Source organism: Lissotriton vulgaris, chromosome 8 (assembly GCF_964263255.1).
Source record: "Lissotriton vulgaris chromosome 8, aLisVul1.2, whole genome shotgun sequence".
Lineage (NCBI taxonomy): Eukaryota > Metazoa > Chordata > Amphibia > Caudata > Salamandridae > Lissotriton > Lissotriton vulgaris.
Genome location: NC_141696.1, coordinates 308,082,302 through 308,226,480, shown reverse-complemented (window position 1 = coordinate 308,226,480; position 144,179 = coordinate 308,082,302).

Genomic DNA, 144,179 nt, shown 5'->3' with positions numbered 1-144,179 from the left:
ACCGTCTGCCAGATCACAATGCTAGCCTTAGACAGCCTTTCCATGGTGGGGGAACTGCCATGAAAAGGCTGGTGGGTATTGGGTGTGGGGACCTGTTGCGGGCCCCCCTTGTTTTGGGAGGAGGTGTTGCTGCACTGGGGGGCACCCTGGGTACCCCTATGCATTTCCCTGCACTGCGTGGCAGGCACCAAGTGGTGCCTGCCACGTAATGTAGAGAAATGGACAGCATCACCTTTTAACATTGCGTACGGAGCTGCAGCCAGCAGCACCATCTGCAATGTTAAATACCTGGGATGCGCCCGCGCATCGTGGCTGCAGTGGTAGGACAGCCGCATGACTGGCGGTCGGTCCCAAACACCGCAACGATGGGGGACCGACTCATGTCCGCCCGCCATCTTAATGAGCCCCTATGTTTCCCACACAATCTGAACAACAGTTTATTGCATTATGAATGTTGCTTTGCTGATTTAGGAGTCTCTAGCCCATAACACTTCATCTCATTTAACCATGGACTGCTCTCCCTTGCTACCCTGTGAGTCAATTGTTAAAAAGCGATATTTATTTCCCAACCAGGAGATCAACAGTACTGGACCCTAGAAAACAAGTAGAAAATTACCAAATTGTCTGCACTGAGATTGTCTGACCTGGATTGCTTAACTTGTTCACCAGTGGTGGTACCTACCAAATTTGCATTTCTAGGAGTATTAATAACATTTAATAGATCCCTTTTTTCATGCATAACCTACCCAATAAAAGAACAGATTTCAGAGTAAAAGGCTTTCCATAGAGTTCAAAGAATTGGCTGAGTGGTGGAGTATTGGGGGCTCCCTGCATGTTATGTCGTTAGAGGGGATGAGTGTCTAGGAGTTGCTGGCGTAAACGTAGAAATAAAGCCATGCAAGTTTATGAATTTGTACCCGTGGGCTAAGGATTGATGTTTCAAAGGTAGGAATACAAAGCAGATCCCTGAGGCATTCCACTGCAGTGGTGTTTTTCTGAGGTCTAAAGAGTCATCAAGACATAATGGCTTCTTTGAAGAGATGGGCATGAGTCATTTTTAAGCTCTACCATCAGAGTCTCCATATTTAAGCTTACATTTCATTGTAAAATCAACGATACAGCACTGCCCATTATATTGTACGTAATGTGCGTGTTTGTTGGTGCAGATAAAAGAGCAATTCTTACTTTGTATTTCCCTGGAAATCTGCAGTTATTCCCTGGGTGTGAAAATATCTCACACTTATACTAACATTGATTTAAAATGGAAGAATGCCTTTTGAGAAATCCCTTCACTTTCACGCACTTCAGGACGTCGAGTTGCGTTCCCAGCTACAGTTATACACACTGTGCTGGGTTATGAAGCACCTCCACTTTAAGCCTTAAGGCTCACAAGAGGGATGCTAATTTCAGAGTGATCTGAGTGACTCTTGAAAATCTGGCAATGCTCGATCATTACATATGCTTATATTATTGTCTATGGAACTTCCAGTGCTATTTCCATTTCATTCCTAATTGACCAATATATGTTATTGGATCAGGAAGTGTAAAATCTTTTGAACAAGGGCGGCACAACACTCCTGTGTGGAAAATAAGACAAGAGCATTATACACTCTATGATCAGTTTTGAAACCAGGGGAGGTGTAGAATCACTTCAAAAAGGAAGACATTCACCTCCTAAGGATAAAGTGTCAAATGGATTTGCTCATGAAATTGACCTCCAGAATACCTATTTTTGCTGTTCAGTTTGACTCTAAAGTTATCATGTATTTTTGTTTTTATTGCCGCCACTTTAGATTGGCCTGCCCGTCTACTGTTTTTTGCAAGGTGTGCAATGCGCCAACTTTATGTAAGAGAAATTAACACATCTTTATAGATGCCTTTGCATTGAGAACTACAAGAGGCAATACATTATCTTTGAACTGCTGGTTAGGCTTGTGAATGTAAGGGTTTCTAGATTACCTCCTAAAATTGCCACTGTCAACCTTCTTTCTCCCCTTTTCCACAAAACACATTATAGAGCCCTGTTGTACACAAAGTGAAACCCATAGGGCTTTTTTTGGTATGCAGCTACATTAAGAAGTACATTAACAGCCTATACAGTCACAGAGCTTCCAAAGCATTATAGACTTTGATGTGGGCTATTAAGATTTTGCACACTCCTCTTAATGATTGGCTGGGAGACAATTTACAAAGTTTACATCACTTGTCCCTTAAAACCTGATGCCCGCATGGTCAATGTTGTATAACCGCTTAACTAGGCCATCCCTTCAGAAGACAGTGTGCCCCATTCATGTGCTGCTTTTTGTAGCATTTGAAGTGGTAATACAAGGTCCAAGATTTGTTCAGGGAGTACAATCTTTATATTTTAACCCAGCAGCAAACGTGTCCAACTCCCGGGGTATGACAAAGGCGGTGACGATTACCCGTGGAACACGGCAGAGATGGCCCTTTGTTAGCAAAAATTAGGAAAGATCTGTTAACAGGGAATAATTGACATCTTACTATGATTGGCCGATGCAATCTTCTAAAAATTTTCTTTTTTCCAAAATATTTATATGTTGTTAGATTGAGTCCTTTGAATTTTTTTGAACAACTGGTTTAAAGCATTTGATTCTATTGTTTTAAGATTTTTATGGGCCTACACAAAACCTATGAGAGTGTTTGGGTATTTATTGCTTCCAAAAGAAAGAGAAGGGTGGGTGCTCCCAAAATTTCAAACTATATTATTGGGCTACGATGTTACAATTTAGCCATATCTTTCTAATGCACCCTCCATTGAACGATTCCCCACAAACCACTCCCCTTATTTATGAACTGTTCATAAAACTAGAGGCTTGGGGATGCATCTATAGGCAAGTAGAATGGAGTTACTACAAAATAGTAAGGTTTAGGTGTCTCCTGGGAGCCTTTAAGGCATGGTCAGCGATGCAGAAGCTGCTGGACTTAGGGAGATTGAACTATTATATCCCGACTCAGAACAATTTAACACTACCCGATATCTTTAGGGATGGTTTTATACAAAATTGGGTATCGGCCGGAATAGATACATTGGGTGTCTTTTTTTCTCCCCATGGTTTGGTTACGTTTGATGATCTGAAGGCAGAGTTTGCTATTGACAACTAAGAATTTTTTAAGTACCTACAAATGAGGGACTTTTTGCAGCGCAAAGTGGGTGGGCCTATTGACTTTGATACAGTGCTGGTGGAAATTCTATGGGCACAGACCCATATTCCTATCGGGACATTGTATCAACTATCAAACAATTAAGTGAAGGATGACCTTGATAAAAATCTCCCGAAAGTGGCAAGAGAAGATTCTAATATCAGAAGTGAAAGTAAAGATTTTTTTTATACTAAATTAAATATTGAAATTTTACTGACCCCAAAATGATTCTTTTTAGATTACCTGAGGAGGGACAGGTTAATGATACAGAACAGTTCCTTAGGGTTGCAATGATAATTTTAAGACTGGCAATCACTTTGGCATAGCTCTATCCACAACCTCCACGGTTCAGTTGTGGCTGGCTCACCTAGCTGCACTTTAAAAAAAATGGCTGGCTCCCAGTACCTGTGAATATCTTAAAATATGTGGTAAATGTAATCTCAACCCAACAGTCATGAATTGTATAATCCTTGGTTTCTGGGCAAATCATTTAATCTCATTGTGCCTAACAAAAATGAATCGGTCTATCTGTAGCAGTTGGGACCCAACTTTTTCTCAACCTCCACTTGACAAATCACTGCAACACTTTCCAGACAGTAGCTGAAGTGAGTGGCAAAACAAAAAATGTGTTTATTGTGTAGAAATATAGACATATATATTCACTGAAAAAACAAAAGTTTTAGGGATGTTATAGTTAGGCAATAGGATTTAAAAAAAACTTTTGAAATTCCCAAAGGTTACAGGGATGTTATAGATAGGCTCAGATTTCACTTGTGCAAAACCATAGAAATTCAGCAGATATAGTTACCTGAGATAAATATAACTCATGCTGCTGCAATGCCCTTTTTATGACCTCACATATTACAATACTCGTGACATAGTAGGGATCATTACTGATGACTTCACTGATGACATCTCAAATTATTTCTTAAGAGCCAGGCAAAATTGTTATTGTGATCACACACATGATCCTGAGTATGATGGATTATTGCCTCAATAACAATATTTATCCCATCAATGGGGTTATGTACAGACAGATACAGAGGACAGCCATGGGCACCTGCTTAGCCCATAGCTACACCAACCTGTTGATGGGCTGGTGGGAGGAGCAGGTGTCCTCCATTCCTGAATCTGAAGAAGACATGAAGAAGGTGGAATGTGGGTCAGGTTTATTGATGAACTGTTTATAATCTGGCAGGGCAGTAAAGAGTATGCTGATCAATTTGTTAACTGTCTGAATGTCACTGATTACAACCTTGATCTTACATGTAGCATGAGCAAGACTAATATAATCTTTTTAGATGTGCAGATTGAGGTGTCAAAGTATAGGTTGGTGTCCAAACTATACAGAAAACCTATGGATGTCAACAGCCTGCTACATGCTTTGAATAGTCAACCTAACCAGCTGTAATGGAGTATATCCTATGGGGTGAAGTTAATCAGAGCCAACCAGAACTTTAGAAGTGAGAAAGCCTTTCGAATCGAAGAAAATACCATGATTGAAAGAGTTAAGCAACAAGGCGATCCTGAGTGGGAACTTAACAGAGCTGTCCAAAAGGTCAAAATGAAAATGAGAAATAACATATTGTTTGACCCCCAAAAAAATCCAGAGCTGATGAGGAAGGCTCTTTGACACTAATTACCACATTCAACAGTAAATCCATCAGTGTAAATAAAATCATGACAAAAAGTGGAATTTGCTAAAATGTGACACGATTATAGAAAATCTAACGAGGGACAGGCTTGCTATCAATCAATTTCAATCAATTTATTTATTTATGATTTTGGAACTCTGATGAGATCCACATAAAAGAAAGAAAATGTACATTTTCACACAATCACAATGAAAAAATACAGAAAGAAAATACATTATATAGGCCACTAATATATATCTAAAAAGCTTTTAAAAGAGTTAAAAATGTTATAAAAAAATTATTTCATTAGGTGGATTGCAAATGGCGTCAATAAAAGTGGTAGTAGACAGGATACCTAATTTTAGACAAATTGGTCTCAACCACTTACGCCGATGTAAAAGTAGAGCCGGACAAACAAAAAGCACATGAGTCATATCCTGAATTGAATTATTACAAAGATTACACACATCTGAAGAACCATGCCATCTAGACAATAAATTGTTCAGAGGGAGAAGATCCTGCCTCAATATAAACCAGAAACGGCGTACACCATGAGGGAGATTCCACGTAACATAAAATTGTACTTTTCTCATTAGGCAGGAGTCGATGGCCAGAGAAACACCTTTCTTTGAATTACGGGCCTCCCTATCCATCTTAAAGCTTAATTTCCAGGAAGCCAGTTTCAAGATAGACTTCAACTGGTATGCAGACAGTGTAAAAATTACTGATTCATCTAATTGTAAAAGATCAGGCAATTCTAAAATTCTTTACAATTAGAGAAGGCTCTTTTAGAGTTCTTAGTAGTTCTTTTTGAATAAGATGTCTTAAAGTACCAGGTTCTCCCTTTGTGAGGCTGGAAACCCATCGCACTATCCCTACAAGGCCCTGGACCCAACTACTATGCAGGCCAAATTCCAGCCTAAGAGCGGCCACAGTACAGGCGGTGTTAACTGTGGTTAAATACCGCAATATTTTGCCTTCCGTAGTATTTAAAAAAAAAACATTTTCCTAGATCAACTAATTCAATACCATATAGTAGTGAAGCTGGGATTTTAGCACGGAAGACCTCTAGCAAAAAGGCGAAGTGTCTTCTGCCTGTAGATCTATAAAGAGAGATTAAACTTTTGTCTTGTGTCATTGCCTTCCAGGTATTATTTGCTATATGGGCCTTATCACTTAAATTGCCAACTATTGTTCTTCCTAGGAAGACATAAGGGGGCATATTATCAAGGGGGTTTATCTCCGCTTTTTTGGCTTTAAAAGCCAAGAAAGCGGAGATAAAATAATCTCCCTAATACCTAGCTGTCGCTAACACTAGTTAGCGACAGCTAGTAGGAGATAGCGACCATTTTGGGCCCCACTTTGCATGTCAGTGATATTTATCACTAATGACATGCAAAGTGGGTGTGCCAAGATGTTAGCGACTGGAAACAGTCGCTAACATCGCTATCTCCTATTACCAACATTTGGAGATATTCGCACTAAGCGCGAATATCTCCAAAAGCTAACACCTGCTCTGAGCAGTTCTTAGCCATGTTATATAATGGGAGGTGGATACCATGGATAAGAGCATTAGCTCGGTAATGCATGAATATCGCTGACTTTTCAGCGATATTCATGCATTGCGGGCGATTTTTATCACATTTGCGATAAACCTTGGTAATACCAAGGTTTATCTGCGATAAAAATCGCCGCAGCTAAACGGTAAAAATATTGCCGCTAAGCCAACATAGCGATAATTATCGCTAGTTGTTGGTAATATGCCCCAAGATTTTACCACTTCCAACTTTTGTCCACCTACAGACCAAGCGAAACTCCCATATTTCAGCTTTTTCCTTCCCGTAATGCACATTACTTTACTTTTTGACACATTTATCTTCAAGTGGTGAGCCACTGCATATTCATGTAATGCCTGCAGACGATTATTTAGGCCTCTTGGTGTTAAATCCAGTATTAATAATTAATATATCATCTGCATACATCAGACAGGCAATCGATTTACCCCCCAATTTTGGGGCAATACCTTCACTCAAAGACAAGGGGAAGGGGAGGTCAGATATGTATAGGGAAAATAATACAGGGGCCAATAAACAACCTTGTTTTAGACCGTTAGCTGAAGAAATAGCTTGAGAAAGGCCGTTTTCCCCTCCCAACAGGACTCTACACCAGGTATCCGAGTGGAGAGCCTGGACTAACTCCAGAAGCATGGTCGGCATGCAAAGGTCCGATAATTTCCCCCACAGCAAAGGACGGTCTACTTTATCAAATGCTGTGGAGAAGTCTATGAAGGCTGCATAGACTCTCCCTCCTCGGACCTTGATGTATTTTTCAGATATGACTTGCAATGCCGTTAAATTGTCCATAGTTCCATGCCTTTGCCTGAACCCAGTCTGCTCAAGGGGTAAAATTTCACCCTTAACCACCCAATCATTAATTAGCTTCAGAAGGCATTTTGCGAAGACTTTACCTATGGCGTCCAAAAGGGCAATTTGTCGGTAATTCTGTGGAGCATCACGGTCTCCCTTCTTGAAAAGGGGGAATAGTATGCTCCCCTTCCAGGAAGGGAGAACAGTTTTGTGTAAAAAACAAAAACTAAACACCGGAAAAAGAATTTTGGTCCACCTATCGCTATTTTGTTTGAGGACCGAGATGGGAAGCTCATCCGGACCCATAGCCCCAGAGGAATGCAAGCCCTTAACCCCTTCACTGCGGCGGCTATTCCGCCGCAGTGCTAAGGGGGCGGGCGGCCGCGCGGCAGCCGCATGCTGGTGACGGAACCGCTCCGTCACCAGCGTCGGTGGCGCTGTGCTTATGACGGAGCGGTTCTGTCACGGCCCGCCCCGCTCAATAGAACGCTCAGCGCAGGCGCGGAATTCGCGCCGCGCATGAGCAGCGAGCGGGCCATGATGGAACCGCTCCGTCATCAGCACAGCGCCACCGCAGCTGATGACGGAGCCGTTCCGTCATCAGCAGACCAGGGGTTAATAGCCAATTCAATATCCTTTTCAGAAGGCGGACCATATGACGAGCTATCCTCATTAGTTCTACTATAATCAACCACCATTCCGTTACTTGCATACAGGTTCTCGATGTAACCAACCCATGTTTGCTCTTCAATGGGTACTGGGAGTGGTCTAGATCTTGCTCCACATCCCTCCCCAATGAGCGACCAAAATGTTCTTACATGACCTTTAAATGCAGCTTCACGCAGTTTGATCCACAAGGTATCTTCCCTCTCTTTTTTCAGTTTAATCTTCACCCTACTCCTCCTTCTTCTTAATAAAACTATTCTATGGTATCTTTTGGGTGAATAAGTAAAATATTGTGCCCTTACTAATTTGTTTATTTCAGTATTAAGCAAATGAAGAGAAACGGGAATTACTTTGGTATTTTCTTTTTGATTCGATTTTTTTGCAATGGAGATCACCTCATTCAAAAAATCTTCAAAACATTTTATTTCAGATCCTTTCCAGTTAACCAAACTGTACAGAGCAGCCTCTAGAATACACTCCAAGCCCCTAATTGCCCTAATATCCCAATGGCATCTCCCTGATTTCTCTCTTAAGCTGACCAATTCACTGTTTAAAGGCCATGGATCCGTCTTAAGTGGTTTTAAATTTACAGCGATAGTTAATACTTTATGATCGCTATGTAATGTACTGGAGACCATAAGATCTTTCAAGAGGGAGAAAAAGGTACTTCCCACCATCACATAATCTAGAATGGATTCACTATTATTTGATTTATAGGTGAAATTCGCCGGTGTATCTGAGGAAAGCCTTCCATTTACTATAATTCCATCAACTTCTGCCAATTCCTCAAGAAGCAATTTCCCTCTCTTATTTGTCTTAATATTGCCTGGAAAAAGGGCTTAAGGAATCTGCAAGGATTCCTCCTTTTGCTTATTTCTGAACAACTCTAGGCTGAAGTTAGAAATTTTACAATTAAAATCCCCTAACAAACTTATATGGGGGGAAGGTTCTATATCGGAAATTTTCTTTATATAGGAAAATACCTTCTTTAAAAGTACATTATGACAAACATCTGGGGGAATGTATGCATTTATCAAAGCAATTGGTTTACGGGGATCAACATTGTCAAAATTGAACAATGTTACTGGCTGGAAAAGATTACTGGGATCTATATAGTGAGCAAAATTCCATTTTATCTTATTAGACAGTAAACAAGCCACTCCGCCCCTTGCATGGCCTCTCCTTGAGGGAGAAGCTCTGCCATCTAATGAGAAATAATCCTTTCCCGCCAATAATTTTTCCACACACCAAGTCTCTTGGAGACAGATCACATTGGCTTCTAATGTGTGTAAGAATTGTAATTTTTCTGGGCTATTCTTTATTCCGGCGACATTCCACGATATTATTTTTAAATCGTTGCTAAAAATGGGAATATGGTTTGGGATTATTATTAGATTTGCTCGACAAGACACCAGGCAACCAGTTCCATTGAAGACTCTCTTCTGCAGCAATTCGTTGGGAGGGGAAGGAGAGGGGATTTATGTATGTCACATGACGCACATTTTTGGAGATACAGATTTTTTAGTCTTCAATTTCAGTTGGGCAATCTGTGCTACCCAAAACAGTCTGAGGTAGCAGGGACTTATTAACAAGTCTTCCATTTTGAGGTTTCTCTAGGAATGGGATAACATCAATCCCCCTACTTTGTAACCCTTCTGACCATTGAAGGATATGATTTACAATAATTTTAGAATAAAACCTTACACTCGTTAAGTTCCCAACCTCTGTTTTTAAAATAGTAACTACATCAATGTCATTAGTTTGAACAAGTTTCAGACTTTCGATCTCATGAAAACATTTGAGGAGAGACAATCTATTTAATATAAGATCTGTATCTAACAGAGGGAAAAAAATTAAATGGAAAGTGTCTATACATTCCTTTTCAGGGACTTCATTTGGCCTTTTAGGAGCCTTTTCTCTTCCAATTGTGTCGGGAAACGAGTTAGCTAGGGGACTGAGGGTTGTTAATGCAAGACTAGCGGGTTTCATCTGCTCCACAGACGGAATACTACTGGAGGGCACCCCTGTTACGATATTGTAGGCAACTGATATGGGGGGTAAAGGATTAAGGGGTAAGTCATTATGATTAGATAGTAAATCAGTCACTTGATATATAGGATTCAAGATCTCTTGGTCTAGAATAACTTGCCGAATCAAATCTTGGGAGGCATTAAGCATAGAACCTAGCAAGAGGTTTTTTTCAGTAGAGGTATCTAAATGTTCTTCAAAGTTAATTTTCCTCTGCCTCTTTTTTGCAAATCTTCGAGTTGGTTTCCTCTTTTTTACTCTATTCTTTTTAAATTTCCCTGTTTTTTCCTTTTTCCCCTCAAGTGATAAGTCCAGAACACCCTCTTTCTCTTCAATTATCTGGGGTTTAAAAATAGGGAAGAGCTCTTTATCTGTTCTTTTTTCAGAGTCAGTCATAGTTTCTATTTCTTGATCAAGCTCAATAACACAGCTAGCTACAAGGGCTTTTGATGGGGTTACAATGGTTTTCCCCAAAATTACTACTGTTTTCTTTCTATCAGTAGATAGGTGGTTCTCATCGTGTCCAGTTAGAACAGGGTCTTGGGGGGCATTCTCAAGCTTGTTCTCTGCCATCTTATCTTTCGTTACTTTCGGCCCTATTGGATAGGCTCATATTTTAAGCTAGATTCCTTCCCCTGTTTACTGTTTAGTAATACCTTAAGAATTTGGGTTACGGTTTCCAGCACACAATCTGAGCCACCAACAAATTTTTCCAGTAACAATAAGATAGAAGAAAGCAGATGTTCTTAAGCTGACTAAGAATCGGAAACTGGTTTATCATGCATAGTGGGTTGGTTAAGATGGATGTCTGTGATGTTAAAGTCAGAGCTCATAGAATTGTTTGACTTTGATATGAAAAATTGAGATTTATTAGAGGGAGTACTACTATATAGTTGAAGCCCTGGAGGGGCTAATGCTGCTGAAGTGTTTGCTAGGTCTATAATCTTACTAGAATCGTAAGTGATATATCTCTTGCAGAGCTCTATATCTAGATCTGGAAAAGTGAAATCCTTACTTCGAGGCTTCCGCAAACTGAGATGGGCCAAAGGATTTTTTTGATAATAATTCACCGGGGGAAAGTAAGGGACTATGCACTATCACCTCCACAGTATTAGAAATAGAGCCCGTAGGACCATGGAGGGTCAAAGTACTATTTTTATTGTTATCCTCAGGGATTTGCTTTAAAAGCATCGAGGATTTCAGAGAGTCTAAGGGCCCGCCCACCCCGGCGGTGAGAATATCAGCAGCCTCTAACTTATTTGCCAAATCAATTGAAACAACATGATTGCTGTACCCCCTCCTGGTAGTTTGGCCCTCTTCTTCTCCTCTTTTGTTAATATCTTCAGATTTTGACTCCTCTGTGGGGACCTTGTCCTTTCCCCTTTCCCATAAACTATATAATTGACATTTTCCTTTTAGCAGCGTAACAGAAGCGTCCTTATTTCGTAAGGGACTTGATTTGGTCTTTGAGCAAGTCCTGCCCACCAATAGTCACCCAGACCTTAATTTTTTAGCAGTCATTACAAGTATCAGTTTATCAATTCAAGGCTGCGAAAACCAAGGAAGGCGAAGCTCGCCAGGAAAGAGGCACTCGCAGTGAGTCCTTATAATCAGGGTCCTTTGCAGCACCGAAGCCTCCGAGCAGACAAAACGGGAAAAGAGCACAGAAGTAGTCCAATATGAACAAAGAGGCAAACTGTCACTTCACAATCAACTGCGAGCGGCGCCTGCGGAGCGGGGACCACGTGCACTATAAACCTGATAGAGGAAGGCGGGACTCGCCCAGGAAGAGGCACTAGCTATAAGTGGAGCAAAAGATGCTGGTCCTCGCAGTCCCGGGCGCCCACAGTGAGTCCTTTTGATCAGGGCCCTTTGCAGTGCCAAAGCCTCCGGGCAGACAAAGCGGAAAAAGAGCACAAAAATAGTTCGATATGAACAAGGAAAGTTGTCACCTCAAAATGGTGGAGGAAGGCCGGGCTCACCCGGGAAGAGGCACTAGCTGAGAATGGAGCAAAGAATGCTGGTCCTCGCAGTCCCGGGGACCCGCAGTGAGTCCTTTTAGTCAGGGACCCTTGCAGCGCCAAATCCTCCGGGCAAAACAAGGCAAAAAACACAGAATAAACTAACTGATAAGGACGGAAAGACAGACTGTCACTGTCACTTCAGAATTAGCTGTGAGCTGCTGATCCAATTACACCCATGTCAGTTTATACCAGGGGGAGCACGTCTGGAGGGCACCCAACTCGAGGTTCTCGCTGGGATCACGCTGGGGAAATTCGCCGCACCGGCGTCTCCTTACTGGTTATTTTCCCTCCAGATGCAGCCTCAGGGTTTACTCTGTACTCGACCTCTCAGGGGGAAGGGCGGGTGTGTTTGTTCAGGGGCTGCGGCTTACTCGGCGGCTCGGCGACGTGGCTCTTATTTAATCAGGCGGTATCAGAGCCAAACCGCTTGCCGTGTGCCGCGTGAGGTCAGGAGGTCCGGAGCATCTCCGCCTTTTCGCTGTGCTCCCCCTCCCTTATGACACTACACCAGCCAAAAATTCGCCAAAATTCACCCGTAGCTGCAACGGTTAGCCGTCGACCTCCTTCACGCTCCAGCTCCAGCTCCAACTCGAAGAGTACCGCAACTGCTCGATTACGCCACCTTGTGTCATGAATAATAAAGGCTTGCTATCACTTATCAGAGAAGTTGATCACTGAGGGATGACCTTGTTAAAGTGACATAACTACTATCACCAATGAGATTGATGAACAGAGTTTGAATTTATCTGTGTTCTATGTTTGTGTGAAATGTATGAATTGTTCAAACTCAGTGAGTCACAATACATTACATGTAACACTAACTATGTTATCTATATATTAAAGTGCCAATGTGGACATAGATATGTTGGCAGCACAATTCACCTTGCACGCAAGAGATTACTGGAATATATATGCAATATTTTTCAAACATAACAAACATTATCCAGTGGTGAGATACTTTTACCAATTTCACTTCAGTGACCGTAATCTGATCAAGCCCTATAGTATTGAGAATATTGAGAAGGTGGTGATGGGCTCATGTGGGAGTGATAAGGTTCTGAAGCTCAGGAAGAGAGAATCCTGATATATAATTGATATAAATACCAAATCCCCTCATGGTTTGAATTCTGATGAACTACTATATGTTCATTTAAATTGACACCCTGTTATGCTTTGTGAAGCTTTATGTCCTTTGTGTTCAAAAGTGAAATGTGTTTAATGTGAGTAGCTATGTTGTGAGTGGTTCTCTCTCTTTTTTGGTCTTATGTTTCATAAGGGAGAGAGTATGTAGCGTTACCGCTAGAGGGGTCGACCGCGAAGCTGGTGAACTGGGTTCGAGTCTTGGCAACAACGCTCAGTCAGAACAAGCTTTATTCGATTACATTTAAAATCATAAAAGCAACAAGACAGCATACATTTAAAAATTAATTACAATGTAGCAAAGTTCATGAAGTTAAAAGACATTTGAGGGTCCAAATCTGTAACAATGTCCAATGTTCGTAGATATAAAGGTTCACACCAATATAATTCATACACAGTATAAAAAAGGTTAAAAATAGTTAAAAAACACACAATAGCAGCGAATACAAGATAGTGGGGTCACCCTTCCAGTTGCCTCGGGGATAGCATCCTGGTACTCGTACGCATGGCTGCGACCAGGAAGCTAGCAACCCCGAGGATTGTCCTGGTGCTACCTAATAACTGCAGATAAAGTAGAGCAGGGCGTACCTGGACAAAACCTGCGTCTCTTAAAATGGGTGCCAAAAACCTCATTCTACTCTCTTTGTAGTGGCTACAAAACATGACAAAATGCATAAGGGTCTGCTCAGAAAAATTATCGCAGCTACACGGGGTAGACTCGTCAGGAACACCCCACACAGGGAAATCTCCCAGGGAATATTGGATTATATTGAACCTAAATCTAATGAGCAAATGTCGATGGAATGGTCTGCTCACGATTTTTAGATAAGGTTCAATCTGGGGCGTAGTCAGAAGGAGGAAGTTGGCTCTAGCTCTAGGTTTAATTAATTCTTTCTCCTCCCGTGTTTGGGTTGCACTCCTCATAAAGTTTTCCTTAATCCATTTCAGGTATTCCCTAAGTATAGTGTTTGGGTGACTAAAAAGGTCAGGCCTGCCAAGTCTGCCCATCTCCCCCTTTACGTATTCCAGCCACGGAATCTTTGAGGCGTTATCCAAGGACATGCAGTCCCTAAGAATAGTATGGTTTAAAGTAATGTCCTTGTTCAGCCAGATTTTGATCCAACATACTAGGGGTGCTAGTTGGAGCAAGTCTGTGATATATCCCAACCCTAGCTCAGTGTGTATTGATAGGACTGGGTGTAGATTGTGGAACACCCAATAAAGACCTAAGAAAGTGATTTTCTACTGTCTGAAGTTTGCCACAGTGAGAGTAACCCCACAGTGGGGCTCCATAGGAGGCTATAGATAAGCATTTGGTTTTGTAAACCTTCAATAATGCCTCCATTGGTCGTGACCCAAGTCGCTTAGCGAAACTCAAAAGTGCGGCAGTGGATCTAGTGACAGCTAGAGATTTCGCATCCACCTGTGGGGTCCATGAGCCCTTCTCTTCAAATATCACACCCAAGTAGGTAAACACTTGTATCCTCGAAATCCCCTCTTCACAGCAACTAAAAGATTTCAACTTTTTTGGCCTAGGTCGCTTCCCTGCCAGCATGATATGTGATTTTTTGTTATTGACCAAGAGGTCTAATGAAGTCATGAAGTGGCCAAATGCGTCGAGAAGCCTCTGTAGCTGTACCCCTGTACGGGCTAAGAGCACCGCGTCGTCCGCGTAGAGGAGTACGGGTAATGCGGACCCCCCCACGTAAGGGATATCAGGTGTGGACCCCTCCAGGGCTTTATCTAGGGAGTTGTTATAAAGGGTGAACAGAAGTGGGGCTAAAATACAGCCTTGTCTCACGCCTCTTCTAGAACTAAAAGGTCTGGTGGTACTGCCTTCACGGTTAGTTCTGATGGTTGCTGATAGGTCTGCGTGAAGTGCGGCCAAGAAGTCTACCAGAGGGGGATCAATCCCAATGCCAGCCAATATGGCCCATAACTTGGCCCTATTGACCAGGTCGAAGGCCGAGGAGAGGTCCATAAAGGCCAGATATAGATGACCCTCCTTTGCCATAGTGTATTTACTGACCAGCATGTGGAGGTTCAAACACTGCTCTATTGTACCTCGTTTCTCTCTGAAACCATATTGGAGATCAGAGAGCACCTCCTTCTCCTTAATAATGTCGCCTAATCTGTGTAGAATGACTCTTCCAAGAATCTTTACGGCAGAGTCGATTAACGAGATTGGCCTATAACAGGCCGGATCGGATCTGGAGCCCTTCTTAAATATAGGGATAATGGTTGACGTGGACCAGGTTTGTGGGAATCCCACACTAACAGTTGAATTAAAAACGTTAGTGAGAATTTTGGCCCATAATGATGACTGGGAGCTGTATAGGTCTGCAGGGACACCGTCTGGTCCCGGGGCCTTATGTTTGGTCCTTTCATCGATTGCCCTGGTGACCTCAATAAAGGCCAGATATAGATGACCCTCCTTTGCCATAGTGTATTTACTGACCAGCATGTGGAGGTTCAAACACTGCTCTATTGTACCTCGTTTCTCTCTGAAACCATATTGGAGATCAGAGAGCACCCCCTTCTCCTTAATAATGTCGCCTAATCTGTGTAGAATGACTCTTCCAAGAATCTTTACGGCAGAGTCGATTAACGAGATTGGCCTATAACAGGCCGGATCGGATCTGGAGCCCTTCTTAAATATAGGGATAATGGTTGACGTGGACCAGGTTTGTGGGAATCCCACACTAACAGTTGAATTAAAAACGTTAGTGAGAATTTTGGCCCATAATGATGACTGGGAGCTGTATAGGTCTGCAGGGACACCGTCTGGTCCCGGGGCCTTATATTTGGTCATTTCATCGATTGCCCTGGTGACCTCAAATTCAGAAAAGGACAGAGGGGATGATTCAGTCAAAGACTGTTGGGGACGGAGTGTAGCTGGCCCATCTTCGCTATTATATATTTTACTAAAATGATTCACCCAGGCATCCTCGGGAATCACACAATCCAGGACGGTGTTATTTGAGATGGCAAAGTAAGGGTGATTTAAAATCATCCAGAATTGGGAACTGTCTTTCAGTACACTAACCGTTGTTAAGCTCTCCCAGGCCTCACTTTTTATTGTTTTTTTACGTGTCTCGGTAGCCTGCTTATATTCTTTTCTAAGCCGGCCCACCAACTCCCTATCCCTTGGCTGCTGTTTAAGAGCCTGAAGGAGAGCATTATGTTTTTTAGAGCACTCCCCATCAAACCATCTGGGGCTAGATGAATCCGCTCGTTTCTTTATGGTCGTCAGGTCAAGGCTGATTTGTGTACATATAGAGGTGAAAGAACTAATAATGGCGGAGCCTTCCGATGTGCTGTCCATGCAAATTGTGATGTCAGCTTGTCTGTTGTGTAGAAGGTTATCCATAAAGCTATCCGGGACAACCTTTGCCCAATTTAATCTGCGGCCCTGCTCCCTAGGGACGAGGGTATCAACACGGTCCACCAGACGCTCAACCTGGGTGACAATGTTGCTGCCCATGTCCAGGGTCAAGACTACAGGATTATGGTCACGGAATGGGGACATGCACACTTCATAGGATACCACCATATTGATTAGCCCGGGAGAAATGAAAATGTAATCGATAATTGTACTAGCATCCCTGCCTACAAAAGTCGGTGCCCTCTCATCTCCCCATGACCCTTCAGCCTCATATAAATTTAAATTTGCGAGTAAATCTTCCAAGTCCGCCCCCTGTGCAGTGTGCTCAAAGTGAGTACTGACAGCTCCCGGACGGCCCAGTACCTCTTTGGCCAAACAACCCCAGCCACATGGGTGGACGGTAAAATCTCCCATTAACAGGATATCGAATGAAGCATGTTGCTTTGACTTATATGATGTTAAAAACAGAAATAGGGTCTTCAAGTGTGAACAGTTTCTGTCCCTTGTGGGGGCATTGTAGTGATTAACTATCAGAGTTAGCGGAGACTATCAGAGTTAGCAAATCACTTAATCTCCCCATGCCTAACAAAAATGAATGTGTCCATTTGTAAAGAAACTGGTGTTAATTTAAAGCGATCTGATACCAGATGTCTTCGATCTAGTTTGCACTATATAAAACTCTAAAAACAAAATTACAAAAAAGGGGTGGAAGGGACTCTCTGAACCTGGCTTTTTGCAGGTGATGAGAAGTTATCCGAGCGTGGGCACACTACCCAACTTTTACTTTAGACTCTTATTTCTGGGATTTATGGATTGAGACTGCGAATGTAGGGATTTTCCCACTGGGCCGGTATATGTAATTTATAATATGTTTTACTTTTTCTGATGTAATTTTTATGGCATCATTCAGTTAACAGCTTGACGGCGACTTAACTAAAATGCACCGTCTGGTCTTGCATGGGTTTAAACTCGACTTACACTCCCACCAAGGGACTATTGTCCTCTTGCATTATTGCGACATGTCATCTGCCGCTATTTGCTCCCACTGTGGTAAAATGCTCCTGACAATTTAAATGTTATCACGCCCACTTGGTGGTTACTCATGTCCAAACCCGCTGTACAGACTAGTAATTTGTCCCTGTCTAGGATGATACCCCATGCCTATTGTTGATGATACATATATTGTTGTCAAAGTTCCAGCCCTAAAATTCTACCACTTCCCACAAGATTTAGGTTAGTTTTGTTTTGTTGTGGCATTCACCGTTGTACACTCCACCTTTCCTCTGATCCTGATCATAATAATATTTAGCACTTTTGAGGAAGCATTCAGCAAACACTATATACAATTGGTATTTCCTTCAAATCTAAAGTTACTGACACCACTATGTCATATATTCATGACAGTCTCCCGCTCTTTTAGGTCTTATTTAGGTCTTTCAGTATTGTCTTTGGAATTCCTTTATTGCTAGAGGGCCATTAGTATTTTTTTTGCTGGCTCTCAGGAATTGTCTTCTGCAATATAATGCTTCCATTTTACCAAATATTGCACTATCTTTCTTCCTCTTTGGCAGTCCAGGGTAGCCTGTACCTCATATTCAGAAACAAATTATAGCACGCTATGGTTTTTCAATGTGAGTACCATTCTCAACTGGTTTTATTAAGGAGACATAAAATACCGAGAGTCTATTGTGTCTGGTATTGTCAATTTCATAGCCACAGGACTAACTACTTTGCTATAGAAAAAGTTGAAATAAATCTGCTCTTGAATTTTCTTTACCATGCAATTTAGTATTACAAGGCTACGTATTTTAAATAAAAGTTCAGTGAGGAGTCACACATGAAATGCTGAAATAATATTGAGCAGAGAAACAACTTCCTATTTTATTTGCTTAATTCTCCGAGGTCCAACTGTGCCACGTGTCATGACAATGTGCCCCATAGTTCTTTTTCCTTCGGATAGTTGTTATTTTATTGGTTGCCAATCCTTAAAATCTACAATTAGTAGATTTAACCAGACAATTCGACAAAACACGTGAAATTTATGAAAATTACGTGAAACTGTTTTTCGAGTGCATATTATACTTGGGTTAAAAGCTCAGGCACAAAAAGTACTCACCTGCTCAATGCATTGCGTGGTCTCCAGTGTCGCATTTTCTACTCATGCAAAAAAATCTAAAAATATATTATCAGTGTTACTTGTACAGATTTTTGGGTGCGATTTTGAGAGCCTGAGCAATTATTTTCTGATATTCTTTTCATGTTTGTTTCAAACAAATAATACAGAAATACATATTAAATGTTATTTGAACCACTTCTCCCCATGGCACAAAGACAGTTGCTATGCACAGAAGCAATTAACTTCCATTTATGCATTTCACAGGGCCCAGTAGCATCATTTCTGTTTGTTCTATAGTGACTAACATCAGCAGGAAAACAACAGCACTGTTTCCAAAGCAATCAGGCTGTTACCTATCCATCTTCATTGTGGGGTTAAAATTTAGATTAAACCACTATGTCCAATTACGACAGGAGGAAGTTCCCAGTAGTATCCAGCAGGGTACCACATGCATCACTATTATGGGTTTATTGGCAAGAGTGCCAGTGCCAATCAGCTGAACCCAGTCGCATTGTCAATACTGAGCAGGAAAGCAAGCGGTTATCTCCCAATAATCATAAGAGAAACAGTGTGAAAAAAATATGTGGATCTGAAAGTTAAATTTGGTACAAAAGAAGAAGCAAGAAAGCACGATCTGCACCTAAACATAAACGAACATTCAGCATCCATCATAAGACTGTGGAATAAAAAAAGATAGCTTGTGCCAACTTAGTTTTCTGTGTTATTTCAGTCACTACGACAAACTGATTAAAAAATAGATGAAGAGGCAGCCTAGCAGTGTAGGATGCTGATAGAGTTTATTAATCACTAGAAGCCACACTTCAATACGTTGTCTTGCAAAAAAAGGTCAGCAGCAGCCAAGGCGCTGAAGCGCCCATGCAAGGTAGTGTGCACTTATAAATTTATAAATGGTGTGTGGTCATTTGCAGGGCACATTTGATGATACGATCCATGATGGTCCTTCCAATAAAGCTAGATCTTCCAATCAATAATTGTATTGAACCATAACCGAATCATTAAAGGATGCCTCCTTCATATGCTAGTCCATGTCTATTACTTATGCTCAGTGTTTTGTGCAGCACTGGGTTTGTTGTGGTGGATACTCGTGAGGCATTTGTACATTTTGAGTACAGAGCAGTTTCATGGATTTTGCAGCTTTTATGTGCTGATCTGGATCTTGAAAATAGGATGGGCAGTATAATGTCAAATGGTCAACGGAAATCAGAGTTATCAATCACGGAGCAGGGTTTTCTATATCATAATCTTCAGGTGCAATCATTAAATACCCCCTGCCATTTTTTGTATGGACCTTTGTTCACCGACAACGAGAAGTTAAAAGGAGGAATCATCTACATCAAAAATCCATATAATCATTCAAATTATTAAAGACTTTGTTGCAAATATTGGTGATGAAGAGTATTTGTGTGAGTTAAAGGGTTTTTTATGAATCCATTCTTAGTTTTCAATATTTATTGGTAAAGTATTATTCCTTTAAGCTGCAGAAATGAATATGATCCAATGATTGATATTTCAATATAAGGAAGAATACAATGTTGGTAAGTATGACAGTTAAAACTGAGATAATACAGCAAGTGTTCCAAAAATGAATTTCCCTAATGTGTATTATGTTAGAATGGAATGCAATAAGGTGTCAGTTCAGAAATCCAATTAAGAGTTCTGTTGAGAGAATAAATGCATGAGCATAAAGCTATTGCACTTGAAATACTGTGTACGCACCACCATCTTGACCTCAGTTTCTGTCTATTCTCAGAGGCTGCGTCTCCCTATACCGCATACCATGGTATGCCCAACACGTCACAGGCTTTAAAGAATATACAAAAAAAAAGAGTCACACTGATACTTCGCTACATATTGAAGGATGGAGCCTGCACTTATAGAAATTCACCACCCATTTCCTAATTTTAACATTACAAAAATGAAGCACTGACCATCATGTGGCAAAGAAGAGTGATTCCTTGAGAACAGTGACAAACCAATCCAGCTCAAGCACCTTAGCCCAGCAACTGCGAACAACAGTGCAAGGCTCCTCTCTTGATCTATACTTTCACACACTTCCTGTATTGTTTGCACTCTGCTAACACTTATTTGCACACTGGACTTCTGTTGTTCTCTTGTTATACCGGGGATTTGATATGGTCACACATGTCTCAGCCATGCACTGCCATTTGTTGCAGGGATTCTGCTCAGTTACAGAACTGTGCACAGAGACCCAGGACCTCAGTGTATTGTCGTGGACCAAAAAACTCACCTTAGTGCCTAGAACGACTAACCGACTAGCATCTGTGTCACATTAGCTATTCGTCCTATAGCAAAGGAACCAATGATTAGACAACCCAGAACATGCGACTTAGCTTACTCTCAGGAATGCTGGGAATCAAGAACACTCTTTCGTTTGTTATTCTCATACCAGTCCACAACGTAGGTAAAAAAGAGACACAGTCAATTTTAAAATGTTTATTTTAACGACGTGCTCTAAGATGCAGTATTTTTGCGAGCATAAGCAGGCATATAATGACAAATAATACAAACAGCATTGTTACAATTCCAAAAAACACAAAACGGGAAATCATAATTTAATGATGGTGGAAACGGTTCCTATAGTGCCTTGTTTGCCACCCCCTTAGCAAGGAACTATGTTTTATAAAATATAGAAGGTCTTTCAGGCTTGTGTGGGGGACTCATACCTCTAAGATGAGCAGGAGTGAATCACATCAGGATCTGCAAAAGCTCTCTGTCTCTCTGGAAGCAGAATTCTTCCAAGTGTTTAAAATCATGTATGCAGTGCCATATTAAAGGTGCCAGAATTTCAGTTAACTGCAGCTGTGTGTATGTTGTGTCTAAGCGTGAGCCGATCAGATCGAATAACAGCTAACATTTGTTATGATATCCTTGGAGGCTTTAGCACTCACTGTGCAGGCTAAGGTCAGGGTGTAAGTCTAGAGATGTTAAAAACAAGCCATTCTCATGTGAAGATATTCACACAGTCAAACAGCTATCTGCAGTGTTGTGTGCAAAAGCAGCAAAAGGGCAAAATGGTGCTTAAACTTCTAATAAGCTTTTTCTAACATAGCAATGTGCACAATCAGAGGTCTGCCCTCAATACACCCTCCCTTGATTGGAGAATGCACAAGAAGGGGGGCAAGTGTTAGAACTCAGGGTTCAAGTTCGAATGAGACAGAACCAGGTTCAAAGTGTTTCCAAACTGTATAATTGGGAGTAAAATTCCGAATTAGTAACCACAAAAAAAACTCCAAACCCCAACAGGGGTATATATAGTCTAAACCATCTAATGCGTAGAAAGAATAAATGAAGAAAAAAAATTATCAGTCCAATAAGTGTCTATGAAGCAGAAAAAAATTGTCACTTCAATCCAACAGTGTATAGGTACAGTATCTTGCAACCGCCTCCAATAGGAAGTTGTTGTATCGTCAGTGAACATATGAGCCATCCAAGTCAGTAATGGAGAATTACACACAAGTTCTTCAATAGCCGGAGCCTCTAGCACCATTAGTGGACAACTCGGGTGTTCTTCAAGATAACAGCGTGCCATGGGCTGCAGTCCATATATTCCAATTACCTAGGACTCCATGTGCCGCTGTGCAAGTCATAAACATGACAGCAGAACAGTCTAATTCATGAGCAATTAAGGGACTCATTAGTAAATCATAATCCGGGTTAGGAGACACCGTATTGCAGAGACACAAATCCAGAGCCCATTAAAAACTGAAATCCAGGCAATGGAAGACAGGCTGCATGCACGTAAAGTACGCGAGCGAGGGGGAGGCTCCTAAAACACTCCGACCTTACTCGCGCTTGAAACAAGAGTGACACAAGTTTGATTCAGATGAGCACTAAAGTGCCAGTAAAGACGGTAGGACGCTCCATAATTATGCGGTGGTAGCATTGAAAACAAGTGCAAACTCACCCATAGCTGTGGAGGCAAAGGGGTTAAACAAGACATTGTAAATTGTATATATGCATAAAGACTTAGAGAAAGACGCACAGGGTCAAGGGAGAAGATCTCCATAAATTGCAGATCATTGGGAGGGGAGGGGAGAGGGCAGAGGTGAGGAAAGGGCCACCAATAACCATAAACACTTAATATATCGATATATAGTCAAAACAGTTAAAAATAGCGAAATATAGTCAGAGAAGATAGTAGGCTACTTATCTGCTTGGAGCCGCATTTAAAAGAGGCAGATGGTTGTCATGTTATGTTTCTTAGCTTGTTTCAATGTTCTTTTGGAACCTTTGAATTATGACTCATGCGGCTGCTTGGAACTGCATTAAAAGTCATTGCATAATGTAGCCTCCGTTCTTGTAATGAAATCCCTGATAACAGTGCGGGCTTCAGCACTCCTTTGTGGCAATACCCAAACAAAGTGTGTGCACGAGTCTACTGCAACTAAGTTATACTTATACGCAGTATCTGAGGAGAAAGGACCGCAGTGATCTAAATAAACACACCCAAGTGGTTTATTAGATATATACAACTGTGTCTGGGGCGCGCGCGCAGCAGTAGAAGGTTTAATCTGATGAAAAATGTCGCAATGAAGGACATATTATACAGAACAGAGGACCCTAGTAAATTAGGATCATTCAAAGGATAGACATACACTAACTAGTACATATGTCCTTTGTCCAGCCGGACAGGGATTTATTTTTTGAAATATTTTGTACTGGTTCATATGGCAAACATTTATACACAAGTGGGCACAACCTGTGACCCACAAAGAGCAAGACAAAACAGAAGAAAGCAAATTATGTAAGGACGCACAAGGCGGTCTGTACTAGTATTCAGTTTTTCCAGACTTAAATTCATTTTTAGCAAACCATTGTAAGAAAGACGTGATGTGACTTTATAACAAACATATAGTGCTTTTAAAGACGACGATGTTTCGATGCAATTGAAAATACATGCATCATCATCAGGACAAAAATTATTTCATGTTTGTCTTGAGAACATTTTCATAGCCTTTATGACATTTTACATAACGGCAAAAGGGAGGAAAATTGGGAGAAAGACATAAGCAAAAATTACGTTAGAATTCGAATTAACTAGGCATGATTTAAGTTCATGTTTCGTAACTGTGAATGGATACACTTTTTAGTGCTGGAGCGGAAGAAAGTGATCTATGAGGTTAATTAGCATATGATTCCGAATACTGTTCGTGATTGGTATATGCATGCTATACATGCTGCGGAATTCAAGTGATAGAGGCCGTGACATTTTCTGGTAGTGAAAAAAACTTTTCGGCGCAGTGAAAACTTTTCGGTGCAGTGACTTGTGTGCATGAGACAATGGGGGAGGAGAACGAAGAAGTGGTATACCTGCGTGTCGACCACACGAGTTTCCAGATAGGAGTGATCAAGGATTCGTGTGTATACTTCAACGAACACACTGAAGGTCGACTAACGACAAGTCTTCACCGAAAGCCCACAGAACGAAACACATTACTGAATTACCACAGTCACCACCCCGTGCCCTCAAAGACTCTTTGCCCTATTCACAGTTCCTACGTATCCGTAGAAACTGTTACTTTAAACAGGACTATTTTACAGAAGCGAAAATACTGAGTGTTAAACTCAGACAAAGAGGGTACCCATGTAAATTAGTACGCCGTTCGTTAAATAGCGCGTGGTATTGTCCCAGAGAGACGTTGCTGGAACCTCGTATCAAGAATAACCAAAACAGAATCACCTGTGTGACCACATTCTCCCCTGCATCCAATGCGATCAAGAAAAGTGTCCTAAAGCATTGGCCAGTACTGAATGCCCGTGCACTGAATTTGGAACGACCCTTGTCTGCCTTCAAAAGAGCAAAAAATATAAAAGATCACTTAGTATGTGCCTCACTTCCACAACCTGATACCAGAACCACTCTCAATGATATGTGGAATTTACCTGTTCTCAAGGGCCATGCAAAATGTGGCCAAACGTTTTCCTTTGGCACAATTAAATATGAAAGACATTTTTTCACTAATTGCAATTCTTCCAATGTAGTCTATGCAATTTTTTGTCCATGCATGCAGATATATATAGGACAAACAAGCCAGATGATTAAACTGTGAATAGGACAACACAGAAGCAGGATCCGCTGTCATACTGCCAATGCGCCCCTGGTAGAACATTTTATGGAAAAAGGTCATACAGAGAATGATTTCACATGGACTGTGATCACACAGATTAAAGCCCCTCCCCGGGGAGCAGACATTTCCCGAATCCTGAACAAAGAAGAGCTCCATTGGATCTTGAGAACAGACAGTATACGAAAAGGCCTGAACAGAGTTGAGGATTGGACATCATTATTGTGAGGTCTCGTAATTAAGTAATAGTAGTTGCCCCGGAAAGGTTTAATCCCTCCTGAACATATGAATCACAAATGTAACGTTGAATTAATTGTCTCTGTTGTGTATTAAGACATACAAGTCACTTGTTTTTAATTTTTAAATCTCACTGGGCACTATTTTTCGGGTTTTTAATCCCCACTCCAAGATGGCCGCTGCTCCCACTCCCCTGCGAGTCCTTTCTCGACTGCTAGGTTAATTTTAAATACCTTGCACCACCCACACCCCGGCAGCGATTACCGCCAGAACCTCATCCGTCCTGCCATCGAGCAAGACGCCATCAAGTAAGTAACCGCAGGCAATAAATTGTTTCCCTGGCGCACATGAGTGCCCTTACTAGATCCCCAGAGCTTACGACTCTTTTTTATCCCCCAGAACTTTAAACGCCGGAGCAACGAGCTGCCGTGCTAGTAACCTCGGACTCAGCCATACTATGTAAGTCCTGAAACGTTAACGGGTAAATTGTGCATCCACTCGAGAGCTCACCCCACTTAATTTTTCCCCCCCAACCCCCTTTCTCCCTCAGTTATCTGCCTTACCCGATGCACCGCGCAGTCCGGAATGGCTAATTAATGTGAGTATGCAATTTCCTATTACGGGTGTAGCGAGTACAACTATAAGTTAAGTAACCTCTAGTACACCTAATGCCCCCTCTCATCCATTCTGACAGATTTGTTGAAGTATACACACAAATCCTTGATCACTCCTATCTGGAAACTCGCGTGGTCGACACGCAGGTATACCACTTCTTCCTTCTCCTCCCCCATTGTCTCATGCACACAAGTCACTGCGCCGAAAAGTTTTCACTGCGCCGAAAAGTTTTTTTCACTACCAGAAAATGTCACGGCCTCTATCACCTGAATTCCGCAGCATGTATAGCATGCATATACCAATCATGAACAGTATTCGGAATCATATGCTAATTAACCTCACAGTTCACTTTCTTCCGCTCCAGCACTAAAAAGTGTATCCATTCACGGTTACGAAACATGAAATTAAATCATGCCTAGTTAATTCGATTTCTAACATAATTTTTGCTTATGTCTTTCTCCCAATTTTCCTCCCTTTTGCCGTTATGTAAAATGTCATAGAGGCTATGAAAATGTTCTCAAGACAAACATGAAATCATTTTTGTCCTGATGATGATGCATGTATTTTAAATTGCATCGATACGTCGTCGACTTTAAAAGCACCATATGCTTGGTATGAAGTCACATCACGTCTTTCTTACAATGGTTTGCTAAAAATGAAATTAAGTCTGTAAAAACTGAATACTAGTACAGACCGCCTTGTGCGTCCTTACATAATTTGCTTTCTTCTGTTTTGTCTTGCTCTTTGTGGGTCACAGGTTGTGCCCACTTGTGTATAAATGTTTGCCATATGAACCAGTACAAAATATTTCAAAAAATAAATCCCTGTCCGGCTGGACAAAGGACATATGTACTATTTAGTGTATGTCTATCATTTGAATGATCCTAATTTACTAGGGTCCTCTGTTCTGTATAATAGACTACTGCCCAAGGACCCCAGTGATATTCCTTTTGGGTTTTCCCTTGTTTTGTGTAAAAGCAATGAAGGACATAGTCACATGTTTGTTTGTACAATCCGCGGCACCAGTAACGCTGTTGTAGAAGAGATACAGTAGCTGACACGCCGGCATGAGCTGAGGCCATACCCTTGTGAGCCACTGTTATCAAAGCCTGCCTGCGGTCCACGTTGGGAATCAACCTGTCACTAACGTTGTTAATTCTCACATAGGGAACTTTATCAGGTCTTAAATGATAAGAGTACTTGGAAGGGAAACCTTTAGGGTAATTACCTCCCTTCTCTGTTGCAGCAATAGCTGCCAAGATGTCATCATCAATCTTACTTTTGGAACGTGTAACTGCTGCTACCAAGTTTTTTGCAACTACTGTCTTAGCTGCTTCATCAGCAATACCATTACCAACAGCGTGTATCCCCACTCGTTGGTGACCAAGAGTATGAATCACAAACACGCGTGGCAGCCGTTCTTTAAGCTCAGCCACTCGAACCCATAACATTTTGTTTTTAATCGTGCTACCTTTGGAATCACGATAGTCATTCAAAGTCCAAAAGAATAAGTTGTCGTTATAAGACTGTACACAGTAATAAGAGTCGCTATCAATAAGAGCAGTCACACTAGGATCAGTGTACTCCAGTGCAAGCACCAGAGCACGGAGCTCTGCCAATTGGGTGGTACAGGCCCCTAATGTCTGTGTATGCACGACATCGGACTTGAACTCTTTATTCACCATGGTACCAACCACTATTGTGCAGGCCGCAGAATAAGCATGTTTAGAGTCTGTCGGCGGTTGCGCCGAACCGTCTGTGTAAATGATTGAATGGAAATCCTCCAGCGGGCGCATGGTCAGAGGAGCAGGATGAACAAATTCTTACTGCAAGTACTTTTGAGTCTGCAAAGAGGAATCAAAAATGAAGGTGACATCCGGAGACGTCAAAGATGTGGCCTATTGTATCCACCTGGGATGTAAAGCTTTCGAATTACGTACACTGGCCTTCATCACTGCCTCTAAGGCAGGATAAGTGTTGTTTTAAACCTTTTTCGCACAAGACTATTCAATAGGGCTGAATTGTGAGTATTCTGTACCGTGAAGGTCCGACAATGGGAGTTTAAATGCTGGTAATCCAATACCAAATGGTATGAGCCATCAGGCTTGGTCACAGTAAAAAGAGGGTTATTCATTGGAGACACATATGTTTTAATCACACCTTGATATTCCAATTTCTCAAGGATTTCCAACACAGGAGCTTTTGCCTCGCAACACATGGGGTATTGGAGTTGAGGCTGTGGCATAGACCGCAATGGAATCCCATGACTGGGAGGAAATTTGTCCCATCCACATTTAGTACGGTACACTGCGAATGTTTTGCCAGCGGGCAAGATGGCGGCCAAGAGCTCGGCCGATTGAGCTGGTGTGCCTCGCCTGGATGATTCTCCCCTCAGAGCCAGTGTTAGTTGTTGAAACCCTCCCGTGTTGCTAGGGGTTAAGTGCCCCTGTTTTAAATGTTCATTGTGCCCCTTGACTGCTGTATTTGATAGCTCGTTCAGGGTGTGGTGTGTGTCGGCGTTCTACCTACCGGCATTCCCGCGCCGCATCGACTCTTCGTCTCGTCAAATCCATTGTGGGTATCCCGGCAGCGCTATGGCTCCCTAGATTGTGGAGAAAACAGCGGCAGCAAAGGCCCCATCAGCTGAAGTGGCTGCTCGGGCGAACAGAGCAGGAGATTCCACAGAGGTTGCCAAGAAACCCCAATCGGTACACACAGCACGAGCAGGAGAAGCTCCTGGAGGGGCAGCGCCTGGTGCTGGTGCTGGTCGAGCAGGGAACGAAAGTAAGAAAAAACAGACTTTACCGGCGAAGCTTAAAAATGTTATTGCTAAAGTTAATGCATCAGCAAGTAATGAGGAAGACAAGCAGCAATCTCAGAGCCCTTCCCAAGCTCTTAATATAGCGGAGTACATATCAGTTTCATCAGTTTCCTGACGAACTGTGGTTGCATGTCCCGCGCTCCTTCCGGCTGAGGAGCTGGTGTGTATGCAATCGGGGGACGCTGCAGAATGTTTGGGGGTGGTTTCCCTGGCTGAAGATTCTGTAACTAAAGCTCCTCAGCCTATCTCCAATCTGTCTTTGAATGGGGTTGTGGGAGTTGTAGTGCAACAAGCAAGTGACACGTTAAATCCGGTATCCCTACCCCCGGCTGATTTCATTGCTCTGCATAAGACTGTAGGCTCTACCGATGGCATCATTGGCAGTACTGGTGGCCCTGATTCCCTCAAAGAGTCCGAAGGAGGTGACAAATTCTACTCACTATCCGAACACACAGGCTCTTCAGTTGATGAGGAGGACGGCGAGTGGACTGATGATGGTAGCGATGCAGGGGACTGGCGGCAACACGAAGTTCTTAACAATGAGAACTCACCCAGTGGACTTTGTACAGCCTGCATAATTAACGGTTTAAAAACTCAGGGTGATTTGAGAGGTTCTGGGCTATCAGGTTTATCTCTTGAGGACAGCCCTTTTTTAGGGCAACCTGGTCTAGTAGGATCTGCATCAGGAAAAAGCTTTTTCCCATCATCTGATCAGGCTGAGCTGCCACCAGGAGAAATCACTCTTGCAGTTATCTATCATACCATGATGGCGCATCGTGAGGAATCCCGTCAGGAGAATGCCCGCCAGCTTCTCGTAGAGTTCAGAACTCAATTCGCAGAGTCGCTAAAACTTGCTCGGACATTGCAGCTAGAATTGGGGAGGCTGAGGAGAGGATTTTCAATCTGGAGGATGCTTTAGCAACACAGAAGGTTACAACAGATACTATTAGTGCACAAAAGGATGACATAGTATGGAAGCTGTCTGACTTAGAAAATAGAGCGAGGAGGAATCACCTCAGAATCCTAGGGATTTCGGAAGGTTGCAAGGAGGAGATGCCAGGAAATTTGTTGTTGAACTTTTTACAGAACCATTCCCTGATGTAAAACAGTGGGACTGGGAGTTGGAGGTGCAGTATGCGCACCGACTCCCCTTCAAGCAGAGACAGAATGTGGGTGATTCGGGGGCTAAACCCCGAGCAATTTTGATATGTCTTAACAATTTTTTTGCAAGGGAGAAGATTTATGACTTAGCCAGACCCGATAGGAAGAGGTTAGGGAAGCAGTGTGAGTTTTTTGTACAGCCTGACTTTTGCCCAGCTACAGTTGAGCGGAGGTGGGAGCTCCGCCAACTGATTACATCATTTCAGTCTAAGGGTGCTCAAGCTTTCTTACTCTTTCCCTCTAAACTCAAGATTATTCATCAGGGTCTCTGTAATCCAGGCAAAGGAATTCCTTGCTGCTATTTAGTTGAAAAGCTTTTTCTATAATATTACATGTTTTTCTTTCTTTCTCTCTATTAATTACTTCTTTTCTGTGGGGGTTTCCTGGAGTAGATGGGGGCCGAGGCGATTGTTTGGGGTAGTTACCCCTAATTATTTTCTTATGTTTTTTCTTCAAATCTCCTTTTTCTGTCTTAGGGAAAGCAATAGTCTTCAGCCCGTAGGTTTTGCTTTGAGGGGTTGAGAGATCCAGGCGAGAACGGTCTCATCCCATCACAAGGACTAAGGTCCAAGTGCCACTTAAGGGGTATGTAGGAGGGGGGTGGGAGAGGGTGGGGGGTCACGAGTGGGGAAGGTTTGGGGGTTTGGGGAGGGAGGGTGGGGGTGACGTTCACGTAGGTTCTGGTTTATTATTGCAGTTATAAAATGGTCTATTGGTGGTATTAAGCAGCTGATAGGGCTAACATGTTTGGAAATGATAAAGCGGGTTGTAAGCTCTTCTTTATAGTTTGATGGGGCAGGGTAAACTCATTCTAAGTTCATGGACCATTTGCGGCCTCAGCAATGCGAAAAAAAGTGCACTTTTCTCTAAGATTGTTCATATCATGAAGTTGGATATATTATGTATACAGGAGACCCATCTGCCCTGGGGGAGGCGTGGGTGTTTGAAGTTGCCTGCATATGATTTAATTGCATGTTCTAAACAGACCTCCATGACTAGGGGTGTTGCTATCTTATCAAAGCGTGGAGTCTGGGTCTGTACCAGGGTCCGGGAGGACAAAATGGGTAGATGGATTATCACTGAAATTTTAGTTGATAATAGACCCCTAACTCTGTGCACCATCTATGGCCCAAATTTGGACGACCCGGAATTGTTTAAGTATTTAAATGTAGAATTAGCTACCTGGCCATTTCCATTATTTGTCTGCGCTGATATGAATTTTAATCTATCTGTCAATTTCAATTTAGCGGGTGATGATAAGTATATCAGTAGGAAACCCAGAGTGTTTAAGGCCCTTCAGGCTTTGGTCCAAGAACAGGTCGTGACTGACCTCTCGTATCGGCATAACAGTATGTTTGAAGGGTTTACATATTATTCCGCCCCCACAATAAAATGGTCAGATTAGATTATTTTTTTTGTCTGACCAATTGGCCAAAATAGCCTCTATTTCTATTCCTCCAAGACTCTGTTACTTCTGGAATGCCCTTGGTCTCGCTTGAGTCGAGCTCCCCGGGTCTGGACATTTGAAAGACATCTTTTGATGGATGAGGCCTATCAGGCCCATATGAGAAAATGGTTAGCTGAATTTCCTCAACATGTGGGGAGTGCGCAGATACACACTCCACTCCAAGGTGCACAGCATTTTGCGGATTTCAAATCCATCTTAATTTTAAACCGTTTAATCTTTATCTGTAAGTTTCTTCAATCTTTGTCAAGTCATTTGTCATTGTTCTTCCTTATGCATCAAGTACACACGTTTTCCATACGGTATTTAGGTAACTTCTCATATTTTTATGTGTCCATCCGGACTTCTTTAAAAATAAGATCCCAATACACCAAGTTGTTCAGAGCAGCATCCATTTATTTCAAGCCCAATGCATTTCGGGCTGCTGTCCAGCCCTTCGTCAGGGGTAACTGTGAAAGGACAATTATGGATGATACATTACTTATCTGCATAGACTATATCACATTTAACATTTCTTTTCAGAATTTCCTTTGTTTACAAATTTACAAAAATTAATATTAGACGTTGCGCATCAGTGAATAAGCCTCCTAAAGTGCATCACATTTCACAAACCAAAGTCCGTGTAGTCTAAGTTCAAATTAATCCTAGAACTTCCCTTAAAGTTATCTTGCATGCCACTTCTTAAGAATTATGTTAATCAAAAAAACGCTACTGAAAACACATCACGGGCTCATTTAATCTTCTTGTTTTGCAATGATTAACGTCTTACAAACATAAATCTGCACTGCATCTACTGAACCCTGCCGAGGTTATCTATCTATTTCCTAGTGTCTTACGATACTCACAACCTTCCATCGGTCGATTGTCGGCTTAAAATCATTAGTACAACCGTGTTTCAATGATCAACATACCTGCTCACGTTTAACATTTCTATCAGCTCACGCAGCGCGCTGCGCGCTACACATAATTCAATCTCCCGCGCTTATGCGCCGTGTTTAAACAGTTTGCGCTCCACCCCCTACCTCTCCACCTGACACATTAGTAACTGGCATGCCGAAACTTCCTCCCCCATAATGCACCAAACAGTCCGCTTTTACTTTGCATACTTGTCCTAAAAACTCGTACTCAAATCTAAAACGATAAATGTTCTAAATCTTTGTCGTTTTTAACAAAAGAGTCCATGTTTAATCCATTCTTTTTAATAAAAATCTTTACAGTCCTTCCTGATATTTGTAGGTATCAGCATCTCCGATTGTTGCTCCGAACTCGATGTTCCTCCGTGTGTGCCATCATCAGTTCATGCATTTTGTCTACATTCTTTTTCATGGGTGCAGGAACCAACGGGGGGCTAGTATTTACTAAGTATGAATGAAGGTGGTCTGCACTCCTTAGTCTCCATTTGTATTCCTTTACTTTTTAATTCCATAAATTTAAACCTGTTGCGTGCTACCCGGATTGTGTAAGCCCAATACACCTTTCTGAACCTCAAAATGTGGGGAGTGCGCAGATACACACTCCACTCCAAGGTGCACAGCGTTGTGCGGATTTCAAATCCATCTTAATTTTAAACCGTTTTAATCCTAGAATTTCCCTTAAAGTTATCTTGCATGCCACTTCTTAAGAATTATGTTAATCAAAAAAACGCTACTGAAAACACATCACGGGCTCATTTAATCTTCTTGTTTTGCAATGATTAAGGTCTTACAAACATAAATCTGCACTGCATCTACTGAACCCAGCCGAGGTTATCTATCTATTTCCTAGTGTCTTATGATACTCACAACCTTCCATCGGTCGATTGTCGGCTTAAAATCATTAGTACAACCGTGTTTCAATGATCAACATACCTGCTCACGTTTAACATTTCTATCAGCTCACGCCGCGCGCTGCGCGCTACACATAATTCAATCTCCCGCGCTTATGCGCCGTGTTTAAACAGTTTGTGCTCCACCCCCTACCTCTCCACAATGACAAATGACTTGACAAAGATTGAAGAAACTTACAGATAAAGATTAAACGGTTTAAAATTAAGATGGATTTGAAATCCGCACAACGCTGTGCACCTTGGAGTGGAGTGTGTATCTGCGCACTCCCCACATGTTGAGGTTCAGAAAGGTGTATTGGGCTTACACAATCCGGGTAGCACGCAACAGGTTTAAATTTATGGAATAAAAAAGTAAAGGAATACAAATGGAGAATAAGGAGTGCAGACCACCTTCATTCATACTTAGCTGAATTTCTTGACATTAATAGGAGAACAACATCTGAGCCTGTGGTTTGGGATGCATTGAAGGCTGCAATCTGCGGCGAGACCAAGAGTTTTTCTTCTTTTCGGTGGAGGGCGGGACAAGAGTTGGTTAAGAGTCGTATTGAGGAGCTTAGGTTTACGAAGTTGGAGCTAATATCTAAAATTAAGAATGGTCTCTCTATAGAAAAATGTCAGCAGGAGGTTGCTATAATAAAGTCTAAACTTTTGGGCAGGACCTCGCTACCAAGTATCTCCAATATTGCACAATGATGTTCGAGTTTGGGGAGAATTCTGAGAGGGTACTCGCCAAGAGGCTCCGACGGACTAAGTCGGTGGAACCCCAGGATGAAGACATCGGCGTCCGGGATTAAGGCGATGTAGCAGCCAGCTCCTCCCGAAAGTGGCCCGAAACTATAAAACGTGTTCGCTTATATCGACTAGCAGGGAAACAGACGATTATTGAAACCGCCATCTAGGAACGGCCACTCCATCCGGCAAAGAGGCTCGTAGGTGCCCATCAGAATATTGCATCTCTGTGCCCCCGGAATATACTTAGAGACAGAACATATATACCAGATTACGAGTAGAATGCCAGAGTGGTAACATCGCGTTGAAGCCTGAAAGGCTCTGTGTCTGCCAACTACTATCTAGAATCCTGATGACCGCTAAAACCATAAGGTGCCATAAAACACAGCGCCAAGAAGCCTAACTATTCTGGATTCGAGTTGTAAGTAGCCTGTCCCGTGGAACAATCACAGCGTAGACGCTCTTGCACCCTATGACGTTATCCTAGGCCTGCTATTCTTGAACAGCAGAACCCAATAAGAAATCAGAGTTTTTACCTTTGTGCCCGTCCCAGTATACTGCCCCTTGCCCTGACGAAGGTGCAGCCTTATTGGCCGGTCACCGAAACGCGCGTCGGCGTATGTCTCCTGGAATACGGTTACTGTCCTCATTACACCAGGACCCGTAGCTAAAACCAACTACCTGGATGAACATCCCGATTTGACCATCTATGTGCTATACTCGCAAGGAAAAGTAGAATGAATGATAGAGTGAATGGTGTATGAAATTAGGAGAGAAAGTGTGTGTAGGGACCAAAGTGAATGATTATGTGTGTGTAAATATAGGCTGTTACTGGGTAGGACGAATTGTTGTGACATTATTGTTCTCATATCTGTCTGTCTTATTTATGACTTATATGTACCTATGATATATCAAAAAAAATATATTTTTCCAAGAAAAACCTGTTTAATTCCTATTATCAGAAAATAAAAATAAAAAATATATTTTCTAATATTTGAACTGTTCAGTCCTCTTGATTTGACCATGTGATTGTTTTATGTTTTGTCAACCCCTAGGTTATTCACCCCTCCAAACATATCAGTTAGGACCCCCCAGTTAGGGCCTACAAATCTTGAGGCAGGGTACTCTTCTCTTCTATTCCAACAGAAACGTCTTCAGACTCGTATTAATAGAATTCAGGACGAAAATGGGGTGGTACAGGACACTCAGGAGGGAGTGGCTGATGTCCTTCAAAAATGTTATGCGGAGCTTAATACAGAGGATATTGGGAGTATCCGGCTGGAGTCTGAGACTGAGGACTCTCTAGCTGGGTTGGACACTTCTAAGATCTCCTCTGAACAGAACGGACGGTTGTCGGCCCTTATTTAACTGGAGGAGGTTGAGTTAGCAATAAAAACTTTAGCTACTGGGAAAGCCTCCGGTCCGGACACTTTACCCCTTGAGTTCTATAAGACCTTTATCAAGGAGATTCTGCAGGATTTGTTGATGATTTTTAGATTAGTACAGAGAGGTATTGTTCCTGAATCATGGCGCCAGACTATAATAGTTCTGTTTAAAAAAAGGGAAAGTCTGAGCTGAATCCTTCATCCTTTTGACCTATTTCCCTCATAAACTGCAATAGTAAAATCTATTCTAAAATGTTAGCATCTAGATTGGCAAAGGTAATAACCCCATTGGTCTCCTTGCGCCAACACGGGGTTATCCCGAGCAGGGACACCGCAGATCATGTCCGGCGTGTCATCGCCCTATTGGACTGGGCCCAGGTCACGGCCTCTCCCCTCGAGGTGATCCTGTTGAACACCGAGAAGGCGTTTGACAGGATCTCCTGGGGGTTCTTGTGGGCCGTACTCCGGTGGAAGGGCTTTGGGAGTGAATTTATCCAGTCAATACGGACTCTTTATACCTCTCCTTAAGCTGCATTGCGTATTTCTGGTCAGGAGTTAGGGTATTTTAATATCAGTAGAGGTACAAGGCAAGGGTGTCCTTGTTCACGCTTGCTTTTTGCCTTATATATCAATCCATTTCTTGGTAAGATAGAAGGTCATTTAGATATATAACCCATAAGGATCAAAGGTACAGAGTACCGTGCCCTGGCCTACGTGGACGATATTGTGGTATTAACCTCAGATGTCTCTTCCACATTTGCGGCCCTTAAAGCATCCTCTAAACAGTTTGGCTCAGTTTCAGGATATAAATTAAACGTGGCAAAATCCCAGGTCGTTAAAACATCTAATATGCCCTCTTCTGAAGCCCCTGTGGTTAGAGTAGCAACTTATTTAGGAGTTAAGATCTCGGTTGCAGTCAAAACCATTCCGGATTTGAATATTCTTCCGGTGGTAGATGCTGTAAATACTAAGCTGGAACGATTGGATCACTTACACCTTTCTTTATATGGTCATTGCAGTGTTCCCAAAATGTTGTTACTTCCAAAGTTTTTTATATCTTTTTAGGACAATTCCCATAGAAATTTCTCAGAAAAGTTTGTTGAAGGCTGATAGGATCTGTCATAGGTTCCTTTGGGGGTACCGCCATCCTCGTAGAGCTGCTAAATGGCTGTGTCTCCCCCGTGATTGGGGTTGGTTGGGCTGTACCTAATTTATTAATATATTACTGGCCCGCTTTTGTTCAATCTTTGGGATTACCACTTCTGGGGTCAAGTGCTGAGGTTCATCTATGTAATAGACCTACTATCTTTGAGATTGGTCTTGGCACGGCGGGCAAGGGTATACTGATGCAAGTTTGTAGCCAAGCTATTTCAAGAAGACCAGGTTTAAGGTCATCGTTGCTATGTTCCATATTTGGCAGAAACTACGCGGAAATTGGGCATTCCTAACGTTAATATTTATACTTCATTTAAAGCTGCTCGTCTCCTCCCTCCCATTTTTCAGGATTATATAATTTTTAGATGGCAGGCCTTAGGTATTCAGACCATTGGGGGATTTAGTGGGTTCTGGGGAAATACTTTCTTTTTCGTTTCTTAAGGATAATTTAAGGTGAATACTCATGTTTTTTTTCAAATACTTGCAAATCAGAAGTTTTATCCATAAACGTCCTAATGAAACCCCTTTAATGCTAGATAAGTTTGATATATTTCAATTATTACAAGGAAAAGCAAGAATAGGGATGCTGTACCAACATTTACTGGCTAGCTTCCCGGATGATCTAGAGGTGTAAAATGTGAAGTGGGGGTTTAAATTTGGTAAAACGGGGATTGATCTGAGGTCTACTATGGAGCTAGCTAGCGAGGTTTTGGTTTCTGGCAGTTTACGGACTCAAAGCTACATGGCTGCTTTTGATCTTTATTAAACGCCTGCAAAAATAGCAAAATGCGGTGGTAGGAAGGGGGTTCATTGCACTAGGTGTCGGTTAAATGCAGCTGACTCAATGCATATGTTCTATCTGTGTCCGATCCTTCGTGATTTCATGCTCGATGTGGAGCGGTTTATTAATGGTACGCTCAATATCCCTTGCACCCTGTCCCCAGAGATGGTTATAATGGGCTCGGAAGGCTCATCACGGGCAAGCAATTCTCGGTATGACACTGCTTTTTTGTTTAAAGCTATGTCCGTGATTCGTTTGTGTATTACTTCACAATGGTTATCTCCTGATCCACCTGTATTTAGTAGCTGGAGAGCTAGGCTGCTTGCTACTCATAACTTGGAGTTGTCTGTGTTCACACGAAAGGGTAGGAGGAAGCAGAAGCAGGCTTGTAAGATCTGGGCCTCTGTGAAGGAATGGTTAAAATAGGCACTGTGGGTCCATTATACATATATAAGGTTCTTATTGTCGAGCCGCTGTTTTTTCAATGAATCAATTATAAATTTTTTTATTTTTTTTTATTTTCCCTCTGCCCTATATCATTCTTTATTACTATTTTGATAGCTCCAGCTGTCTTATCAAATTAGATTTATGTATGTATTTGTTTTGTTTGACACAACTGCATTGTCTGGTTTCAATAAAAACTTTTTTTTTTAAAAAGAGTACGGTACACTGCTGGTGCCAGCACCTTAGTCCACTCTTCTGTAAAATGCAGGGCCTGCTCCTTCAGCACTGTGTGTGCAAAAGCAGGGAGGATCACCTTCTCCCCTTGCGGAGCGGACAGAGCGAAAGGCGGAAGCCAATCTACTTCCGCTAACAAAATGTCATGTGTAGTCGTAAAGTTTTCCCAAAATACCCCTTTTATAGTACGTTGTATGTCACCTTCAGTCAAAAGAACTATTTCATAAGGTTGTTAATGGGGAAGCCACCCTAGTGTCAGCTGTCTCAACAGCAACAAACGTGTCATTTGCTGTCACATTCAGAAGTGAACACAACGGTTCCTTCAGTATGGTAATTTCCGCTGTGCTGTCTAACAGCGTCAGCGCCCACGTCAGGTTCCATAGCTGTGTTCTCACTATCCATGGCATATCTCGCTGTTAAAGCAGCAACTTTCTTCTTCTGAAACTTGGGTCAAGGACGTTGAGAGTCGTCTTTCTTACCTTTACCATCAATCTGGCAGAGCTGCTCACGGCTTTGCTGGGGACCCCGCCTTTTGCTGCTGTCTCCTCCACCGGTTGGTGAGACCGATGTTTCCTGTAAAGAGCGAGGAGAGCGTTGTTCAGGAACCTGAAAACGATCAGGTGAATTAATTGTAGTGCAGTCACGCAAATCATAAGTGCGCTCAGTAGACACAGGTATTGGAGAATCAGAACTGAACCCCTGTTTCTGTCCTGTTTTCCCTGCTCCTTATTCTTATTCCAATTCTGCTTTGAAACATTTGGGCGTTCATCTTTGTCAGATTTCGCCACCTGAGTTTCCTTCTGTGCTGCTTTGGCAAAAGGTTTAATACTCAAACTATCGCGGCCAATGGATTCATAAGCTGCCGTTAAAATGTTCGTCAACTGCCGGGGCTTATCGCCATCGGGGACATCGCGCAAAGCATTAGACACCTGAAAGCTCACTGCATCACCCTTGACATTAGCAAGCACCAGATCGGAAACTACGTCAAACACTCCAATAAGTCACATTCCCAATTCAACAGCCACCTCTGCTCCGTGTTCATCTTGGACACCCTTAATGACGGAAGGTAGGACAGCCATGGACAGTGTGCCAAAGCACTTTGCATAGACTGCCGCAAATATCTTACCCCAGGTATCACAATCAGCCACCTCTGGCACTAAGTCTTTCTGCAAATTAATAGTAAGAATCCTGTGTTTCTCAACAGGAGTCGTATTGGGAAATACAGCTTCCAGTTGGTCAAATTTCTCGGCAAGCCAAAGAGGCATATCATCCTTATGCTGGGGGCGCTTGTCCATGACCGCATTAACCATGACGGGACTAAACTTCATCGCGCTCGCCCAACTGGATGCGCCACAGCTCAAGGTGCCGTGCCCTGGACATTGCGGGCTAAGTATTGTACCAAGGCCTTAACAACCCCTATAGCAGAGGTATAAAGGGTCCTCAACTCACCAACGGAAACTTGCATGTAATGTGGGTGCAGAATAAACCCAGACAAAACAGGCCAAGAGGCTCCTGGGATTGACAAAGGACCTAACCGAACCACTGTTACAGAGTGTGGAAGGGAGCCATTAAACCAAACTCAGTGTTGCCAAGCTGAAATCGAAATCTCCTGTGTCCTATAAGGAGTATACTCCATAGGAATGGCAGTGGGAGTGTAAACATGAAACGTATTGCTATCTGCATTCCTCGCAGGGAGCGTAGCCCATTAGTAGAAAAGCTCAAACGGGTATGCAGCTTCAGCACTCACCACAAAATCAACCGTATTGCCCTCCATTTGGACGACATAAGCCTGAAAATGATTGCAGACCACCATACAACTATTTTGGGGGATCTCAACGTCAGCCATAAGGACACAGTAGAGAAGAAGTACACAAAAAATGTAGCACTGCACTAAATGGGTAGTAACTCACAGTCTGAACCTTTTTAAATTAACAAGCTTCAATAAACCTATGTAACTATAGGTAGGTTATATACTGTCAGCCATGCCCTGCTCCTGGACAGACTGGCCGCATTCGGGATAAAGGATCTAGCACTTCAATGGTTAAAATCCTTTCTGTCAGGGAGGACCCAGAGGATTCAATTAGTGGATTGTATATCTGAGGTGGGTGTTCTTGAGTGTGGAGTCCTGCAGGGCTCTGCACTGTCACCACTCCTATTTAACCTTTATTTACAACCACTGATAGACTCCCTCGCAAGCATGGGCTGCAGAATTTTTAACTATGCCGATGATACTCAGCTGTTGCTGAGTATTGACAACACGACATCTGCTCAGACCCAGGCCCAGAATATACTCAGGTTTACGGTGAGCTGGATGACGGTATATTTGCTGAAAATAAATCCCGAAAAAATGGAGGTCCTGGTGGTTTCAACTTCTGCCTCGCCCTGGGGTGATTTGTTCTGGCCCCAAGAGCTTGGCCCTGCCCCGAAACCATGCCCTAACGTAAAAAGCCTTGGTATTGAGATCGACCATGAGCTGACAATGGCTAGCCAAGTATCTTCTGTTGTCCGAACCTGCACCAATTTAATTAGGCAGCTGCGCAAGCTAGTTCCCCTACTCTCCCTAAATATGCTTCGAACAATGTCTCGGCAACAATAATCTCAAGGATTGATTGTGGGAAAGCACTCTATCTCGGTTTGCCAAAAAATTTGATCAACCGCCTGCAGGTTATTTTGAACGATGCAGCGCGATTCATTTTTAGATTACCCAGACAGACCCATGCTTCCCCATTACTGCACAGGCTACACTGGCTCCCCATAAAGTAAAGGGTGGAATTTAAAAGCTTATGTATCGCCCATAAGGCAATCTACGGGCATGCGCCTGACTATATAAAAAAACGGCTTGAGGTCTATAATCCCAATCGAGCGTTGAGGTCTTCCAACTCCCAACTGTTGTCTTGTCAGCGTTTCAAAATGGCAACTAAGGGAGGGAGATCCTTTTCTGTCCAAGTCCCACAGATGTGGAACAAATTACCAGAGCCCCTCCGCAAAGAAACTAATCTTCTCCACTTTAGGAAGTCATTCAAAATGCTTTTGTTTAGGGAATCTTTCTGTTCCATTTGAGCAAGGTTGTTACATCTGTACCTGCTGCTCACTCATTTAACTGTTGTTACTGCATCTGTCAGAAGTGCCTAGAAACCTTACGGTGATTTGGCGCTATACAAACCTCAGATAACAATAACAATTATACCGTCACCACTGTCAACCGGAAACAATAGTGAGGGTGTAGTGGACTGATACTACTCGAGAGTCTCAAAGTAAGACCACATCGTTAGGTGCACCATGTTGCAGGGATTCTGCTCAGACACAGAACTGTGCAGAGAGACCCAGGACCTCAGTGAATTGTGGTGGACCAAAAAACTCAACTTAGTACCTAGAACCCCTTACCGACTAGCATCAGTGTCACATTAGCTCTTCGTCCTATAGCAAAGGAACCAATGATTAGACAACCCAGAACATGCGACTTAGGTTACTCTTGGGAATGGTGGAAATAAAGAACACTATTTCATTTGTTATTCTCATACCAGTCCACAAAATGGGTAAAAAAGATACACAGTAAAGTTTAAAATGTATATTTTTAACGCCATTCTCCAAGATGCAGTATTTTTGCGAGCATAAGCAGGCATATGATTAAAAATAATACAAACAGCATTGTTACAATTCCATAAAACACACAAGGGGAAATCATATTATAATGATGGTGGAAACAGGTCCTATAGTGCCTTGCATGCCACCCCCCACCTAGGAACAATGTTTTATAAAATATAGAAGGTCTCTTAGACTTGTGTGGGGGACCCCATACCTCTAAAATCAGCAGGAGTGAATCACTTTAGGATCTGCAAAAGCTTTCTGTCTCTCTGCAAATGGAATTCTTCCAAGTGTTTAAAATCATGTATGCAGTGCCATATTAAAGGCGCCGGAATTTCAGGTAACTGCAGCTGCGTGTATGTGTGTCTAAGCGTGAGCCTATCTGACCGAATATCAGCTAACATTTGTTATGATAACCTTGGAAGCTTTAGCACTCACTGTGCAGACTAAGGTCACAGTGTAAGTCTAGAGATGTTGAAAACAAGCCATTCTCATGTGAAGATATTCACGCAGTCAAACTTACAACAACAGCTACCTGCAGTGTTGTGTGCAAAAGCGGCAAAAGGGCAAAATGGCCTTCAAACTTCTAATAAGCTTATGCTAACATAGCAATGTGCGCAAGCAGAGGTGTGACCTCACAACACATTACTATTACTTTGCCTCTTGCACACACAAATGAGATAGGTAAGTGGGAGGACACATTTTGGGGCTACGTTCTGCGTCCACTAGGGTTGTCATAGGTGGGTATTGCCAGTACAAAGGATATCAATTCACCCATGCCTCCATTTCAGTGCACGGATGCATGACAAACCATGCACTGAAAGTGAAGCACTTCATATGTGGACTCAGACAACTAAAGCACTAATTTGATAGTTGAACATTGATAAAGAGGACATACTATATGGGCTGCTCAAAAGTTGAAGGGCGCTTTCAACAAGCAATGTTTAAAAAGGCCCATGCAGAGCAATCAATGATTGAGGAGAACTGATCAAAAGTCCCATATTGTGCATTTTAATTATTAATATAAACAGCTAAATCTGTATTTCGGCTTGTCTAAACATAACAGGCATATAATTCCTGGAAGGAGATGAACAAAACTGTACAAGCAATCACATTAATTTTGTGTAATTTAGACCCCTGAGTGATTTTTTTCTGGATGAGGCAGACTGCAAACCTAATTACTTTTCTTTGTAAATATAAAGTGTAAATTTGTTCCAGCTATAAGTTGTACTTTTGATTATAATGAAGTCTTTAGCTTTTTACATAGTAACAACGTCCTCCTAGGCCATTTTGTGAGTAGTCAGTTATACAGTTTCAGCCTGAAGCACTAGGTATGGTGATGTTGCAGGGATTCTGCACATACACAGAACTATGCACAGGAAAACAGGACCTTGGCGTACAGGGTTGAGCCTGACTACCCAAAATCCCAAAACCTATAGCTATACCGTCTCATTCATTCTCCTATTTAATCATGAAGCTATAAAGGATTAGACAACTCAGAACACAACACTCCCGACTCTCGCAGGAATCGCGGTAGCAAGACACACGCTTTCACTCTTTCACTCGTACTTGTCCACAATAGGAATTGACAGAGTCACTGTTATAGTTCAAAATTTCGGGCTCTATAATGCAGTATACGAGTCACAACCAGCAGACAAGATAATTTGGGTGTGGGGTATGTCCAGCCAAAATGGGCCTCGTGGCCCCATCAATCATTAAGGGTTTAAAACGGACTGCTGTCATAGGGTGAGGAAGGGCGCCATTAAACCATATACTGTGTTGCCAAACTGTTAATGGAACTTCAAGAGATCGATAAGGTCGATAATCCAGCAGTAACGCGGTGGAAGTATACTCGTGAAAGAAGTTATCTGTGACATCCCTTGTCGGGAAGGATACCCAAGAATAAAAAACCTTGAAGCAGTGTGCTGCATCTGCCTCAACAGCAAAAATAAGATCAGCACCACCATTAGGGACTTCATATTGAGTCAAATAAGTGGTGACTGTAGGGCGGTTCAGAGGTGCCATGGCGACTGCTATAATGGAAGAAAAATATGGAACAACCAACTCGCGACAGTGCAACATTGGGTTAGAGAAAGAGAAAGACCCTTTAGAATTCATGCTTGAAAAACCTATTACTTTCCAATATAGGAGGTTGCACCTTCACAACTAACCACGGGTGGCGAACATTCCTCTGGCCGCGGAGTGTGCAGAGATTTGCATACTTTGTGTTCCGCGGAGAACGCAGAGTAGGCAAATCTATGCACACTCCGCAGCGGAGTGGAGTAGGCCAGTCCTTGCCTCCAACCCCCTAATAATAATAAATTAGGCTTTAATGAAAAGTAAAATAAAAACCACTTACCTGTACTGCGTAGTCCCGAGGCTGCCCTCCTCCTCTTCCTCGCTGTCTCTGGTTAATGCTTGCAAAAACTGCACATGAGTAAAAATGCATACCATTACCCCGCAAGTCATAACAATGACTTGCTCTAGGGGGGGCACTGGATGTTGGAATAGTATAATTTGATATTCAATCCAACACCTTCTGACTCTTTCACAAGTCGTTGTTCCAACTTGTGGAGTAATGGTATGTGTTGTAAATACCTGCAGGGAAAAGGGTTCATGGTAAACAATGTTTACCGTCCTTGAGACAAGTCCAAATCACGCAGCAGCAGTGATGAGTCAGTTCTGCTTGGGTTTGTGTCTTGCAGCAGAGGGGATGTGTTAGTTCCGCTTAATCAACAAAGGCTGTAAGCACCTTAAGCCCACTTCAAAGGGTACATGACTGGAGTGGCACCACTTGGCATGGTAGACTCACAGATGGCTGAGTCCTGGTGCAGGTGCAGGGTTATTGGACGCCTGATGTGTCTATGATGCTTCAGATCAGCAGATCAGGAGGCCAGCAACTAGAACTGGGTTATGGGTTCAAGATATGCAATTCCAGCCCTTCTCAGCCAGATGGGCTGCAGCAGGCAGCAGGTCAGCACAGCAAAGCAGTAGTCCAGAAGAGTGCAGTCTAGAAGATTCTCAGTCCTTCAGCAGCATAGCAGTCCTTCTTACTGGCAGAATATCCACAGGTCCAGGAGTGTACTGAAGCGGTGGTGACAGATGTCCAGTATTTATACCCAGTGGTGCCTTTAAAGTGGGGGAGAAGCTTTTAGAGCTTTAAGTTGAAGCCCCAAAGCATCATGCCTCCCTTGTCCTGGCTCCCTACTATCTACAGGAGGGATACAGCTGTTTGGGTGGAGGCAGAACACAGCCTATTCCGGTGAAAGTGGGACTTCCTGCTCCTCCCCCAATTCTGCAATTGATAGCTCATCCAGGCGCACCTATGTTCCCTATTATATGTGGCTGTCTGGAAAGAGTATACAAAGCCCTAATGTCAGCTATATCCAATCATGTGACCGGAGATAGGCTCAGGAACTAAGGGGTATATTTATGATCCCCCTTGAATCACTCTTGCAAGACACACCTCAAATAGGAGATTTAAAGCCACACAAGGCCACCTTGCGTGGCCCTGAGTTGCTACATAAATCTTGAGTAAAGCAATGCAGCGCAAATCACTGTGTTGCCACAATCTGCTCCAGGGAGGCATTCCATGGGTGTTGTGTGGGTGTTCCCATGCACCTTCCATGGATTTTGAGACATTCCCAGATTCACCAGAATTGATAGACCCGGGAATGCACCAAAATTTCTGTACCTCCCAGGTGAGGCGTAACGAGGAGATATCTTTATTTCTCCTTGTTTTTTCCTCTTTCTGTGTGTGCAATATTCTGTAGCACAAATAGGATTATGTTTGTGCAGGAAGGTGTACCTTCCTGTACAGAAACAATCCACCTTACAATGCAGGCCCACTTTGACCATGGTGCAAGGGACCCTGCGTTAGCGCTAGGCAGCCACAGCGGGGCAAGCACAGAGAAAACCTCCTCTACACCGCTGCCCTCCGCATCTTCCTCGGGCTCGCCTTCTGCCCGCAGCCTGCCGCCTCTGCCCCCGCTCCTCACCGGCCCCGCTGCCCCGGTCACCTCCGTGCTTCCCGCCGCTTTCCTGCCGCCGCTGACCCGTAGCTCCGCCTCCCCTCCTCTCCCATTGGTCCTCCCGCCTCCCGGCCGACCCTCCCTCCTGGCTCCTACTTAAGGGGTCCCTGCCGGGTCATTCACTGTGACCCCTGTGCCCTCGCAGGCGGTTGCTCCCTCCACGCTGCTCTGCCTCTCACCTGCCTGCCTGCTGACTCAGCTGCTGCTTGGCCGCTCCCTGATTGCCGAGACCTCTGCTCACCTCCTCTACGCCTCGGGCTCGCCTTCTGCCCGCAGCCTGCCACATCTGCCCCCGCTCCTCACCGGCCCCGCTGCCCCGGTCACCTCTGTGCTTCCCGCCGCTTTGCCACTGCCGCTGACCCGTAGCTCCGCCTCCCCTCCTCTCCCATTGGTCCTCCCGCCTCCCCCCTCCCGGCCGACCCTCCCTCCCGGCTCCTACTTATGACGCCCCCTCAGTGACCGCGCAGCGGACGCGCGCAGCGGGAGCACCGACTGAGCGCCGCAGGTGCGCCAAAGGTAAGCCCGTCTGCGCCCGTCCACGCCTGGACCGCGCCCAGTGCCAGGACTCCTGGCCCCCGCAGACCCCAGCCCACCCGCCGGACCTACGATGCCACCAAACTCTACGCACTCAATGCCGGAAGAACACCGGGGTGCTACCGTGCCACCCCGAAACGCACCCACGGACCCTTCTGCTGCAACGCCTGCAAGTTCACCTGCATACGGACCTGCACCACTCCAGCACCGCCCAAGACCTCGACGAGCAACAGCAGCAGCCACCTAAAGTGCATCCTGCTCAACACCCGCTCCGTCCACAGACACGCCGTCGAGCTCTGGAACCTACTCGACACTACTTCACCAGACGTCGCCTTCCTCATGGAAACCTGGATGAACGCCTCTTCAGCGCCCGACATCGCCATCGCCATCCCAGACGGATACAAGATCATCCGAAAGGACCGCATCAACCACACCGGAGGAGGCATCGCCATCGTCCACAGGAACACCATCCGCATCACGACCAACACCGTCGACACCCTCGCAACCGCCGAGCACCTGCACTTCCAGGTCCACATCAACCCCAAGACCACCCTCAGAGGCACCCTCATCTACAGACCCCCGGGACAACGCACACAATTCAGCGAAGACATCGCCGACTTCATCAGCCGGCACGCCCTCTGCTCCGCTGACTACATCCTCCTAGGGGACCTCAACTTCCACCTGGAGAACAACAACGACCGCAACACCACCACCCTGCTGGACAACCTCACCAACCTGGGACTCAAGCAGCTGGTGACCACCCCCACCCACTACGCCGGACACACACTCGACCCCGTCTTCTCATCCAGCAAGGACATCGCCTTCAGCCACCGGACTCCACTGGACGGACCACAGCTGCGTCCACTTCAGCTTCGGAAGGACCACGATCCACCACCACCAGCAACAGGTTGCACGCAGGAGCTGGAACAAGATCACAGCCGACCAGCTCACGACCTCCCTGAACATGAACCCTCCCACCAGCACAACGAACCCTAGCCAGGCGGCCACCAACCTCACGAGATGGATCAGCGTCTGCGCAGACGAGCTCTCCCCCCTGAGGACCCCACCTAGCAGACCCGGCAGCAAGAAAGCCCCATGCTTCACCGACGAACTCAAGATCTCCAAGAAGAACTGCCGAGCCCTCGAGAGAACCTGGCGCAGAGACCCAACACCGGACAACATGACTGCCCTCAAGCTCGCCACCCGAAAACACCACCAACTCATCCACACCACCAAGAAAACTGCATTCAAGGAACGACTGGACAACAACGCACACAACAGCAAGGAACTCTTCAACATCGTCAAAGAGCTCTCCAACCCCAACGCCGGAAACAACGACATCACCCCTTCGCAAGACCTTTGCAACTCCCTCTCCTCCTACTTCCACAACAAGATCACGGACATACACAACAGCTTCAGCACTCAACCGACGAACGCCACAACGAACCACCGCCCCCGACCACCACCACCCGCGCCTGGACTCCGATCAACACCGAAGACACCATCCGCACGATGAACTCCATCCACTCCGGATCTCCGACCGACCCCTGCCCTCACCACGTCTTCAACAAGGCCGACGCTGTCATCGCACCCCACCTGCGGGACATCATCAACACCTCCTTCGACACCGCCACCTTCCCGGAGAGCTGGAAGCATGCCGAACTCAGCGCCCTAGTCAAGAAGCCATCGGCCGACCCGACCGACCTCAAGAACTACCGCCCCATCTCGCTGCTCCCGTTTCCTGCAAAAGTCATCAAGAAGACCGTCAACAAGCAGCTAGCCGCCTTCCTCGAGACGAACGGATCCCTCGACCCCTCGCAGTCTGGCTTCTGGGCCAACCACAGCACTGAGACTGCCCTGATCGCAGCCACCGATGACATCCGAGCGCTTCTCGACAACGGAGAAACAGCGGCCCTCATCCTCCTCAACCTCTCCGCGGCCTTCGACACTGTCTGCCACCGTACCCTAGTACAACGCCTCAGCAACGTCGGAGTCCAGGAGAAGGCACTGGAGTGGATCATCTCCTTCCTCACCGGAAGGACACAGAGAGTCCGTCTCCCTCCGTTCAGATCTGAAGCCACCGAAGTCATCTGCGGCGTCCTTCATGGCTCCTCGCTCAGTCCAACCCTCTTCAACGCTTACATGAGCCCCCTCGCAGACATCGCACGCCAGCACAACCTCAACATCATCTCCTACGCCGACGACACCCAGCTGATCCTCTCCCTCACCAATGACCCCGCTACCGCCAGAGCCAACCTTCACGAAGGGATGAAAGAGGTAGCCGAATGGATGAAGAACAGCCGCCTGAAACTGAACTCGGACAAGACGGAAGTCCTCATCCTGGGATCCTCACCCGCCGCTTGGGACGACTCCTGGTGGCCCCCCGCCCTAGGCAGCGCACCCAAACCAACAGACCACGCACGTAACCTGGGCTTCATCCTGGACTCCTCCCTCTCCATGACCAGACAAGTCAACGCCGTCTCCTCGTCGTGCTTCAACATCCTGCGCATGCTACCCAAGATCTTCCGGTGGATCCCCACCGAGACCAGGAAGACAGTCACCCAGGCCCTCGTCACCAGCCGTCTGGACTACGGCAACTCCCTCTACGCTGGAACCACCACCAAACTCCAGAAGAGACTCCAGCGGATCCAGAACGCCTCAGCACGACTCATCCTGGACATCCCCCGTCGCAGCCACATCTCCGGACACCTGAGAGACCTGCACTGGCTCCCGGTCAACAAGAGAATCACCTTCCGTCTCCTCACCCATGCACACAAAGCCCTACACAACCAAGGCCCAGGATACCTCAACAGCCGCCTCAACTTCTACGCTCCCAAACGCCAGCTTCGATCGACCAGCCACGCCCTCGCCGCCGTCCCCCGCATCCGAAGAGCCACCACAGGGGGACGGTCCTTCCCCTACCTCGCCGCCAAGACATGGAACTCCCTCCCGACCCACCTCCGCCTGACCCAGGACCACCTCGCCTTCAGGAAGCAGCTCAAGACCTGGCTGTTCGAGCAGTAGCGGACCCCCCTCCCCTAGCGCCTTGAGACCCTCTGGGTGAGTAGTGCGCTATACAAATGCTTTGATTGATTGTTTGATACATCACCTGTTAGTGCAGTGCAGCAAGGTGACTTGCAGGACTGCACTGTGTGATAATCACTGTGTGATAATCACATAAATCTACTCAGTAATGGCTAAGGCAGAAAAATGCCAACTTACTAAAAGTTACATTATCTGAATGGCAATTTAATCCGACCTCACCATAAGTTAGCATTTTTAATTCTGATTTTGGAGACACCAATCCAGAACTGGGTATCTGTTTGCATTCAGAAATGACACTTATGAGATATAGTAAAGCAACTCCAATGTTATCCTGATCGAGGTATGGGAAACAAATTTTAAAAAATGTCCCTATCAACACATGTACAACTTAAAAGTACATATTTAGAGGAGAAAGCCCAAACACGTTAGCACAGGTTAGAATTGGTAAAGTGCACAGAATCCTACAGCATGCAAAAGCAAAATCAGCAATGCAAAATGTTGGGGGGAACACCCCTAAGGCTGACAGGTCTAACAGGGCATGAGAGAGATCAATGATTTTCTTTGCCACAGTGTTGGCAAACAACAAGCACACACCTAGATTTCAATTGCAGATGACTCCCAAGTTTCAGGTCATCTGTTTCGGTGATAAATAGTTACTCAAGAAAGGTAGAGTGATCAAAGACACCAGATCTACTTTGGAAGGCTCAACTAGTGAGGTGGCCCTTACAAATTCCTCCATCCATTCCTGTATGACCCTTACAAATTCCTCCATCCATTCCTGAGCAGAGGTCATACAGGAATGGATGGAGAGTATGTGATCATAACCATTCTGACATGCTTGGCATATGATATGGATGACTTTATTATTGAGAGCACACATCAAGAGCTCATGAGCAAGCCTTCTTCCTCTCTAGTGTGCCACATAGACCTTTTACGCAAAAACAACAGTTGTTAGACAGAATGGAGAACAATGTCATTCATTCACCCCAGTACAGAGATCTGGGCCTAAATCCATCGTTTTTTGGCTCACCACACCACCCCAGTTCAGACATGGCATATGCAAATCAGCCTTGACCCTGTGCCTCATGGGAACAGTCCAGCCCGAACTGCCAAGCCATGTCTTCCCTGGACCGGAATCAAGCATCCTAGGACCGGTTTCTGGCTATCAGCCGTCTTCAGCCAGGATAGCTTGATTCCAGTGGTGTGGAGAGCACAGGACTCACGTCTGAGCATACCCATCCCACTGGGGGTGACAAATGCAAAAACAACAGTTGATGGGCAGAATGCAGAACAATGCCATACATTCACCCCAGTACAGAGATCTTGGCCTAAATCTATCGTTTTTTTGCTCACCACACCATCCCAGCTCAGACAAGGCCATATGCAAATCAGCCTTAACCGTGTGCCTCATGGAAACAGTCCAGCCCGAACTACCAAGCCATGTCTTCCCTGGACCAGAATCAAGCATCCTAGGACCGGTTTCTGGCTATCAGCCATCTTCAGCCAGGATAGCTTGACTCCAGTGGCGTGGAGAGCACAGGACTCACGTTTGAGCATACCCGTTCCACTCGGGGTGACAAATGCAAAAACAACAGTTGATGGACAGAAGGCAGAACAATGCCATACATTCACCCCAGTACAGAGATCTGGGCCTAAATCCATCGTTTTTTTGCTCACCACACCACCCAGTTCAGACATGGCCATATGCAAATCAGCCTTGACCCTGTGCCTCATGGGAACAGTGCAGCCCGAACTGCCAGGCCATGTCTTCCTTGGACCAGAATCAAGCATCCTAGGACCAATTTCTGGCTATCAGCCGTCTTCAGCCAGGATAGCTTAACTCCAGTGGCGTGGAGTGCACGGGTATGCTGACGTCTGAGCATACCCGTCCCACTCGGGTTGAAAAATGCAAAAACAACAGTTGATGGACAGAATGCAGAAAAATATCATACATTCACCCTAGTACAGAGATCTGTTCCTAAATCCATCGTTTTTTTGCTCCCCCCACCTCCCAAGTTCAGACTTGGCCATATGCAAATCAGCCTTGACAGTGTGCCTCATGGGAACAGTCCAGCCCGAACTGCCAAGCCATGTCTTCCCTGGACCAGAATCAAGCATCCTTGGACCAGTTTCTGGCTATCAGCCGTCTTCAGCCAGGATAGCTTGACTCCAGTGGCGTGGAGAGCACAGGACTCAAGTCTGAGCATACCCGTTCCCACTCGGGTGACAAATCAAACACAACAGTTGATGGACAGAATGCAGAAGAATGTCATACATTCACCCCAGTACAGAGATCTGGGCCTAAATCCATCGTTATTTTGCTCACCACACCACCCCAGTTCAGACATCGTCATGTGCACATCAGCCCTGACCCTGTGCCTCTTGTGAACAGTCCAGCCTGAACTGCCAAGTCATGTCTTCCCTAGACCGGAATGAAGCATCCTAGGACCGGTTTCTGGCTATCAGCCATCTTCAGCCAGGATAGCTTGACTCCAGTGGCGTGGAGAGCACGGGACTCACATCTGAGCATAACCGTCCCACTCAGGGGACGGGTATGCTCTGTGACTGGGGGTGTGTTTTGCCATTGTGCAACATTACGTCCATCAATTGTTGTTTAAACATAGACATTTTACTGCAAAACTTAATACCTACATGGATTTGAAAAACATCTTGTGGATAGTTCTTTCAAAACAATGCATAGAAGTGCAGCTTCAGGAGAAATATTTCACAGTAATCAAGCAGAGACTTTGAGCGATGCAAGTAAATTACATACCAATTTACGGATTGAAGCTAACGGTTATCTTCAATGACATTGTTCACTTTTTTAGATGGTCAGAGGCGGCCTGGGACAGGGCCAACGATAGGAGTCCTAACTTTACTACTACTAACTTGAGAAAAATCATAATTTTAAGGCTTTCGGTATTCACAGAAGACATTTAGGAGTTCTAAAGTTAGTAGTCCTAACTTCTGTGAATACCGAAATGAGTAAGTTCATTCTGTGAATACCAAAAGTAGTAAGTGCATTCTGTGAATGCCAAAAGTAGTAAGTTCATTCTGTGAATCGGGCCATGAGTCATTGTGAGCTATGCAATCAGGATAGAATATGTGGTCCTAAATACATTCCTGTTGATTCTTTAAAAGTCTAGCTTGTGGCCTGATATCACATTTGTGTTCCATTGTTAATGAGTCAGTGGTGAGAGTTCTCTGCTGGAAAACATCCCCGTGGCTGCCTTGGCAATGCTGCTTAGCATTTAGTACTTGGTATTACCTACATTGGTCTACCCCGATCAAGATGGGTTCATGCCAAAGACGACCAAGAGACATAGCTTTAGGAGACTCCATTTGACCATGGCATGGATATAGAATAGTTCTTTCTTTTCTCCTATTATATTGGTCGACTTTGAGAAAGCCTTGTAGTCTCTGAATTGGTCCTATCTATTCTAGTTACTAAAGAGGGTTCATCTTGTGGCTTGCCTTTTAGCATGCATCAAAATGCAATACTGTGACCTGATAGCTCGAATAAGGATTATTGGTATGGTGTCAATCACCCTAACTAGTGTGTATACTCCACAGGAATGCTCCCTTTCGCCCTTTAATTTTCCTTGGCTACTTGTGGTTTGGATCAAGTGGGATTGGTTAGTTCCAGTCTGGATTCAGGAAATGGACTGGATGACTGTGTCTTTCTTTATGTGTGTGGGATTCTCACTGAACACCCCCCACACCTTCCAAGTAAATGAAAATCTTCAGCATACACACCAAACAGTGAACTGGAACACCCAATTCAGGGTGGCAGTATTAAATACCAGTGGCGGAGGTTCACCCAGGAATACCAGCCGTTGTCGGAGCTCAATTGGGTACTATTACTGAAAAAAATTAGAAAAGATCTTTGGACCTGAACCTCACTCCTAATCTTTCTCCTGGGCCAACTATGCATATTTAAAATGGTGTATTTACTGATCCTATTGTATGTCTTAGAGAAGTGCCAAGTTGAAATCCTGGGCTATTTTTGGATATTCAAGAGAATGGCTTTGGACATAGAAATCAACACAAGTGTCATAGATCAATTGTCAATCAATCAATCAATCAGCATTTGTAGAGAGTGGCACTGTGACCCCTGGGGGTATCTGGGCACTGAGATCCGAGGTCTCTGTCGAAATGCCATGTTGTGGAAAAGGCTGGAAGAGGAAAGAAATTACCAGAAATGGGAAAACAGAGGGCAGAAAATTAAGCGAGCAGAAAAGGCAAGACTGAGAGCAGAAAAGTTAAAACAGAGGGCACAAAAACTAGCAGAAAAGGAAAAACAGAGCAGAAGAGCTCAAAACATAGGGCAGAAAAACGAGCATAAAAGGCCAAACAGAGGGCTGAAAAACGAGCAGAAAAAGGCAAAACAGAGCAAGAAACAGCCGACGAGGCACAAACAGAGGGCAACAGGCAGAAAGGCAGCAGAGGTTAGCGGACTGGGGAAAGCTCTACAGGAGAACTGTCACATGGGGAGCTGGCATTAGGACCTGCTCCTTTGTGTGTATTCAAGGATTGATGTGGGAAAAGTGATGGAGATCTCGCCATTCATTTTGAAGTGACATCTTTTGAGGTGAAGGATGTCCTAGCCTTGATGTAAAGCAAATGCTTGCACTGCTTGGTACTTTATAGGAAGAGAATGTACACTGGAAACCAATCTGGGGTTTTACACACAAAAAGAGGCATTGTGAAACACTGGAGGCCGGTCTGTGAGCCCCAGTTTAAGTACGGCTAAGTGGATGGATACGTGCTCCTTATTAGAGAAATCGACTTAACAGACAAATGTTTCTCCACAAAACCCCAGAAGATCTAGAGCACATGATGGCATCATTTTCAGATATTTTTGTAACTCCCTTTTTGATGTCTCTTTGGGATATCAAAATCGCTCTGTAAAATATATTTCCTTTAATACTTATAATGGCATACCCTAAGTATTTCTATTACCATGTGATGCCTTCAGGTTGGTGTTGGAGAATGTTTTTGAATGCGCTGTTTTGGGTTAATGGCGAATCGATAAAACCTGGTTTGAAAAGAAAGGTAGAACAAATAGGACACGCGTGAGTAGTTTCATCATTGTGCTCATTTGAGGCCCATTCAGTTAGATTGCAGTCAGTGTCTACATGCTCTAGGAAGACCTTGAATTGTTAAAGGGAGGCAGAAAGGAGTGCAATAATCATTGGATATGCCTTAACCCCTTCGAAGCTAATGACGAGCTGGGCTCGTCATGGCGCTTACCTGCCGTGCGCGGATGACAAGGCCAGCTCGTCATGATTTATGGTGTTTTAGATTTTTTAGCGCAGGACGGGAAAACGCCTAGCAGCCATGTGGTTAAGCAATATCCAGACTAATATTCCCATTATTGCATTCCGGCCTCTGATTTTTAGTTCCATGTTAAATGTTGTGATAACAGAATGCTCATCTGCCTACGACCCCTCTCTTGACCATACAGCATCCTGACTTCCCTCTCAAAATATATTTATACTGTCCCTTTTCATATACCAGAAAAAAGATAAAGAAATGTCTTTGTGTTTTTTTTCTTTTCATAGGTGGGACTGACCTTATTTTATGTCAAATATAAAATTGCACCCAAGAGTGTCTTCGATCTCTCATGTACAGCACAACATTGAAGGTCTTGTTTAGAGTTTAACAGACGAGACTCCTCCACAAACATGGCGGATACTCTTACCTTCCGAATTACAAGCGCTTTATAGTCCATACTTTTGTAATACAACGGATAGGATATCCGCCTAGCTTTGACCGAGTATCTGTCCGCCAAACTCTAAATATGATCCTAAGCGTGAAGTTAAGTTTGTCTTTGTGGCTCTAGTTAGCAACTGGTACCACAAGAAAACAAAGAAATCCCTTCCCCCAATTTTTTTTTTTTATTTACATTTTTTAGAATTTTTTTTCTCTTTTATTTGGTATCATTTGAAACTGGTGCCCCATCCGACTGCCTAATTTTCCTACATATGCAGACCTCCCGGAAGTCACTTAATGAGGCCGGAGGCAAACCTGCAAAATGACATGACCATCAACGTTAAAGATACATAATTCGTTTTTTACATAAAAATGAAGCAGATACTGCATTAACCCAGAGTTTCTCACTTTGGTTTTAAACATTAGCAGTGAACAATAAAATAAAAGTAATACACCCTATTACTTTTGTATTCTCACGCTCTCTTCAGTTTTCTGTTTTACAATTGACAAGGGCAGTTGTAGAAACATGATTCTAACACTTAAACTTGCAACAAAACAGCTTGTATCTAAGAGGAGTGCAATCGTTCATAAAAAAAAGAAACATTAATTTGCATGATAGGACAGTTAACCGTGAAATTAATTAGAAAAGAGTGTATCTTATATTCTAAGCATTGATGTTTTATCTTTCTCGATAATATTTTAGCATTAATCCCGGTCCTGCACACATATTTTTGTCTGGAGCTGAAAATCAATGCTTCGCTTCTTTAGACTGCACTGCAGTGTGCTCAACCTGCTAATTGAGAAGGAATCTGTCACAGATGACACTGCTCCAGGTTTCGTAAAGTGCCAGTTTCTTTTCAATTAAGAAGTGATTACCTGCTGTACATGCTTCTTGCTGGCTCATTAATTATTTGAGAAATGTTTAAAGAAAGTAATATCCCCTCACATTTGTTTCTGTTATAAAACTAGTCAATTAGCATTTAAATCACTCATTAGAACAAATTTGATGGTATCATGAAGAGATTTCTTTAAAGCACCCATTTATTTTTTTCTACTTTGTAATATAAAGTCTGAAAAAATGTATTCAAAACAAGAGAATTTTTTGCAGCAGTTATATATTTTTTACTTCTAAATTTGTGCATACATAAACATAACACTGACACAGATGTACACAAACATGCACTCTGATACACTTCATATATCGCTTAAATGTGGCGCTCACCAGGCGCAGTAAAAATGGTGACTTACCGCCATAGTCCTGTCCTTGCGTCAGTTTGGATATGACTATTGGAATCCACCACCGCCACTAATATATGGACTCTTCTCTAATAGAAGTGACTGAAGACGCCGGCTACTCCCCAACAATGAGTGATGGCCACTGATATGCCCAAAGATGAGATCTTCACAGAAGCATAGTCTGATGATAAGATTTGTCGACCAGCGCACTACAATATTAGCATGGAATAGTCTACCTGTAGTGGTCATGCACTTCTCACCAATACTATCTCTCTCAAAGGTGGAGATTTATGAATATAACAAAGACATCCCACCCCGCATCTCTCTCATTCTTCTAAATTTTCATCCATATCCTCCTCTTCTCCCTTTAGCACTCTTCCCATATGCTTAAGAACCATCTCACTTCATCATTTGCAGCTATTTCTCACTCACTTCTCCTATCCCTTTTTCGCTTTCCTAAATCCATTCATCCCATACTCAATAGCATTCCTTCCGCTAACATCCCCAACTAACCTGACATCATACATGCATTGCTTTTCCCAACGCACCCCTCAGCCAGCATGCAATTCTCTCCTCTATGTAGAGCATTGGTCCTGGGCTAAATGTTCATTATGCCGGATTAATCTCACGTAATTTCCATCATTTCATGTAAACTTGATAAGCCAAAATTACATCATTGTGTCAAATCACTAAATTCCAGTCTGTTTGTGTAAACATCCTAATATGGGAGCATGGGAACATTGAGAACAACTAGAAGTCGAGCGGCTGTTGTCCATTATGGACTCCACATGAGAGCCTCCTCCTCTCTTCTGGAATTCTGTTGGAAGCTCATGGCCTGGCTTTTCAATTAACTAACCTACTATTGGCAAGACTGAGAACACACACCTACTCAGCACAAGGATACCCTCACGGGTGCAAGTGCATTTTGCACACTGTGCATCACTCCACGTATTGGAGCTACATTTGCATTGTATGAGTCTTCATTCTAAAATAGATTAATAAAATGCAATTTGTATAGCTTAGATATTAAAGCTAAAACGTTAATATATTTTGAGCTGGAAAGATGCTAAAATGACTGAGGATATGGAGAGTTAGGAGCTAGAAGTTACAAGACAAACAATAAACAGGAGTACATATTAGCAGAGCCATAATTTTTATATATTTTCTGAAAACACATTTTACTTGATTAGGAGTTTGATCAACAAAGAGGGGGACACAAGGGCTTTTAGAAAGATCCAGGACACATGCCCAAGCCTATAGTGGAGAAAAGAGGGTATGCAGTTCCTTAGGTGAGTCAAAAGAAGTAAGGAGTGATACAATAAATAACGTTGTGACCAAGAGGTCTCCAATTATCTGCCAGAGGAGAAATCCTCCTTTCAGAACAAAGCCTGTCGTGATCTTTTTGATTTATTATCTATCTCTCTATTTTCCTGATTGTATATTTTGAGTTTTTTTCTACTTTCTGTGTGTTTTTCACAACTTTTTACTTACTTTTGAAATTCCTATCTTTTCTTTTCTGCCCCCCCAAGTGTCGAGAACCATGGCAAATGACAAGGCGCGTCGTCGTAGCCAGAGCCTTATTTGGAGAGGTGGAGGTGGCCACACTTGTGTTTTTGTGCAGCACCACCTCCCCATAACCCTAGCAGCAGGTGGCAGCCCTGGGTCTGGGTACGCACCCCTAACCAGGTAACGCACTGGTGGTCTAATATTCTGGACCGGGAGTAGGACCTGCTGGACCTGCTAGGAGTTGAGTCCCCAGGGCTCGGTGAGTAGCTATTTAATATTACTACTTTGTGTTCTTCTGCTCTGTGTTATATATTGCAAATATATTTATTTCCTGAATAGCAAGAATGCTTCTGCTTACGTTGCAGGTAAATTACGTTTCAAAATATTCTGTGATTTTTATGCCACAGCTGCTTGGCGCTACTAATCTTACTAGATGCTGGCCAGGACCGCTCCTCTACCTAGGGCTCTGCTGCTGGCCTCAATAAGTCCTCCTGTTGTTAATATTAATAATTATACTTCCCTAACTTTTACTGCACCTTATATCTTCCGATCTATTATTTCTGTTTGCTAATTCTACTTTTTACCAATTCTTCTTCGATCTAGTCTATCTGTTTCAAAATTCTTGTTATCCCTGCCTCTAACAGCCTCTGCTATGGCTCTCTGTACTACTTCTATTAGTTTGTCCATAGCTAAGCTCGCCCAGTGGCCACTCTTTATTTAAAAGTTTTTAAAACTCTAATTCACCAATAGCTCTAGCCACTGAGTCCAGTCCTTTGGGTTATCCTCTTCTAGTCTTCTTAATCTTGAGGCTTTTCGACAATTCCCACCAACAAAATGCCCAACCAGATATATTACAATCTTTGATAGGATAGGACATACTACTACTAGTCTATTTGTACTAGTGATGTATGTTGTATATGTATGTATAAACTTTTTTTTCAATCTCCCTAGTAAAAAAGAGTAAATAGGGGGAGGTGTATATGGCATCTAAAAAATGTGTAATGTTTTTTCTAGGCATACCGACCACCAGTGGCATCAGCAAAGACGACGTGGCCAGTAAGAAGGGAGCAGAAGATGTGGCAGCTGCAAGGGGTGAGCCAGCAGCAGTGGCGGGCAGTGATAAGTTATATTCCTTATTTTTTGACATTACACTTGCTGCAAGGATGTACACTGTACTGTTGAGAGAGACTAAGTTGTTCTGAACAGCGGTTGAAGAAGACACCTTTTACTGAGTATTAGCAATAGCATTAGCGGCATGAGTTGAATAACTACTAATGGCCTATTCTATCTGACTTCAACTCAGCTGTGAAAGTATTATGGAGAACACCAGGGGGCTCATTAGTATGACGGGCGGACTTTGTCCGCCCGCCATCCTGTCGGAATTCGGGACGGCCATTAGGGAGGGGGTCCCGGGGGGGGTATTTGGATGTGCCCGCCACAGTGGCGGGCACATCCTGCATTTATAGCATTGTGGCGGGCGGTGCTCTCTGCACCACCCGCCACAATGCTATAATGCATTAATGCATTTGCATAAACAAAGCGGCAGGCATCGCGCGGTGCCTGTCGCTTTGTTTATGCAAATGAAGGGGGGTACCACAGGTACCCCCCGTGTGCAGACCCCACCTCTCCTTCACTCTGGAGGCCTACTGGGGGCTCCCAGATTGAAGACCGCATGCCTTTCCGTGGCGGCATCGCCGCCACGTAAAAGCATCTACACAAGCCCAATGTAATATGCCTGGTGGTGTCTAATAGACATTGCCACCATATTAATCCTTTTCTGCCCAGGCCGCAAGACGACCAGGGCGGAAAAGCGGCGGACGGTCTTTCCGTCCGCTGAGGTCCCCCCGCCATACTAATATGGCAGGGGAATTCGAATGCGGATGTCGGGCGGGGGCAATCCGCCCGACATCCTAATGGGCCGCTAAGAGTCAGATCAGATGACCTTTATAAATGGGTTGAACGAAAAGGGAAAGAAGGGTGGATGGAGGAAGGACGGGCGAGATGTAATATTTATGACTGGTAGAGAAGGATATGCGGGATGTATGCATAGGTGTCTGATGGGAAGGAATCAGATGCATGGGTGGTAGAAGGATGGGTGGAAGGTGGAAGAAAAGATGCCTGCCTGGGTAGATGAAACTGTATGGGTAGATAGCAAGAATCCCTTGAGGTATTTTATGGGTCCAACTCAAAGCCAAGGCAAGCAAGGAAGGAAGGATGCATGGGTGGTGGTTTAAAAAAAAGAATACACGTTTGTTGTTGGTGAAACAAACTAAGGTTTGTTGAGAGATTAAGAAGAATGATAGACATGTTTACTTTGAATGGATGGATGCCTGGATGGTAAACTATTCATCATAATAGCATAGGTGGAGACTGTCAGTGGATGAAGAGTCTTAGTTTGAAGAGAATGTAAAAGAAACCGGGCCAGAGTAGCAAAGCCAAGGAGAATAGAACAAAGTTGTATTTTCAGGATACACCCTTGGCTCACAGTAGTTTGCAAGCACAGCATATATATTGTATGTATATTCTTATCACACGCCTGCCTCTGACTCCAAAGCCCTCTTCCTACCTATGTTAATTTATTTTCGACTGTGTCAGCCTGCCCTGGGTGGCCTATCGGCTGCATGTTTATTGTTTACACAATTAATCAAAACAAAGTACCTCATGTAGTCCCATTTATAGGTAATGATCATTTGGATCAGCTATCATCTGCCTTTTTACAGTAGTCAGGGTAAGGTGAAAGTGAAATTGAGGAATTGCCCTTGATGTAACAGAGTATGGCTAGAGCCACCCTAAATAGAAGAATACGATGATTGTGTATTCAGCTTTCCCACCTGCAGACAGTAGTAAATAAATCTAACACAAGTCTGCATCACGAGTATGTTTGTCTTGGGCAGAAGCTAACTGAGCTGGCATACCTGCTACAACAAGTTTACGTAATTTTGCTAAACAAGAGAGAAGCAGATGACTGGTGTACTGTGTACTGAAGTTCATAGTGCTAGTATAATGCCTGAAACTCCCACAAATGCCCCAGGCAGCGTGTGATCAATTATTGGTGTACATTACATTTAGTCACACCACAATATATATCACACAGCCTGGAGGAAGAGGGTTAGGGTTTGATGAATGGTTGGGAAGGGGGTTTGGGGAAAGGTTTGACAAAGAAAAACTCTACACATAGAAAAGTAACAAAACATAATCTTGGTTCAAAACCATCATATCCATAAATCTGTTAAGGGAGAAAAAGGAAATGCATGCATGTTGATGATGACTTGATGGTTATGATAAGTAGTACTTACGAACTAGACTCGTAGACAGTACAGGGCAGCAGTATATTAATCATTACTATGGAAAGTGCCAAATTAAATACATTTCTGCTTGTGCTCTACCAGGCTTACTTTATAAAGCTAGCAAAGGAAATTAAAAAATAGCTGTAGGGATCAATTATAAGCAGAGAGCAAACAACAACAACAACACACAGTCATAACGATTGAAGAGACACAATGAAGCACATTATTTAAAAGGTGATGAATGTTGATACTAAAGTGTTACTGTATGTTGTCCTTGTCAAATTGGAGAGTTGCATCTTGGCATTCCTCTTGTCCTCCCTTCTATGGACGCTGCGTCCGTCAATCTTGGGTGCCACTGCCTGCCTGCGTATGCGGATTGGTAGGTGAGTGTGAGTTGGTTTTCTCTGTTTAGCACAGGGTAAAGGCTGGCCTGTAGGTGTAGTTGGAAAAACAAAAGGGATATTTAAAAATCAAGGAGAAAAAAGCATAAATTACAGAGGAGTGCAAACACTTCCAGGGCGGCATGACTAAATCATGTCTACTCTGTTCTCTGTTTCCAGCATTAACCTACAACAGCAACAGGACAGAGCAGGTCCACGGTGCCCACCCAACCTCCACTTAGCTTAGATTGTGACTGAGCCAGACAGAGCACAAATGCCACATATACAGCAACAGAGCATTTTCCAAAGTAAGTAACTAAACCAATGGCATACACAGCTGTCAGTCATACAACTACTACTACACTCGTGACTCGATTCCACCACTACACAGACATGTAGGTCTGCTGTGGTTGTTGTTGACTTCTTTACCTTTTATGCCACTCATCATTAATCATCACCGATCCTACTGACTGACTGCAAAGATATTATGTCACTGTGGTCATCATCATGGTGTTGTCCAACTCAGTCTGCAGTGTACTGGTTGAGTCCAGATTCCATATTCAAAAATGCAATGGATCGGCCTGCAGTAGAAGTACAATTGTGTTATTAATCAACAAGGGACACATCGACTTCTGTCACTTTTAGTGTGTAAATTAAATAATAGTACACAATGAATTCACTTCATGCACAACAAACAACAACAATACAAACACCAATCACTCAGAGTCAGTGTCCAATGCATGCAATCATTATCTGTTCCTTGTTCTCATCTTAACTTAAGGGGCAGTCTCTCTCGGCTTGGAAAGGAGAATAGATACTAGTCATCATGCTCCACCTCTTCTGGAGGGACTTGACGAAGAAACATTTTCTTATTTATTTATTTATTTATTTTGCATCTTGTACCGCGCAAACTAAAACCCGAAGGTGTCAAGGCGCCTAACAAAAAAGATCAGAAAGCAGGCAGTCATGCACTTACATGTATGCTTGAACAAAGAGGCGTGTTTTAAGGGCAGCTCTGAAGGTTTGGAGGGAAGGGAGGGACCTAAGTTCTAATGGAAGACCGTTCCACCACTTAGGGGCCAAGAGGGAAAATGCCTTGCCACCCCATCTGGCTTTCCGAATGCGAGGGATGTGGAGGAAAGAATGATTGGAGGAGCGGAGACTCCTGCCAGGGTTGTAATAAGTCAAGATGGCTCCAATCCCTGTGGGTCTGCTTTTAGCCAAGGCCTTATAGACCATACACATGGATTTAAATACAATCCGCTCCTTTATCGGAAGCCAATGCAGCTGCTTCCTTGCCAGCGTGGCCGAGGAGCGGCGGGGAAGATCGAGGACAAATCTAGCTGCCGCATTCTGGACTACCTGCAAGCGCTGCATCTGACTCTTGTACTGTATTCTCCATCCAATCAACATCTGGCTTGAGGGAAATGGATATAAGATGAGTCAGGAGGATGGAGCAGGACTCGGAGGAGTGTACATATGTTAAAGGCACTGAGCTGCAACTCCAATATGGCAATAAAAAGAGTAGGCTAGAAGACAGAACGGATGGATTTGTTGTGATTTGAAGTTTTGAACCAGACAGACAGAGACACACACAAATAAAAGTTAAATAAGGAAAAACAAAAGTAAGAAGTTCAAAGCCTAGTTGTCAGGGAAGTATAGCTTGTCCTCAAACTCTGGTGGTTTAACCAGTAGTAGGTAATCATCTAAGTCAACACTTTTGCCACCTAAGTCGCTCTCGTCATCTTCCTGCATTGATTCACGTATTTTATAACTCAGTGGTATAAAATGCTGATTCATTTGGATCATGGTTATCCTCTCCATGTTTTGGGGTGATAGACTGGTCCTTCTTACTGTTACAATGGCACCAGCAGCATTGAAAACTCGCACAGAAGAGACACTTGCGACCTGGCAAGCCAGATTGTTTATCGCCAAATTGCTGACCACTGGCCAATGGCCCCTTTTCCCATACCAATACAGAAATGGATTTTGATCAATGTAGACCTCGGTTGGTTCATCCACATAGGCCTGGACCTTTCGATCAATGTTCAAGGGTGCTTGACTTTGCTGGGCCTCTTTTGTCTTTGCATCAGCACTGTACCTAGAAAGCCCTTGCTGTAAATACCATCCTGTGCCAATTTTACTGGGGCTGATGATCCATTTCTTGCTGTTGTGAAAGTGTTGGTGGCAGCTCTGAGCCAAACGCACTGCCCACAGGCTCTGGAGTTGAACTTGATGCCGGATGACCTGCTGCAGTACTTGTTGTGGGTTTGAGTGGCGGGCTTTTAAATACGAGCCATTCATTTTCCAATTTACTGGCTGCCTCAGCTATCCAAGTTTTGTACTTGGCAACATCCACTTCTGAAAAAGGAATTAATGTCTTACTGTTCAGTGCCAATTTGCACCATGGATCCAGAATTGTGGCACAAATATAATGTTTTTCTGAAACAATGCGAGTTTGCACCCTTGTATTTTCAGCTAAGTGACGGGATAAGCTCTCCACCAACTCATATGCTTAATCTTTTTCCTCCACACCTGTGTACGTTTCAGACACCTCCTTCAGCTGTTGCTCTAGCATGTGCAACAATGGTATAGCTTTCCCCATAGTACAGTCCTCCTTGCTGACTTCACGTGTGAAGAGCTCGAAAGGAAGAAGCATCTCTGTCAGACTTTTCATTCGGCCAAATTGGTCCATCTGTAGGGTCATGCCTTTCACAGCTGCATCCCTTATTCTATGCATGACATACTCATTAATTGGTCTTTACTGATCAAACAGATGATCAAGCATGTAATAAGAAGAGTTCCAACGTGTTGGCACCTTCTGGATGAGTGCTTTGAATGGTATTATATGCTCACGTTGAATGATCCTCAGCTGCTTCCGGGCTTTAAAAGAATTGCTGAAATGTGTGCATATTCTTCTGCAGGTGGTCAGTAAGTTGCTGACTGGCTTTTTTTTCAGAAAGCCTTGAACAATAATGTTAATGCAGTGCGCCAAACACAGGACCCTGAAATAGCCATCATTGCCCATGGCCTTAACAATATTACTGCCATTGTCTGTGACAGCAAAACAAAGGTTAAGCCCTCTTGGGTGCAGCCATTCAAAGACCTTGCTGTTAAACTTTTCCAAAATGTTTGCAGCAGTATGAGATTTCTCCATGGCAAACATGGCTACAGTTCCATGTTTCCGAGTAGCATTTAAAAATTCAGCAGTGTCAACAACACCTGCTTCAGATATATTTTCTCTAACCACCATAAAAGAGATCCAGTGTGCAGTGATGCACATGTAATCAGTGCTTGGCAACTAGTCCACATGTCTGTTGTCAGGTGAATATTGTGAACAACACTCTGCTGCAAAGATTGTCCAAGTAATTCCAGGACATCTTGATATAGTGCTGGGACAGCAACTCTGGCAAAATATGACCTGCTGGGAACCTTCCATTTTGGGCAGATGGCTGTCACAAATTCAAGGAAACCCACCCCTTCCACAAAAGAAAAAGGGAGAAGGTCTAGCGCTAACATTTTAGCCAGCAGTACATTGTACAAGCTTGCCATTGGGGGGTTGCATTTGTACTGTCCCTCCGACCTAAGCATGCTAACAATGGTAGACTGGATTATTTTCCTTTCTGGTGCAGCTGATGCAGATGACTTATTGAACCCTTTTAGGCTCAAGAGAGCAGAGAGCAGCGAACGCCAGTGAACGCCAAACGGGTAACACGAGGAGAGAGGAGAGAGAAGCGCCGGCTCCGGCTCCGGTTTCAGCTCCAGCAGTCCTGCGGCGCTAGAGAAAGCGTTTCCCTGCAGGCGAGAGGAGGCGAGCAGCGGTGAGCGCCGGTGAGCACCGGTGAGCGGCGGCGGGGGCGGGGGCGAGAGGCGGCGTTCCGGCCAAGCACCATGGCCATGGCTGTAATTGAGCTACCCACGAACCGCCCTTAACTGTTCAGAAAGCTGGTTTAAGCAGCGGTGCAACAGCATATCGGAGAACCGCAGCACTGCAGCACCACAGTCCCACAAAAGCCACATGCCACCAAACTAAAAGACTTAGTTTTTTTTGAAATGCTTGAGCATGAGCCTTAAAGCCTTAAAGCCTTAAAGCTGCAGTGCAGTGCGAATTACAACTCCGAGCACTGTGCCCTGAGGTGTGCCCTGAGGTGAGCAGAATTTTAAGCTGTGGAGGGGGAGAAGAAGAGAGAGCTGAGGCAAGGCTCCCAGCAGTGCTCTGTCACCAGCACAGAACAGCAGACAGAATTGACAGAGTTGGCGACAGAACCGACAAGTCACGGAAGCAGCAGCAGCTAACCAAAGGGCTATTGACAACAGGAAAGCCCCTGAGTCCCTTGAGTTTTAAGAGGGGGTTTTAAAGGCACGGCTGAAATAAAAAAGTTTCCGACATCAAGACTTCAAGACATCAGGACACTGGGAAGCCCCCCTGGAAGCTCCTTTGGAGGATTTGGAGACTAAGAGGGGGCTTTGCAATAGCTGGAGCAGCGGTTCAACAAAGACAAAGACAGAACCAGCACAAGAGGCAGAGGCAAAGCGCCAGAAGCCAGAAGCAGATCGACACCCCATGAACCCAACTAAGAAACAAGTAAGGAGGGGTTTAAGAACAGGGCTCAAGGGTCCAAGGGCCAAAGGGCCAAAGGGGACAGTAAAACCGAGAGGGGCGGGAGAGAATACTGGCAATTGCATAGTACTAGTCCAGTCAACCCAGTCTTTGGTACCAGTGCAAAAGGGCTGGAGAGTGATACATATGAGAAAAGTACATTCTGACGGACTAATAAGACATAACAAGTCATAAAGGCGAACCGAGATAGCTGAATCAGTCACTCATACTGAGTTAATTTGCAGTAACACAGAAATAAACTTTTATGTTCCTTGCCAAAAAGCTATTTACCTAACCATCCAATCCCCGTTTATACTCCCAAGTGTATTCCCCCGACGGCAGCTGTCGCGCAGGCGGCAGACGGGCTTGGTGTTTCCAGGGTAAGACAACGCAGGAGAGGAGCAGAAAAAGGCAAAACTCCGGAAAATTTGTCAAACATGCGGTCAGGAAAAATTCGACAAACTCGAATACAGAAAGCAAAAAGAAGGTTGACAGTAAAAGGGAAGAAAGATGAAGGGAGTAAAAGTAATACAGAAGAGTCAACCAGAAACGAACATTCTGTCCAGGCACCAACACACATGGCGGAACCTTTTAAGTTCGGAGGCGAAATGTTGAAACACAATTTTCAATTCTTAAAAGAGCAAGGGGCAACAACACAATGCAATGGCGCAAAATCTCAAAAAAGCCCTAAAAACCCAATCGGCTCGATTTCATCACGCAAAAAACGCAAGATAAGAAATGATTCAGAAATAAGTACAAGTCCTAACCTCAAAGAAAAATCGACAATAAAAAATTGGCTGATAAAAACCTCGGCACAAATTCATGCACCTCAACACCCAACAAAACAACAGATGAGGCTAACGAAAGTAGCCCAGCCTCCATAAATCAGAGCAATTTAGGATCCCAAACAAATCTACAGAAAAGCGCACAAAAGTTCGAGTGGTCCAAATCATTTTCGATCTTCGATGAAACGGAACTGCGTAGAATGCTCGAAGAGAACACACACAAGGAACCGACCCAACGCAACTGAGTCTAGAAAATTTGGGAAAATTGGAATACCCGGATAACATTGGCGAAAGAAAAGCTAATGGTCAAGAAAGGAAGATAACAACCGCTCCAATAATCCTTACATCAAGCCCAATAAGACAACCGGCAGATAGGAACCAAGACTCTACCATAATAAAGAGCACAACAAAAGAAGAACACCCTATAACTATTTCTTCTTTAGAAAGTTTAAATAGATCAACAGGGGTACACCCACAACAAAAGGAAGGAAAATCCACACTTTGGGGGGGATGTGCTCCTAAATAGTTTACAACAAGCAATTAATGCGCTGAACTTTCAATCCAACAAACTCGACGTGCAGGTAGATTTGATGAACCTAATCGCATCTCACATAGCGGGAATAAATTTGAAACTGGAAAAAATGTCGTCATACATCATAAAAGAAAAGGAGGAAGATAAAAAATGGAAAGAGAAACTAATAGATCAAAACTGCGTTTGTAAGGACATAATAGACAAATTAGCAACCTTACCAGCCATCTTGAAAGAAATATTAGCAGTAACAAGTGGGAAAACCAGCAAAGGTGAAAATCCCAACACAGAGGAAAATAAAAACGGAAACAAAAACAGAATAAGTCACAACATCGAGGAAGAAAAAACTCTAAATGATACAGATGAAAACGAACAAAAAAAGGGAGGTCTGGGAGAAAACAAAACAATGGGATTATCGAATACATCAGAACCTCTACCAAAAAGACAGCGGAAACGGGCAAGGAAGCGAAGAAAAAACGCTACCAAAAGTAAGCAGGCAAAACTATTCTTTGCCATCTTCAAACAGAAGACAAAAGAGGCCAAAATAAACCCAATCACAGACACTCCAACTTCAGACACTCCAACCAAAGAAGACGGAAACAAAGAAACAAACACAGACGAAGCAGAGGAACAAACAAAACCTCCAGACAGAACCAAAATAATAATAAACACACAAGGAAAATCAAAAGACGAGGAACGGTTACTCAGAAAAAAAGCCAATGAAAATAGCAAAACGCTAAAATCGGATTATATAGAGGTGTTAGAACAACAAAAAACAAAGGAAAATAATCCAAAAAGGGAATGTGAAACATGGGACAACAAAGGATCAATTCAGCATACTGAAGGAAATTCACCATACACCAAGGAAAAAAAGGAAAAAGAGCAAAACCATAAAACAGAAGTCAACCAAGCAAGGAAATCAAATATTGGCCTGATCATCACAGCGGGAAATAATGGAAGAACATGCAGAGACCAGGAAGATGAGTCAAACAATAAAACATGCCAAAATGAAGGAAACTTCCAAACAGGTCAAGACAAAATACACCTCTTACAGCAAGCACGCATAGTAGTTTCCATTCGTCCGGACCTAACAACTATGGCCGACCAAAATGACAACATAACCCACATTCGATTTGATACAATAGAGGGAAAAAGGAGAATTTATCAAACCGGACACCCTGAAACAGCAAGAAGGGAAACAGAATGCAAATTACTGTTCAAGCCGGAATTCCAAACAAAAGGAAATTCAGACACGCTGAACAGGGGAAACATCCTTCGATTAATCGAAGAGATACCAACACTGAGGGGGATAACAACAAGTGACCTGAAAGCAGTAGAATTTATCCAGGGAAATACAGATATGGGCTCGGAAATAAGTAGTACCACCTGGGCATCTAAAGAAATAGCAGAACTCATATTCTCAACTAGGACACAGTTTACAGAATGGGGAATAACCTTAGAACGTCTGACCCCAATAAAATATCCATTCCCCTTACTAATCAACAAGACTACCCAACCGAACAACGTAAAGGGAAAAACTCAAACAATCCTGAAAGGAGCAAGAAATAAATCTATTTCAGAACAAGACCTGAGTAGTACCAAAACAAAGCAACTACACCAGGGTCTGAAGGAACACAATGACTGGACCTGGTTGACACAGGCGCTAAACTCCCATCGATCCTGATGCATGCAAATCGATACAAAACAATCGAAAACCAAATGCCAATTTATCTCCAATACCAGAAACAAAAATAAGGATTTGCTCGTGGAACGTACATGGTTTCAAAGAAATGTCCCAAGACCGAGAAACAACAGATTACCTGAGTAAATTCGAAATAATTTTACTTCAGGAAACCTGGAATGTAACCACGAGGCAAATCATGGGATACGAGGAACATCACATAATGGCAGAAAAATTTGCAAAGTATGGACACCCAAGGGGAGGTCTGTCAATCTTCATTACCAATAATTTCGACTGGAAAACAGAACTGCTCGACTCAGGAGAGAATTGGATACAAGTGATCAAAGTAGAGCCGAAAGCAAACAAAAAGAATCCTGGATGGAGTTTACTTATCATAAATCTATACATTCACCCAGACAAGACAACTAAAATTGGAAAAGCTCACACTTTGATAAATTTGATAAAATCCTTACATAGAACTTACCAATCGCACGAGATATTAATTTCCGGTGACTTCAATTGCAATCTAATAAAAACAAATAACAAAAAGGATAAAATCCATAATATCTGGAGCGATCTGGAAATATTAGGTCTAACAATCCTAAATGGAAAAATGGAGGGAGACATACCTGCCAAAACCACTTTTTCCAGTGGGAAAAAGAACTCCATAATTGATTTCACCCTAACAAGCATTGAACTAAAAAAGAACATAGAATATTTTGGTATACAAACTCGACCTGAGAGCGACCACTTCCCACAAGAGACAATAATGAGGTTAAACACCGAAGAGAAAACAAAATTAGAATTTCTTTCCGCAATTCCGGAAATATACAAACTGAAAAAACTCAAAAGCAAGGGCCTTGTAAAAAAGGAGATACTGGACACAGTGTTAGAATATGAAAGTTGTCCTCCAGGCATGGAAAACCAATCACCCATAGCAAATTGGGAAAATCTACATACATTTGTGCTGGGAAAATTTGCAATAAATACACCGGTAATTGATGGTCACAAAGCAAACAAAGAGCCATGGTATAACACCAAACTAAGAGATATGAAAAGGGAAATTGCGAAAAAATTAAGAATAAGGGCAGCAGAAAGAAGGTCAGGAAATGAAGTAGATAATAACAACATACAAAAAATGAGGAAAGAATATAAAGAGGACTGTAGAAAAGCTAAAAAAGCTCACACAGAAGAAATCTGGGTGGACCTTCTAAGAATAAGTAAACTTCCAAATAGTGGAGAATTTTGGAACATAATAAATAAACTCTCAAAAGTAGCTGGTGAACAAGTCAATATAGGAATAAGTGAAACAACTTGGGCCGCTTATATTAACAATCTGTACAACATCCAGAGCTATCCAATCAACACAGAAACAATCAAAAATCTAAAAGATCTAGAACAAAAAGATACAGCTCCCGGACAATGGAAGAACGTCCAGCAGGAAAGCGCTGCCCAAGAGGAACAAGCACAGTTGACAACGATTAAACACCTAACCGCACTTATAAGGAAAATGAAAGCGGAAGGAGCAGCTGGCCCAAATGGAATGCCAAACGCCTTATTCAAATATGACACCGACTTCTGGGCAAAATACTTGACTCCACTATTTAATTACATTCACAAAGAAAAAAAGATCCCACCGTCCTGGCAAGGAAACATCTTCCACCCAATTCATAAAAGTGGATGTAGAATGGAACCCGGGAATTACAGATTAATAGCATTAATCGATGTGGAGGCAAAGCTTTTCTCATCCTGTATATTGTCCCTACTTCAACTTTGGATAAAAGACAATAATATAATACCTAAATTCCAAACCGGTTTCAGGGAAGGCATGGGCTGCTTAACCAACTTGTCAGCACTGTCGTTACTAATCGAAGGAGCAGGGAAAAGAAAGACTGGACTAATAGCCTGCTACATAGACCTGAAAGCCGCCTTTGACCGAGTCCCCAGAAAACGCCTATGGAAAAAACTGGACCTTTGGGGTCTACCGCCGGCAATAATGGAAACAATAATGGCACTATATAGTGGAACATGGGCAAAAATAAAACTGGGAGACGGAAGAAGAATATCTGCAGAATTAAATATAACTTACGGCCTCAAACAGGGCTGCGTGCTCTCCCCAAGCCTTTTTAATATATATCTGGCCGACCTAAAAGACCATCTACAGAATGCAAACGGACATCCGCCAAAATTAGCCAACGAAAGTATTCAGTTTCGCCAATATGCCGACGACATAGTAGTCTTAAGTCAAACGCCAATAGGCCTACAAAGAATAATATCAGAATTAACAGATTACTTTGAGAGAGAAGGCCTAGAACTAAACATCAAAAAAACAAAAGTGGTGAGACTAGCGGGCAATAGTAGAAGATCTTTTAAATGGTACACAAAAGGCAGACAAATCGAGGAAACAACTGCTTATAAATAACTGGGAGTTACAATAAGTAAAAACATGTCACTTTCAGACCAAAAAAGAATCATCACCGCTAAAGCACAATCACTGAGCTTTGCGTACAAAGTCCTCCAAGATAAACTGCAATGTCCATCATACGACCACCTGTTAAAGGTAATGGCAGCCCAAGTCTTACCATCACTCTCATACGGACTGGAAATATGGCATGGAAAAGAAGCAGCCATTTTAAATACTCTCCAGACAAAAATATACAAATCTGTGTTCCATCTATACAAAGGATCAGCCCCGGCCCAAATAAGACTAGAATTTGGTTTGCAAAATCAAATATACCAACGGAAAGCTGCTCTAGTAAAATGGTGCTGGAAACTAAGATCGGCAGAAATGGGCTCTTTAAACAACTTATGTTGGCAAGAAATTAAAAAACAATATGACCGACATGAAACCAACTCATGGGGCAATGACCTGCGAGCATCACTAGAAACCCTCAAAATAGAGGAGATCTGGAAGAAACCACTGGAAGAATCATCTTTCAAAAAGATTTGCAAACTAAATGCAAAAGCCTTATCTTTGGTAGAAGATAAAAAGACTTTGGCCAAGCGACGCCATGCATGGACCGTTCTAAATTCATACAAACAATTAAAACCTCAAGCCTACCTCATAGCGCACTTCCGGCTATCTTTAAAAACAAAATTCATGGCCCTCAGAATGGGAGACCACTGCTCCAAAGACTTGATCCCATCATGGAAAGGCACGCATCAGGGACGAAGTTGTAGGTTATGTGACTACCACAGTGAGACCTTGTGTCACCTCCTGTGCACATGTGAATCTTCCATAGAAAAAAGGAAGAACTTATTGAAACCTATTTTTAATAAGCTACAGATCCGTACCTGCAGGCAAGCTGTGACCAGCTGGATGGGAGCAGGCTCAAACATTCTAATATGCCGCGGGGTAAAATTCATGAACTCTGTAGAGAATTTGCTCCAAAAAATAGAAACAGACCACAGATAAGGCCTGGGAGGAAGTATTTAATTAATGAATGCTAAAACAAATTTTAACCACCTGAACTTTTAACCTGTTATTATTTTAATAGAATTTTTGTACATGAATGCTTTATGGTTGTGATAAACCAAATAAAGTAAATTTTTGACTGACTGACTGACTGTTAGGCTCAATGAAACCACTTTTTTTTCACTGCTGTAGTCTGTTGCCTTGGTGTCTCAGCCTGACTCTTCATACGGTGCCACTGAGATGTTGCTGATGATGTGAGCGGTACCACTACACTGCTGGGGACAAGGCTACTTTGTGTACCAGGGAAAATGTCTCCCTCTTGTTTACCTTCTACCGCGATCATATCTTATTCTACATCTTCATCCACACCACAGCAATGGGTGCAGCTTCACTTAGGCCTTTAAGGTGTTCCTCCCACTGGATCAAGTGCTGTTTTTTCAGATGGGCTGTTTGGCCTCTGGTAAGATAGTTTGTACCAAGCTTACCCCAACTAACACTACGTTGACACAATGAGCATATAACAGCGTTCTCCTCCTTACTGCTAACCGTAAAGAAGTTCCAAACTGGGGGTGTCAACTTTCTTGCGCTGCTGGAGGTCCCACTTGCAATGCCAGATGAACTGGAGGGTGTGCCTGGAATTTGACTCTTTGCAGTACCTCTACTACCTACTGAGGTGATGGTTGTGCTGGATGTAGGTCCCTGCTGGGGCTTTGCAAATGCAAATATGGAAGCTGGAGATGGTGTTGATGTTACCTGTCTTGGTGGTATCCATGCCACATCCCTCACAGCAATTTGGGATCAGGTAATAATGTTGGCCTCCATCTCCACTGGGCCGGAAGTGATGTTCATGATGACTGGCTCATCATAATCCCCCTCTTCATTCTCCTACACCACACCACACCACACACAAGGCATGGCATGTTCTCCCTCAACACATCTGAGCCTCTGCCTCACTTCTTGAGTTCTGCAAGAAGCAGAAGACATGCGCCATGGGGATCACACACCTACACACTTGACGAAGCATATGGCCACCCTTTTGGGTGATACCATTCAATATAACCTAAATTAATATCACAACAACATAGATTTATTTCCGGCTTTCAACAAGTGACCTGGATTTGCCCCCATACCTTGCGTGATAATTGTATAAAGTCTTTCACACCCCAACAGCTGTGGTGCAGTATTTAATCCAATATAGGTGCTTTCACTGATGCTCTGTTGTTAGAAATGGGGGTTTCTAGTTGGCAGTGGTTTGCACCTTGCCCAAGTAGGGACTCTTCCTTCTAGTCAGGTTAGGGGGAATACACTTCTAAAATAAACCCTGCTCAGCCCCTTGGTAGCTTGACACATACAGTCTGGCGTATCTCAGAGGCAATGTGTAAAGCATTTGCACATGACTCACAGTAATACAGTGAAAAGAGTACAAAAGAACACCACACCAGTTTTAGAAAAATAGCCAATATGTATCTGTGCAAAACAAGAACAAAATGATAATCCAACATACAGTTATTCACGAATATCAATAAGCAAAAATAGATTAAAGAAATAATTCCTTGAAGTTGATAGCTCCATCCGGGGCTACCACAGAGGTGTGAACCAATCAATCCAATGGTTCCCGGCCGACTGCGGCATCACAGGCTGGCTGAAGTGTCAGAAGACCCACAAACAGTACATTTTCTTCAAGCTGACCGCGGTAGTGTGGGCCACCTGCGGCTTGTGTCTAGGCTGTGGTGTGAAGCGGAGTGGTGTGGAGTGCGGTGGTCTCAGTGGTCTCAGGTCGCGGTGCAGGAAGCAGCTCAGTGGCGGGCATCCAGCGGCATCACTGAGACCAGGGCTGTGGTGCAAAGTGGACAATGCTTGTTGTAGTGCTGACTGTCACGGTGCAAGCAAAGGCATCAATTGATGATATGGGGTCGATGGGGCTGGCAGAGACTGATGTTTGGGATGGGACAGTGTATCATGTAACTTACAAGCTGTGCCACCAAAGCACGATACAGGCAGGGGCAGCAGTGTCAGCTCACAGCATCATCATCAGTGTGACCAGGGCAGCTGAGTGAAGTGAGGCTGAGTGAAGTGCAGTACCAACAGGTCACCGTGCAAGCAGCAGCTCGGTGGCAGTGGCGGGCAGCATCATCAGTGAGACCAAGGTTGCAGTGCAAAGTGCGGGGTGCCTTCTGTGGTGTCTTCAGGTCATGGTGGTCGTGGTGTTGGGTTGCTCTTTCCCTCTGTGGCAACTGAAACCCTCAGTCCCCGGATGTGGTACCCAGAGGCAGGCAAAGACTTCCTAAGACTTCTTGGACAGGGGCAAGTTTTACTTCAAGCCCTTGGAGATACTCAGAAGAAGAAGTTTCTAGAAAGTCCAGTCCTTTCACTGCCCAAGACAGAAGCAGCCGCTGAATGTCAACACAGCAAAGCACACAGCAAAGTGGTAGTTCCTCCTCACAGCTTCTCCCGCTCTTCTTCTTGGTGGGTTTCTTGATCCCAAAAAGTTCCAAAGTCCTGAGGTCAGGGCCTAATTCCTCTGGCACACATGAACCAGTTCTACCTGCCGCAGGCCAGGTTCCCTACAAGAGAGAGTTACAATTTTGTGGATTGCAGCCACAGTTCATTCAGGTGCAAGTGACAACTCTTCCCACTAGCTCATTTTCAGCCTGGCTATGAGTCACCCAGGAAAGGCAGGACAAACCCCAAACACCCCTTTGTGTCTGTCTAGTGTAAATGCACATCCCCTGCTCCTATCACTTCAAACCCAGATGGGGAATACACAAAGGGCAGAGGCACACAGGATTGTTAAGCATTTTGCACACCAATTGTTTGTCTTTTGCTTTCTCACCCTAACTGTGTCGGGCATGCCCAGAAGTGGGTGCTGGGTTCACTGTGCCACTGGATTCAAGCTATCCTGGTTGATGAGGGGTGAAACCCTGAAACCGGTCCTAGGTTGCTTGTTTCTGGTCCAGGGAGGACCTGGCTTGGCAGCCGGGCTGAACTGTTCCCATGAGGCTCATGGTCAAGACAGATTTGCATATGCCCAGGTCTAAACTGGGGTGGCATGGAAAGCAAAAGAATGATGGATTCAAACCATATCTCTTGACTTTGGGTGAATGTTTTGATTTATTCTGCTTTCTGTCCATCAATTGTTTGTCTTTCACTTTTGTAAAAGTGGCATTTTCAAACACACAATATAAAAATCAGTTCAGGAGGCTGGAACTCCATTTCTCAGAAAATGATGCTTGTAAGACGGTACAAAGCAACTCCCATGTTAGCCTATAGGACGGATGGCCTTTCAAAACGAAATTGGCAGTATTTCACTATCAGGACATGGAAGACACACCTGTACATGTTGTAACTTTCCCATATACTGCACCCTGCCTAGGTGGGGGGTACCTAGGACATACCTGAGGGGTGCCATACATGTACGAAAGGGAAGGTTAGGGCCTGGGAGGTGAGTGCACTTGCCAGGTCGACATAGTCGACATGGCAGTAAAAACTGTGACAAGACACTGCAGTTGCAGGTCTGAGAAACCTTTGCAAGGCTACTTGTGTGGGTGGCACAAGCAGGCCCTCTAGCAGCATTTGATTTACAGGACCTGGACACACCTGTGCTCATTACTAGGGACTAATTAGTAAATCAAATATGCCAATCATGGAAACAACAATCCATCAACACAATTTACTGTAGGAGCACTTGCACTTTAACCCTGAACAGCAGTGGGAAAGTCCACAGGGACACTAATCCAACAATAACAAAGTCCAGCACACCATCTAAACCAGGATATCTAGGACAGAGGAAATACGCCAAAAGATGCCAGGTCTAACATATGTTCTTTCAAGCATTTTCTGGCATGATGGGTCTAAAGGTGCAAATGCAGAGGAGTATATTTCACCCAGTAATCAGTCTATGTCTTTTCCTTCATTACATGTCATTACATTTTCTATTGTGGCTACTAATAGTTAACATCAGTATGGCTATTTCTAGCAATATGTATGTCCCACTTGTGGAACTGTTAACAAAGTGCCAGGAACCTCCTCCATTTTACTGTAGTGTCTTAGAACTCTTATGTTACTCTGATCTTGTGACGTCTGTAGATGAGCAGCCCATTTTGTTTCCCAGCTGCAGTGATGATGACCTAGGAAAGCTTGCTAGTACAGGCTCCAGTGCTTTTTACTTGTGTTCCTAGAACTAATTATATGCCCTGTTTTGAATTTCAAGGGTGGATTGAAAGGTTGGCCAATACTTTTGTGCAGGACGACGTTAAGGAATATCTCCATGTGATCAGATTCATTCCCTCTGTAATATCCAGGAAATTAATGTTGTTTTGACAATTTATGTCTTCCAATTCTGTCATCTTCTGATTCAGATACAACATTCTCTTCTTAGGTCGAGCTTGTGGTCAATGTGTAATTTCTAGTGGTCATCCTTTTTTTCTGCCATGTCCACCCTGGACTGAAATGTGTATAGAATGCATAGAACTGCACACATTGATTTGGCGCTAGGATATCATTTCTTCATTTTTGGTCTGACAGAGGTAGGTTACTTCATTGACTTCCCAGTGTGATCTCCATCATGGGTGACACCAAGGATTGCTGCTTCCCACTCATGGTCTCAGAAAGCAACACATGTGTGAGTTAAAGTCTCAGTAAATGCTCCTACATCACAGGTTCCACATAATTTGTTTTCACTCGTTGGATTTATGGTCTTGGGCTTTGCTACAGCTGCGGACCATAGAGCTTGACACTAGGAGCTACCAAGTGTCATTCTTATTTGGGTGGCGGAGGTTAGCACCGGCTCAAAAGGGCCCAGTGGAGGTGGTAAAGTGGCACAACAAGGAGAAATACCTTTATTTCTCCTTGTGTTTTGCTCTTTCTATATGAGCTGCATTATGCATCACACATAGAAGGAGGAAAATGCCATCAATAATTGTTTTTGTGCAGGAAGGTGTCCCTTCGTGCTCAAAAACACTAATCCCTGCAACACAGACACCCTTGCACCATGGTGTAAGGGTGCCTGAGTTGTGGTTAGGCAGTCAATTGGGCACCAGCGCGGAGAAAAGCACAGGGATGCATCATATTGCTGTAAATACAATGCATTCCTACACTGTAATAACGACGCAACGCATTCCTGCACTGTAATAATGACGCAGCTCGACTCAACAAAATGGCTTGCAGCGCCGGGCTTTGTCATTTTTTTATTAAATATGCCCCTCAATGTATGCAGGAGGGTCCCCAAAGGTTTTCCCCAGATAAGGTGCCAGATCCAAGGTTACCCATGGTTCCATCCCCCAGAAAGGCATTAGTCTTTCTGCAGGGCTCGCTGGGTCCTGGGCCCACAGCTCCTCTGTCAGGCCTTGGGTAGTAAACCATGTCACATTGTCGGTCTGAACCTCTTTCAATTTACCCCATGGCACCGGATGTGTCCAGGCTCTGTGTTCTAATGCTGCAGCCCATCTGGATCTTCCACTTGAGGGGACACAGGAGTCTACAAACTGTAATGGGCGACTAGGGCAGTCTGGATCTCTATCGTGAGCCAGCTGTTTTGGAAGGCAATAAGCTCAGTTCCCCACATATTTTATTATTTATAACATTTGGTATGTTGTGATTTCAGATGGAAAGTATTTTTTCCTATTTTAAAGGAGCGATCTAATCACAATAGATTGTGTTCTTTGAACATTTAGGTATGACCTGTTCTGTGAGAAAAGTTTTCTTGAGGAATTGAGGAGGATAGCTTTAAAACTGCATTATTTGTTTTTTTCATCCATTAATTGAATCCGGGACGTTCGCTGGTTGCCATGGTAGGAAAGAAGTACTATCCATATGACTTTTGCTGTGGACAACTTATGCCTCTATCTGTAAAGCACTGCCTGGTCTGATTAATGACGACTCATTTTTTGCCTGAAGTAAACCTTCTCGGAGCCTTTTCCGATATAGGTCTTGAGTCTTGCATTTATCATTACATAGAGCAATCAAAACGAACAATAGTGTGAGCCACTTTACTGTTTGCAGTGCTGCCCTAGATTTAAGTGCGATTACATTAAACTTTTTATAAGAGATGGTTTCAAATCATTCACTGTGTACTTCTCTATTGACACCTCTGCTATTCCTGAATTCATTCACTATGAACCGAGAGGTATTTTCTAATTCCTGAGGCAAGAATAAAGGGCCGATTTTCGCTTTTGTATATATCAGACCCATTGTACTCACAGCTACAAGTGTGAACAGAGTTATAACAATGTTTGCCATTAGCGAGACGAGCGAATTCAACATGTTTAGAAAAACATTCCCCATTAAGTTTTCAAATGAATCCACTTGAGCCTCAGCAAACAAATTACACGGGCACTTTTCAAAGACAATATGCACATCGTTTATGCTTTGTGTGTTTGTGTTTGTTTTTTTAAACTAAGTGCAGACTTAACTTCAAGGCTTTGTAGAGAGCTTTGCTGGGAACGTGATTTATTAGCATGTTCAAGTCAAATATGGGAAACATCACTTACAACGCAACTTTTACCATGCAGTGCCTTTACGACGCAACTTTTACAACGCAAATCATTACAACGCATTGCGCTGGGGGGCGCTCTAGGATAGGGAATAGGTTTAGTTTACTGTCCAACACCTTCCCTACTATCCACGGGGACTGGAGTTGGAATAATAAATTAAACTATTCACTATCCAGCGCCCCAAAGCACTATGCGTTGTAATGGTATGCGTTGTAAAACCCGCGTTGTAAAAGCATGTGATGTAAAAGCATGCGTTGCAATGTCGTACATCCTTCAAATATGACATAGGGAATACAGAACGGCAGCGGTTATTGTGACACGTTCAGACCAGATTACTTTGATCAGTGTGTAAAAAGGTAGGAACATGTAATGCTGGTAGAGAGCTACACCGCACACTACAGTTGTTCTATATGAATTTGCATTACACGTTTTTTTTTTTGCGATTGAAGACTCGGGGAGGTGAAGCATTTTGAAAATCACACTGCTTTTTGGGTCAAATGCGAATACAGATTCACATGTTTAACACGCGTTTAACACTACCGCTGTAAACATCGAGGGCCATATTATCAAGCCCCAGCGATAATTATCGCTAAGCCCACTTAGCGCTAGGATAATTATCGCCGGGTAGCGTGGATTTTCATCACTGAGATAGCGTGCTATTAGCAACGCTTATCTCAGAAGTGATAAAAATCCTTGCGCAAAATGAGAGATTATCGCTGGAAAACCAACGATAATCTCTCGAAGTTTGGTGTTAGCTTGATGATAGGGGCTCACAAACTTAGCCATGAAATCCACCTTCCATTGGATATCATGGCTAAATCAGGAAAGTACCAGGAGTTAAAAAAGCAGCGCTAACCGCGGTTAGCGCTGCTTTTTCTATCACTAACAGGGTTAGCGATATCCTTGATAAAAGGAGAAATGTCGCTTAACAACATTTCTCCTATTATTTTTCTCTGGATGCCCCCTTTGCATCTCATTAGAGATGCAAGGGGAAGCGTAGAGAAAACAGGTGCTAACATGCGAATTAGCGTGTTAGCACCCTGTTGCTGATAGGGAGATAATTTTATCTCCACTTTCTTGGCTTTTAAAGCCAAAAAAGCAGAGATAAATCCCTCAATAATATTCCTCCTTTCGTGTGTGAAAATGGTCCTAAATCATGCACATGTAGATAAATTACTCAACAATTGCACTTAAAAAGGCAAAACAATAAAATGACGCCAATAAACCTTGTGCTCCAAATGTCACAGAAAATGGATACACGATTGCAGTTTTTATGGTGTTTAACATTTTAAAACTACTTTATGTTTTCTTTCATTGCACTTACAATTTAGATATAAGCTTTTAGAAAGTTTCTGATTTACTGCCCACAATTGTGAAACTAATGTTTTACCTAACGATCCCATTTCGCATTCATGCAATTGTAGTACATTACCTCATCTAGTCCTTCACACCACCACCTGTTACCTAGAACTTTACTGCTGGACCAAGCAACCGTTAAAGCCAAGATGCTTGGCATATTAGTATCCACTCACAAAATGCAGGAAATTGGGTTATTGGTTGAGGAGTGTGTAACCCTTCTCAAGCAACAGCCACAATCCTTGTCAGGGTGAACCACAAACGCTACTAAATTAACCTGTGCTTAACCCTCTAGTAGCTTGACACAAAAGTAGCTAGGCTTAACTTAGAGGCACATTGTAAAGTATTAATGCAGCATATAAAACGTAATAAAGTGAAAAAACAACACAAAAAAGATCACAGACCAATTTAGAAAAATAAAGAAAATAATAATAAATAAAATGATACCATAAAAAACTAAATCCAGTTAGTAGAATTGCTAATGTGTTTGTTGCAAAATAATGCCTAATAATCAAAGCACCAACCGCAGCTGCCCAGTCACACAAAGTCACAAGTTAAGGCAACCCGTGATGGAGTGTCGTTCAGATACAAAATGTGGAATGTGCCTAATCTCGGCTTACCCTACCACTTAGAATAACATTTCGAAGACATGTTCAGAAGAAATTATAGTATAGTGGGGCACGGCAGCAGGCTATGTCCAAGGAGGAATCATTGTTGCTGGTGAGCAGCGTCAACGTTGGCAGGAAAAAACTCAGAGTGGGAGAAGCCAGATTTCCAGACTGAGAAGATTGTAATTGTTGATGGAGAGCCTGTCGGTATCGAGCCCAGGAAAGATTTTACTTTTGCACTTGGACTATATTTTGGAAGCTTTAAACCTTCAGTGGGACAAAGTTTCAAGCTGTAGTCAAAGAGGGATCCACAAGGCCAAACACCATCACTTGGAGGTCCAGCTGAACAGAATTTGCTTCTTTGGAGACAAACTTAGGCGGAGCTTCCCCCAACCAGTGATGTACCTTGGGAGGATCGGTTGGCAGGTAGGTTCAATCTTCTCTTGGTTCTCCTGGCACTTTTTGGTAAAATGTTTTTTAAGTCCTAACTTTTAGGGTTAGGCAGAAACAGCACTTCTAACACCACTTCCAAATTTCCAGGACCTGGGGGTCATCACTTGGGGGTTGAGTTCACCCCATCAGAGGCCAGGTGTGGCGTTCAAAGTCTCATCAGCTTGTTATGTCACTGTTGCTCAAACAAGCGGCCAGCCAACTGAAGGAAGTGGCCCATTTAGGGTCACCCGGGTCACTCACGACCACCTCCTAGACTTCAATACCAAATGAAGAGTCGGTCAGACAGTAGAGAATACAAACCAATATTTATTTATTTAGGTACAATCAGAGTGGTGCCCAGTCCGGCCAGGCGATTAGCAGTGCGTCAGAGCGACTGACATCAGCAAGCATGAAGCTACATTATGTATGTTTCAGAATTAATGAAGGCACACCCACAATGGAATTTTCCAAGCCAATGCAGCAGAACAGGGAATTACGTTTTGATTCTGAGGCGGGGCACACACTATCTATTGCCCAAGGTCGTTGTGCCTGTTCCCGCCAATAGACAAGTGGGAGAAGGCCTCTATCCAGAGGGAAAGATATGCACTAATAAGAACAGTCTATTCATTAGTGAGGTGAATTTCCAACTCTGGGAAAAGGAACCTAACTGAAGCCTCTTCTCAGAAATGATGAAGGATAAGTTTCGATTATAACCTAAAATGGATCCAGAAAAGAAAATGGCACAGTGAAGGCTAATATACATTGAATAATGTGTAAGCATTAATTTCTATTCTAAAAAGATTTTCTGATCTAACACAACTACACTTTGGAATAACTCTGGAAGTCTTGGGTTCAAGCAGCAAGACAGGTCGCAAACAGTAGGGCAGTCTTCTGGAGAGCAAGGCAGGACTCAAGCAGCAGAGCAGTCCTCTGCTAGAAGCATGGCAGTCCTCTGGGGAACAAGGCTTGGCTCAAGCAACAGGGCAGTCCTCTGGGGTACAAAGCAGGTATTCTAAAGTCTTCCAAAGGTCCAGGAGTGCGCTTAAGATGTTCTGAGGGTCCAGTGTGTATCACTAGTTCAAGCCTTTGAAAGGGGGAATCTTCTAGGTTACCCCTAAATCTGGTTCTGAAAAGGTATTTTCTAGTTCTGCCAATGCTCCAATAGATTGTGGGTGACAAAAGGGTAATGCTCTTGAAGTGGAAGTGGGGCAGGAATCAGCTCCACTCAAGCCATCCTAGCAGGATGGCCCATCCTGCTAACAACTAGACCCCTTTGTCTTATATTCCAGGAGGTATACATAAAGCCCAACAGCTAAGCCATTCACAGTCACGTGCTCAGGACACTGGCAGCAGGTACCAAATGGTAAGGACAAGAAAACATGTAATTTTCAAAATTGTGAATAAAATCTGAATTTACAATTATAGAGGATTTTAAATTACAATTACAATTAATTTGAGTCTAAACTTGATATCTCTGTGTTCCAAATCTAATCCAAAGCTAGCACGTATTAAATGTAATAAGGTAACCCAGTATTATCCAATGGGAGACTTATGACCTATAGTAGTGAAAAAGGAATTCAGAAGTTTGCACAACCAGGACATTCAAACCCTAAAAACACATGTCCTTTTTAAATACAGTGCATCCTTCCCTATGGGCTGTGCAGGGTCTAACTTATGGGTGACATATATGGATTAAAAAGGAAGGCTTAAGCTAGGAAAAGGTTTCTTTTGGCATGTCTAATTGGCTGTTTAAAACCAGGCATGGGCGTAGTTTGCTGACTTTTGCTACCTGGAACTTCACAAAGTGACAAAAAATACTTTACACAGAGTTCCGCAAGTGGCGGAGTGCAGTGCAAACTGTCAATCGAGCTGATCTTGCTGCCGCTTGTATAGAAATTCTGCCCGAGTGGCAGCTCACGCTCTCCTACTTACCATTTGCAAGCGCAGAAAATACTCTGCTGCATTACGTGGAGCAGAGTTTACCACCAAGGCCTATTTAACACTGCTTTACAGGCTTCATTGGCCGTCCTGAGACATAGTTTAAAGTGCTACTGTAGTGGGTGGTGCATTGAGAGCTGCACTCACACTAGTAGTTTTTAATTTACAGGCTCTCGGTAAACATAGTATCATATAGTGAGGACAATCATCTGTAGGGCAATTTTACCTTTGCTTTTTTGCCCCTGCTATGACAAGGATCATGGAAAATGTCTGGCAGTGGATTTTAGTTAGGAGACATTTTGTTGTGCTTAGAAGCATATTCTATCTGAAAAATGAAAAGTTATTTAAGTTGCTGTTTGTAATATATAGCTGACAATTGGCCCTTTCAGAAAATACATTTTTCAGATTTTGACTGTATTTTAAAATATGTTTGTGTGGATTGTATTTCTATTTGTTATGTATTTTGCGATGTGTCTGTATGGATTTTATTTTCAGAGGACATTGTCTTCGAAATAGGTAAAGAAATGAATATATGTACATTAACTTTTTATTTAATATATACCCATGTCTCGTGACACTATGGCCCTGGTTATGAGTTCGGCTGTCCATAGATTGCCGTACATGCTTTTGATTTATGACCACTGCAAGCTTGGTGGGCTGACTGCTATATTACAAGATGGTTGGATTGCCTTTACAAAGACTGCAGGCGAACCGCAGACACCACCATCTAACTCTGACTGCGGTGGCTGTGGAAGGGGTCAATGAGGGTGTGGGAGAGTAGGACTGCCAGTGAAACTGCCGGCCCAATTACAAGTGACTTCATAACCGTCATGATCATGGCAGTCCAACCGCCACATCTAAGATTGTGGAAAGGGAGGAATATAAGGATGAAACTCACCTCTACTTACCTCTACTTGTCTTCTGCTGTGAAGGACTCATCCGGCCGCTGCTGTACCTGCTAGATCATGTCCAAAACCCACTCCATTCCAGATGAATTTGGCGGTAAGCCATGCTACAAGTTTCCACAGACTCCTTAGCAAAACGATGCCCCGCCATGGACCAGGTAAGGGAGTCAGATCCCTAAGTAATTTACAAATTTACAGGTTCCCTGTCTGGGATTGTTCCATAAGAAGTATCAAAAATACATTTGTAGGATCCTCTCCTAGGCCAAAACACTGGTATTGCACAGGCACGCTTAACACAAATAGACATGTTTTTAGAAAGTATACGCAGTGATAGTGATGTGTGCATTATTTTGAGTTTCACAACAGCACCTCCTCATCATTATCACACCTATTAATATCTGTCACACACATATATAGCCCTTTATCACTTGTCTGATATGTGACTCCTGATGGTCACTGTTCATTCAGGGTACTATTTGTCAAGTGTTGGTAAAGTGAGATTGCAGTGACTACAACTACCATGAGGCCCTCTCACTCCAACTCTAACCAGGATACTAGACTTATTTTGCCCCTTCGCACTTGTTGGCCATGTTACAATTCATCTTCACTCATCATGCATCTTACCATTGATCATGTGTTGGTAAAGTGATATTGAAGTGACTATTAATAGCTCCGTCCATCACCACCCAAAAAAAAAAAAAATGCTCCGTCCATCACCACCCAAAGAAATGTTGTACCGCTTTTGGCCGCCGTAAGTGTGGTAGGGTATCCTCAGACGTGAGTACTTTGCTCACTTTGCCACTGAATTCAAGCAAGCCAGGCTGAAGACGGCTGGAATGCCTGAAACCGGTCCTCAGAAGCTTGTTTCCGGTCCAGGGAAGACATGGCTTGGCAGTTCGGGCTGGACTGCTCCCATGAGGCACAGGGTCAGACTGATTTGCATATAGCCATGTCTGAACAGGGGTGGCAGAGTGGGCTAAAGAACGGTGATGGATTAAACCCAGATCTTTTGACTGGGTGTGAGTGTTTGATTGATTCAAATGCTCCGTCCATCACCACCCCCTTTTGTACCGTATTAATAGCATGAGGCCCTGTCACTCCAACTCTAACCAAGATGGTGGACTCATCTTGCCCCTTCTCACTTGTCTGCCATGTTATAATTGATCTTCACTCATTATGCAGCTTACCATTTGTCAAGTGTTGGTGAAGGTACATTAAAGTGCCCACCCTGCCATGAGGCCTTCTCACTGCAACTTTAACCAAGATGCTAGACTCGTCCTGTCCCTTCTCACTTGTCTGCCATGTTATCACTGATCTTCACTTGTCATATATAATGCAGGAATAGATGCAGCATCTTGGGAAGTCCATGTTTCTACAATGTAATCAGTTTTGGAAACAAAGAATAAAAATGATATTCTACTATCTCAGGAAATTCGTAAGTTAGTGTTGAAAACAATGGCTTACAATGATGTATTGTTGTCTCAGGCTATCTGTAAACACCTTCAAGGGACACAAGAAAGCAAAGTGGAAACAAGGTATCATATAAAGGAAAATTGAATGATCTTATTGGGAAATGCAGATGATCTAAAAAGAAGAATGAAAATATTAAAACTTACGGGAGTACCAGGCCCAAATGGTATTCCAAATGCGTTGTTTAAGACAGATGTTGAGTTATTGGGCTCAGTATTTAACCTCAATGCTCGATGATCGTTTTCGTAGAAATCAGATACCGGAGTCCTGGAAAGGTAACATTATTCAACCTATATTTAAAAACTGCAATCCAGAGATACCCCTCAATGACAGGCTCATAGCTCAAAGTGATGTTGAGTCTAAACACAATGCATCGTGTTTACTGGAACACCTAAAACTATGGATAGAAGAAAAACAACTTATACCAAAATTCAAATCAAGTATTGTAGCAGGAATGGGGATGTTCACCAACCTTACAGCCTTAACTTTGCTAAGAGAGAAGGGGAATCAGCATTTTTTTTCTGTTTACATGTTTTGGTGATCTCAAATCTGCCTTCAATTGTGTGCCTGGAGGTCGATTATGGAAAAAACTGGAGGAATGGGGAATTCCGGAAGACTTACTAAGGGCAATCGTGAAACTATATATGCAAACATGGGCCCAAGTCAAAATTGGCAACAGAAGCCAAGTAACATCCAAAACCAGGACAAATATAGGTCTTAAACAAGGATGTGTCTTGGCTCCAAGCCTGTTTATTTTATATTTATCAGATCTTGCCAATGTTTTGGCTTTGGAAAAGAATCAAGCACCTATTCTTGCGGAAGAGAAATTGGGCTATCTATAATACGCAGACGACATAGTCCTATTAGGTAAAACACCAATTGGTCTACAACGGAGTATGAATGCCTTAACCCCTTCCATGCTCATGACGAGCTCAGCTCGTCATGAGGCACAGTTGAGCTGTGCTGATGACGAGCTGAGCTCGTCATGACACCAGCAAAATGGCAATTTCCAGCACAGGGGAAAAATAACCACAGCAGCGATGTGGTTAAATAAGTACATGGAAAAACAAGGGCTCAATCTGAATGTAAATAAAACTAAAGTGACCCAGTTGGTTGATTTTAAGTTAAAAAATCATGCGTGCTGGTTGGAAGGAAATAAACTAGAGGAATTCTATAAATAATTGGGGTTTATGATGGATAAGCAAATGACTAGCAAATCCCACTTGTTATCTATTCAGGCTAAGGCACAATCATTAACATATGGACTTAAAAAATTAAAACAAAAATTAAACTGTCAATCGTTAACTCACTTACTTAAGGTTATGGAGCCCGGATAATGCCTTCATTATCATATGGCACAGAAATTATGCGGGGTGTGGAAATAGACACATAAGAAGATAAAAATCTATAGATCCATATTTAAAATTCCAAAATCAGCTTCACCCACACAAATACGTTCAAAGTGTGGATTTAAAAATCAGAAACATTAGTGTGAAAGTGCTTTTACAATATTATGTTTGAGTCTGTGAGCAGCGGAAAAAGGATCTATGAGCAATTTATGCTGGAAGGAAATAGACGAACAACTGAACATTACTACAAAAGGATCCTGAGGAAGTTATCTAGCTTTATCTATTAAGGATTTAGGTTTATAAGAAGCTACATTGGGAAAAGCATCTTTTAAATAAGTGTTAAGATCTGCAAACGCAAATATGATCAAATCTAATAGATAAAAATGCGTTTGCACTAAGGGGACATGCTGGAATGTAATACATTTGTACTCCATTATAGGTTCTAAAGGGTATCTCAAAGAACATTTTTCATTAAGATTGGAACATCAATTTATGCTATCCGGTTTGGTTTTATGGAAACTAAAGACTTTATTCCATCCTGGAAAAAAACACCTTAGAATATTTTTTGTAGATTAAGTGGCTATAAGAGCGAAACAATAATCCTTCTATAAAGTGTTTTGTCCTGTTCCCTAAGCGTAAAGGAAAATTCTTCTGCAATCATGATTCAGAATTATGGGAATACATACATGCCACCAAGCTGTCATCACCGGGCTAACTGGATGTTCAGCCTTTCTTGCTTGTAGGGGAGTAAAGTTTGTAACCCCTTTATGTAAGGACATTTCAAATATAGGGCTACAGAACTACAAAAACATTCGCTACAATAAGGATATAATAATTTCCGGGAGAAACAAATTAGTGATGATTACTAAAATGTGTTGCTTTTAGTGTTATCCTATTTTATAACTATGTTCGTTAATGATAATAAAGAAAAGTAAATTGTGTATATAAATCAAATTAAGTTTTTGATAATTATCATTGGGAAAGCCTTTTCACTCTTACTTTTAAATAATTTTCTGATAGTCATTATGTATTTTTGGAATGGTTTTAAATAACTAAATACAATAAAGGTTCTTCTCTCTTGCATCATCATGTAGGTTACTATTTCTCAAGTGTAGATAACGTGAGATTGAAGTGATTACAACTACCGTGAGGCCCTCTCACTCCAACTCTAACCAACATGCTATAGTGAATGTGACACACTCACATTGCACACATTCCAGGTCCTGTTTTGCTGTAAAGTAAACATCAGTATGGACCAGTTATGAAAGTGAAATACAAACTAAAATTTTTTTTTCCCAGCCAGTAGAAAATGTCCATAATCTGCACTCTTTTCAATAAAGCTTCAATGATTCAAATTGTAATCCAAAGGTGTTTTTGAAATGTTCATTTATTTTCTCTTTTCATAACGTTATTCGTTGGGACTTTGCATCCATGTTTACAACTTTAGCATAGTTAACTTTAGAATTCAACAATTATGCCCAATGCATTTAGGGCTATGCCCTTCATCAGGGTCTTGCTGCTACAACCTTGAATAGAAGAATCTGTTTTCAGTAAGAAACGTATCCAATCATAATATCCGAAAATACCCTTGGTGCTGTTAAAATTGGTGAACAAACCTCCTCAAACTTATATCCTCATGATGATTTAGATTGTGTCCTCTATAGTAGCTTCACATACTCCTTTAAAGCAGTGTCCATTATATTGTGTACTATTGAGTGTATGTGCAAATAGGTGTATCTTAAAACGTTGTGGGGAAAAGTGAAAAACTCATGGCGAAAAAAAATCATGCATTCTGTATAGGTGGTTAAACCGGTGTTGGAAATGGTGAAAATTTCATAGTACCACTGTATGACACGCAAGGACAGTGTAAGGATGCGTGTTAGCCTCATGCATTGCATTATTTTCAATCAAGACTCGTGCTGCTAAATAAGCAAAGTGCTGAGGAACAGAGCACTACATAGTCCACCTATCTGTATGATCTTTATGTGGTAACATAAAGAATTACCACTCCTAAGTCTCATGGTGGTGTAATCCTTTATCTTATTTTCATCAAGCCTCAGTATTGGTCCGTCTGTATAGGTGAAGTTAAAGTTAATCTTAGTGCATACTAACACAATCTCATAGCTTTTGGCTACCCGTGAAGTGAGCTTACCGGTGCAGTCAAACGTGCAGCACCTCAAAAATCGCAAGTTTAACTTGCCTGTTCTGTGACCTGGGTTAAAACCCCATTCTAACCCAGAAGGGCTTTCTTTACTGAAAAATACGATCAATGTAGTTAAAGTGATATAAATGATGAGTGAATAAAAGTGATTTAAAATATTACATGGCAACCCAAGTGTTTAGAAAGTCAACATTAAACTCCTTTATGTCGGCTGACGTTTTACATCTCTATCTGTATCAGATGATGCAACTGTCAATAAAGATGTTCAAAGCCATCTGGGTTGCGGGTAATCCCTTAAGAAATGATGATTACTTCTGACAAGGAGCTCAACAGTTAATCATGACAATGGTGTACTGATGCTTATGGACTTTGATGTGTGATTTAGGTCATATGTAGTTATTGCGTAACAAGTGCATCACATTTTATCAATAAAGTTATACAAACAAGGTTTACTTCTCAATAAAATTTGTTGAAAACAATCTGTATACTGATTATTGTAATCATTAGTCAACAATATCATTTGTATGTAATCATAGCGTACCAGGTACATTGTGTTCTATCAACAAAGCTGTGCTGGCAATTCATAGATTGTGTGTAATATGATTAAAGCATTATTTGATGAAAGTATAATGAAACTGATGCACATAGTATGTGCTGAATTGTTTTAACCTTATGTTGAACTCCACACCATAATCAGAGTCTACATCTGTAGCACTGCTGTATAATGTCTCAATAAATTATAGTGTAAAAAACTATACAGTGCTATTAGTTAATATGCTATCAAGTGGGTACTATATTTTTTTTATAGTAGGTATCATCCTTTAGGAAACAGCTAAATCAATGCCTTCATTCAAGCCTTTCGGGCTAACTGAGTCCAGACAATTTATCCTATTAATGTCACGATTACCTCTCACCTGTAATCCGTAGTTATGTTCCTTTCTTAGTGCTGCTGATCCCAAACTCCACTAGAAGTCAATCAGAGACAGCAAGATTTCATTAACCTGCTGCTTCAAACTGATCCCCGGGGGAAGGGGGAATGGGATAGAGAGAGAGAAACAGACACTGCGAGCTTGGAGGAATTCTTAGGAACTGAATTCTTGCTTTTGCTTCTCTGGGTTCTGGGAAGTGGGTTTTTGGGGATTCTTTGGTGCTTATCTTCGGTCTAATGTTGAGAAATGCACTCTAAAAGAAATGACACATCAAATGATATTCACTACTGACAACCAGGTTTTCAGTCAGTGCTATATGAACACCAAAATATCTTTATACATATCAAACAAATGAGTCTTTAGATGTTCTGACACTTCTCACTCTGAATATTCTTAGTGCTTCTAACGAGATTGGGCACAAGAATAACTCTACTTGAGCTTTGACCTCTTTTAAAACATAAATGATAATATGCGATTGTATTTAAGTACTGTTCTGCAATTATACTGAATATTCAAATACACATGAAAGATTTGTGATACCTTTTTACCACCAGATTCTGGTTCCTAAAGGGTGTTCTGAAAGAAAAAGAAAATATATACAAATATGCATATAACGATTAATATTATAACTATAATCGTTTTTTTTTTCAAAGGTTGACAATCTTGAATTCTTGCAACCCTATTTGCTGAATGCTAATGAGTCTTAAAAGAATTGTCCCATTAGGAAGTTGAGTCTTTCCACCAATAAATGATTTATAGTCTTGTCAACTGCGAACAGTTTTCAAACAAGCTCAAAAACCTTACCGGAGATCTCTGGAGCGAGGATTGCCAGACCACGATAGCACTGAGTTGCCTGGCAACCTCTAATGTTTTCTTTTATCTTTTGTCTTTTAGCAGGAACAAGAAAAAAACAACCGGAAGTCCAGCAGAGAATGAAGACCGGAATCAGGAAGTCCACCGGAGTCAAGAGAAGAGCGCCGGGTGAGAAATGGTTCCAGCCGGATGCCTGCTCCTGAAGATGCGGGACCGAGGAAACATGGTGACAGGTAAGAGACACTTTGACTGCACAAAGCGAAGCACTGAGCTTTGGGATGGGTGGGGTTTAAATTGGCTTCTCAGCAGGTATTTAGGAAGGCGGTTTGCACGCGTTGAAAAGACGGTTTGCATGAGCTCAAAAACGTGTGATTTGCAAACACGTTGCTACAAACCCAAAAGTGCGAGTCCGTTTTGAATATTCAATTTGTTCTGACTAGCAACAAGCATTGAACACTACAAGACATAGTTCGAGATACTGTGCATTTTTAACCATTAAATCTGACTATAACAAGAAACACACTTTTTAAAAGACATATTTTTACGGAGAAACATTATTCTGATGTTATGGCTGACAATATGACTTAGATAAGCAACTCAAAGAGGTTTTTACAATTAATTTCTCTTTGAAGTCAGAATTTTCTATTGTCTCTGCCGGCCTTGATAGTTATTTGTTCCAAAATTAGAAATCTTAGTTTACTGATCTTTTGGTGATTAGAGTTGAAGTGTACAGCTATTGTGGATTTCATGTTGTTTGTGTGTATATTGCTTTTAGGTTCCTTAAGGCTTGATTTAATTTTTCTCCCTTTTTTTCCCACGCACACAAGTCCACATGGGCATTTTAACGTGTAAGTTACATTACTTGTATCACAAGTAGGCTTTTAGATTCAATTTGATGGATGTGTCCCAGGTGGGTGTATTAATTTTTATTATGGAGTTGCAATTGCCACAATTTATTCCTGGTAAGGTTACTCAATAGTTGTGTTCTTCTTGACCGTATTTCTTTTTCAAAAGTTGTTTGAAATTCATAGTACATAGGGAAGCAAACCTTGGTTGACTTTCAAATAGTTCTTTGATGTCTTTCCCTGTACGTAACATTGGTCAGTACTTCAAGATGATATTTTGCATTCTTATTCTGACTCTGGGAAGATAATTTGGTTATCTTATTTTTGCTTTTCAATAAGCTTCCCCACGTTTTTTCATCCACTTTTTTAATGGTTGTTTGTAGTATTTGATCAAGGTAACCTCTTTGTGAAATACATTTTTTACCATGGTGGTTGGCTCTTCTTGTATAGTTGCTCGTTGAATGATATGCGTTTTAAGCTCAATATTTGAGTATATGGTAGATGCTTTTTTCGTGATGTTTGATGGAAGCTGGTGTAGGGAAGTAGATTGCTTCAGTCAGTTGGTTTGGTAAAAACACTGGTAATCAACCAGCTGTTTTCTATGGTAATATGAACATCTAGGAATGTAATTTCATTTGTACTCATAGTTAAAGTGAATCATAAAAGGTCATCACCTGCGGCACAATATAAGATTTTCAGCCCAGTCTTGTTGATTTAAAATATTGTCCGATTTGAATCTATGCATAAATAAATTTGCATCTGATGGTTCTGCGCAATTTTCCACAGATGTTCCTGGCAATTTGATGTAAAATTCTATTTGCCATTCAAAGTAGCTGTGATACAGCGTACGATGTAGGAGATCCATGAGTTCTGAGTTGACTAAAAAATATTCTACTGCTAGTAGTCCTAAGTTATGGGTGATGGATGTATATAGGGATTTTACCTTTATCGTACATAAAATCACCTCTGTGTTTTAATCCAGTTTGGTTTTTTCAATGATATTCAAAAAATCTGTGTTGTCCTTTAAATATATGGACATATTTTGGAATAGATGTTGGAAATATCGATCCAGGTATTTGCCTATAGGCTCATAGATGGAATTGACAGTCAAGATGATGTGTCTAAACAAATGTTTTTGAAGATTCATATGTATTTTTGTAACCATATATATGTAGGGAATACTTTGAGGTTCTTTAAGTAAGTATTTCTTATCTTCTTCTGTAATAGTTCCAGATGCGATAGCTTTTTTTATCACTTTTGTAAGTATATTACTGAATTCTTCAGTGGGGTTCAATCAAATTCTCATATAAATGTTGGTATCTTCTACGCTTTAGTCATATTACACAAAATCCATGAATTGCCAGCACATCTTTGTTGATAGAACCCAATGTTCCTAATATGTTATGCTTACATATGATTAAAATTGTTGACTACTGATTACAATCATCAGTATACGGATTCTAGTGCCAGCTATCTTTTCCAATGTTAATAGGTATTAACATTGTTTAAAACATCACGTGTAATTCAGATTGTTTTCAAAACAATGAATTTACAAGTAAACATTGTTAGTGTAACTCTATTGATAAAATGTAATGCACTTGTTATGCAATGACACCATATTACCTAAATCACACATCAAAGTCTATAACCATCAGAACATCATTGTCATGATTAACTGTTGAGCTCATTGTCAGAAGTAATCAAAGTTACTTAAGAGGTTACGCACAACCCAGATGTCTTTGCACACCATTATTGACAGTAGCTTTATCAGACAGAGACGTAAAATGTCAGCTGACATAAAGGAATTTAATTTGGACTTTGAAAACACTTGGGTTGCATTGTAATATTTGAAATGACGTTTTATTCACGTTTATCACTGTATATCACTTTAACTACATTGAGCGAATAGTTTCTGTAAAGAAAGCACTTCTGGGTTAGAATGGGGTTTTAACCATGCCTCATATTATCTATGTAACAGCTACCAGGGCTACTAGCAAGCAAAGGCCTGTGCAGGTAAGGTAGATGAGACGCAGCAGGGTTTAGGGGAGTCGACAGACGAGACGAGGGAAACAAATAGAAAAACAAAAAAATCTTACCTTGTGCGCTCCGCATTGCTGACTTGGCGAGGCAGCGAGGGCAAGGTAAGTGAATTTTCTTTTTTTAAAGTTAGGTGTCCTTCATCATCGTCTTTCAACTATCCCACCACCTCATGCCCCCTTACCACATTCTTACCTCTTCTGGCAGCATCCATAGATCAGCAGATCTACAGGAACCTTAACCTCTGCAAGAGTTCTGCCACAGTCAGGTCTTGCTCTCTGCAGTCAGAGCCTAATTAACTCATGTGAACCTCACATTTCCCCAAATTCAATTCAGAAATCTGAAACTTATGCCCATTTCATATGTGTACATATGGTTGTGTGGCACTCTGAAGGGGTCTGTGAGGTATAGGTACCTCCCAGACAACTGTTTTACAAATTATGATGGGGCAGTGGGACAGTCCACTTGGCTAACATCATCCTCAAATGCTTATAACAGTATACCGACATGGCTCATGGTGGGAAGCCTTTACATAACAATGCACATATACCAAAATGTGATTTGAAAACCAATTGTGGCTACTATGAACTTGAGTTTTGCATAGAGATATGAATTCAGCACAAGTAGAAATCACCCTTATCACACATTCTACTGGTGGCTTTCTCTCCACAAAGTCCAGGGCTCCTTAATCCATCACATGTGTGCCCTATGTAGGGGCTATACAATGCATGCAATCAACATAATCAACATAGTGCTGACACTCCAACATTCAGAGGCTCAGTGGAGGCTATGGGAATAGAAAGGAAGAAGTGAAATAGATTTCAATATGTATTTGAGAAACTTGCCTGTTCCTAAAGTGAGCATATAGATCTTGGCATACAGGGGAAGTTCCTTGTCCACCAGGGCATCTATCTCCTCTGGGAGTGAAGGGACAGTCCCTATCCTCTGTAGTGCATGCCATGATTGCTCCCAGAGGTGGCAGACAGCAGCTAGAATTGTGTAGGTGTTGATAGCAGCAGTGTCACAAGACAAGTGAGATCTTTTCCCTACCACCACATACGTGTATGCCTCATACGTTGTCATCAACATCGGCACACACAGCCATTGGGCCATGACTATCACTATCACCATTGTTAGCCTATGGGTGTAACTGCTGCGCATGCGACCGCCCACCGCACAGTCAACTACTGCAGATGCTGTATGTTAGTGTCCTATTAGTGAGGTCAGGCATCCGCCATGTTAGCGGTTAGGAAAACTGTATTGGTGACAGTTACGTGAGTCACCAGCACTACAAATGAGGGCAAACATGTTTATATTTGAAATGCTCCATCCCCATGTCATGTGCAGCACAAAACGTCATCTGTGTAGTACATTACTGTGCACATAGGTAAAATATGCACAGCGCACTGTACACCAACGGTTTGTGGTATTTCACATTAAAAGTTATGCTACCCTCACTATAGTGGCAATTTACGTTTTCTGAATTGATGATGTGCACAGTTCTGTTACAGACTTGTTAAAGCCACCTTGGGAATGATGATGTAAAATGTGTAATGCTTCATGAAGCATTAATATTCAGACACATGACTTTTGCCTTACTCTTCACATATGTTACTATGCACGCTGTGACAAATATATATGTTTCTATTACTCCTCACATAGGTACTCTGGGAGAGGGAGGAAGCACTAGGCTCAAGTGTAACACCCATTTCCAGATTTACAGACCATGGAAGAGCGACATCTCATCCAGAAGTTCTGCTTGAATAATCAAACAATCCTGGACTTATGTAATCAGTCGGAGCCTGACCTCGTACTTCACAAAAATAATCCTACATAATCCCACCACTTGTTAAACTCATGTCTGTGTTGCATTTGTTGGCCTCAGGCTCATTTCAATTCACTGTGGCTATTTCAGGTGGAATGTCACAACCTATGTTTAGTCAGGTACAACAAGAGGTTCTAGCAGCCCTTTTTTGAGATGCGTGACCAGTTACATCCAGTTCCCCAGATGTGAGGAGTTAACCAATGTAAAGGAGGATTTAAATGCTGTTGGTCACATTCCACATGTAAAGGGTGGCAAACATATTACCTTGGTACTACTGCATACCAGGAACAGGAAGCATTATCATTCCATCAAATTGCAGGTTGTCTGCTTGTTCATCTCAAACATCTGTGCCCGGTTCCTAGGATCTGCCCATGATGCCTTCATACTGGGGAACATCACCGTACCCCAGCTGATGTTGCAAATTCCACCGGAAAGGGCCTGGCTTGCATGTAAGTGTGATGTGTCCTAACTTTGTGTTGGTGATGTCAGGTAGTATGATCTAAAAGTGTGCAGCTCATTGTTGCACTTATGTCTATCTACCATCTAAAAGACTCAGTGTATCTCAATCTGCCATGGTTGTTGGCACCACTGAGGACACTTACTATATCAGTGGGAGATCTGCTTCAATGACGCCCATGGAAGAACATAGCAGACAGTGGAGTAGACTTTGGGGCTCCTGAAAGTCATATTCAGATGTCTGGACAAGAGTGGGGGGACCCTCTTCTACTTACACAGGAAAGTGTGTAAGATCACAGTGGTCTGCTGCATGCTCTACAACATTTCCCTGTGAATGAACATCCCTTACATCGCAGAGGATGCAGGCCATGAAGAGCCGACCTGAAATGCCAAATGATGATGATGATAGTGGTGAAGAGGAAGGAGCATTCTTAAATCAAGATCTCATCTGAAACTTCCCCTCTTAAGTGTAAGTATGGTGTGAGATGTGATGACTTTGGCTTTTATTGCAAGTGAAGTTGTGAGGAGTATGTTAATGCTACATTCTAGGGATATATTGGTCTGGAAATTTCTGGGCAAAGGTGATTGTATTGTAAATGTTGTCTTGGACTGTGTTCTCTAGGAATTGACAATGCAATGTGGGCTGTATGTATGGTTTCTTAGCTAATCTCTATGTGTTTGTCTGTTTCAGGAACCTTCACAGTGACAACTTCATTGGGACATTTCAGAGTTGTGACATTAACAGGTATACAATGCTGTTAAGACATATGAAGTGGACATGGATAGGCCCTGGGAAAGTCTGTCTCAAAGTTTGGGTTACAAAGCTGGCACCAAGACAGCTTGGAAAGCAGTAGGATGGAAGATACAGGCTTCCATTTGAATTGTTCCTTGTGGTGTGTTGGTCATAATGTAACATGTGTGCCATCATGTGATCCAACACAATGTTGTGCTGGGCCCAATTCATCGTAGTCTCCCTTCACATTGGCTATTATCTTGTGTGTGTACTGTATGTAGCTGTTGATGTGTCTCCTCATTGTCGGCCAAAGGGCTTGTGGCACATCACTGATATTTTTTAGTGACATTTCACCAGATGCAAACAACACTGGATTGAAATATCCCTGTGGACAGTAACTATTGTACTGACATGTGTCTATTTATATGTTTATTTGATTTAGGATTCCTTTTGTGAGATAGGCAGTATGTATCCAGCTGATGATGTATACCTAACTTATTGTTGCCTATTGTGTGGGGTATTGTCAGATGTATGCCCTCCTTCCATGTTTTGAATTTCTGCTACTAATTATGTGATCACTGACACAGAATAACGGAATCATGTCTCATCTACAATGTTTCTGACATCCTGTCAACCTATGACTTTGACAATTAAATCAAGATGTTATCCGTCCAGAGACTTGTATGTATGTGTTGTTGTGACATGGTAGAGTTCCTATGGTGATATATTCACATTGTTATATGTGAAAATTACAGCACAAGACAATGACTTGGTGATATGTGTTTTTAATGAAATGAATAAGGATGGGATCAATAATTTAACTAAACATTACATAGCGCAAACAAAATGTTAAGTCTTTAGTCATGGTAAATAAAATCATTGTCGTAGAGTCCAAATTGTCAGGAGTTCAAAGTCCATAATACTCCTCCCATCAAATATAAAAAAGTGGGAAGGAATAGTCTACATAGTGAATGTGTAGCACAAACAGGATGCCATTAGGGGCACGGTTTCTTCCAGGCTGTGATGGGTGTCTTGACATCCTGAGCTCCTCATCACCCAGGCTATCTTGAATCCAGTGGCCAAGTGAGCAAGGGACTCACGTCTGAGCATACCTTGCCAATTTAGGGCGATGAGGATTATGAATCCGAAACCGGTCCCAGGATGCCATGTCTGTACTGGGATGGCTGAGTGAGCTAAAGAATGGTGATGGATTAAACCTAGATCAGTTGACTGGGGGTGAGTGTTTGATTTGCCCAAATGCTCCTTCCATAATCCCCTTTTGTATTGCTTTGTTCACCCTAAATTGGCAGGGTATGCTCAGACATGAGTCCCTTGCTCACTTGGCCACTGGATTCAAGATAGCCTGGCTGATGAAGATTATGAATCCGAAACCGGTCCCATGATGCTTGTTTCCGGTCCAGGGAAGACTTGGCTCGGCAGTTCGGGCTGGACTGTTCCCACGAGGCACAGGGTCAGACTGATTTGCATGTGGCCATTTCTGAACTGGGGTGGCTGGGTGTGCTAAAGAATGGTGATGGATTAAACCCAGATCAGTTGACTGGGGGTGAGTGTTTGATTTGCTCAAACGCTCCGTCCATCATTCCCTTTTGTATCGCATCTGAGGAAGTACCACCTAGATTGTAGACCACTGCAGTCCTGGCAGGAAAAGCGCTGTGGCCATGGCTGACATTTCAGACAGCAGAACTCATAATATGGTGGGCGTTAGATCGCTAGTGCTGCGGTTTAATAAAGGACGTAGCGGCCGGGCGCCAAACATGTAATAAGCCCCTATGAAGTGAACATTACCAGGTGTCCTGTTTAATGTAAGCAGATGGCATGCAAATTGACTTCTAGCTGGATGACAGGCCAGATAATCCATCAACATCTCTCCCATATCTCTACCATATGTTTCCCTGGAGGAATGATTATTCTGTAGGTGACAATTGTTTGGAGTACCTCGAGGTCCACTATGGTGTAGTTTAATACTGCTTGCGCCTGTTTGGCAATTCTGGTCGAAGATGCAGGCTGATCTTGCGAAAAGCGGCCATACAAATTAAGCATTCCCAGTTCCGCGAACATTAGGGCACATTGTTGACCGTATTTATCCTTTTTTAGATGGTTAGTTATTGTAGGGGGAATTTGTTTCCCATTCCTTTTGTTTCGTTGGATATTCTGTGCATGATCGCTCTGTAAAAGGAACATGTTCAAATCCCCAGAAACTATCAGCCCCGACTGTGGGAAGGTGGATTGTAAAGATTTGACTAGTGCCTTCAGGGTCAAGATTTTTTCTAATTTCCTACTCGATTCTGGGTGTATGTAGGTGTTGCAGATAACCAATGACCGAAAGACTTGTGTAACCTGAGCTCCTGGCGTGGGGACGGGCTGAGGTTCAATTTTGATGCACTGGATCCATGTTTGGCCCGTGTCGATTACGTCATAAGACCAAGGGATGCTGGTATTCAGATACATCGATAGACCTCCGGAAGCTCTGCCTACTAAGCCCTTTTTGATGGCCTGTTGTTGAATTTCTTTAAAGCCGTTTACAGGTTCGGGTGTGATTGGCCAGGTCTCTTGGAGTAATATAATATTGAATTGTTGTGGACATACTAGTAGTTCTGCGTCGTTTGTTTTGCCCCCCAGCCCGTTGATGTTCCATGAGCATACCTTTAAGTTCGATTTTCATGCCTCGTCAGTCATGTCATCCGCGGGGCTTGGGGTTGGGGGGTTTACTTTCCAGGCCCGGCTTGCGTCTCCTGACCAGCCTTGTCGGATGATGACAATTTGGACTCTGAGACCTTCTTTCTTCTGGAAGTAACTAACATTTAGATGTGTGGAATAGGAGAAACTGTGCACATCCCTCTACCATAAGACTTGCCCAACGTTCTGAGAATAGCCCTTTCAGCTATAAAGCAAGCTAAAATAATTTTAATATGTTTTTCTCTATGTACTTTCACCCTCAATGTCAACACAGTGGTCACAGATATCAATCAACCTTCAGCTCTCTTTATGTAAAAAATACATCCACTTGTTCAAATTGAAGATTGAGTGGAAAAGACAAGAGCTCTTGTCGAGGCAAGCATCGTCTACTGCAACATTGTCTGAAGTGGTCTTTCTAAAAAACGTCAATTCAGATTAATTAAGGCTCAGAGTCAGGTAGACAAATAGTGCCTAAGCATCCTTGACCACATCAACTCTGCCCTGACCAGAATGTTCCCGAAGACACCACAATTCACCACAGTCAAACTCAAATCCCACTGCACAAATCCTGAGGCCTACTGGAGCAAAGGCTGAGAACACCTTCAGAGGTTGGCTCCAAAATTCATCCCAGACAGAAATCTCTTATCTTTGACCACCCACCTGCTTTGTCAATGATCAAACAAGAGAATACAATATTGTGGATAATGCCTGTGAGTTCAAAGTCCCAAACTGAGAAACACCCTAAACCTCATTTTGAGATATGCACACTTATGATTCAGGAAACATCTTATAACAAGATAGGAGTTGTGATCAAAGAATATAAAAAACTGGAGCTCACCCATCTGATTGAATTTTGATCAATCAAACTGTATATAGCTTGATTGTGTAGCACTCTGAATTAATCAAAAGATAAATGTGAGAAATCAAGTTGTTGGTTGAGGGGCGTGAAACCCTACTCTTGCAACAGCCACAATCCATGTTAGGGTGAACTAAAAAAAAGTCACAAAATTAACCAGTGGTAAACCTTCTAGTAACTTGGCACAAAAACATTCAGGCTTAACTTAGAGGTAATGAGTAATGCATTTATGCAGCACTCAAACAGCAATAAAGTGAAAACACAACAAAACAAATGTTCCACATTAACTTAGAAAAGCAGAGTACATTTTAATAAACCATTTGACACCAAAAGTACAAAAATCCAATTTATTAGAACCGGAGCTATGAATTTTTTAAGTTTATAGTGTAAAATTGCACCTCAAAGATCAATGTGCCAACTGTCGACATGTAGTTGAGCGAAACTGGGGCAAAATCAAAAGATATGCTCGAAATGATGGAGCACTGGTCGGATGCATGAGCCGGATTGCGTCTGGTCTTCGTTTACCTTCTGACTTAAAATAATTTTTGAAGAAAAATGTCTGAGAAGGTAAACTTCTGCGGGGCAAAAGAGCCAGCAGTGTTTGAGAAGGTGGCACCACCATTGGGGTGCCGCTGGATGAAGATTCAGTGAAGATTAATATGATCGGACTTAGGGCTAGATGTACAAACACTCTGTTTAGTGATTTCCTTATTTTGATATTTAGCAACTCACAATTAGGAATTTGCTAAATGGAATGACTGTACAGTTATGCATCCCAATTAGGGACTCACAAATTATGCATGTCGCAAATATGAGTGATGTAAATAGCGATTGCCAAAATTGTGAATGGATCACTAATTGCATTTCCCAAATTGAGATTACATTCGCAAATTGAACACACACCCCCAGAAGTAAATAAAAGTACTTCCTGGTTCAGGTGAATAGTCCTCAAACCAAGAAGCACTCATCATTGCTATCTTGTGAAGACTACAAAAGGAGATGGTGCAAACTACTGCTGATAGTTGTGTGTTTTGTGGCGAGGAGTACACAATTTGCAAGCCAGGATGCTGAAAAGTGGGCTGGGGACAAAAAGAAAATTACCATTTTAGAAAAGAAGTTAGAACTCTTCACAGATGAATGCTACAACAATCAAAAGCAGCAATTTGGCAAGACCGCTATGATGGCCCCCCTGAAAAAGATCTGGCTGGACTTGCAGGCCTGATTCAATTCAGTTGGAGTGACGAAATGGTCAGTGGATTAAATCCACAAATGTTTGTATGACCTCAGGTCAAGGACGGAGGAAAAGGTCGCCACTTTCCTGGCAGAGAATTGTACCACAGAAAGAGAACCCTCCAGAGTACAATCACCCAAAGCCATAGAAATTCTAGTCAAAGGCATCCTTGGGCAAGAGGCAGTTGGTGAATTTGGGCACATAGACGCATCAACAGCAGGGCCCAACCCAAGTAAATGTAGCTTGTCCTCTACCCTTTCAATTTTTTTTATATGTATTCAGATACATTTCTAGTTAGTATTCACTGCAGCTAAACAAGTGCATTATTAAACATCAAGTACATTGAACATAGTACATGTCTTAGATACATTTTATCGTGCTGAAACAACAAATACATTTTGTGTTGATACACAAGCAAAATATCAATTGTAAGTTTCTTCTGCAACCACAGACTTTGCTGCACAGCACACAAGGGGCTGAGTTAGAGGAGGGTGATGCCACTCATATGGATGAGAAGGACAATCATAATGGGACATACTGTGGAACTCCAAAATCACATTATCACACCACTATTGCTGTATGTACACCACAACCTGCATCAGTAGAGGAGGTTGCTGGCCAACCACAAACAAGCATAGACTTAGCTCCTGTAGAGAAACCAAGCCAGCAGCGACTTCTGGGACATGGTCGCACACAACGCAGGCCAAGATCTGTCTCATAAACAAACCCATCCAGTACTCAAGCAGTTGACAATACCCAGGTGTTTGGAGTCATTGAGAACTCCCTGTCGCGGGTTCAATGCCTGCATTAAAAACAGATACAAACCATGAACAAGAGGTTAAAGACAATGCAACAAACAATGTACTTTGATTTGGCCAATGTGTCCAGTTGGCAAAAAATAAAACAAATTTAACAGGTGGATGGACAACATGACAGTTGAAATTGAAAAGTTGCGTGTCCAACTATCAGACAATGACACAAACCAAAAGTGCCGGGAGAAGCAGTTTGCTAAAACAAGGGACACTCTAAGCCGTTCCTTCCGCAGATCTGCACATGCCACAACTACCATTTGTAGGAGGACAGTTAATGTCCAAGTCAAAATGAGCACAGCTGGAGATATTCAGAGGATTGAGGACCGCTTTAGTATCAGTAGCATGCGCACTACCATTGCCACAACCCAGAGACACAGCAGCAGTCGGACACATGCGGTCACACATCACAAGAGTGCACAATCAGGCAGCAGGGGCAGAAAGCATTGTTGTTGTTATTTGTTTGTGTGTCTCTCATATCCGATTAGGGTCATAACTGGTGGATTAACCATTATTGCATAATTAGCTACCATTATTTGTTAATGAGAAAATCAACATACCTATAAGCCATTAAAGCAAATTTTCTTTCAAGGATCATGCATTTTCAGTTTTTTTGTTAATATGATCACATGCATTATAACTGTAGACTTACCTTCCAAAATAATTGTTGCCAATATGGCCCTGTCGCCATATTCCCACCACTGATCTCCTGTTCTCTGCTTGCTGCTGTTTTGGAGATGCAATATTGTTATCTTCATACTCAGAGTCTGAAGTCCTCTCCTGCTGTCAATCTTGGGCAGCACTGCACAAGTTGCAATGATTTAGCATGTTGTTTCTGGTGCATACTGTAGTGCCCCTCCACTCTTATGTAAACATTGAAATATGTTTTTCAACAGCCCAAACATCTGCTCAATTATCCCTCTTGTGCATTTATGGGCAACATTGTAGCGCTGCTCAATGGAGTTATTTGGTGTAAGGTATGGTGCCAGTATCCAGGGTCTTTAGACATACGCACTGTTATCTGTGGAAGGCACAACTTGAAAATCAAAATACTACTCTTCACACATTGCAGTATGCTGCATCCCCTAATAGATATGTGTTACAAATGGGGTATCTGGCTGGCTAGGGTATGCACCTAAGACAGGCAGAACCCGCCATTCTATTTAGGTTAAAGGAGTTACACACCCATGATAACCCCTACTCACCCCCTTGGTAGCTTGTCAGAGCAGTCAGGCGTATCCCAGAGACAATGTGTAAAGCATCTGCAAAACACACACACTCCACACACCACAAGAACGAGACTCCATACAAGGTTATATGAAAATATCCTTTGTATAATACATAAAAAACATAGAATACAATCACATAAATCACTTTGCCAACTAGGCAATTGCCATAACATCATATTTTGTGCAATAAAGCAAATACTTATAAGTTGCACATGTTATGAAAACATTATAAAACAAGACCTTTCCTCATCACTGTACATAACATGCAGGTCCTGAACACACTACTTATCACTTTGGCTTTACAAGTATGCAAACAACATGATTCCTAGTATCAGGGCTTATAATGTACCAGTCTGGCTGCACATGAATCACCTGCTATCATTGTGAACAAATAACTCCTTTGTAACTTAAGGATACCAAGCTCTTCTCAGCTTCTCTTAGAGGTTGCTCAGAAATCTCAAAAACAGCGTGAGCAGGATCTGGACCTCCATTGCGGACCGCCACCCGTCCTGCTCTCCTAGGCTATTTCTCATGTGACCCCAATGGTATTAAAAGCGAAGCTGCAGCAGCACGTGGATGACTATTGACAATGATGCCTCTCCAGCCACATGGAGTGGGAGGCGTGAGGTATTTTCTCTGCTGCAGTGCAGCTGCGAGGCTCCTCGTCACCCGGGAGTGTCCTCGCTCTCCTCGACACCCGGCTTGGCATCTTGCTTGGAGGGACTGCAATAAACTATGGTCCCCCTTCCATGTCGCAGGCTTCAGGCAACAGTATCTCACGTGCGATGCTTGCTCAGCTGACAATCAGCTGCCCTGTGATCTCTCTGGTTTCTTTGAACAGCGGGTGGAGGCTGAGCCCAGAGCCAAGGCAGATCTTCTCACTACCACTCAACGGCGGCATGGGGGTTGCTATCCTGGAAATGCGAGTAAGCTTCCCAACCAACCCAGCCCCAGGAGTAGTTTTAAAGCAAAAAAGCACCCTATGGTTTTAAGGATTAATGCACATACTCCTCAGTGGCACAGGAGAGGTCAGAGCGGCACCAGAAATTTCACAATAAAGCAAAGTACCAGAAATTGTAAATAAGAAAAAGCACCAGAAATGTTCAAATATAGTGAAGCACCAGAAATTTCCAAACAAAGTGTAGCAAACAGACAGAAGTCTTAGATGTCCCTGAGCCTTCTGAAAGAAGAGGCCAGCACACACAAGCCATTGGATATTCCTTCCCAAGCAGGATGCCTCAGCAGGGCAGAAAGATGCGTTCCTTTTCCTCATCCACAGACAGAAGCAGAAACTGCAGGCCAATCCACACCTCACACAGAAAAGGCAGCGCTCCTCACACAGTCCTTCCAATCTTCTCCTTGGTGGGGTCCCCTTAGTTCTTGAAGTAATCTTAAACATTGGGTTATAAGGTCCAATACTTATACCTCATTTTTCATTGTTCTCTTTGTGGCAGGGGTCTCTAAACCCAGTCCTACCCAGTCATGTCCTCCCTGGTGAAGCATGACCACAGTGGGTGGAGACAGAATTGTGCAAAGGATACACAGCCTATTCAGGTGCAAGCAATACTCGTCCTACCACTCTAAATGCAGACCAGGCCTATTCAGCTATGAGTTACCCATGTAAGGCAGGACACTTCTCAACCCCCCTTGTGAATGACCCGGGGCTGCTTGGGCGGCAGTATTGAGGAGCTGGAGAGGTGGAAGTGGCGTCCGGCGCAGAATAAAGGCAGACGTGGATGTCCGCTACCCTCTCCTTGGTAACCAGCAGCCCGTATGACCCTGACTGGGGGTATCACGGTTCACGAGACCCTCAACGGCCTCATTGGGTAGCGATGGCCCAAGCCTAAAGCAGAGAGGAGACTCTGGGGAGACTGCAGTATGTGAAAGTGCTGGAGGAGGCTATACCAGGGCTGAGGGAGATCACGCAGTGCTGGAGAGGCAGCCAGTCTTTCGGAGCTGATGCTACATCTTACCCCACGGTTTGCCCTGTGAGGATGCCGCAGCGGTGGGTGGGAACCGGGCAGTGGTACTATGAGAAGACCCACTGTATTATATTCTTCAGGCAGGGAAACTGTTGGCAAGGCAGAACTAGCAGGACGGCATGGCTGCATGAGGCTGGGGCACTGAAGGTGAAGGAGTTCTGGACAGACTGGACGGCTAACCCACTGACGTTCACTCATATACAGGGCCAGCGATAGTGGGGAGCACTTGAAGAGTTGGCGCATCACATCCGCATCAAACAGGTGCGTTTAGGGATCTGTGCATGGGCAGCGGCTGACAGCATGAAAAATAGCAGAAGCAGAGGCAATGTGGACTGCTTGGCGGCCTGAGCATACTGCTGGGGCCGACTTGTCAGGCAGACGGCCCCTCAACCGTCACCTACCCCCCTGTACATTTGAGTAGGGAAGCTCCTGGAACCTTCCAGAATAGAGGAGGGGTCTGCTTTTGCCACCTTAGAGCGTGGTCACCTGACCTGGGCATATATTAAGAAAGGAGGGAAACTTTTTAGTCAGTTGGAGCATCACTGACCTGGGGGATCCTACGCAGGAGACTTAGGCGGTAGGACCTAGTCAGGAACCTATACCACTGGGGTTGACATAGTTTAGGCGCTGCCCACCAAGCTGTGTGAGGAAGACTGAACTAGCCCACTGATCTGGCCCAGCGGGAGGGGAACCCAGGGACCACCTGCAGTGACCTGCTGAGACTATCCTGTTACAGGTCTTCAACTCAAACCCCCCTCAGAAACTGTCTACTAAGGGTGCAGGAACCAACAAGCGCCAAGAAGAAACCCACCTGCGCTAATCAGGACTACTGGGGATCCACCGGATACTGGCCTGAGCCATCTCTGCCTCCTCTGTCACCACCTGTGGCCCCCACACTTTCCTGCATCATCTCCTCTGTTAAGACTGCCTGAGCGGCTAAACTGCCTTCTCTGCCTACCCCATGCTCTCCTACTGTGCCGTCTTGAGAAGCGCTGAGGTTCTGGAGACTATTGCTGCCCTGAAGCGCTATGCCCGCAAAGCGCTATTGTTGAGACTGCCCCAAGCGCTAACTCTGCCAAGTGCTATACTCCTCGAGCGCCGTCCTGCCTGCCATCTGTGTGTCCAAAGGCGCGTCGATATCGACGCGCAACCGGGGAACTCACCACCGCCATCCGGGCCGACTGTGTGCCTCGGCTGCCCCTGCCGCAGCTCAGCCCCTTTAGCGACGCCGGCGTCATCTTCATTAGCCTCGGCAGCTCCCGGTACCAGGAGAGGGCCACCGCCGCAGTGCTGAGGGCCGAAATCACCGCTGCAGCATGGCCCGTCCGTGCGGAGTCCCTGTGGTGGCCCCTGAAGCCGTGGGAAGGCCGCCGCAAATTCCAGTCAGGCCGCACCAGGCCGTACTAGGCCCCGCCAGGCCCGAAGCCATCCGGCCTGCCTCACGTGAACGGGGCATCGGAAGTGACTCCGCCCACGGCCCTCTGATTTGCCGCTGGTGCCGCGTCCCTGCAGGCCGCTCTGCCATAGGCGGCTGCGGGAATGCCCTCGCTCCCCATTGGTCCCCGGGTGCTGCTAGGCCAAAGGAAGGCCCGGGACCAGGCGAGGCACCGGCGTGGGAGCTCGGAGCCAGTATGGAGCCCCTGCCAAACTCCACTGGCCTAGAGAGAGGGCCCGAATAACCAGAGGGCTATCTGAAAAGGACGAGAGGGCGCCTGTTGGGCGGAGAGCCACGAAGGAAGAGCTCCGTACAGCCTTGAGGGCATGGGTAAGGGCGCACCCAGAGGGGAGAGGGGATGGGGACAGGAGTGGCAGGACGCACAAGGGGAGGCGGATGCTCCAGGAGAAATAGACCTAGTCAACATTGATGTGACTGACTATGTGTTGCCAGGAAGACGTTCCAGGGCAGGCAGTAGTGGGTCTGGAAGGAGTGTGTCGTCAGAGGAATATGAGGACAGGATGGAGGAGAGGAAATTGAAATGGGAGCTTGCCAAGCTAGATCACGAGAGGGAGAGAGAAAGGGACGATAGAAGGTTCGCAATGGAGGAGAAGAAGCTGGTGCACGAGCTTCAGCTTAAGGAGTTGGAACTGCAAGCATTGCAGTTAGGTGCGCCAAGAACTCCTAATGGTGGCAGCGTATCAGGGGCTCCACATGAGCCTAAGTTTTGGTTACCCAAAGAGGTGATAGAGAGTTACACTCTGGGGGATGACATCGCCAGGTGGTTGGAGTCGTATGAGGTGGCCTTGACAGACCATGGGGTGCCTGAGAGCTACTGGGGAGGTGGCCTATATCAATACATACCTCCCAATGTCAGGGATACCCTCCTGTACCTAGATAAGGCAGACCAAGTCAGATATCACCCCATGAAGGAGGCGCTGCTTAAAAAGTTTGACCTCAACCCCAAAAGGAATTGCCAGAAGTTCAGTGGCAGCCATGAGCTGTCCACACAGAATTGGGTAGGCTTTTTTGATTATGTCCATAAGGCTCTGGATGTTTGGGTGCGTGGCAGCGAGGTGCATGATTATGAGGGCCTGTACATTTATTTTTGAGAGAGCACCTCTTGGATAAATATTTTCCGGAGCTGCACCAACATCTGGTGGACCGCAAGCTGACTGATCATCGTGAGCTTGCGGAGGAGGCGTATACTTGGGTTAGCACCCGGGTGTCTCACAAGGGCCCCAGGGGAGATGGCCCGAAAGGCGGACAGGGTTTTCCCCGGAAGAAAGAAGGGGAAGATAAAAAGAAGGAGTTCTCACGAGGCCCACAAAACAGACAGTTTGGGAATGGAGTAGGTACCCCACCTCAGTCCAGTTCCCCAAAGCCCACTTACCCTGACAAGAGTCAGCAGCCAAGAACTGTCCGTTGCTACGAATGCGGGGAGGTTGGACTCTACAAGGGGGATCCCCAGTGTCGCAAGAGACCCCCAGCCCCCACAGGAGGCAAGAGTCCCGGGGTGGCTAGTGTGGCCCTTTGGATGGGGCTGCCCCTAGATAGGGAAGGGGAGTGGGCAGGCCTGACCCTGGTTTCACTTGGAGACAGAGAGATGGTCCCAGTGACGCCCTTACCATTGAACACTGCTAAGTACCAGCAGAGGGTGAAGGTTAACGGGGATGAGGTGGAGGCTCTGAGGGACACAGGTGCCAGCATGACTACGTAGTGAGGCGGCTGGTGTCCCCGGAGAAAGTGATCCCTGACATATTCCATCCGGCCGTGTTGGCTGACGGCAGTCTGAGTTACTATCCCGTGGCTCAGGTTTCCTTTGAGTGGGGAGGAGTTTAAGGCCTGTTGAGAGTTGATGTGAGCCCTGCCTTGCCTGTGGAGTGTCTGCCAGGAAACGATCTGAAACATACCGCCTGGAAAGAAGTGGAGTTTAAGGCCCACACAGAGATGCTGGGGTTACCAGGATGGACTTGAGTGGTCACGAGGTCCATGGCTGCCCGGCGAGGAACATAACCCGGGTTGGAGCCTGTAACTAGGGCCAACCCAATGCTGGTCAAGAAGAGAATGTTATGGAGGACACGTCCCGTGAGATGGATGGGGAGCCCACAGAGGTGGCCTCGGAGTCCGCGGAGGTGGAGGTTGTTCCCGTGGGGTACTTGCCGACCCTTGCCGAGTGGCATGTGGAAGGAGGGCCTACCCGGGAGGAATTCTGTCAGACGCAGAGAGAGTGCCTCACGCTTGAAGGCATGCAGCGGTAGGCCGAAGCCCAAGCGACCAACCAAGAGACCAGCAGTTATCATGTGTACTGGGAAGATGGCCTCCTTTACAGTAAGTCTAAGGTTCCGGTGCATGGATCCTCGAGGGCCTTAGTGGTCCCCCAATGCTACCGGGCCTTCCTATTGGAATTGGCACACGAAACACCCTTAGCTTGACACCTGGGTCAGGACAAGACATTTGCGCGGTTGGTCCCACATTTTTATTGGCCCAGGATGAGAGTTGCCTCTGACACCTATTGCAAGACCTGCAAGACTTGCCAGGCAAGTGGCAAGACTGGGACTAAGGTGAAGGTCCCTTTGGAACCGCTCCCGGTTGTCGGGACCCCTTTAGAGCGGGTCAGAATTGACAATGTTGGGCCGTTGGACCCTCCAACCTCTTCGGGACACCGGTTCATTTTGGTGTTAGTGGACCACGCCACTCGGTACCCGGAGGCTATTCCTCTGAGGACCATCACTGCACCTGTGGTGGCGCTGGTCCTGATGGGATTCCCCAAGGTCGTGGTGTCAGATAGGGGCACGAACTTCATGTCGGCCTACATGTAGGCCATGTGGAAGGAGTGTGGAGTGACCTACCGGTTCTCCACTCCTTACCACCCACCGGACTAACGGGATCATAGAGCGCTTTAACAAGACTCTGAAGGGTATGATCCGGAGCCTGCCAGAGGACTTGAGGCGGGAGTGGGATGTTCTCTTCCATTGCCTGCGGTTTTCATACCACAAGGTACCACAGAAGGGAGTTGGGTTCAGCCCTTTTGAGCTGCTCTATGGCCACCCCGTTAGGGGCCTCTCAGCCTTGTCAAGGAGGGGTGGGAGAAGACTTCGAAGAAGCTTCCCCGTGATGTCATCAGCTACATGCTGGCATTCCGCAGCCAGATGGCCAAGCTGTGGAAGGTAGCCTCAGACAATCTGGAGGCTAGTCAAGCCGTCATGAAGGAGTGGTACGACCGCAACGCTCGGACGGTGGAGTTGAATGCTGGACAGAAGGTGTGGGTCATGGAGCCTGGGGAGCTTAGTGCCCTCCAGGACCGGTGGATTGGTCCATATGAGATTGCGGAGCTACGAGGCCAGACCACCTATGTCGTTGATTTGAAGACCCCAAACAGCCCCATCGGGTGCTCCATGTCAAGCACCTGAAGCCGCACCATGTGCGATCTGAGCTTGCTCTCCTCATGGCGACGGATGGAAGCGAGGAGGAAGAGAGCGAGCCTCTTCCTGAACTTCTGGCGGCCCAGGAGAAGGATGGATCAGCGGAGGGAGTGGTCCTCTCCCCATCCTTGACCCCAGAGCAAGCCTCCAGGTGTTGGAGCAGCACGACTCATCGTTCTCCCTCACGTCTGGAATCACACATCTGTGTACCCATGATGTGGACACAGATGACAGCCCACCTGTAAAAACCAAGTCTTACCGGCTGTCCGATAAAGTTAAGAACAGCATCCAGGGGGAGGTGACCAAAATGCTGGCGCTGGGGGGATCAAACAATCCAGTAGCCCTTGGGATAGTCCTGGCATGTTGGTGCCGAAAGCGGCCCCACCAGGCACCACACCAGAACTTCGGTTCTGTGTGGACTATCGGGGATTGAACTTTGTCACCAAAACAGATGCTCACCCGATCCCACGGGCAGATGAGTTAATTGACTGGCTGGGAGCAGCCCGGTACCTCAGTACCATCGACTTAACATCAGGGTACTAGCAGATTGGCATGGCCGATGGAGCAAAGAAGAAGAGGGCCACTTTCAATTGAGGGTGATGCTCTACGGGCTCAAGAATGCTCCGGACACTTTCCAGCCCTTGGTGAACCAGGTGCTGTCTGGCCTGGAGTCCTTCTCAGCGGCGTACCTGGACGACATAACTGTCTTCAGTAGCACCTGGGAGGACAGTCTGCAGCATCTCCAGGAGGTGCTGCAGGCTCTGCAATGTGCTGGCCTCACCATCATGATCATCATGGCCTCGGAGCCCCCCAAAACCCAAACTGAGGTCCGAGCCTTCCTTGGCCTCACTGGATATTACTGCGGGTTCGTCAAGGGGTATGGCACCATTGTAGCCCCCTTGACTGAGTTGATGTCCAAGAAGCAGCCATGAAAAGTGATTTGGACGGCTGCTTTCCGAGAGGCATTCGAGACACTGAAGCATGCGATGTGCACCGGTCCGGTGCTTGCAACACCTGACTTCACGAAAGAGTTCATCATGCAGACGGACGCCTCTGAGCACGACGTAGGCGCTGTGCTTTCACAACTGAACAACAGCGGCCAAGACGAACCTGTGGCCTTAATCTCCAGAAGACTCCTCCCTCGGGAACAATGAGTACCATCGAGCGAGAAGCCTTCGTCGTGGTCTGGGCCCTGAAGAAGTTGAGGCCATACCTTTTTGGCTCTCATTTCCTTATTTAGACAGACCACCAACCCCTTCGCTGGCTCATGCAGATGAGAGGTGAAAATCCCAAGTTGCTAAGGTGGCCCATTTCCCTACAGGGGATGGACTTTCGGGTGGAACATTGGCCCGGAGTTGACCACGCCAATGCTGACGGTCTCTCCCAGTTTTTCCGCCTTAGTGATGAGAACTCCCAAGAGGTTGGGTAGCTCCCGCCACTTTCGGCTGGGGGGGACTCATGTTAGACCTGTCATCCCTAGGGTGGTCTTTCCCTGGTTATTTCCGCCCTTGCCTCATTTTTCCACCCTCTTTTTCGTTGGCCTTAGGTTTCCGAGCGCCTTCCCATTGCTAATTAATGCTAAGGTGCAGGTGCTCTCTATTTCCAACATGGCTGCCACAGGCCCCTACTACTGCGGAGTGGTCTTATTAGTAGCACCCAAGTTGCCAGGAGCTGGCTGGAACCCTTAAACATTGTTGCAACACCAACCTCTCTTGCCTGCCCATAGCTAGAGTAGGGAAGCTCCTGGAACCTTCCAGAATAGGGGAGGGGTCTGCTTTTGCCACCTTAGAGCGTGGTCACCTGACCTGGGCATATATAAACAAAGGAGGGAAACTTTTTAGTCAGTTGGGGCATCATTGACCTGGGGGAACCTATGCAGGAGACTTAGGCGGTAGGGCCTAGTCAGGAACCTATACCACTAGGGGTTACAGGGTTTAGGTGCTGCCCACCAAGCTGTGTGAGGAACACTGAACTAGCCCACTGATCTGGCCCGGCGGGGGGGAACCCAAGGACCACCTGCAGTGACCTGGTGAGATTATCCTGTCATCAGTCTTCAACTCAAATCCCCCCGCCCCCAAGAAACTGTCTACTAAGGGCGCAGGAACCAACAAGCGCCAAGAAGAAACCCACCTGCGCTAATCAGGACTACTGGGGATCAACCAGGTACTGGACTGTGCCATCTCTGCCCCCTCTGTCAGCACCTGTGGCCCGAGCATTGTCCTGCCTCATCTCCTCTGTTAAGACTGCCTGGAAGGCTAAATTGCATTCCCTGCCTACCCCGCGCTCTCCTACTGTGCTCCATTGAGAAGCGCTGAGGTTCTGGAGACTATTGCTGCCCTGAAGCGCTATGCCCGCAAAGCGCTATTGTTGAGACTGCCCCAAGCGCTAACTCTGCCAAGCGCTACACTCCTCCGGGAACTCACCGCCGCTCATTCCCTTTAGCGGCACTGGCATCATCTTCATTAGCCTCGGCGGCCACCGGCACCAGGAGAGGGCCGCCGCCACAGTGCTGAGGGCCAAAATCACCGCCACAGCCCGGCCCATCCGTGCAGAGTCCCTGCAGAGGCCCCTGAAGCCGTGGGAAGGCCACCGTAAATTCCAGTCAGGCCACACCAGGCCGCACTAGGCCCCGCCAGGCCGGAAGCCATCCGGCCTGCCTCACGTGACGGGGGCGTTGGAAGTGACTCCACCCCACCGCGTTCTGATTGGCTGCTGGCGCCGCGTCCCCGCAGGCCGCTCTGCCATGGGTGGCTGCGGGAGCGCCCTCGCTCCCCATTGGTCCGCGGGTGCTGCTAGGCCAAACGAAGGCCCGGGACCGGGCGAGACACCGGCGTGGTAGCTCGGAGACTAAGGTAACCCCCGGGGAGGAGGGCGAAAGGCCGGAGAAGGCCTGAGTTCGCCCCTCCCCCGGGGCAGACTGTTGTTGGGCCGATTGGTCCTAATTAGCCACAAGAGAGTCCTCTGAACTGGGCCAGGACAGCCGTTAGGCCACGTGACTGGTGCAGGGTCGAATTAACCCCTGGCTAGGGGTCTGTTACTGCTTTATAAATGTTATTCCTCCTGCATAAGGAGAGGTTGCCTGACCCTTGATGAAATGTTTTAGACTTCTGCCTAAGGCAGTGTTCCCTGAATGCCTTTAGTTACTCCCTGAAGTGGTTATTGCATGAGTAATAAAACGTTTAGTTGCCTAATGAAATGGGGGATTGAAACATGCAGTATTGATGATTGAATTGCTCCCTGTGTTCCCCCATGAAATGCTTTGATGAAATGCTTTAATGAAATAGAGATACCGTGATTATTGATTACCCTGACTCTGCTCTAGATAAAAGCTATTTGATTTTTACTCAACCTCACTGGTGTGGTGTCAGTCATTGTGTGCGTTTCCTGGCTCAGTGAATGTGTGTGCTGTATGGTCACTTTACACCTAAGCTTTCGGGTGGCTACCTGCTCGTGCCAAGCTACCCCCCTGGGGAACTGGTGACCCCAGTTCCTACAGACAGTCAATTTCCTTCGGCCCCCACCGTTTCTCACTCCTTGTGTCCCTTTTACCCATACTCTCCTTACCCTCCCTAGCGCCATTATTCTTGTCTTATATGCTAATTAAATTGATCAAACTACCAATGTAATCCGTACCTGATCTAATCTAGAGACCTAGCCATCTGACTGATGCCCGATGGCCCTACCCTGTGAGCTAAAGGGGAGATTGGCTGTTGACTCCCTCCTCGACCATCACCTACCCAGTCGACCATTGAGCAGATTTTCCCTTCGTCCCTTCATAACGTCTACTCCCTCTTCCTCTCCCTTCTCAATCCCCCTTTGCCCCTATCCACTCTATTTCTCTCCCCTTCTCGCTCTTCAATTTGTTGCATTTTTGTATATATACCCCCTTACTCTTCTTAGATCCATTTACTTCATCTTCTATCCTCCTGAAATGTTCTTCTAGTATTTGATGTAACCGTGTAATTGATGTAATTTTGTTATTTATGTTGAACCTTATGTTTAGCACTCCTCCCCCTGACCACTGTACAGGCCCCTTTCCGCCCAATCAGTCCCTTATAGGCCTCATAATTGTGCCCTTTGCCAAAGCACTCCCTCTCCCCTTGTTGAGAAGGGTTCACTTCCAGCAGTAGTGCCTAGGAGTCTCGGAGTCCCCTCTGAGAGAGTCCACTGTGTTAGGGATCTCACACATAATGGAAATAGGCCTTAATTGGCCTCCTTGAATGTGCCCCTTGCCAAAACACTCCCTCTCCCCACGTTGGGAAAGGATCCTAGCATTCCAGTCCTGGAATCTCAGATACCCCTCTGAGAGAGTCCACAGTGTTAAGGGATTCTTCACTTAGCGGAGGTCTGGGTTAGTTATCCTTTATCTCTGTATGGCACCCCTTGCCAAAAGCACTCCCTAGCCCCTTTTTGGGGAAGGATCCAGTTTGAAGGCCTTGGAGTCTCAGAGACCCCGCTGAGAGAGTCCACTGCATAAAGGGAACCTCTCGCAACAGAGATGGGAAAATTATACCACTTCCACTGGGATCACAACTTACTGGACTTTGGACACAGCTTCGACTCGTCTACCGGTTTGTGCCCCCATCTCCCTCCCCCTCCTCTTTCCATGATGTGTCTCTCACCCTCCCCTCCTCTTTCCCTCCTTCACTCTGTCTATCTACCTGCTCCTACCCCCTCCTCCGAATATCTCCCCTTGCCTGCTTTTTCCCTTACCAATTTGTCATTATTGTCTATCTCGCCCTACATGTTACTATGTTGCCATGCTCTAACAACTGTGTAATCTTTATAATGATGTAACCTGCAACTATGGTCTGATACTCATGTAAAGCGCTCTAATGCCTCCGGGTCTAGCCACATTCCCATCTCCTGTCACTCCAAAACCAGACGCTCAATACATAAGAAAGCAGAGGCATACAGAGTGGCCAAGTAGGAAAATACCCCCTTTCTAAAGGCATCATTTTCAAACACACAATTTAAAAACCACTTATACCAAAGGGTGTGTTATTAAATTATGAGTTCCGTGAGCCTAAACTTAATTTTTCCAAATTCTTCCAATTGAAAGTTACACATGTATAATGTTACAGTGCAGCCCCAATGATAACCTATGGGACAGACAGCCTTTCAACAGAGAAAAATTAAATTGCCAGTATTTAATTATCAGGACATGTAACACACACCAGAACATATCCTACCTTTCACATACACTGCGACCTGTCCATTTGGGTACCTTGAGCCTACCTGAGGGGTACCTTGCATGTAAGAAAAGGGAAGGTTAGGGCTTGGCAAATGGGTGACATTGTTCTGCATTCTGTCCATCAATTGTTCTTTTTACATTTGTCACCCTGAGTGGGACGGGTATGCCCACTGGGTGCTAATATTGGAAAAGCTGCAGAATGAGCATTGTATGCTAATATTGTGCAGATCACAATATCAAGACTGTTCTCATTATGACTTCTGTGATAAGCTCCAGGAAGCTGCTAGCGTTAAATGTATATACTTGTGAAACAATTATTAACTAGTAAACAGGAACTGCAGAGTCAAGAGCACAGATGATCAAATGAGTAATCATTAACAAAGAAAACCAAGCTACTCCTCTAAAGAGAGCATATAAGTGCAGAACATAATTTTAATGTATATCTTAGATAACCTAATTAATCTGTTTTTCATTATTTTCTATTGGTAATACCTCCTCACATGCAGACATCAATGAAGACTCCTCCAAGTCTTTTGTGGATAAATATGGGTTTATTCAATGCAGTACAGCTGTACATGAAGGGGCCCTGGAACAACTTACTAAAATAGAATGTATCAGAAGACAACACTCTTCTCTTGCTCCAGTGTCCTCAATACATTCCAAGCCTAAGGTTTAAGCATTAATGATTGCCACAGCATCTGATCCATGAGCTAGCCTCATCTGCAAAATCCATTTCTCCTTTCTTTTGAAACTGTCTGCAGCCTTTGTGCATTTTACAGTATAGGAGCAGAGAGATGGAGTTGAAAGTTACCAAGACAACACTCTTCTCTTGCCACAGTGACCTCAATACATTCCAAGCCTAACGTTTAAGCATTACAGCATTACCACACCTCTTTTATAAAAACATAAAACTAAACAGAAAGATAACAATAGCAAAACAGTAAATCTAGATTCTATAATATTCTAAGACAAAAAGTATTAAAAAGTGTAAACACTTTCATCAATAAATTGCAGCAGGACAAACATATTAAATTACTCTAAAATATTATTTGATAATATCTACCAATGAAATACAACAGATAAAACATCTTGACCCTACCCGGTTCTTTAGAACTTTTAACGAAGAACAAAATCATTTAGTTTCCTCTGGTCTTCTAGAAATACTGTCACTTCCTCTAAGTGATAATAATTTACAACTACTGCGATTTCCGACTATCTCTGATACTGAAAAGTTGCGGGGTACTAAAGCTACACAAGTGATGCCCCACCAGTTTCCATCAGAAAGTTTTACTGAATTTTTACTTATTTGACAAACCTGAACAGGATCTTTGAACTTTGACAAACCTTTCCCAACTATAATGGGATTCTTGACACGTACCCAATCTCCAATTTTCAGTCTACAGTGCTTTAGTGAACGAGAATCATTTTTAGCAAATCTCTTACGGCTTACCTGGTTAGAATTGTACTTAGCAGATTTGCACCAACTATTGACATACCCAGTTTTAGGTAATATTTTTAAACACCAAAAAGGACACAATTCAGTGACAGCTTCTCTACCCCTCAGCAATTCAAAAGGCGTTTCCCAGTAACAGAATGCGGAGTAGTGCGATGAGACCACACCAATTCTTGTATAGATTTAATACCATTAGTATTTTCTTGATAGCAGCTTGAATGCATTCAAATAAAACTTTGTTAAAATGCTCAACCTTTCCATTACTTTGGGGGTGGTAAAGTGGAGTTCTTAAATATTTAATATTACAATTCTTCAGGAAAGACATTTCTGAGGAAACAAACTGAACCCCATATCAGTGAGTAGTTCCTCCAGAAGTCCCTCCCTAGAAAAAACTCTCTGAAAACATTCTAACACTTTCTTGGTAGGTGATTCAGAAACTGGTTCAACTTCCACCTATCTTGAAAAATGATCCACCATGACAACAAAATATCTTACACTGTAAGGTAGAATTTGATATGGACCTAAAAAAAGTCAAAACCAATACGTTGCCAAGCTTTCTTTGGACAAGGGTTCATTGAATCATTTTGATGTTCAGTTGTTAACACTTTATCACTTAATTTACATTTGACACAATTGGAAACAAAGTCTTCAATTTCTAAATCCATACGTGGCCACCAGAACTTTTCTCTAATTTTTCTCTTTGTCAAAGTGGTGCCCAGATGACCATTATGTGCCAAGATGATTAATTGTCGAATAGAAATGGATGCAACAAGTTTGTCACCTCGGACTAGTATGTTATTTTCTAAAGATAATTCATCGGAAACCTTCCAAAATGGTTGCAATTAATTTTGTAATTGTGTTTCTTCTGGCCTACCAGATTTCAGTAATGTAATCACCGTAGACAAAATACAATCCTTTTCAATAGCAGCAATCCAATCATTCTCAGAAAATGTAGCATCACCCATTTAAGCAATAAAACACTCTTCAATTTCTGCTTCCCATTCATTATTTTCTGACTCTTCAATGGGAAGTCTGGATAAACAATCAGCATGGGAGTTTTTCCCACCTGGAATATACTCAACAGAAAATGAAAATTCTGAAAGTTTGGCAGCAAGTCTAGAAATTCTAGCTGTGGTTCGATTAATTTAGATAAAATATTTACCAATGGACAATGATCGGTTTTCAAAATGAAATCTCTGCCCCACAGATACGCTTTAAATTTCTCTAAACTCCATACACAAGCCAAAAGTTATTTTTCAATTACTGAGTACTTGCGCTCAACAGGTCTCAAAGTCCTGGATGCAAATCCAAAAATAAATTCAAGCCCCAATTCAACTTGCGTAAGGATTGCACTCAGGCCATACTCACATGCGTCAACTGTAATTATAGTAGTTTTACTCTCACAAAAAGATTGTAAAGCAGGTGCATTAACAATCCTCTCTTTGATAACTTTGAAGGATTGATCACACATCTGACCCAATAAATTCTGCGTTTTTCTTCAATAAAGGCCTGAAACATACAGATAAATTTGCAAAATTCTTTAGAAATTGAGCATAAACTTCAAAGAGGCCTAAAAAGAAAGTAACTGTTCCTTGTTTCTTGGAGCTAGTGCTGCTAAAATGCTTTTTACAAGACAATGTTTCGGTCTTACACCTTGAGCTGAATAAACATGATCTAAGTATTCTATTTCTTTTGATTTAAAACTACATGTGTCTTTTCTCAAAGTGTTCCCTCTAGACTCAAGTATGCTTAACACTTTATCCACGATGACATTGTGTTCTGACACAATTTTAGTTAAAACCAAAATATCATGTTGAAATATGGCCACTCTGGGAATACTACAAAACATTTCTGACAGTAATGTTTGAAAGACTGCCGCAGCAGAAGCTATACCAAAAGGCATTCTGAAAAATTGAAAGGTTCCTTCTTGTGTGACAAAGGCAGTTAAATGACGAGAAGATTGATCTAAGACAACTTGGTGATATGCTGACCTGAGGTCTAATTTTATAAACCAACAACAATGACCAATTTGGTGATGAGATCCTCCATTCTGGGTAGAGCAAAATGGTCAACCCAAATTGCCTCGTTGACACTTCTTAAGTCAAAACACATCCTGAGTTGTCCTGTCTTTTTCTTTGCAAGAACTATTGAGCTAACCAAAGAGTGCCCTCAGCTTTCTAATAATGCCTTGTTTACACAGATTCATACGCATATCAGAAATATCTTTTCTAACACTTAAAGGTATGTTTCTTAATTTGTTCTTTAAAGGAGTAACTTGTTTAACTTTAATGGAAAAAACAAAGTCAGAAATGTTTCCTAATTTATCTTGAAAAACTTTGTGAAATTTCTTCTCCCAATCACATTCTGGAATATGAGAACATTCACTATTTTGTAAATTATTGACAGATGTATTGAACTTTCCAATATTACATTTCTCAATAGTAACAGGATTACAAGAACCAGTTCTGATGACTAAATTGAGTTCAGCTTGGTGGATGTGACCTAAAACATTGATGCCTTTGCGAGTAACATAGACTTTTCCATTGATAGAGGATTCAAGAAATCTGATACAAATCAAAAAGTAACCAAGAAGATCCATCCTGCTACTTTCAAAAGCTACAGTTGTAACATCAGGCGTCAATAAAGAGTGTGTACTCAATGAGTGTGTGTATTTCTGATAATCTATAATAATGATACGAGCTCCAGTATCAACTAGAAGTTTGATAGACACTCCATTGATCCAAACCTCAATTTCAGAATCTGCAACTAAAAAGGAACTAGAGTCTTTTACAGATCTGACTCCTAATAGCAATTCATTAGATGAAATACTATTGTCAACTTCAACGTCACCATTTTCACTGACTAGACAAGAACTGTAATTATTAAATTTACCACCTCTACATGCTTTTGAAAAATGCCCCATTTTGTTGCATTTTTTACGTTGTTGGCAAAGTGCAGGACAATATCTAAAAGAGAAAACATGGTTAGGTGAACCACATCTAAAACAAATATTTTTTCTTGGGGGAAAAGATTGCGAATTAGATTTAGCCGGAATTTTTTTCTTTTTGTAGTCCATTACAGGAGTAGGTTGTTGACCACTGCTCCTGAAATAGTTGTTTTATTAAGGGATTCCTCAAGGAATTTAACATCTTGACAAGAACCCTCAATACTCTTAACTATTTCGATAGCTTTGTCTAAAGAAGGACTTTTAAAAGTTAGTAATCGTTCTTGAATTTTTTTAGAACTGCATCTAACAACAAGTTGGTCTCTAATAAATTGTGAGGTAAAATCTTCAAATTCACATGTTGACGCTAACACTTTCAATGCAGTGACATAGGTATCGATGTTTTCAGCTGGTTTTTGTACTCTAGTAAAGAACTTAGATCTGTGAACGACCAAATATTTGGATTTCTCAAAGTACTTGTCAAGCTAGGCAATAGCAGCAATAAATTCATCAATATCTGCATCATCTGAGCCTTCATATTTAGGTAGATGATCAAAAATATTTTGGCCCTCAACGCCAGGATGATAGTACCTAAGGCCTTTTTTTCTGTCAGGTTTGAACTTAGTTGCATTGATTGCCATAAGATACACTTTAAAGGAACCAATCCACAATTTCCACTATAAAGGAGGTTCGCCAGGATCTTGCATAAAAGGTTCAGGTGGAGAGATGCTCTGCAAATTGTTAATAAAAAAAATGTCACTGGATAAGAAGGAAGAAAACATTCTTTTAATTAAAGTGTGCAAATTGCTGTGGTGGTTGATTTGCCCCCTTTTTTTCATAAATTGAAGATGTATGCACGTCACAGAAATGAAAATGTACAAGCGTGTAAATAGTGAAAAATAAATCAATTTTCATGTAGAAAAAAAAAGAAATTTGAAGATCGTGTGGAGCTTGATTTGCTTCTTAACCCGTTCCGTGCTTCGAACGTCCAACGGTCGTCGCGTGCACTACCTCGCTAGTGCTGCGCACGACCGTTGGACGTCCCAATCCGGTTAGCCCAATCGAACGTCCGCACTGGGGCGGAATGTTTGCGCGCGCTTAACGGGTTAAAATCGAAGATGTGTGCACATCACACTAGTAAATAGAATGTATAAATAATGTGTGCACATCACAGCAGTACATCACGCTGACATTTCCACCAATTTCAAATAGTTCTGCAAGAAGAAACTTATAAACGTGCAATGATAAAAGGTACCACTACAGGCAGTATGCAGAAATGTGCACCTTCAACACTCTATGACCACAGCTCTCTATGACTTTCCAATAAAGATAGCTCAAAAGCAGAATGAGCAGAACAGACACAGGGTCTCAGACAGTGAAAGATGGAGCTATAATAAGTACTTCTTTGAATTGCAGATTTCTGCTCAAGAATATCGTATTTTCCTTTTACTTTACTTTTATTATAATTTTCACTGAAGTTTTGCCTCAATTGTATGTTTACAAAACTTGAATTCTTAAAATGCAGCTGTTTACTCGCACAGTGTACACGTTGAAGTTTGCTTCTGTAAACAACTGGATCACACGTTGCTGTTGTGCTCGCAGGAATCACGCATTGAAGCCTGTTGAAATAGTCACGCTGCTTGCAAGCTGAGGCTTGTTGCAGTACTTGTGCGGCTCACGTTCTGAAGCTGCTGTTGTGCTCGCGCGGCTCACGCCCTGAAGCTGCTGTTGTGCTCGCGCGGCTTACGCGCTGAAGCCTACTGATGTGTTCGCAAGACTCACGCGCTGGAGTCTTCCAGTGTGCTCGTGTAGCTTGCGTGTTAATGATTTAAAATGCCCACCAAAGAAGATAAAACTGTTTTGAGGCATTTAAATGTTACATAGGAGCTTCGTAGAAGACATACATTTCCCTTAATTAAAGTCAATGGCTGCTAGGATACGAATGCAACGTGGAAGAAGGCTTTGAAGAGAAAAAAACGCCAAAAATAGAAACGTCTTAGTTATGAAAGGTAGAGAATAAGTAAAATCTCTCACCCACCTTGATTATTCACTTACTAGTGAATAATGATTTCTTCAATCTTCAAAAGTAAGCAACAGTTTGTTACCGGTTTAGTCTCTGGCCCCTTCTTCAAGTAATTAAAGTATGCTGCTTGTAGAAAGATGAAGATGATCCCAAAATGTTGCCATTTTTGTAATGATGACTCCTTCAAGTCTTTTGTGGATAGAAGGTGGGTTTATTCAATGCAGTACAGTTGTACATGAAGGGGCCCTGGAGCAACTGACTAAAATAGATTGTATCAGAAGAAAACACTCTTCTCTTGCTCCAGTGTCCCCAATACATTCCAAGCCTAAGGCTTAAGCATTACTGATTTCCACAGCATTTAATCCCTGAGCTAGCCTCATCTGCAAAATCCATTTCTCCTTTCTTTTGACACTGTCTGCAGCCTCTGTGCATTTTCCAGAATAGGAGCAGAGAGATGGAGTTGAAAGTTACCAATGTTGTCTATACTTTTTGAGATATGAATATTAAGTTTGGGCACCAAGTGCCAGCCACTGTATTGAGTTGAGTTACGTTTTGAGATATTAGTATGCAAAGAACGTGTGTAAAGTCTATAAAAAAGAAGTTGGCGAGGCAGTATATGTATTTGATGAATATTATAGTGACCTGCCATAAGATCCTATCAAGTGCCATTTTGAAGCATTATTACGTCAAGGCAGACTTAAGATAATAAATGTTTCTTCTTTCCTTTCTATCTTGGCATTAAGATGGTTTACTTACAAGGTATAGCCCATAGATTGACTTGGGACCCTTCTGTAGCTCTGTCTCATTGTTATTACATAGAACTTTGCTGAAGCAGTTTCATCAAACTCAAAGTAAAGACCTCTTCACCAAAAGATAGCACAATTCTGGCGATTCATACCAGTTTGTCTAAAACATATGAGGAGTTCATTCATTCGTTTAGCAATACCAAATAGGAACACTTCCCACCCCATCTAAAAGAAGGTGCCATTCTACCTTCAGTCTTAGTGATCTTTGATCAAGATAAAGTTCTGCTCAAAGATTATACTGCTCACTATAAAAAAAAAGATTTTTCATCGTTACTTGTTGCCTATCTCCTCTCCTCGCTTGGTAGTCATGAACAAAGGAGAAAGAACAAAGGAGAATTTAGAAATTGTACTAATTATTGAACAACAAATGTTTTTTTCTCTAAAGAAGCGGTATTTCTCAAATGGACACAAGTAGCCTTTTTCTGTACTTTATTATATAATTCAATTTTCGTAACATATGTGCCTATTTCCATAAATGTCTTCCTCCCCGGACTAATGCATATTAGTCTATGCATACAACATGTATGTATAATTATAGTCTAAAGAAAAAACATGTGACCTGTTCGGCAGGTACTAAGAAAAGTCTTATTTTTTGCAAAAAAATTCTAGCTACTGTCAATATCAAGGACTAACATGGCTTCTTCGATTTTGCAACTAATAATATCACATTCATTCATTTTTCAGTTAGCCTCCTCCGTAATAAATATAATAAAGTAAAGGGTCCCCTTTCCGTGGTCAGACCAGCTGCAAATGCTTTTGGGTTATAGAAAACGTTATTCACATCTACACCTATTGGACTGCAAGCTGATCCAGTGAACCCAGTTCGCCATTTTATATAGAAGCTAAAACTTTCAGCCAGGTTCTGTGGTAATTTTAACTCAACATCATGGGATCATAAGTTAATTACACAATCTAGTATACTCCTCACTACAGCTGACCTTAGATAAGAATAACTGCAATATTATTGACAAAAGAGCTCTGGCTATTTTGTTTTTTTTTTAATGGTGGTATTTGCACAGCAAGTGACAAAGCGCTTTTTAGGGCTCGGACTCCTCCCCACTGTAAAGTGGGAGGAGTTTCGAGAACTAATGTTAAAGAAGAAAAAAAAGTATCTCCTAGGGCTTTTGCCGAGACAAATTCCACACATTCCTTTGCGTGTTCTGTCATCTGGCCAGTGATTCGTGTTCGTTGTGCTGTCGTTTTAATAGGCTTGAAGTGATAGGGTAAATGTAGTTTTGTTCCGCCATTTTGGGCATATTTCGTTCGTGCTCGCGCAAAGAAGTACATTAATTATAATTAGGAGCTGTCAGGGTGCCTCCGTAAGTGAATGCAGATGGCCGGGCGCGTTCACCATTCAGCAGCGCTCAGCGCGCAGCTGCTGCATGCCAGGCCGGGAAAGGGCTTCATCAGCCTCACTCATCACCATACTTCAGACCAGAATACAAATAAATATATATGCTCACTCGTGCAGCGTGACCAGTGCCTAGTCTGCAGGCTTCAAGCGTAAGACTGCTTTCATAGTCTCAATATTGTTCCTGTTCTAATAAATCTGACCGCGCCTCTTTCAAGTCCATGCTACATTACATTCCACGGACTACATTGATTGGTCCGTTACAGCAGATTATTATATTACGTGTATCCCATTTTGGTCCAAAAAGCTTGAATACGGTGGAAATTCGTGGCCAAACGTCCATTTGGTTGTGGAGTTTTTATTTCACGCTTTCATATTTCTAGGCTGTCCGAGTTTGTTGTGAGTCATGCTTTTGATTTCGGCAGTCCATCGTGAGCAGAGTTTGTTCGGATCTGTGAGTCATAGATTGAGCGCAAGCACCTTCTGAAAGCTTGCGAAAAGCGTCGGGCCAGCTTCCAATTCACAGCTCGGCAGGAATATTAATGTGTCCACGCTCTTAAAAGTAATGGTGTGAATGAGGCACTTATGTGCTGTCTATTTAATGCTGAATCAATGCCACATTCCCTATGATTTTATTTATTTTAGAAATTCAATGAAATCCCGGGTGTCTCGGAAAGTGCTCAAGATGATTGAAAAAAATGCTCTTTAACGTGCTATGACCAATTGGGAAGGTGGGCAGGTGTGGATGTAATTTAAGTCATAATGTGATTGGTGTGAAGGTACGGTACTTAGGTGTGATGTGATCCACACAGCGATTGGCTGCAACAAGGGGCATGCTTGGCGGTACCTTAAGGGGCCATCCGGTGAATGATGTCAAAATATGTCTCAAAGCGCAAGCTGACATCATCAGACAAAGCAGCATTCTAGAATGATTATTGTTGGTGATTGTTAGTGATGCAGGACTGACTGAGGAAGGAGAACTGTTTGTTTGTCTACACCAGGTCACCATTTTAACTGCTGTAATTGATTGGAATATGAAGGCGGACTTTTATTTTCTCCAAAACTGCTCTAATTGGGTGGAACCAGATAGATCGATTACTCGTATGAGATTTTAGGTGACAAAGTATGTGGTGATGTCATTGACCTGTTGGTACATGGTCACAGAATCAATGATAAACCTAAGGGTATTGGTTTTTTTTTGGTTTCGTAATTGAGGCCAAGACCGAACTTTGCAAAAAACACAGGCTGTGAACACATTGTGTGTGTTTTAATGTTGCACTTCGTTGTAAATCCTTGACATACCTTTTTTTGCACTTTGGCTGCAGCTTGTATAAAGAGACTCGCCATCCTAAGTGTGCAATTCATTCCTTTCTTAGTTCGTCTCACTTCCTCCCTTCTTTTCTACTCTCCCCCCGCCCCTCCTATTTTCTTGCCATCGCTGGTTGCACTCTCTCCTCTCCGCTACTAGTAATACCCGATGCAGAGTGGCGGCGCAGAGTGGCGGCGCAGAGTGGCGGTGCGGAGGTGCAGAGTGCAGAGTGGCGGCGCAGAGTGGCGGTGCAGAGTGGCGGTGCGGAGGTGCAGAGTGCAGAGTGGCGGTGCAGAGTGGCGGTGCAGAGTGCAGAGTGGCGGTGCAGAGTGGCGGTGCAGAGTGGCGGTGCAGAGTGCAGAGTGGCGGTGCAGAGTGCAGAGTGGCGGTGCAGAGTGGCGGTGCAGAGTGCAGAGTGGCGGTGCAGAGTGCAGAGTGGCGGTGCAGAGTGCAGAGTGGCGGTGCAGAGTGGCGGTGCAGAGCGGCGGTGCAGAGTGGCGGTGCAGAGGTGCAGAGTGGCGGTGCAGAGTGGTGGTGCAGAGTGGTGCAGAGTGCAGAGTGGCGGTGCGGCGGTGCAGAGTGCAGAGTGGTGGTGCAGAGTGGCGGTGCAGAGTGGCGGTGCAGAGTGGCGGCGCAGAGTGGCGGCGCAGAGTGGCGGCGCAGAATGGCGGCGCAGAGTGCAGAGTGGCGGTGCAGAGTGGCGGTGCAGAGTGGCGGTGCGGAGGTGCAGAGTGCAGAGTGGCGGTGCAGAGTGGCGGTGCAGAGTGGCGGCGCAGAATGAGAGTGACAGTGAGTGCAGAGTGACAGTGAGTGCAGAGTGACAGTGAGTGCAGAGTGACAGTGAGTGCAGAGTGACAGTGAGTGCAGAGTGACAGTGAGTGCAGAGTGACTGCAGAGACAGTGTGTCAGGGTGCACATTGTGTGAGTGTGCAGAATGAGTGTGCAGGGTAAACAGTGTGTGACTATGCAGGGTGACATTGGGAGTGTGCGGGTGAGCAGTGTGTGAATGTTATGGGGCAGTGTGTGAGTGTGCAGAAAACACCACACACACATAACGCACACACAAACCACACACCTCAGTCTCTCAACACCACACACTTGTCACCACTCAACACAACACAGTCACCACCACACTCACTCCCCAGGCTCACCCCCACAGACTCACCAGCACACACTCACCAGCACACAGAAAACAACACACACAACAACACACCCCCAGCCGTCAATGAATGCTTTCACCATGCACAAACACCAACAACCATCATCCATCTGTGCACGCTTTTACCAAGCACACACCCACCAGCCGTCAGTGCACCCTTCCACCAGGCACACACACCTCCAGCCGGCAGTGCACTTTTCCACCAAGCAATCGCAGTATGGTACACTTTACTTTTAAACATATTCATATAAAGCACAGCATGCCACCATTGGTAAAATTACAATTCAACCAACATACTTCCACTACACACCACATGCACACACTCCATAACACATGGCAAAAAGACATTGGCATTTACAATGCCATTAGCTCAAACTCAAATAAATCCGAGCCCGATTGCATTTCTAATGCTTGTTATGAATGCCATCATTATGGTCTATTCCTACACCACACAGGTACAGTCCATCCAGAGCATCTCTATAGTTTCTAAGATTTTCTTGCATAATAGCTTCCTGACATTTGCATTGGTAAATGTCTTTCGGACTTTGATTTATTCATCAATGTTTGTCCAAAGGAATGTGAAAGGTAATGCTCTCTCTGAGCTTAATACTGACCATCAACAGGAAACCATGCCAAATGTCCCAATTAATATCAGGCACATGTTTTTTGACAATCTCCATACACTCTAGGTTCGAAAATGCAGTTTTATAAGAACTTGAACCCAAGAGAATGATTGAGACTGTGCGATTAGCCAAGCAACATCTTTGGCAACTGCAAGTGATAGCTCATATGAAAGTCTTTTCTCATACCAGTGACCTACAAGCTTGCTCTAAAGAATAATGACAATTACCAAGGGAACATTATCCCCATTACCCATAGACTCTTACATTGGGTACACAAAGACTTTGTGCTACTATGCCACAATGTTTTTTTTATTTTATTTATGTATTTATTTATTTATTTTAAGAGTTTTATATAGCGCTGGCTAGACCCAGAGGTATCAGAGCGCTTTACATGAGGTTCCACAAAATTACAAGATTACATCAGTTTCAGTTTACATCAGTTGCTAGACACACAATTACAAGAGCATAGAAAACGAGATAAGTGAAGTGTAGAGGGGAAGGGGGTAAGGATAAGGGGTGGGAGGGAGATATGGCAGAAAGACGAAGGAATGTCTGCCCAAAGTCCGGCTGGGTAGGCGACGGTCGAGGTGGAAGTCCCCAAACCCATCTCCTCTATAGCTATCAGGTAGCTCTAACGGGCTTTAACCCTTTCGATGCTGATGACGAGCTCAGCTCGTCATCACCCACGGGTGTCGTGTGCTGATGACGAGCTGAGCTCGTCATGGTGCCACTAAAATGGCATTTTCCAGCACCGGGGGGGGAAAACGCCCAGCAGCCATGTGGTTAATGTAATACCTCATTAAACATTGCCAGCAGCACAACATCTAGGTAGATAATTTGTTCACCAAATCGTTGTGCTTTATGGGGTGCCGTATCTCATTCTATCTCATGTTTGTTATCATTTTAGTACAATAAGTATCGATTCTTGACACAAAATCAGATCAACCAGCTATCACTGAGGAGAGAGCATATGACTCTCAACATGAAAACTCTCCGTTCCACTCACATTTGATTATACTGTGTCTGATCAAACACTTCAGTGAACTAAGTCACAGAGTAGCTATAAGCATCACCCGCAACTCCAAAATTTGCTGTGTATTTCATGTCTTTCTGTTAAACATTGTAAAACAGGAGCTATACCTCGCTCCAGCACCATTTTCTTTGGCCTTTGTTGGACAAATGCTTTGAGGGAAATGGAAATTGTATGTAAAGGAAATCTATTGTATGAAAGGCCCTACTAGCTTGGAAAGGTTATAGGCCTGTTGAATGGTTGTGAAAAGCTTTGGATAATTGTTATGCACCACAGGCCTTGTACTGTTTATCTTCATAACAGCCCAAGCAAGAAGACAGACCTATAAGGGAATACAGTCAAGAATGTACGCAAGAAGTTACCCAATGGACTACAGTGGGAATTTAAACAATAACAAGAGGTACAAGCCACTCAGCTTTGAGTTGTGTCGAGCTTTGCACAGACTACATCTTGCCTAATTATTAGTTGTTTGTGCCCCAGCACCATCATGTGGGACAGACATTAAATGCTCTCATAGGACAAAAGGCCTCATTCCAATTCTTGAAATGAAATGAAAAACAAATGTATGAAGCTCAATAAACTCAAAGGTATCAAAGCACTGAGCCAAGAAGTAGCAATCCCCACAGACTCTGAGAAGCCCCAGGTAGAATTTACCAGGAAAAGTACCACATTTTCAAATGTTTCCTAAACAAGGAGAAGAATTCCACCTCTGAGATATGAATAGGCAGCATGTTCCAAGGTTTGGCTGTAGCAACTGAGAACGATAGTTTTCCCCATCTGGTTTTACTATAGCTAGGAATAGTTACCTTTCTAGCAAAGGATGATCTGAGAGATCTGTGTGGCTAGTACCATTTAAAGACAGAGTGTAGATGCCTAGATCCTTTCTGATGTAATTTCAATTTTGAAGAACCAATCTCAAATTTGTGGAAGTTTATTTTATCATGTTAATTTTGAATTGGTAGGCAGATGATAATGATAGCTGGCAATTGGGTTGGTTCCTTGTTAAAGATAGGGCCAATTGGGAAAATGTCATTCCTATTTCTGTCGGCAATAACCACACATCTTGTGACCTTTGCAAATAAGTATAAACAAGGTAATGGGTAATGACTCTGCTCCACCTATTTCTAAAAGGACATGGTGCATTTGCCTGCTGTCTTGTTAGGTCTTTTCACACTTTAGGAGCCATGTAGGATAAGGTTCGATCGCCTGATCGGGCTTTCAGTACGCCTAGGATGTGTGCAAGTAAAGGTCTGGATAAGCAGAATCGTCAGGAAGGGCTGAAAACCGAGGCAAATATTGAAGTATGCTGGGCCAGTGTTATTTAGTGCCTTGAATTTGAAGGCAGGAAGGTTTGATTGTGCTAATTTGTGTATAGGAAGCCAGTTGACCTTCATGTGTGGTGTGATGTTAGTGCACAGTGTGAGGTTGAGAGTGATTCTGGCCACCGAGTTCTGAATGGTCTGCAGTCTTCTGGTGAGTTATTTGGTTATCCCAACATAGAGGGTGTTCCAGTAGTCAGACTTGTTTGTGATGAGACAATGATCTGTCTGCTAATTGTAAAGACTGTATTGTCTATGAAAGAAACCTTGCACCACGGTTAGGGAAAATATATTCCTATTTAATTTTTATATTCATATTTTGCAATACTTTTTTTATCGATAAAAACACACACACAAAAGGTTGCCCCAAAACAGGACCGTGCAAAGGAAAGATGTGATCCAGAAAATGAAAACAAGTGAAAGGGGAGGTAAGTAAAGAAATGGTGATTAAGAAGTAGTTCGCATTATTTTACAGTCAATACTAAACAGAACATTTATCATAGTATTGAGCACCTGGCCAACAACATAGTTTTTTGCATTCTAATCAACAACATTGTCGTACATAAGCCTACATATCATCAATTTTGCACTGTGTACAATGCTAACAAATAATTGGTCCAAGGTGTATATATATTGGAGATGTCGACGTTTCGACTCGACTTATTCCCAAGCGGCGAGTTGGACCTGGGGATTGCGAGTCTTCATCAGGACTAGAGATAAAATGAGGCAACCAGGGAAGTGAATGACCCTAAAAGAGAGAGGAAGTGTGGGAATTACTATCCGTGGTGAAGGTGATAGCCTATCCTACAAGTAGGGTATGGCAATTTCTCTTACCCTTGATAATAGAGCAAGTGATGTGGGGAGATCCAAATTTACCACAACTCAACAGGAAACCTGTAGAGACAAATTGAAATCCAGAATGTATCTAGATCAACTAATAAGCAATTTGTCAATGATTATTATGGCCAAGTCATCATATTACCTTGAGTTCATATCTTTTGTCCATGTCAAAGGGACGTTGCTTCAAACATGACATGGGGTGGGGTACCTAAAATCAATTAAATAACATCAGTATACTATGAACTAGATCACTGATGGGCACCGAGTAATATTATATGCCAGGAGGTAAAGATTACCTTATTTGTAGTAGAATCAATCAATGTACCCAAGTCGGTAATTTTTGCGCACTTTCACTCCAGAATATAATGACCGCTATAAGAATGACAATGAAACCTTATTCATTATGTGCCATTGGTCCCACGTGAGCATTCATTAAAGTGCATTAGGCAGGAGGCTAAAAAACTTTGTAAAGCTTACCTGAATTAAATATGTACAATTTTCAGGTAAGCCATGTGCAGAAATGCTCCTATTCAGTTTGGGAGGAGCTGTGTGGGAGGACAGAAATCAATAAGTTTAAAATGTCACTCGGGGTACTAGCATGATTATGTGTGAATAGTCCAAGCATATTAAGAAGGTTCACACATACCCGCTGTTTTTTACGTGGTCATCCTATCCATCCGAGCCTCACAGTGCCATCGGATGTCCTGGCCGATTAGAGTGAGTGAAATGTGGGACCAATGGCACATAATGAATAAGGTTTCATTGTCATTCTTATAGCGGTCATTATATTCTGGAGTGAAAGTGCGCAAAAATATAAGGTAATCTTTACCTCCTGGCATATAATATTACTAGGTGCCCATCAGTGATCTAGTTCATGGTATACTGATGTTATTTAATTGATTTTAGGTACCCCACCCCATGTCATGTTTGAAGCAACGTCCCTTTGACATGGACAAAAGATATGAACTCAAGGTAATATGATGACTTGGCCATAATAATCATTGACGAATTGCTTATTAGTTGATCTAGATACATTCTGGAATTCAATTTGTCTCTACAGGTTTCCTGTTGAGTTGTGGTAAATTTGGATCTCCCCACATCACTTGCTCTATTATCAAGGGTAAGAGAAATTGCCATACCCTACTTGTAGGATAGGCTATCACCTTCACCAGGGATAGCAATTCCCACACTTCCTCTCTCTTTTAGGGTCATTCACTTCCCTGGTTGCCTCATTTTATCTCTAGTCCTGATGAAGACTCGCAATCCCCAGGTCCAACTCGCCGCTTGGGAAACAGGTCGAGTCGAAACGTCGACATCTCCAATACATATACACCTTGGACCAATTATTTGTTAGCATTGTACACAGTGCAAAATTGATGATATGTAGGCTTATGTACGACAATGTTGTTGATTAGAATGCAAAAAACTATGTTGTTGGCCACGTGCTCAATACTATGATAAATGTTCTGTTTAGTATTGACTGTAAAATAATGCGAACTACTTCTTAATCACCATTTCTTTACTTACCTCCCCTTTCACTTGTTTTTATTTTCTGGATCACATCTTTTCTTTGCACGCTCCTGTTTTGGGGCAACCTTTTGTGTGTGTTTTTTATCGATAAAAAAAGTATTGCAAAATATGAATATAAAAATTAAATAGGAATATATTTTCCCTAACCGTGGTGCAAGGTTTCTTTCATTGACAATACAGTCTTTACAATTAGCAGACAGATCATTGTTGCTTTCTTACTCAAATATTGATTCACTCTTGATTTGTTCAAAACTGTAATTTATAGGTTCAGGACCACTGTTTGTTTATAATTATATTCACCCAGGTCCATACCTTATGGGCTACCCCATTTTCATAATGGTTACCTTTGCGCAGCACGACTGCGAGAGTTGTTTCTGTCTTTATGTTTTGTCTTAAAGTTTTATGTTGAATGTGTTATAACCTGTCACTTAAAGATCTGCCGAATAGTTTGATACACTCACCAGACTATGTCTGAGAAGGAAACCCTCACATATAGTGAAGACTATATCAATAAACTTTTAGAAGAAGAGGGAGGGGGAACTCTCATAGCTGGCAGTGCAGTCTCTGGTGACCTATCTCTCAATGAAAAAATCTCAAAATTAGAGAGACTTGAAAAAAAGTTGATAAGGACTAAGCTACATGGTCACACACTGGCCAAATATTTACGATCAAATGTGATACCCATTGGTCTCCAAGTAAAAAACGAACCTGCAATTTTCTTGGAAAATCCGAAATTCAAGGAGAACTTCAGTTTTGTGTCCAACACGTGTTCCAGACATTGGATGGTGTTGGGCATAGAGACTGCTGTTGAAGAGGTTGAGAGGCTAACAAGGGAAATTGCAGAGTTACGCAAAGAGATCATTGATGACAAGGCCTTAGTGAATGCCAAAGAAGCCCTAGACAGGCTAGAAAAAACAATAAAGGACTTCGAAATATACACGCAAGGCATTAAATTGGATAAAGTGACAAAAGATATAAAAGCTTATGATAAAAAGATCACGTACCCTTACCTCCAGGAAGGATATTTTGAAAAAGACCAACGGGGAGGTTGGTCTAGTAGGGGTAGAGGTGGTTATAGGAGGTACAATACTTTCTCAGGTTCATCGGCTGGCAGTGGTTCAGACAGTGACTCTGAGCGCCCCAGCACGAGTACTGGCTCAGCCACCAACCCCCCGCACAACCAGAGTTACCACGATCAACAGCCTTTTTTAGAGGAAGATCAATGGTTGGGTTCATCTACGAGAGGCCGCCCCTGGGGGAGGCCCAGGGGCTCGAGATCTCGTCCATGGAACAGGGGAGTGGGACGGGGAAAAAACAAACCCACTTCCAACAGAACTCCCACGGGGAAATCAATGCGAGAAGGCAACAATACAAATGGTGAGAAATGAACCAGATAATCCTATAATCAACATTTCTGATTATCAACTATCTCCCATTGAACAACAGGTCTTATCAAAGGGACTGTCTTTTGTACCTACCAATATGCCCAACGATTTCAACCTTAGGGTTGAATTACAACAATTTTTCAGAAAGATTCGCCTTAGGCATTACTTCCAAAAAATCCCACTTAACCCTACATTTTCAGGTAGTGGACTACGACCGCCTTCAAAGTTTAATCCCCCTACACACTTGATCGATAATAAGATATGAGCTTATGAACAAGTGGTGCTAAGGGATGTTAATGAGATTCTAACCACAAGGCAGTACGTCCCATACAATATAAGTCGGGATGAAAAGACTGCATTACAATCCTTAAAAAACAACAGCAACATCGTCATAAAGCCCGCCGATAAAGGCGGGGCGATTGTTGTACAGAACCTGGAGAGTTACAAATCAGAAATCTACACACAATTGGGCAAACCAGGCAACTATATGCGCTTGAGGAAGGATCCAACTAAAACAATCAGTGATTCTATACAAAAATTAACTAAAGGAGCATTGGAGCAGGGGATCATTAACAAACATGAATATGAGTTTTTAAACAATAAGAACCCCAGGACACCGACCATATACACGCTCCCCAAGGTGCATAAAAGGTTAGAAGACCCCCCGGGAAGACCTATAATATCAGGGTGTGGGTCCCTTCTGGAGCCGTTGTGTAAGTATATCGATGTGTTTTTAAAGCCCATAGCCACGGCAACCCCAACATATATACGGGACACTGCACATACTATTCAACTAGTGGAAGGCTTTAATTATGACCACAATACGTGCATATTGGCTGCGATGGATATCGCATCGCTATACACAAACATCCCTCAAGACGAGGCATTATCATGTGTAGAGCGTGCCCTTAATATGAGAACTGCTCCCCACAGAGTACCGACGGACTTCATTGTCCAACTTTTGGAAATCGCAATGACCAAAAACTTTTTTGTTTTCCAAAATGAATATTACATGCAAACAAGCGGAGTAGCCATGGGGGCTAGCTTTGCTCCGAATCTTGCCATCATCTATATGAGCGAGTATGAAAGTAGATTTGTTCTCAATCAATATAACTCTTACCTCAATAAGATTTTATTGTGGGTAAGGTATATTGATGACGTTCTTTTGATTTGGAATGGCGGGGATCCTGAACTTAGGGTCTTCCATAATTGGATTAATACCTGCTCCAACAACATCCAATTTACCTTGGAATCCAACTCATGGTCTATTAATTTTTTAGATCTAAAAATCAAAACAGAAGATGGTAAGCTATATATCACCTTGTTCAGAAAAAGCAGTGAACGAAACACCCTCCTCAGGTATACAAGTCATCATCCACGCAATCTTAGGGACAACCTGCCCTTTGGGCAGTTCCTAAGGTTGCGTCGGAATTGTTACAAAAAGGACGATTACCTAGAGGAATCTGCCACCCTGCTGTTGAGATTGAGTGAGCGTGGTTATCCTATCAGGCTCCTCAAAAAAGCTAGAAAGCGAGCTTGGCATAACCATCGAGAACATTTACTTTGCACCACTGAAAAACCCAAGGAAGACAAGCTGGTTTGTGTTACGACATTTAACACCAAAAGTAACATCATTAAAAAATGTATAAATCGACATTGGCATTTAATCAGTGGTGAATTGGGTGGGATGCCGCCACCCCTACATGCATTCCGTAAGGGTAGGAATATTCGAGACCACCTGGTGCAAGCACTATTACCACAAAAACTATCATTGAGCCAACCGACCATCGGGGGAGCACCACCTGTTGAAGGCCACAGAAAATGTGGAAGTTGCAAGGCTTGCCCCCTGACACTAGAATGTAACACATTTGACCATAATGAACGAACATACAAGCTCACCCAACATACCAACTGTAACACCTCTTGGGTAGTTTATGCGGTTGCATGTCCATGCGGCTTTCTGTATGTGGGTCAGACCACACAGAAAGTCAAATGCCGGATCCTGCAACACATGAGCCGGTTAAGGTGCAAAGTTCAGGGTGCACCGTTGGTCGACCACTTCAGCAGATTTGGACACCCCGAGACCAGCTTACGGTGGTGGGTCATCGAAAAAATAACAGCCAATCCCAGAGGAGGTGATCTACATAACATCTTAAATAGAAGAGAGTGTAAATGGATACACACTCTCAACACTGTTAACAAGGGGTTGAACGAGCTTGAAGAAATGAACAAACAGGTGGCACTGTTGGGAATATGAGTACATCCAAGTGGGTGGGAATATGTTTTGTTATACCTTGAACTATCTAACATATACATTACAGACTGTACTATGAATGTATTATGTTGTCAATACTGTCTATGCATGAAAACACATTACCTATGTGATCCATGATAGAACTTTGTAACGCTTGGATGCTTGAATTGAGAAGTTAGGAAAGGTAGCCAAGGGCGTAACTATGTAATCAGCTACTAATATCCGATAAATTGTTGTAACGCCTGGGTATTTGAGAGCTTAAGATAAAGTAACTGGGGGTACAACTGTGCCATCAGCCTCAAATATCATTTGACAGCCCATCATGGTATTTAATGTCACTCAGTGATTACCTATGTCTGTTTATGTATCTGTTTAGCCAATGTACCAACTCGTTTGTTAACTGGTAACACCCGAGACATTTTATCCCTTAGTCTGAATATGGCATGTTGCAGTTACAAGAGAAACTCTATGGTTCATCATGGTATTCTATGTAACCTTGCTATTAATCATGAGGTGGATGTATTTGATCACCATTTCTAGCTCGGACGCCAATTCGACTCCCGACTAACAGTACCCAGGACCTGTTGGATAATTTATATCCCTGAAAAAACCAGTTCGATCCCTTTTCTTGACGGGTAAACAAACAATTGATTAAATGTGATGGTGCAACTCCCGCGCCAACTCGGGTGTGCACTGACAGTACCGATGACACTCCCCTAGTCCTTCATTTATTTTTACACAGTGGCATTCATGCGGATAATCGTCAATTCTCTAACTTAAAATGAGCTTCATTTATGAACAACTCTTTTTGAGGGCTTTTCCATTCACCTTCTGTGGAAATTAACATTTAAATAAGGGTAGTGATCGTCAATATTTTCCTTCGCGCTCAAACATGACGTCTTAACAATTTCTAATATCGGCGTTTCTTAATTTTTCATTTTAGACGAAGTTTGTAGTTCGAATGGATTTGAAAATTCGTCTTTTCCCTCTGTTAACTAAAAAACGCAATAATCCATCACAATCAGTCCGCTTTCTATGCGGACGACGCTCGGAAGTCTGGGTATTTGGGTAATTATTTACGCGGAAACACCGCGGTGTCCACTGACGGCGTCCTCAAGGAATTGGAAACTCGGATTCAGACGGTTTCCTGTGAATAAATGAGCGGGTAGGTGAAAAACACGTTGCACCGATTGATCTATGCATTTGCTTGCCTCCCGGGCAACACCCGAATTTAGTTCTGCATGTGTTTTTTACACAGCATCTACAACACGAGCAGCAGTTTCACTCACTCTAATCGGCCAGGACATCCGATGGCACTGTGAGGCTCGGATGGATAGGATGACCACGTAAAAAATAGCGGGTATGTGTGAACCTTCTTAATATGCTTGGACTATTCACACATAATCATGCTAGTACCCCGAGTGACATTTTAAACTTATTGATTTCTGTCCTCCCACACAGCTCCTCCCAAACTGAATAGGAGCATTTCTGCACATGGCTTACCTGAAAATTGTACATATTTAATTCAGGTAAGCTTTACAAAGTTTTTTAGCCTCCTGCCTAATGCACTTTAATGAATGCTCATGTGGGACCAATGGCACATAATGAATAAGGTTTCATTGTCATTCTTATAGCGGTCGTTATATTCTGGAGTGAAAGTGCGCAAAAATTACCGACTTGGGTACATTGATTGATTCTACTACAAATAAGGTAATCTTTACCTCCTGGCATATAATATTACTAGGTGCCCATCAGTGATTTAGTTCATGGTATACTGATGTTATTTAATTGATTTTAGGTACCCCACCCCATGTCATGTTTGAAGCAACGTCCCTTTGACATGGACAAAAGATATGAACTCAAGGAAATATGATGACTTGGCCATAATAATCATTGACGAATTGCTTATTAGTTGATCTAGATACATTCTGGATTTCAATTTGTCTCTACAGTTTTCCTGTTGAGTTGTGGTAAATTTGGATCTCCCCACATCACTTGCTCTATTATCAAGGGTAAGAGAAATTGCCATACCCTACTTGTAGGATAGGCTATCACCTTCACCACGGATAGTAATTCCCACACTTCCTCTCTCTTTTAGGGTCATTCACTTCCCTGGTTACCTCATTTTATCTCTAGTCCTGATGAAGACTCGCAATCCCCAGGTCCAACTCGCCGCTTGGGAAACAGGTCGAGTCGAAACGTCGACATCTCCAATATATATACACCTTGGACCAATTATTTGTTAGCATTGTACACAGTGCAAAATTGATGATATGTAGGCTTATGTACGACAATGTTGTTGATTAGAATGCAAAAAACTATGTTGTTGGCCAGGTGCTCAATACTATGATAAATGTTCTGTTTAGTATTGACTGTAAAATAATGCGAACTACTTCTTAATCACCATTTCTTTACTTACCTCCCCTTTCATTTGTTTTCATTTTCTGGATCACATCTTTCCTTTGCACGCTCCTGTTTTGGGGCAACCTTTTGTGTGTGTTTTTTATCGATAAAAAAAGTATTGCAAAATATGAATATAAAAATTAAATAGGAATATATTTTCCCTAACCGTGGTGCAAGGTTTCTTTCATAGACAATACAGTCTTTACAATTAGCAGACAGATCATTGTTGCTTTCTTACTCAAATATTGATTCACTCTTGATTTGTTCAAAACTGTAATTTATAGGTTCAGGACCACTGTTTGTTTATAATTATATTCACCCAGGTCCATAGCTTATGGGCTACCCCATTTTCATAATGGTTGTTTGTGATGAGGGCATGCATGATGGTTTTCTATGTACTGATTGCCAGCTATTCTAAAATCTGCCTCAGCATCTTCAGAGTATGAAAGCATGAGGCTGTAGAGGCATTGGCTTGGGCAGTCTTGTCGCGTTTGCTGCAATGGATGATTCTGAGGTCGTTGCCATGAGTGGTGGAAGTGGATGTCAGTGCTAGCTCTGTTGAGTCCCACAGTGAAGTGCTCTTCCTGAAGATTAGGATTTTGGTCTCACTCTTGTCTCTGTTTAGCTTCAGAAGTTTTGGGCAATTTCAGTCATTCAGACATTAATTTGCTTGTAGTCGGCGTAGGAGAGGACTTTGAGGTAATATTGAAACAATAGTGTCCGTAAGTCAATGCTCAAATATGAGTGATCGAATACAAAACATTCTTAATACCAATTGAAAATTTTTGAATGACAATGAAGATACCAATTTGGAAAAAACTTTGTTTGCTTTTAGATGCAATAGCAATATAAGCAATTCATTGATACACACATATAGGGAACAAAAACATTCCCAACAAAATACACTCCAGATGACGAGGGCTATTGGAAATCCACATGTGACCGACCACTGTATAGTGAGTAAAATGATTCAGCAAAATGAATGCAAAGTAACTTTAGGTAGTCTGAATAACTGTAGGAGTAGCAATGTTAAATATCTGATACTGGGCCCTTGCGGGTTGAAATACACAGGAGAATCAGGCAGAGTGTTCAGGTTAAGGATGCTGGAACATAAATCAGCATTAAGAATGGGTAAAATCTATTTCTTGCTTGTTGAACACTATATAAAGGCACACCATAAACATCTGGCTTTTCGCTGGTTCATCCTTGAGAAAATTATATGCCACAGGGGAGAATGTAACCTGGAACAGAACTGAACGGAAGCATAAAAATAGAGAACAATGGCACATCTCTAAGCACAACAGGGTGAGGAAAGAATAAACTCTAGAAAGGACTGGATGAATCCTGTGAATCAATTATGAATAGTATATTATTGATACAATCGACATGTGTTTATTCTATGAGAAGATTTCAAAACAGATCATATATCAACTACAGTTAACACTATAGTTGAGACTACAGTCAACATTGAGGGGAGCCAAATCGTGAACTTCATGTACCATGATGCAAAGGAGCAAACATTTCTGGGATAAAATGTAGTGTCCGGCCACACCCTTTTCCCTGCCTAAACTGATTTTCATGACTTCCTCTACCACTTATCACACAATCCCAATGTTCCTTTTTGTAAAAAATTAATTTCTGGGAGGGAGAGGTGTGGCGCCGTGGCTAGGGCGACTGATTCCAGAATCTGGGGATTACGTTTTGATCCCCGGCACTGGCGGCAGATTAGCTCAGCACCATGTGACTCTGGGCAATAGCTTGCTTATTCTTCCCGACAGCCCCCAGCGCCTAGAGACCCTTATGGGTGATTTGTGCGCTTTATAAAATGTGGATTATTAATATTATTATTGATTACACTCCATCTGAGCTGAAGTGTACAGTCTGAGCCGGAGAGTTACATCCTGAGCCGGAGAGTACGGACTGGGTGCCGGAGAGTAGGACCTGGGCGTGGAGATTCCTCCCCAACTGGGATGTAAAGATATGACTCGTAAATGACCTTTCTGAATACCAAAAGATGTAAAGCTAGACTTTTGTCTCAGATTGCCTGTGTGAATCGGGCCCTTTGTAAATAACAATTGGACTTGGAATGTGCTATATAATTCCATGTCTTTGTCTATTGTTTTAGGTGGATGTATTTATGTGGTGTTGTGCATTTATTTATATTTTTTACACATTTTCATATGTTGTTGAGAGGGAAAAACATTTGTTGTCCGGAAGAAGGTGGTGTTATATGTTGATTCCAGCAAAACGGGTTAACAAAATTAAATCACATTCGAAAATGAATGGTTTCTTCTTTATGCTGTTTTTATTATTAATATTATTATTATTATTATTATTACAGATTTGTACCGCGCTGGAAATCGACTCCCGAAGGAGTATCTCCGCGCCTCTGGCGTCATCTTTGAACAGAGCAGGTCCTGCAAAGTAGGGATATTACAATATTACAATGAGGTATATAACTAATATTGGAAGAAAAAAGTTTTTAGTTTCTTCCTAAAAGGAAGATGATCCCTACATTGTCTGATCTCTCTGGGGAGAATGTTCCACAGCCTCGGGCCAGCCACTGACAAGGCCCTACCCCCTTGCCTTGCCTTCTTAATCCTAGGAACACATAGGAGTTCTTGATCTCCCGATCTAAGAGATCGGGAGGGCACGAAGGCATTACATTTTTTTGTCAGGTATTCAGGGCCTTTCCCTGTAAGGCACTTATGGATGACACAACATGTCTTAAACAGTACTCTCTGTTTCACTGAAAGCCAATGAAGCTTAGTTAACAGAGGTTTAGATGGAGTACGTGCAGGGACATTGAGGACAAGGTGTGCAGCAGTGTTTTGTACAACCTGCAGTCTGGAGATGACCCCCTCGTTGGCAGCTAACAGCAATCCATTGCAGTAATCAAGCCTGCTCAGCACAAGCGCCTGTACCAAGGTTTTTCTAGTGGTATCAGGGAGCAGGGGGAACACTCTACGGAGAAGCCCAATGACATGGAAACAGGGGCCCACCACTTGGTTTCCATGTTGTTTCCCACAAATTAGTTTGAATCAATGACAAATGTCATTGTCTTGTTTGTTTCTCTCTTTTAATCACTGTTTGTCTTGTTTTCTGGATTGTCTGTTTTATAACTTGTCATAAATTTCATTTATACAATTTTGTATTAAATGATTCTTTGTTATAATAAATTAATCTTTATTTAAAAGAAATTTCTTGCAATTCTTATATTGAATTGTTTTTGGTTCCTCTAACTCACTCTGGAGTGAGAGTAAGAATGTTTTTTGATTGGGTGTCTGGATTCTGCATTACTATAACTATAGTGCCTTCTAAAGGTAGTTATTCATGACTGTTAAATATAAAAAATGTATTCAGTATCAATACTGCTTACTACTATGCACATTGATGTTCATATTAACCAAAATTTCTGAGGCTATTGCCAACAGGCATAGGCAACCGCGTTTTTCTTTCAACTGCTGTTTTTAATGTGAATTGGTAGAAAGGTTAGCAGTTCAATCAGTAGGCTGTGGTTGTACTGGTCACCATACATGGTGAATTCATAAAACCATAACACTCATTCAACTGAAATTATTGAGAGGGTAAAAATATTTTTTAGAATAGTTATTAATTTTCTTCCGGTTAAAGTTATACAACTTTACTTTGACAATTGTTTTACTATATGTCTGCCACATCTCGCATTTACAGACTAGACAAGCAAACGTGACAGGGCAAACTCCTTTTTGTCTACCTTCTATATTCACATGGTTTTACGTACTGAAATCTCTTCATTCAGACCCATGTGGTAAAAACCTTTACATCATTTGTCAAGTGAGAATCTGCAATTAAGTCACCAAACATAGCGTTTTTACAGTATGCAGTTTTAGTACATCCCACTTTATTGTATGTGGTGTTAGTGCATGTGAACGTAACATTTGTGAAGAAAGTGCATGGAAAAAACAGATGCACTAAGACCACATGCAAAAAAAAAAAAACAGCAGCTGCCGAGATGGCAGAGAGCACACCATTGTGGTTAATTGGCCATCCACATGGGGTATGGATTTTGATCTTTTAGTCCAGTCCCAAAAAGAAACATTTGTTTCTAAAGCCTTTTAGTGTCACAAGTGATCCAAGCGTAATTACAGTAGAAAATGTAGATAGACAGGACCAGTAATGTAGTGCTGTAACAAACGTTGTCAAAGGTTTCAAAAAGTACATTGAACGATGCAGTAACCAGTTGTTTAACCATATTGAAGACTTCTTAGTAAAGAGAAACAGCCAACATATGTTTTGCCTAAATTACTTTTTTAAGGCTGTAAGATGCATACATAGGGGCATATTATCAAGGACGACGTTAAAATTATCACCAATTTAGCGGCAGAAAACTGCAGCTAAAGCAGCGATAATGAGCTTGATAACGTGCCCTGGAGATTTCCAATAGAAGCTCATGTTCACACCAGAACATGGACTTCTATTGGAATTCTCAAGGGCATATTATCAAGCCCAGTATCGCCGCTTTCGCGGCAGTTTTCTGCCGCTAAACAAGCGATAATTTTTAATGTGTTTCTTGATAATATGCCCATAGTTTTCTCATAACAGTGGCCAAAGACTAAAAGCTGGGAACAGGTGCATGGTTATGAAAGATTGTGCAAAATTGAAAGAAAAAAGACAAAAATAATGATCACCCAAGTATCAATACATGAAGTACAGCAAGGCAAGCAAAGATGCGTGAAAGGACAGTGGTATGATATAATGTGCTATAAACTGAGAAAAGAGCAATCCTCCAATCCTAATAATAGTGGTGCTATAAATAGAAATGGTGACCAATATACACACATCAACTTCACCCAGTGTAATGCGAAAGTAACAACATTTCTAAATGGTGTAACTACTTTGAGTCCATTTTTAAACTTCCAGAGAATGTGCAGCATCATTGTGCACATTGCTCTTGGTATGTTCCTAAATTCGTTCCTTTAGACTTCTGATAGTACTTGCATCATATAGTAGGGTGATGGACAACCTTGTATTACAATTTATAAAGTCCTGCATTTGGTATTTTCTGTGGCTATTGTATTCAAAAGCACAGGTTTTGTACAATGCATATTGGCATACACTACAATTCCCACATTGTAAAAGCTGGCATGTTTGAATTTTAGCTAGAAAATCTTTTCCAGAGCATGAAGTGATTGTAAAAAATGATGACTTTGCTTGTCTCTTAAGATTGTGCCTCTTTTGGTCGTTATCTTGGGCTTGTTTGGAGGGATGTTCTATGTGGTGTTGTCAATGGTTAAAATATGCCAATGTTTTTGCAGAATTTTATAGATTACACTACTTAATGAATTGCACGGTGTAGAGGAAATATCCGTCTCAGTCGTATGTTTGGTAAGGCATCTGGGTATGTGCTATATTCTTAGTTTATTCCTTTTGAGTGTAGCTCTATCGTAGCCTCTAGCTACAAACAGATTTTCCTCAAGTTCTAGCTCTCTGTAGAAAATGACATCTAGACTACAGTTACACCTTAGTCTTGTCATCTCCCTATGTCAACAAAGGAATGTTTTTTGGGACTTGGGGTTTGCGGTCAACGTATGTAATATTAGCAAATTAACAGGGGGTTGATTCTGTTTAGGGAATCAGAGGCAGGAATCAAAATAGAAATAGTTAAATGCACAAAGCCTCTGACACCATAGATCACACAAAATATTTACTATTCACGTCCTATTTATTGACAGTGAATGCTCATATTTTTTCGCACATTATTTAGAAATTCAATTAAGTACACATTGGGTGTGAACAACTCGATTTTGATTATCTCCTTACATCAAAAAGAATACATTCGATAACGACAAGAAATAGCTTACTGGCTATTGGATTTGATCAACGTGAGACAAACATAATGGCAAAATAGGTGGAAACACTTAATAAATACAAATACAAATAATCCACACAAGAAAAATGAAAAAGTGAATTCATATATCAAGAGTATCTTATTTACAAATGGTATACTTAGGTCCTACTGTAAATCTCAAGGAGATAGTAATACTCTCCCGGGGGATGTTATTAATTTGTCCCTCAGGCGGGAAAGTTAATTGTCCTGTACTGTGCCAGGGAAAGTTATGTGTTCAAAGAATTTTTTAATGCCTGATGGTGAGATGCGTCTCTCACAATATGTCCCAATAACTTAGTTGGATCATATGGCATATATTCCTCATGGCACCAAAGATGAGCCTACGCGTTTCGACCTTGTGGGAATTCTTGACAGGAAGGAAACTTTTGTGAAGGTCTTCATCAGGGCTCTTAGTAGGTGATGAGGAGCATCATGTTGCACCTACAGAAAAAATTATAGGGGCATGTTTTAGTTATGGAGTGTAGGGGGTATAGGACCATATACAGTGCTTATAAGTGATGGATAGCTCAAATTTTCCATGTATTACGTACCCAAGTTTGAGGATAGTCAATGCTGCATAGAATGGATACAGTTGGCTTGCAGGAGACGGGAAGTTGGTTCCTCACACAGCAATATGGTTAAGCTGATTGACTGCAGTCTTTTTTTTAATGCTGTGGGGAAAAGCAGGGAGAAAAGATTCAAATCTCCGTATGCGTGCACCAGGTTCGTTAAGTTGCACAAGAAAGGGGGTGTTGTGCCTGACTGGAGCTGCTATAGGGACAGGTGGTGTTAATTGGGCAGCTTGCCAGAGCTTTGTGCGCTCGTTATTGATGTTATACGGTGCAGTTTTTGCCTCGTTCACTTGA